Below are 144,179 nucleotides of genomic sequence, written 5' to 3' on the forward strand. Positions count from 1 at the left end.
GTGGGCTGTCATGTGCCTTTTACTGAGAAGTGGCTTCTGTCTGGCCACTCTACCATAAAGGCCTGAGTGGTGGAGTGCAGCAGAGATGGTTGTCTTTCTGGAACGTTCTCCCATCTCCACAAAGGAACTCTGGAGCTCTGTCAGAGTGACCATTGGGTTCTTGGTCACCTCCCTGACCATGGCCCTTCTCCTCTGATTGCTCAGTTTGGCCGGGTGACAAGCTCTAGGAAAAGTCTTGGTGGTTCCAAACTTACTCCATTTAAGAATGATGGAGGCCACTGTGTTCTTGGGGACCTTCAATGCGGCAGAAATGTATTGGTACCCTTCCCCAGATCTGTGCTTTGACACAATCCTGTCTTGGAGCTCTACGGACAGTTCCTTTGACCTCATCACTTGATGTTTGCTCTGACATGCATTGTCAACTGTGGGACCTTTTAAACACAAGTACTTTTCAAATCATGTCCAAACAATTGAATTTACCACAGGTGGACTTGAATCAAGTTGTAAAACATCTCAATGGAAACAGGGTGAACCTGGGCTCATATTAGAGTGTCATAGCAAAGGGTCTGAATACTTATGTAAATAAGGTATTTATATTTCTGATTTTTTATACATTTGCAAAAATGTAAAAAATGAACTGTTTTCACTTTGTCGTTATGGGGTAATGTGTGTTAATTGATGAGAAAAATATATAAACTCGGTAATAAAAGAAATGTCCTCTCACTGTCAACTGTGTTTATTTTCAGCAAACCTAACATGTGTAAATAACATAACAAGATTTAACAACTGAGACATAAACTGAACAAGTTCCACAGACATGTGACTAACAGAAATTGAATAGTGTGTTCCTGACCAAAGGGGGTAACAGTCAGAATCTGGTGTGGCCACCAGCTGCATTAAGTACTGCAGTGCATCTCCTCCTCATGGACTGCACCAGATTTGCCAGTTCTTGCTGTGAGATGTTACCCCACTCTTCCACCAAGGCACTTGCAAGTTCCCGGACATTTCTGTGGAGAATGGCCCTAGCCCTCACCCTCCGATCCAACAGGTCCCAATCGTGCTCAATGGGATTGAGACCCGTGCTCTTCGCTGGCCATGGCAGAACACTGACATTCCTGTCTTGCAGGAAATCAACACACAGAACGAGCAGTATGGCTGGTGGCATTGTCATGCTGGAGGATAATGTCAGGATGAGCACTGATGGAGGAATTGTGCGTTCCTGGTGTAATGTTCGGATGTACCAATCCTGTGCAGGTGTTGTTACACCATGGTCTGCCACTGTGAGGACGATCAGCTGTCCATCCTGTCTCCCTTTAGAGCTGTCATATTACCCTGGCCACATCTGCAGTCCTCATGCCTCCTTGCAGCATGCCTAAGGCACATTCACACAGATGAGCAGGGACCCTGGGCATGTTTCTTTTGGTGTTTTTCAGAGTCAGTTGAAAGACCTCTTTAATGTCCTAAGTTTTCATAACTGTGACCTTAATTGCCTACCGTCTGTAAGCTGATAGTGTCTTAACAACTGTTCCACAGGTGCATGTTCATTTATTGTTTATGGTTCATTTGTACAAGCAGGGGAAACAGTGTTTAAACCCTTTACAATGAAGACCTGTGAAGGTATTTGGATTTTTATGAATTCTCTTTGAAAGACAGGGTCCTGTAAAAGGGATGTTTCTTTTTTTGCTGAGTTTCATATTTAAGCAATGTTAGAATAAGGCTGTAATTTAACAAAATGTGGAAAAAGTCAAGGTGTCTGAGTACTTTCCGAATGCACTGTATTAAGAAAAGTAAAGTGTATCGTTATCAACTTGGAACATAAAAATAGGGCAGAAAATAATTATCAATACGTGATAGGTCTACAATCTACTTTGTTGAATGCAAAATCTAAAGTAAAGAAACATTTTTACTATAAGTTTATGTGCTCCAAGTAGATACAGTACCTTGCGAAAGTATTCACCCTCCTTGGTATTTTGTTGCCTTAGAACCTGGATATAAAATATATTTTTGTTCGGTTTATATAATTTGATTCACACAACATGCCTACCACTTTGAAGATGCAAAATATTTTTCATTGTGAAACAAACAAGAAATAAAAAAAAAGAAAACTCAAGCATACATAACTATTCAATAATTTGATATTATTCATGCATCCTTTTTAATATCCATCCAACCTTTGTATGAGAGTGAAGTACAATGTCAAATTAAAAATGACATGACAGGCCTGATGAAAGTTTTGTTACACTTTCCAAATGTCGACAAAACAAAATAAACTACACAAGGTGGGATGTTTTTGTGTTGGTAAAATGAATTATGCTAGAATTGTCAGTGGAAACACTTATGCAGAAATGTTGATATAATAATCATCCTATCTATGTAAACTTGGAGTCCCACAATGTCAATGTTGTGTGGTCCTCCCACTACAAGGTATCAGGAAAGCATGCAGTTTATTAAGCTACAGGTTATATAAATGATGCTGAACTTCACAGGATGGTGAAAGTGCAAGGTGATGAGGTTGATGCTTGACAAATAAAATGAATATTGCTCTAGTGTCCACAATGTTAATAGTAATAATAATAATAAAGGTAAAGAACAAGAAGGCCGCACACTGTTTAAAGCTCCCAATTCACAGGTTTATTGACAATGTTACAATGAAGCGGTGAATTGGGAGCTTTAACAGTGTGTGGGCCTTCTCGTTCTTTACTAGTATTCTTTATTATGACCACATATTTTTCATAATAATTATAATAATCTCCTCATGTACATGCACTCTAGCGGACAGATAGCGCTGTTGCCTAGAGCACAAGTGACAATACCAAAGTGGGCACACACTGTATTACGCATCACTTTTTGTGAGAAAACCATCAGTAGACTTGAAAATTCAATGGAAATTTAATGGGGATTTAAGTGCAACATGTATTTTTATGTGCACTACGTCATGACACACAGCCTTTTATCAGCAAAAGGTCAATTTGATGGAAACATCTCTGTTGGGAAAATGTGCATAATGTTTTCACGCAGATTTTGGAATATTTGCATGAAAATCTGTCGCCAATTGGATGGAAACCTACTGTGTCTTTTATTGTCTCGGCCTTAGGCCTATATCACAGTGGCAAGGCATATGAACTAACAGGATTTATAGTGCAAACAATGCAATAAGGCTTTTTTTCTGGCTCGGCTTCCCCAGTGATTTTACCCATGCACCGTTTCTTGTTGTCAATGGTGTGCTCTTTTTCAGGCAACCATGTAACCTCGTGGGCACATAATTTCAACCTGAGATAGGCTAAGGACTAGATGTGCTACATGAGTTCCAAGTTTGTCTCTGTTGAACGTTATAACACCTGCCAGTGTCACATACTTGTGCTGTGTGTGTTAAGGTGTATGTATGACTTATGATTATGCGTCCAAATGAGGTATCTGAAATGCGCTTGCGCAGTCTGTCTCACCGGAAGTGATTCCCACGCTCAGACGAGGTCAAAATGGCGACTTGCTACATGTGAAGAGGACATAAGGGAGCCGGCTTTATGCTACAAAAACATGTACAAATCGACATGTAGCAGACTCACAGGTGAACACATAGATAATGTGCTTATCTTTCTGATGCACCCGAATAAAATGTTAATTTAATGTGCTTTTGCTGGTAGAAAATACCAACGTTTGCTCGGTTAAGTAAGCTTGCTAACATAAAACTGTTAGCTATGTACCGGTATGTTATGTATATGTCTGTCAGTTAGCAATGCTGCATGACCTTCGATTTAATCCAGCTAATGTGTGCCAATCTACTCTCGATTCATCTAGTCAGTTGACATCGGTATACACATCGTGTGGTGTTGCAGTGCCAGCACCAAATCCGTCAACTATACTTTGCGTTGAAGAGTTATCTAGCTGCCTAACTAGCAAATGCTAGCACTATAACAAGTTGCTGATGTCTGTAACTCGATACCCCATTAACGATAATATCTTCTGCCCATGGGTATTTGTTAAAGCGTCCCGACGCTTGGTCTAAACATTAACATGCATCGTTTGCGGTACGGGTTGGGAAACATAAGGAGCGTATCTTTAATATCAGCGAGAAAAAAAAGTAACATTGCTACACACCTTTTTATAATGTTACTGTTCACACACGGCATTTTTCCATTTGACAGTTTTTGTTTAGGAAACAGTGGCATACGGTACCTGTGCTAACGTTAATTACAGTGCCTTCGGAAAGTATTCAGACCCATTAAATTTTAAACATTTTGTTTAATTACAGCCTTCTAATATAACCGATCAAATCGAGTAATCATCCATCTGCACACAATACCCCACAATCACAAAGCGAAAACAGGTTTTTAGAAATGTTTGCTGATTTGGTTAAATAAAAAACAGATACGTAATTTACATAAGAATTCAAAACAGGTGCATCCTGTTTTCATTGATCATTCTTGATGTTTCTACAACTTGACTGGATTCCACCTTTGGTAAATTCAATTGGTTGGACATGATTTGGAAAGGCACACACCTGCCTATATAAAAGTCCCACAGTTGACAGTGCATGTCAGAGCAACAACCAAGCCATGAGGTCAGGGAGGTGACCAAAAACCTGATGGTCACTCTGACAGAGCTCTAGAGTTTTTCAGTGGAGATGGGAGATTCTCCCAGAAGGACAACCATCTCTGCAGCACTCCACCAATCAGGCCTTTATGGTAGAGTGGCCAGACGGAAGCCACTCCTCACAATAAAAGGCACATGACCGCCTGCTTGGAGTTTGCCAAAAGGCACCGAAAGACACTGACCATGAAAAACAAGATTCTGTGGTCTGATGAAACCAAGATCGAACTCTTTGGCCTGAATGCAAAGCATCACGTCTGGATGAAACCTGGCACCATCTCTACGGTGACGTGTGGTGGCAGTATCATGCTGTGGGGATGTTTTTCAGAGGCAGGGATTGGGAGGCTAGTTGGGATCGAGGGAAAGATGAACGGAGCAAAGTACAGTGAGATCCTTGATGAAAACCTGCTCAGGACTTCAGACTGGGGTGAAGGTTCACCTTCCAACAGGACAATGACCCTAAGCACACAGGCAAGACAACAAGAGAGCGAGAGGCACCTTTTCATTATAATGTTGAAGAAAATGCGTTCCTAGCGTGTAAGGAATGTGTTTGCTGGCCTAATACATTCTAGCCAGCTAGCTAATGTTAATAGTTATTTTTGGCTACGCTTTTATGCTAACCCGTTTGCGGTCCTTTTAGCGTTGCTTGCTGGTTAGCTGGCTAGTTAGCTACAGTATTTGGCTACTACCGTCAGTGTTTCATATTTTGCCTATTCCACCATTTGTAGAATGCATACTGGCATTTGAATATAGTGCGGGAAAAGGGAATCTGGACACTGTAGACACATTTTATATGTAGGTGTCGAGGCATTACTCGTTCGGAATTCTATGATCAGAACTTTGTGATCAGAATACTAAAGCTGCATGAACTGTTAAGTCTAGACATGGCTTGAGGTGTGGCTAAGGTGTCTGTGGTTCAGGGCCGGGTTCTGGAATTATTTCAGCCTCCTGAGTTTGAAGAGGTGCTGTTGCGCCTTCATCACACTTTGTAAAGGGACCATTTCAGGTCGTCAGTGATGTGCACACCACAGAACTTTAATCTTCTGACCCACTCGTCTGCGGCCCCATCGATGTGGATGGGGCGTGCTCTGTCTGCTGTCTCCTGTAGTCCATGATCAGCCACTTTGTTTTGGCACTCACATCCTCCCTGTCATCAGCAAACTTGATGGAGTTGGGGACGTGCTTGGTCATGGGGACGTGGGCGAACATGGAGTGAAGGAGGGGGATGAGCACGTACCCCAGGGGGGCGCCCGTTAGAGAATGACCGAGAATATATTGGGCCAATATTATACTTTTTCTAATCTATAGTCCCTTTATATAGCAAAACCGCCACTCACCGCCTGTGCCATGTGTACCTCAATGCCTAGGAATGTCTGGCTGGGAAAATCAGCAGAAAGCGTCAAGCCAACTCATTCTCCAACAGAGATATGATGTATTGAGAAGTGGATGAATTGGCACAGTGACCAAAATCAAACTCCTGTTGCAAATGATTGGTTTAGTTAATTCACAAATAATAAAGCTTGTGTCGAACAGGTACGGATATGCATGCAATAAGAAAGCTAGCAAGCTAATGAAATAGCTATGTGACCTGTTTTAGCAAAGATTACGATAACTATCCCTTTCATCTGTGGCGTTATTAGCTACTATGCTAGCTAGCTGGTTAGGTGATTGTGGTGCTAAGATATCAGATATTATCTAATAGCTAGCTAATGTTAGCTGGTTAGTATTTTGAACATGCACCATTTTCGGCAATGAGCCATCTGACTTGCAGTGTAACTTTAGCTATTTAATGGTGTACTGATCTGACCAGTAGCAATTGTATCCGTAAATTGACAGTTGACAGTCGGATTAGATTGTCGTAATAGGGAAAGAAGTGCCTTAAAATACAGAAATAAATATTGATATTGATTTGGCACCCCTTTGCTGCTATAACAGCCTCTACTCTTCTGGTAAGGCTTTCCGCTAGGTGTTGGAACATTGCTGCGGGGATTTGCTTCCATTCAGATATGTGCATTAGTGAGGTCAAGCACTGATGTTGGGCGATTAGGCCTAGCTCGCAGTCAGCGTTGCAATTCATCCCAAAGGTGTTCATTCTGTCAGGGTTCTGTGCAGCCCCGTCAAGTTCTTCCACACCGATTTCAACAAACCATTTCTGTATGGACCTTTCTTTGTACACAGAAGGGCAACTGAAACAGGAAAGGGCCTTCCCCAAACTGTTGCCACAAAGTTGGAAGCACCGAATCATCTAGAATGTCATTGTATGCTGTAACGTTAAGATTTCCCTTCACCGTAACTAAGGGGCCTAGTCCGCACCATCGAAAACAGCCCCAGACTATTATTCATCTACCAAACTTTACAGTTGGCACTATGCATTGTGGCAGCTAGCGTTCTTCTGGCATCCGCCAAAACCAGATCTATCTGTCAGACTGCCAGATGGTGAAGTGGGATTCATCACCCCAGAGAACACGTTTCCACTTCTCCGGAGTTTAATGGCGGCGAGTTTTATATCACTCCTGCCAACGCTTGGCATTGCCCTTCGGCTTGTGTGTGGCTGCCCATTTCATGAAGTTCCTGCCGAAATAATGATGTGCTGATGTTTCTTCCAGAGGCAGTTTGGATGTCTGTAGTGAGTGTTGCGACCATGGACAGACAATTTTTACATGCTTCTGCACTCGGCAACCCCGTTCTGTGAGTTTGTGTGGCCTATTAGGAATTTATACACTTGTCAGCAACGGGTTTGGCCCTAATAGCCAAATCTAGAAATATGAAGGGGTGTCCACATACTTTTGTATGTGTAGTACCAGTCAAAAGTTTGGACACCTACTCATTCCAGGGTTTTTCTTTATTTTTACTATTTTCTACATTGTAGAATAATGAAGACATCAAAACTATGAAATAACACATGGAATCATGTAGTAACCAAAAAAGTGTTAAACAAATCAAAACATATTTGAGATTCTTCAAAGTAGCCACCCTTTGCCTTGCCAGCTTTGCAAACTCGTGGCATTCTCTCAGCCAGCTTCATGAGGTAGTCACCTGGAATGCATTTCAATTAACAGGTGTGCCTTGTTAATTTGTGGAATTTATTTTGTTCTTAATGTGTTTTGAGCCAATCAGTTGTAAAGATAGCACTATTGGTACAAGACCAAGTCCATATTATGGAAAGAACAGCTCAAATAACCAAAGAGAAACAACAGTCCATCATTACTTTTAGACATGAAGGTCAGTCAATCCGGGCAATTTCAAGAACTTAACATTTTTCTTCAAGTGCAGTTGCAAAAACAATCAAGCACTATGATGAAACTGGCTCACATGACGACCACCACTGAAAAGGAAGACCCAGAGTCTGCTGCAGAGGATAAGTTCATTATAGTTACCAGCCTCAGTTTACATCCCAAATAAATGCTTCAGTTCAAGTAACAGACACATCTCAACATCAACTTTTCAGAGGAGACTGCGTGAATCTGGTCTTTGTGGTCGAATTGCTGCCAAGAAATCACTTCTTGACACCAATAAGAAGAGACTTGGTTGGGCCAAGAAACACGACCAATGGACATTAGACCGGTGGAAATCTGTCCTTTGGTCTGATGAGTGCAAATTTTAGATTTTTGGTTCCAACTGCCATGTCTTTGTGAGACGCAGAGTAGGTGAACGGATGATCTCCGCATTTGTGGTTCCCACCGTGAAGCATGGAGGAGGTGTTGTGGGGGTGCTTTGCTGGTAACACTGTCAGTGATTTATTTAGAATTCAAGGAACATGTAACCAACATGGTTACCACAGGATTCTGCAGCGATCCACCATCCCATCTGGTTTGGGCTTAGTGGGACTAAAGCTGGTTGAGAGGATGCCAAGAGTTTGCAAAGCCGTCAAGGCAAAGGGTGGCTACTTTGAAGAATCTCAAATATATGTTGATTTTGACACTTTACTGTTACAACATTATTTCTTAGTTTTGATGTGTTCACTATTCTGCAATGTAAAATAAAGAAAAACCCTTGAATGGGTAGGTGTTTCCAAACATTTGACGTGTGTGTGTGTGTATAGATAGATCTCTCTCACATGTAAAGTGCTGGTTTCATGAGCTACACAAAAAGCTTTTTACACTAACATTTTGTGCACAAATTTGTTCATCCCTATTAGTGAGCATTTCTCCTTTGCCAAGATAAGCCATCCACTTGACAGGTGTGGAATATCAAGAAGCTGATTAAACAGCACGTGCAGTTTTGTCACAATGCAACAGATGTCTCAGGTTTTGCGGGAGCGTGCATTTGGCATGCTGACTGCAGGAATGTCCACCAGCACTGTTACCAGAGAACTGAATGTTCATCTCTCTACCATAAGCCGCTATCAATGTCGCTTTAGAGAATTTGGCAGAGCGTCCAACTGGCCTCAACTGCATGCCGTTGGGTGTGCGAGCGGTTTGCTGATTTTCAACACTGTGAACAGAGTGCCCCATGGTGGGTTTGGGATGGAATAAGCTACGGACAACGAACACAATTGCGTTTTAGCGATGGCAAATTGAATTAATAGAAATACCACGACGATATCCCGAGGCCCATTTCTTTTAAAGGTGTCTGTGACCAACAGATGCATATCTGTATTCCCAGTCATGTGAAATCCATAGATTAGGGCCTAATGAATTCATTTATATTGACTGGTTTCCTCATATGAGCTGTAAATCTGTAAAATCTTTATTGTAGCAGGTTGTGTTTTTGTTCAGTTATTCTATATATATTTTTACCACATCTTTGGGGAAGGTTCAGTGTATTCGGCGCATGTGATAACTTAAACTATGGGCAGATTTGAGTCATTCAGATAATGTTCGTTTTCATTTTTTCCCCCTCTTACCCTCGCTCTTCATGTTTTAGATATTATGCACATTTATTGCTTGGTAGAAAATGTCATCGCCATTGAGCTCGTTCTCATAGTAGCAGGGAACTGCAGCAACTGATATGAGCGACGATGAGAAATGTGATTAGATGCCTCGCTCTATCCAATCGTAGCAGTTACTTCCCGCCCATTTCTTGACAGATGGCTGAACTAGCCAATTGATTAGTTTCAAATTTCATCCTGGCAGCTGAGCTGTTTAGAGCTGCGTCCTGACAGTGGGGGAATAAGAAAAGAAAAATCCACCATCACGGAAAATGACCACACGTTATCATTGAGCAATGAGAACATCTTTGGCATTATGTTGGACCCTTTTCCATTGAGTAGATATTTTATATTCTCAAACTAAACTGAAAATGTTGAAGACAAGCATTTCCTAGACAGCCATGTATGCATTAATGCATACATTTTGAAATCAAACAATACATAAACTCATTGTTTTTTACCAAACTACATAATGGTTATAATTGTATTTGAATGCTAAATCTCTTGATAAACTAGGTCAATTTAGATGGCATAGGCCTACTCACGATACATGTGAATGCATATTCAGTAGGAGTATGTATAAGTGAAACAACTCAGACCGCTGCACCACTCGGGAGCCCAAGGCACTGCCTCTCAGTGCAAGAGGCGTCACTGCAGTCACTGGTTCGAATCCAGGCTGCATCACATCCAGCCGTGATTGGGAGTCCCATAGGGCGGCGCACAATTGGTAGTTTGGCTCTCGAGCGGACGGCAAGCAGTTTGGCTCTCGAACGGAAGGCAAGCAGTTTGGCTCTCGGACGGAAGGCAAGCAGTTTGGCTCTCGGACGGAAGGCAAGCAGTTTGGCTCTCGGACGGAAGGCAAGCAGTTTGGCTCTCGGACGGAAGGCAAGCAGTTTGGCTCTCGGACGGAAGGCAAGCAGTTTGGCTCTCGGACGGAAGGCAAGCAGTTTGTCATCTGTAGCACCATAGACTCCACTGATCAGCCAAAACAAGCTTAATAATTCAATGCATACACATACTCCTATTGAATATGCATTTGCATGTATTGGGAGTAAGACTATGCCATCTAAATTTCCCTAGTTTATCAATAGATTTATGATTCAAACTAAATTATTACCGTTATGTAATTTTGGTAAAAACAAAGTAAAATGTATTGTTTGATTTGAAAATGTATGTAATGCATACATGGCTGTCTGGGAAATGTTTGTTTTCAACATTGTCAAATGTAATTTTGAGTTTCGTCCTAAAATATTGTCCATCGGTTTCCTAGACCCCCGAGGATCAGCGTGGCGGAGGTGTTGTTGCCTACGTTCACCACATGGGCTTGGCCTGTCAGGAAGACCAGGATCCAATTGCACAGGGAGGGGTTTGGGCCCTGAGCTTAGTGATGGGCTTGGATGGCACTATGGTGTTGAAGGCTGAACTGCATTCTTACATGGTATTCCTCTTGTCCAGGTGGGTTAGGGCATTGTGTAGTGCAATGGCGGTTGCATTGTACGTGGACCTGTTGGGGCAGTATGCAAATTGTAGTGGATCTAGGGTGTCAGGTAAGATGGCGGTGATATGGTCCTTAACTAGCCTCTCGTCTCGCGTTTGAGCTGTTGAATTGTGACTCCACTTTGTCTCTATACTGACGTTTTGCCTCTTTGATTGCCTCAGTCCTTCCAGAGCCAATTCGCTTTTAAACAAAACCATGTTAAGTCCTTGGACTATAAGGAGTAATGTTAGGCTCTTTTAGTCCATTGTTGGGCTAGCCTCTGTTATGGCAGAGAAGCATAAATTACTTTTCTAGCAAGTCCAAAACAGTGGACATTTTGGTCAGATGATGCATATTCATGTCATGAACAGGGTTGTTTTGTGTTTTTAGGTCTGGTTGGTGTGAGTGTGAACCAGAAACTATTTGGTAGAAATGCCATTAGAAATCACAAGAGTGCTCGCAGCCTCATCCAGATGTCCAGGAGAGACCCATCACAATGGATTCACCACCTCAACTTCTTGAAGCGCCAGGTAAGTCGTATGTCGCCCATTTTATCAGGCAACAACAACACTGTTTTGTAAGTGATAGGGCACAATCTAAGGACAGAATGTTGTCTATCATACCAATTGACTTCTCAGTCCATGCTCATGTAACCTAGTTGGCCTATATGTACCAGGTAATGTCAGGACATGTACACAGGATTAGCTGTATTATACTTGCAGCTGTATAGGCTATGTCATGGGCAGCCACCACTTATTGATCAAAAAATAAGAGGACGACTAGCTCGATGTGTTAAATGTTTTTGTCAGCTGCATGTTATGCCAGTGCCACCTAACCATGTTGTGTGCCAATGTACAAGTATGACTTTCACTGCTTGTACTTTCGAAGGAGGAATATGTGCCATTAGAGCGCCTTTATCTTCAAACACACTATCTGCTCTACCCCCTCTTCCCAGTATGTGATGAGGAGTAACAATGCCCTCTATCAGAGAGCTAAACCTAAGCAGACAGCCATCTTGACCGTCCTCGAGGACCATCGTGATGACGGCATGGACAGTCAGATCCGGCAAGTCCCAACCATCGACCATGTGCCTATGGTCACCGATGTCACAACACAGCCAGAGACCACAACCACAAATATGACTGCAACATCTGTCTCAAGTCCTGTCTCGACTGTGGCAGCACTTGCTGTGTTGAAACCTCCTTCCAGCAAGACTGTGTCACCACCACAGACAAAGGCTGTGTCCAGTGCAGCTGAGTCTGGGACTGAGATGTTAGAGGTGCCCCATGTGCAGGTGGAGTCTGATGAAGCCAGGGAGGCTCGGCTGGAGAGGCAGTGGAAGGAGCTCAAGGTGGACCTGGCTGAGCTTCCAGATGTTTACGCCAAACTTTCCAAAATCAAACTCACAGGTATGTTAAGGACTAGGCTAAGCATGCCAGACTACTTGGTAACCAAAATCAAGTCTTACTTGCTTAGTGATCAAACTTTAGCAAGCATTGACAGTGTTATGATTTTAGGCTTTTTTTTAAATTGTCCATAAAACCAAAGGAACATGTATGAAAGCATGTCTTATTTTTAATCAAGCATGTGCACAATTTGGTCTAGGGTATTGCTTCACATTTCACAAAGATGGGAACTTGTAGCATTTGCATATACTCGGGGATGCAAACTCGTTTTCAGCCATATCCGCTATTTTGATTTCAAAATGGGTTGTCCACATGAATCGTGTAGATCCTAAGAAAAAAGGTTTGGTGTGGGGGGTATGTTTCTCGTATTGAAAATATTGACTGAGCACAGAATGAATCCTCACGTGTCCTTCAATGAGAATATCAGAGTTCAGAGCAGAAGGTCCTATCAGTGCTTTATCCAATATCTTCAAATTGAGGATGCAGTTGCCGAATCAATATTCTATCTATTTTTCTGGTGTTCCTTAAATTCGGTTTGGTGCCTAACTTTTGGGAGCTGTGGGGGAGGGGGTGTGAGTGTGTAAAGTTGTCTGAAGAGTAGGCTCGTAATGGGGGGCGTCTTAATAACAGTTACGTAACAGATATTATTTTTGACGGTGTATCGTTTTGACTACCACAATAAAAAAAAAATAGCTAATTAGCTGTACCTGCACTAAAACTCCCATTACTTTTCCTTCATAGATTGTTCTCCATCTTCTTTTTAAATAGGAGCAGATTTTTGTTTTCAGCACTTTTTTTTTCCATTACTTTTTTTTCTCATGTCGCTTTCTTTTACCTCTGCAGCAGACATATGGTGAGCAATATGTTTGGAACATCGAATTGCAATTCATATCTCATCGGCAGCCAAGTATCGTGATAATATCGTATCGTGAGGTTCCTGGCAATTCCGGGCCCTACTAAATATGGTTTCATTTAGTGTTTGATCCCCCTTACTGCCACAATGAAAATGAAGATCAATATGTGTTAATATTTTTGTTGATTACATTCCTCCTGCCAAATCACAGGTAGGCCTTTGGATATGAGCAAATCGGCCATTTTCTGCAGTAGCCCATTCAATGTGTTGTATTGAGTAGAGGTGTGAATATCAGGGACTGGTTTGTGTGTAGCACAGGTGCAGAATGTATAGAAAACTATCGTGATACTTGACCTTGTATCACATCGTTAGTAAAATGTTGTTATCGTGACAACCAAACTTTTTAGCAGTTTACACAGAATTTTCTTGTGTTTCCGTGTCACCCTTTTCTGGCACTCACCAGTTTGCATTCCTGATCCTTTTCTGCCAGTAATTGCCCAAAGCTGGAGTCATATAATTGATATGGAAATTATGGTGGTTATTCAAGTATGATAAGCATGCATGTTGCTTGTGTGTGTAGGTATGATGTTGATATTATTGTCTGGTTGTTTCAGCGTTAGTAGTGTGGACGGCAGCAGCTGGTTTTGCCATGGCTCCAGTGCCCTTTGACCCTGCCACCTTCTTCCTGGCATCCCTCGGGACAGGGCTCGCCTCCTGCACTGCCAACTCCATCAACCAGGTCAGTTGCGTCACAGCTGTGTGCGCGTGTGTCAAAATTGTCATGCAGAGTAGCCTGCCTGGGCATTCTTGGTTTGGTTTCAGACATTGTCTTGTTATTGCAGTGACATATGACCATCGGTGAAGCACAATTAGCTGTGTATATAGGCCTGCTGTATTATTAATGCATGTATTATTGTGGACTATATCCCCTCCCCGTGATGAACTTTGTTTTACATGGAGAACAAAAGCCAAATCTTTGGTTTCTGGCACTGTATGGGGTGGTTAATAGCTCAAAACTTTAATGATTCTGCATTTAACATCTTCCTCTGGTCAACCCCAGACTTACAAAACATTAAAATCACTGTAATCGGTCCCGAGTGGTCAATTTTTTACTTTTATTTCTCCCTCTTAAGTTGTTTCTCTGAAAGATGGATGAGGTCTCATTTCAACGGCTGGCAAGATTACAGTTGGGTTCTGAAACGCGTAATAGATTTTCATTGCACTTTACACAAACATGAACTCACTGGCTGACAGACATGCACACACACAGTACTGTCCCCTCGTCGTGCACTTCATGTTGTTCTACAAAACATTGTGGGAGCCATTGACAGCACCTTTGAACTTTTAGTTAAATTCCTCTCTCGCTGCGTATCTAAAAAATGCATTAACAGGCGACTCAAACTGGAATACTGTTATTATTTGTCTGCTGAAGGCTTTTTTGTTCCAAAAAATAAAGTGACCGCTGCGCCTGGACACTTAAAATGCCTGGAATAATCAGACCTCGCTGAGTGTTGACGCTGTGCGCTGGAATGCGCTCCATGACTTAAGAATATTAGTTTAATGGACAACCTCTCCCTCAGCCCTGGGTTGAACCCCAATTAGTTGCAGCCTTCTGCCTGTAATTTGTCCAGGGCCCTGATTACACTGCAGGTTCCTGCCATAGGGGCCAGACAGCAGGGTTATGTTCACTCAGGTAGGCTCTAAACCGAAGAAAACCGACTAAAACTGGGAGGGACTAACCTGACCTAGTCCAATGAGAAATGCTTGTTTTTGTTGCAAAATGTGTTCGGTTGTAAAACCCTGCCTTAGCCCTAACACTAGCCCAGCCTTCAACAGCCAAGTTCCAGGCAGTGTCCTCTCTCTTGTTTAGAGCTGGAATTAGGTTATTTTCTCAACCGGGTCACAATGAACGGAACTTATAATTTGTCCCAACAATCCAAAGCTCTTGGACCTGACCTTTCCGTGCAGACGTAGTATTTTCTCTAGTCTGGCGTGTCATTGTCAGTGTGACATCTGTAGAAATATGAATAGCGTCAATCCATTAAACAAACAAAAAATGGCATTGTCCCGTCAATGACTTCTTGGAACGAAACTCTGCCTGCCTTTCCCCTTCAATACCTCTTCACCCATCTACCTTACGCTGGAGCAGGAGTGTAAAATATCCTATAGATGTGACAATTATGTCTCCTCTAAAAGCAGTGGCAGGTTGGTAGTCTCTAATCCCCAGCTTGTAGGGCTCCAGAGCCCCAGCCCTGAGGAGTTTAGTTCTGAGAGATGGGAGAGGCGGTAGCCGCCACATGTCCGTCCCTGTGTGTCCGTCCCTGTGTGTCCGTCCCTGTGTGTCCGTCCCTGTGTGTCCGTCCCTGTGTGTCCGTCCCTGTGTGTCCGTCCCTGTGTGTCCGTCCCTGTGTGTCCGTCCCTGTGTGTCCGTCCCTGTGTGTCCGTCCCTGTGTGTCCGTCCCTGTGTGTCCGTCCCTGTGTGTCCGTCCCTGTGTGTCCGTCCCTGTGTGTCCGTCCCTATCTGTATCAAGTCAGCCGCTGTCATTCTTAATTTTCTCTATAGATATTGTTTCGGGGCAAGGAAGGACATGATGATTCATCTTACATTTAGAGTACTAGATCTTTCTTCTTTCATCATCTCCTCCCAGCACAGCAGTCACCAGCCGGGCCTAGTCAGAACAGAAGCCTGGGGCTTGGGTGAAGGTGAAGTCCAGGGAGCCACCCACCAAGACTTGGTTTAGGTGACGGATCTCGGGCCCTACAAAATCAGTTAAATTAGTCTGATTTGGTTTTATTTTCCAGGTTTCCGTTTTTCGCACTAAAAATCATTAGACCGATGTTAGCAATGTTTCTGTAGTGCTCATCTGATTGCAGTGTTTGCACGACAAATGGCCACTGGATTGACGCAAATAATCATGAGCTCATTCTAGTGGTAGACCAACACGCACACAGACGCGGGCATTCCTGTGCCATTTCAGAAAGTTGAAGGAAAATAAGAATTACTGATGTATTTTGTTTATGTCTTATGATAATGGGCAAATTTAATGCATTTTCTAAAGTTCAAAACATTTCAGTTGATTTTCTACTAAGTTCAATCCATTTTTTGAATTTTGTTTTAATGTCTGGATTCTTTGATTCCGTCCACCTTCTACGCCAAATCAGTTTTTATTGGGTCCTAGAGGGGAGTGTGTGGCTGTAGTTTGGGTAGGCTTGAGGTGTGGGTTGGTTGCTGTTCTGAAGTGGGCAGTGTGGAACATGTGGACTTCCTTCAACCGGACATAAAGGGTAGTAGTCTAAGTTGTAGAGTTGGGAGGTAGTATTACAGTAGAGCAGGACAAATGGAATTCATGTTGATTTGTTTTGTTTGATGTGTCTCCGCTTTGAAGTCTTAATGGGCCCGCCAGCCAGGCCAGTGCATTATGGGTGGGTGGTGGCGGCGTGCACTTGGCCAACTGGCAGTCATTTATTCACGCTGGCAAAGAGACATACAGGAAGAAAATTGTGGATGGGGTAAAAATGCCATTGTCATTGGATCGCAGTAAATTGTCTTTGAAAGTAAATGCTGTTGTAGGACTGTCTTACCTCAACATGTTTTCCTCCCTTTTTTTATGTGGATGGCCTTGTTTTTTTCAGACCTTATGTAAGCAGAGCCCGCGTCTCCTCACGGTTCTGTCTGGAATCTGAGGGCATTAAATCTTTAGGCCGGGGCTTCTCTTTCTTGTGGCCAGCACCAGTTGTCAGACAGACTGGGGCTTCACTCCACACAAGGCAGCCCCTGTCTGCCTCCATGTTTCTTGTCTTTCTCAATGTCCCTCTGTGGTGACAGATTCCTGTGATGTCATCTGTTTTAATTGGCAAGATTGAGGGATTGAATTAAATGTAGTTTAAAGGGAAAAGAGCCACCTGGTTCAAGGAGGCCATTTCTTCCAGTTGGTGTCCCAAATGGGGCCTTTTTCCGTACATAATGCTCTACTTTTGACTACGGTATATAAGGAATGGGGTGCCGTTTGGGATGCAGACCTAACCTTACCTATGCTGGTAGTATGCCTGCTCAATGATACAGGCTGGCCAGTGATACTTTCCGGAAAAAAAGATATCCAATGAGCCCATAGAGAGATTAGGGTTTTACAGTATTTGTATTTGTTTCTCTAACAGGGTAACACAATTCTTAGACAAAAAAGCCAGTTAATTACAATTTGGTAGTTGCTCCCCCTTTTAAAATATTTATACTGTACGTATGTCTATGCACGTGACTGCCAAGTCTATGTTGTTTTTGCTTTGTTTGGAAAATAAATTTATTTTGTGTAATTACACACACACACACACACTCTCACAGGCCTAGGGGTTGTCGTGTGACACTTAACACTGCGGTGCGCTGCCCCACACACTTTGCTTCCGTGGTGACTCTCTGATCCTCCGCTGTGTCGGCTTGACACACCGGATCATCTGTCAAGGTTTTGTCTCGTAAGAGAAACACACCCTCACCTGGGCGTAATTGATCTAAACACTTTGGTCGTCCATTTGGTTTTCATAATAAAACCAAAAGAAAGGGAGGGGTACGAAGAAAATTACACTTACATTTTTTTTTTTAGATGTGGTGCCAAGTGTTTCTTTTCTTCAAGTAGTGCTACAGTGTCAGTGCAGTGGTTGGGCTTGATCAAAGCACACACTTATTTTCTTGATTTGACAAATAAAACTACAGCTTCAAATCAAAGTAAGCCGAGGGTAGATCCCCCACTAAAGATCCACTTCCTATGAAATCCCCCGCCACCCTTTAATCCTTTAATGTGTTGGGCCCTGAAGACTGAATTGTCGGCAGCGGAGTGTGTGTGTGTGTGTGTGTGTGTGTGTGTGAGACCACATAAAACAACTGTGGTTGAATTACCTTCAGGAAAGGGAGAAAAGAAAATGTCTTTGGGGAAGAAGAATGCCTGTCTTGGGTTTGTATCCCAAATAGCACCATATTCCCTGTATAGTACTACATTTGACCAGAGTTCTATGGGTCCTGGTCAAAAGTAGTGCACTATATAGGGAATAGGGTGTAATTTGGGATTTAACCTGTCTATGAAGCCAGCAAAGGGAAGCCAGACCTTCAGTAGTGCAGCTATCAAAGCCAAGGCTGCTGTTCTTCCCATGGGGGAAGTGCCCGAAGGCAGGCGCTCTCACAGACAGAAATGTTGTGGTTTCTTTTCTTAAACATCCCCATTTTGGGAAACTGACGCAAGGGTGTAAGCTCCTGGAGTCATGTAACAATGGCATGGCACCGTCTGGAGTTTCTCACTGCACTAAAAAGACACAATGACAGTCATGTGATTTGAACCCGAGTCAGCGAGCAAGAGAAGGATAGTGGGCTTTTGCAGGTTTTTTTTTTTCTCTCTTCCGCAAGAGTTCCCAACAAAACTTAAACAGCTGGCTTGGCAGTTGGATCACCAGCTTTGCTAAACCGGGTATCCAAGTTTGTTTGTCTGTGTGCTTTCCTTGCGGACACAATTTGACGTGGTTCACGACAAACTTTTCTGACTACCTCACCAGATGAAATGTGCCCAATTGATTTCACAGACAGGGTGGTAGTTAGGGTTGAATAGCGGGAACTTGGTTACCGAGATTTCCCGCCCAAACCCACTCCCTTTTCCTAGGATAAATAACTGCAAGAAACTGGAAAATTATAATAAATAATTTCTATAAGCAGCATTACGTGAAATTGAACTGTTAAATTGTATGCAATGTCTGAATCTGGCTTCTCTACGGCTTTCTCTCTGTATGATCAGTCATTAACGCTCAGGGTGGGGACAGGCGGCACATCTCGGTATGGACCGCAGTTCACAATGCATGTACCCTCATGGTAGGTTTTTCTTGTGATGGGAAGGCCTACATTTGCTACAGCTTAGCATATACTATAGCAATATAAGGACTGAATGCGTGTCTAATTTACACATCAGTCTGGCTTTCGGGGGACACCCTTTTCCCATATTTTTGTGAAGATTTTCTTTTAATTACAGCTGCAGAGTTCTAAAACAGCCTATCACTCGAATATCGTTGCTTTAAATCAGTGAACAGTCTTTCCATCCGTTACGTTCAAATGTCATCAGTAGATAATCCTGTTCAAGATAATACAGTGTACATATAATGTCCTACCCTACCTCTTTCAGGTAATACATTCTATGCAGTATTAGCCTTATATTTAGCTAATGAATGGTGGGTTACGCGTACGCTTCTAACTTATCGCCTCTGTTTCTTGTGTAAAATGCACCGGCACTTCGCTGGTCCCTCTCATAAAAAAAGCTTAGCTCTTGGAGTCCCAGGAAAGGCTAGAAGAGAATAGCTGGATGGACATATATTTATTTGGATTTCTTATGCTAATAAACTATTCGATGATTTGACATTCATCTTGTTTGATGAATGTTAAATACAGCAGCCAATAGGAGTTTGAAAGAAGAGGACAGGCTATGGTGTTAGACTATAGCAGTTATTTATTCAGACCATTCCATCTGCATCTTATTCTAGTCCAACTATTGTTCAAGCATGTCATGACAATGACTCATTTCATTTAACTGTTGACAGCGAGGAAGGCATGAAGCAACACTAGAGAAAGTAATACACACAACATTAGGGTAAATATTATGATATCGATGTATATATCCGTCAGCTTACTAAATGTCAAATTGGTCCTATTATAGTCAAACTTGCTAGCCCATATTTGTAACTTTGTAGGCCGCATGTCCTGCACCAGCATTGCATGTTTTCTCCTAGCTTCATGGTTGGAACGTGGTGTATAATTCCAGTATATAATACAGTTCACGCTCAAAGATTAGCCTACTGGAGCATGTTTCATTTATTTACCCAGGAGATATAGCTACATCTATTTGTTTCTGTAGTTGAAATGTGCTATCCATGTGCTGGATAACAGCACAATTATTTGGGCTTTTTTGTGCTTGGGGTCAAATGTCTTTAGCTCTTACATTAAAGATATTTTATGCCTCATCAGGCTCATGTTGCATCGGGTTTGAATTTTCATGCCGATCAAAACTCTAATCTAATCCAATCCAAACATTTATATGCTTTAGAATGATACTTCTGGTTTTTGGTGGGAAATGCCGGGTTACCTGGGAAGAGTGTTTTATTCTCGGGATGAAACATTTTGTGAAAACCGGAGAATATTCAAACCTAGTGGTAGTGTTATGTAGTATTGGAACCTGCTTGTGGGATGAGGTGGTGATGGCCTCGTCTGAGGGCTGAGCTTGTGGTTTTCCCTCAGAGCTCCCTGTCTCCTTGCAAACCTGCCAGATGGTTGAACAGCTCTGTAATGGGTCTGGAGACAGGGCCTTGAGTGTTGGAGTGTCCTGGAGGTGGTCTGGCTTTCCAAGCCCCTGGGGGTTACAGCAGGGAAGGACTCCCCGGGTGTTCCAGCCATCAGAAGGCCACTCGGGCACCCCCCCCCACCACCACCATCACTAACTCCCCACTCTCCGGCCCTAATTTCAGCTAATTGAGTAATTGGGATTGAAGACTGTTTCAAGCTGGGTCTAAAGACCCCGGGTGTAACCTGAGGTCCTCAGCTAAACAAACGGGACCTAGCCTGTACTGTCAAATCAGGAGGAAAAGTGCAGTCTAGTAGTGTTTGCTCTGTCCCAAATGGCACCCTCTTCCCTGTATAGTGCCCTACTACAGCTGGTGCACAATATCTAATATTAAGAAAGTCTTGAGGTTTTGCTTGCCTGAGGTAGAGTACCTTTCAAGCTGTAGACCACACTATCTACCCAGAGTTGTCATCAATATGTTTCGTAGCTGTCTATTTACTACCATAAACCGACGCTGGCATTAAGGCCGCACTCAACAAGCTGTATAAGGTCAAAAGCAAACAGGAAAATGCTCATCCAGTAGGGGGCGCTCCATGTGGCCGGGGACTTTAATGCAGGCAAACTTAAATCCATTTTACCTCATTTTTACCGGCATGTCATGTGCAAGCAGAGGGGGAAAAAACTCTAGACCACCTTTACTCCACACACACACAACCGTACAAAGCTCTCCCTCACCCCCCATTTGTCACATCTGACCATAAGTCTATCCTCCTGATTCCTGCTTACAAGCAAAAATGAAAGCAGGAAGTACCAGTGACTCGCTCAAGCTACTGCACTGTTTTGCTAGCACAGACTTGAATATGTTCTGGGATTCGTCAGATGGCATTGAAGAGTATACCACCTCAGTCACCAGCTTCATCAATAAGTGCATCGATGTCGTCCCCACAGTGACCGTGCGTACGTATCCCAAACAGAATCCTTGGATTACAGGCAACATCTGCACTGAGCTAATGGCTAAAGCTGCCGCTTTCAAGGAGTGTGACACTAAGAAATCCTGCTATGCCCTCAGACGAACGATCAAACAATGCAAAGCATCAAATCAAATTTTATTTTGTCACATACACATGGTTAGCAGATGTTAATGCGAGTGTAGCGAAATGCTTGTGCTTTTAGTTCCGACAATGCTGTAATAACCAACAAGTAATCTAACTAACAATTACAAAACTAATTTCTTATACACAGTGTAAGGGGATAAAGAATATGTACATAAAGATATATGAATGAGTGATGGTACAGAGCAGCATAGGCAAGATACAGTAGATGGTATCGAGTACAGTATATACATATGAGATGAGTATGTAAACAAAGTGGCATAGTTAGTGGCTAGTGATACATGAATTGCATAAGGATGCAGTAGATGATATAGAGTACAGTATATACATATACATATGAGATGAATAATGTAGGGTATGTAAACATTATATTAGGTAGCATTGTTTAAAGTGGCTAGTGATATATTTTACATCATTTCCCATCAATTCCCATTATTAAAGTGGCTGGAGTTGAGACAGTGTGTTGGCAGCAGCCACTCAATGTTAGTGGTTGCTGTTTAACAGTCTGATGGCCTTGAGATAGAAGCTGTTTTTCAGTCTCTCGGTCCCAGCTTTGATGCACCTGTACTGACCTCGCCGTCTGGATGATAGCGGGGTGAACAGGCAGTGGCTCGGGTGGGTGTTGTCCTTGATGATCTTTATGGCCTTCCTGTAACAGCGGGTGGTGTAGCTGTCCTGGAGGGCAGGTAGTTTGCCCCCGGTGATGCGTTGTGCAAACCTCACTACCCTCTGGAGAGCCTTACGGTTGTGGGTGGAGCAGTTGCCGTACCAGGCGGTGATCAGCCCGCCAGGATGCTCTCGATTGTGCATCTGTAGAAGTTTGTGAGTGCTTTTGGTGACAAGCCGAATTTCTTCAGCCTCCTGAGGTTGAAGAGGCGCTGCTGCGCCTTCTTCACGATGCTGTCTGTGTGAGTGGACCAATTCAGTTTGTCTGTGATGTGTATGCCGAGGAACTTAAAACTTACTACCCTCTCCACTACTGTTCCATCGATGTGGATAGTGGGGTGTTCCCTCTGCTGTTTCCTGAAGTCCACAATCAATACAGAACTAAGAAGGAACCCTTCAAAACCGGCTCTGAAACTTGTCGGATGTGGCAGTGTTTGCAAACTCTTACGGATTAGGAAGGGAAACTCATCCTAGTGAAGCGAGCCTACCAGATGGGCTAAATGCCTTCTTTATGCTTGATTTGAGGCACGCAACATTGAAGCATGCACGAGAGCACCAGCTGTTCCGGACGGCTGTGTGATCATGGTCTCCATAGCTGATGTGAGCAAGACCTTTTTAAACGGGTCAACATTCTCAACGCCGCGGGTTGTGAATTGATTACCAGGATCATGCACGGACCAACTGGCAAATGTCTTCACTGACATTTTCAACCTCTCCCTGACCGAGTCTGCAATACCTACATGTTTCAAGCAGACCACCACAGTCTCTGTGCCGAAGAACGTCAAGCTATCCTGCCTTTATTACATCCGCCCCGTAGCACTCGTCTCTGTAGCCATGAAATGCTTTGAAAGGCTGGTCATGGCTTACATCAACACCATAATACCGGAAACCCTAGACCCACTCTAATTCGCATACTGCCCCAACAGATCCACAGATTGCGCAATCTCAATTGCACTCCACACTGCCCGTTCCCACCTGGACAAAAAGAACACCTACATGAGAATGCTGCTCAGCCTTCAACACCATAGTGCCAACAAAGCTCATCACTAAGCTAAGGACCCTGGGACTAAACACCTCCCTCTGCAACTGGATCCTGGACTTCCTTACGGGCCGCCCCCCAGGTGGTAAGGGTAGGCAACAACACGTCTGCCACGCTGATCCTAAACACGGGGGCTCCTCAGGAGTGCGTGCTTAGTCCCCTCCTGTACTCATTGTTCACTCACGACTGCTTGGCCAAGCACAACTCCAACATCATTAAGTTTGCTGATGACAACGGTGGTTGGTCTGATCACTGGCAGTGTGGTGCCAGGATAACAATCTCTCTCTCAACATTAGCAAGACAAAGGAGATGATTGTGGACTACAGGAAAAGGAGGACCGAGCATGCCTCCATTCACATCAACAAGGTTGTAGTGGAGCGGGACGAGAGCTTCAAGTTTGTTGGTGTCCACATCATCAACAAACTATCATTGTCCAAACACACCAAACACACCAAGACGGTCGTGAAGAGGGCACGACAACTCCTATTCACCCTCAAATATTTGGCATGGGTCCCCAGATAAAGTTCTATGGCTGCACCATTGAGAATCTCTTGACAAGTTGCATCACCACCTGGTATGGCAACTGCTCATCCCGCAATAAGGTACTACAGAGGGTTGTGTGTACAGCCCAGTACATAACTGGGGCCAATTTTCTACCATCCAGGACCTCTATACTTTGTGTTGTAATGCCCAAAATATTGTCAGACTCCAGCCACCCAAGTCATAGACTGCTAAGTCTAGGTCCAAAAGGCTCCTTAACAAGCTTCTACTTCGAAGCCATAGGACTGCTGAACAATTAATAAAATGGCTACCTGGACTTTTTTTTGTTTATTATCTATGCGTAGTCCCTTTCCTCCTACCTACATGTACGTATTACCTCGACTAATCTGTACCCCTGCACATTGACTCGGTACCGGGACCCCCTGTATATACCATCATTATAAAAAAATTTCTGGGGGGGTGTATTTTGTAAATGTTTATTTAAACTGCATTATTGGTTAAGGGCTTATAAGTAAGCATTTGACTGTAAGGTCTACACCTGTTGTATTCGGTTTGTATTCAAACAATTTAATTTTGACCAGGGCCCATAGCTATCTGGTCAAAAGTGGTGCTCTACATAGGGAATGGGGTACCTTCTAGCATGTGAATGAAGTGTCTCAGTCTAGTATGTGTTATACTTCACAGACACACCAAGTGCTTTCGAGTGGCGCAGCAGTCTAAGGCACTGCATCTCAGTGCAAGAGGCGTCACTGCAGTCCCTGGTTCGAATCCAGGCTCCATCACATCCGACCGTGATTCGGTCCAATAGGGCGGCGCACAATTGTCCGGGTTTGGCTGGTGTAGGCCATCATTGTATATAAGAATTTGTTCTTAATAACTAACTGACTTGCAGAGTTAAATAAAAATGTGAGTGTGACTGAGTCTTAAAGATTGTGTGATTTGAGTTTTTTGTTGTGGATAAAACGTGGTCTTTTGTGGCTGTCTGGCATGTCATTTTCCCTGTAGTGTTGAAGGGCGACTGAGTGCTCTTTTGTGCCTGCCTGTCTGTCTAGTTTGTGTCTTTGTCTCCTGCGAAGTGCTGTCTAAGGATGGTGGCACGCGAGCGGCGAGCCCCCACAAGCCCCCCGGCCCGTCCGCTATTACCGCCACTGTGAGCGACGCCCTTCGCTCTTGTGTTGTGGAGACATGTATTATTAACCCTCCTACAGGATCTCTGGCTTCTTACTCCTCTTAGTGGGCTCCTTCAAGCTTTATTGTGATGGTGAGAGGTTAGCATGTCTTGGGGGTATGACATTTGTGTGTATGTAATGTTCTCACTCATCATTATTCATGATTCATTCAGGACTGTCCGTAATCATGGTAGCATCTACATTAATGTAGAAGTGTTTAGAAACATTCTATTCTCGTTTACAATATAAGTGACAAAAAATGACCCCACTACATCATTCACCATTCATTTCTATTGGGCACAAAATCATTTGAAAACAACCAAAACAAACAGCAAATGCATCTAACAAGTTTGTGTATTTACAAGCTTGATGTAAACATTGTGTAATAGAAATATGCAACTAAACTTTTGACTACTTTAATACACATGTAAATGAATTTGTCCCAATACTTTTGTCCCCCCCATTTTAATGGACCATGTACAAAAAGTGCTGTGGTCTCTAAAAGGTTCACCCTATATGGATGAAAATACCCTCAAGTTAAAGCTGACAGTCTGACTATGATGCAATGTAAACCAAAAAAATATTGTCACTGTCTCAATACTTTTGGAGCTGTGTGTTGTGTGTGTATAGAGAGATATATCTCTATATGAGAGCGAGAGAGAATGTGTGTGTGTGTTTGTGATGTACACTACCGTTCAAAAGTTTGGGGTCACTTAGAAATGTCTTTGTTTTTGAAAGAAAACCACATTTCGTTTTGTCCATTAAAATAACATCAAATTTATCAGAAATACATTGTAAATGACTATTGTAGCTGAAAATGGCTTATTTATTTTTTTTATGGAATGTCTACATAGGCTCGTCAGTCTATTCATGTTCTGAAGGCTATTCCATGCGAGAAATTGCCAAGAAACTGAACATTTCATACAATGCTGTGTACTACTCCCTTCACAGAACAGCGCAAATTGGCTCTAACCAGAATATAAATTGTGGGAGGCCCTAGTGCACAACTGAGCAAGAGGATAAGTACTTTAGTGTCTAGTTTGAGAAACCTCAGCTGGCAGCTTCATTAAATGGTATCCGCAAAACACCAGTCTCGACGTCAACAGTGAAGAGGTGACTCCGGGATGCTGGCCTTCTAGGCAGAGTTGCAAAGACAAATCCATATCTCAGACTGGCTAATAAAATAAAAGATTAAGATGGGCAAAATAAGACACTGGACAGAGGAAGATTGAAAATTGTTATTAACAGGCGAAAATAAGTTTGAGTTGTTCGGATCACAAAGAAGAACATTTATGAGACGGGAAAATGAGAAGATGCTGGAGGAGTGCTTGACGCCACCTGTCAAGCATAGTGGAGGCAATGTGATGGTCTAGGGATGCTTTGGTGGTAAAGTGGGAGATTTGTACAGGGTTAAAGGGATCTTTAAGAAGGAAGTCTATCACTCCATTTTGTAACGCCATGCCATACCCTGTGGATGGCGCTTAATTGGAGCCAATTTCCTCCTACAACAGCACAATGACCCAAAGCACAGCTCTGAACTATTTAGGGAAGAAGCAGTCAGCTGGTATTATGTGTATAATGGAGTGGTCAGCACAGTCACCGGATCTCAACCCTATTGAACTGTTGTGGGAGCAGCTTGATCGTATAGTATGTAAGAAGTGCCAATCCAATTTGTGTGAGGTGCTTCAGGAAGCATGGGGTGAAATCTCTTCAAATTAATTCAACAAATTGGCAACTAAACTCAGCAAAAATGAAATGGCCCAATTTCAGGACCCTGTCTTTCAAAGATCATTTGTAAAAATCCAAATAACTTCACAGATCTTTTCATTGTAAAGGGTTTAAACACTGTTTCCCATGCTTGTTCAATGAACCATAAACAATTAATGAACATGCACCTGTGGAATAGCTTACAGACGGTAGACAATTAAGGTCACCGTTATGAAAACTTAGGACACTAAAGTGGCCTTTCTACTGACTCTGGAAAACACCAAAAGAAAGATGCCCAGGGTTCCTGCTCATCTGCGTTAACGTGTCCTAGGCATGCTGCAAGGATGCATAAGGACTGCAGATGTGGCCAGGGCAATAAATTGCAATGTCCGTACTGTGAGATACCTACGACAGCGCTACAGGACGGACAGCTGATTGTCCTTGCAGTGGCAGACTGTGTAACGACACCTGCACAGGATCGGTACATCCGAGCATCACACCTGCAGGACAGGTACAGGATGGCAACAACAACACCAGGAACGCACAATCCCTCCATCAGTGCTCAAACTGTCCGCAATAGGCTGAGAGGGGCTAGACCGAGGGCTTGTAGGCCTGTTTGTAAGGCAGGTTCTCACCAGACATTACAGGTAACAACGTCGCCTATGGGCACAAACCCACCGTCGCTGGACCAGACAGGACTGGCATAAAGTGCACTTCACTGACGAGTCGAGGTTTTGTCTCACCAGGGGTGATGGTCGGATTCGCGTTTATCGCCGAAGAAATGATCATTACACCGAGGCTTGGAGCGGGATCGAGGTGGAGGGTCCGTCATGGTCTGGGGCGGTGTGTCACAGCATCATGGGACTGAGCTTGTTGTCATTGTAGGCAATCTCATACTGTGCGTTACAGGGAAGACATCCTCCTCCCTCATGTGGTACCCTTCCTGCAGGCTCATCCTGACATGACCCTGCAGCATGACAATGCCACCAGCCATACTGCTCGTTCTGTGTGTGATTTCCTGCAAGACAAGAATGTCAGTGTTCTGCCATGGCCAGCGAAGAGCCAGTATCGCAATCGCACGTCTGGGACCTATTGGATCAGAGGGTCAGGGCTAGGGCCATTCCCCCCAGAAATGTTTGGGAACTTGCAAGTGCCTTGATGGAAGAGTGGGGTAACATCTCACAGCATATCTGGTGCAGTCCATGAGGAGGAGATGTACTGCCGTACTTAATTCAGCTGGTGGCCACACCAGATACTGACAGTTACTTTTGATTTTGACCCTCCCCACCCTTGTTCAGGTACACATTATTCAATTTATGTTAGTCACATGTCGGTGGAACTTGTTTAGTTTATGTCTGTTGAATTTTATGTTCATACAAATATTTACACATGTTAAGTTTGCGGAAAATAAACGCAGTTGACAGTAAGAGGAAGTTTCTTTTTTCGCTGAGTTTAGAATGGCAAAGATTTTCTAGGCTATAATTACTGAAAATGGATGATTCTTTGACGGACACAGTTATTATTTAAATAAAAAATCATTACTTATAACCTTGTCAATGTTTTGCCTATATTTCCTATTCATTTTGCAACTCCTTTCATGTATGTTTTCATGGAAAACAAGGACATTTCTGAGTGACCCCAAACTTTTGAATGCTAGTGTAGATATATAAGATATACACTGCTCAAAAAAATAAAGGCAACACTAAAATAACACATCCTAGATCTGAATGAATGAAATATTCTTATTAAATACTTTTTTCTTTACATAGTTGAATGTGCTGACAACAAAATCACACAAACATTTGATTTCCATTGATAATTTATCAACCCATGGAGGTCTGGATTTGTAGTCACACTCAAAATTAAAGTGGATAACACACTACAGGCTGATCCAACTTTGATGTGATGTCCTTAAAACAAGTCAAAATGAGCCTCCGTAGTGTGTGTGTGTGGCCTCCACGTGCCTGTATGACCTCCCTACAACGCCTGGGCATGCTCCTGATGAGGTGGCGGATGGTCTCCTGAGGGATCTCCTCCCAGACCTGGACTAAAGCATCCGCCAATTCCTGGAAGGTCTGTGGTGTTGGTGGATGGAGCGAGACATGATGTCCCAGATGTGCTCAATTGGATTCAGGTCTGGGGAACGGGCGGGCCAGTCCATAGCATCAATGCCTTCCTCTTGCAGGAACTGCTGACACACTCCAGCCACATGAGGTCTAGCATTGTCTTGCATTAGTAGGAACACAGGGCCAGCCGCACCAGCATATGTTCTCACAAGCGGTCTGAGGATCTCATCTTGGTACCTAATGGCAGTCAGGCTACCTCTGGCGAGCACATGGAGGGCTGTGCGGCCCCCCAAAGAAATGCCACCCCACACCATGACTGACCCACCGCCAAACTGGTCATGCTGGAGGATGTTGCAGGCAGCAGAACGATCTCCACGGCATGTCCAGACTCTGTCACGTCTGTCACATGTGCTCAGTGTGAACCTGTTTTAATCTGTGAAGAGCACAGGGCGCCAGTGGCAAATTTGCCAATCTTGGTGTTCTCTGACAAATGCCAAACGTCCTGCACGGTGTTGGGCTGTAAGCACAACCCCCACCTGTGGACGTCGGGCCCTCATACCACCCTCATGGAGTCTGTTTCTGACCGTTTGAGTGCTCCTCCTTGCACAAAGGCAGAGGTAGTGGTCCTGCTGCTGGGTTGTTGCCCTCCTACGGCCTCCTCTAGGTCTCCTGATGTACTGGCCTGTCTCTTGGTAGCGCCTCCATGCTCATGACTCTACGCTGACAGACACAGCAAACCTTCTTGCCACAGCTCGCATTGATGTGCCATCCTGGATGAGCTGCACTACCTGAGCCACTTGTGTGTGTTGTAGACTCCGTCTCATGTTACCACTAGAGTGAAAGCACCGCCAGCATTCAAGTGACAAAAACATCAGCCAGGAAGCATAGGAACTGAGAAGTGGTCTGTGGTCACCACCTGCAGAACCACTCCTTTATTGGGGGTGTCTTGCTAATTGCCTATAATTTCCACCTGTTGTCTATTCCATTTGCACAACAGCGGTTTCACTGGATTTGCTATTTATACGTCTGTGTTTGGGTGAAGTGAAAATGTTTGTTTTATTCTATAAACTACTGACAACATTTATCCAAAATAAAAATATTGTCGTTTAGAACTGGTCAAAATAACCAAAAAGATGCTGTGTTGTCAGACCTCAAATAATGCAAAGAAAATAATTTAACGTTCATTTTTAAACAACACAATACTAATGTTGGGAAGAGTTCAGAAATCAATATTTGGTGGAATAACCCTGATTTTCAATCACAGCTATCATGCCTCTTGGCATGCTCTCCACCGGTCTTTTACATTGATGTTGGGTGACTTTATGCCACTCCTGGCGCAAACATTCAAGCTGCTCGGCTTTGTTTGACTTGTCACCTCCGATCCTCCACCAAATTTTTCAGTGGGTGAGAGACCTGGAGAGACCTTCAAGGAACAGTGTCTCGCTCCCACTGAAATTTGGTGGAGGATTGGTAATGATCTGGGTGTGCTTCAGCAAGGCTGGAATTTGGCAGATTTGTTTTTGAAGGACACATGAATCAAGCCACGTCCAAGGTTGTCCTGGAAGAGAACTTGCTTCCTTCTGCTCTGACAATGTTCCCCAACTCTGAGGATTGGTTTTTCCAGCAGGACAATACTCCATGCCACTCAGCCAGGTCAATCAAGGTGTTGATGGAGGACCACCAGATCAAGACCCTGTCATGGCCAGCCCAATCTCCAGACCTGACTCCCATTGAAAACCTCTGGAATGTGATCAAGAGGAAGATGGATGGTCACAAGTCATTAAACAAAGCCAAGCTGCTTGAATTTTTTGGGCAAAATATTGGATATCTGTATCGGCCAAAATTGCCATATTGGTCCATCCCGTGTGTGAGAATCACTGCACAGCTATTTTCAAGTCCGGACTCTGGCTGGGCCACTCAAGGACATTCAGGGATCACTCCTGCTTCGTCTTGGCTGTGTGCTTAGGGTTATTGTCCTGTTGGGAGGTGAACCTTCACCCCAGTCTGAGGTCCTGAGCACTGGGCAGGTTTTCATAAAGGATCTCTCTGTACTTTGCTCTGTTAATCTTTCCATCAATTCTGACTAGTCCATGAAAAAAATCCCCACAGCATGATTCTGCCACCACCGTGTTTCACCGTAGGGATGCTGCCAGGCGTGACGCTTGGCATTCAGGCCAAATTGTTCATTCTTGGTTTCAGACCATATAATCTTGTTTCCTTTAGGTAGTTTTTGGAAAAGTCCAAGCAGGCTGTGCCTTTTTTACTGAGTGGCTTCTGTCTGGCCACTAAACCATAAAGACCTGATTTGGTGGAGTGCTGCAGAAATGGTTGTCCTTCTGGAAGGAACTCTAGAGCTTTGTCAGAATGACCATCGACCCTTCACCCCTGATTACTCAGTTTAGCAGAGCGGCCAGCTCTAGGAAGAGTCGTGGTGGTTCCAAACTTCCTCCATTTAAGAATGATGGAAGCCACTGTGTGTTTGTGGACTTTCAATGCTGCGGAAATGTTTCGGTACCCTTCTCCAAATCTGTGCCTCGACACAATCCTGTCTCGGAGCTCTATGGACAATTCCTTCCACCTCATGGCTTGGTTTTTGCTCTGACATGCACTGTCAACTGTGGGACCTTCATAAGACAGGCGTGTCTTTCCAAATCATGTCCAATCAATTGAATTGACCACAGGTGGACTACAATCAAGTTGTAGAAACAGCTCCAAGGATGATCAATGGAAGCAGAATGCATCTGACCTCAAGGGTCTGAATACCTTTTGCAAAAATGTCATGAAACTTGTTTTCAATTTGGTCGTTTTGTTTGTAGATTTGATATAATACATAATACAGCCTTATTCTAAAATGTAATGTAAATTGTGGTGGAAAAAGTGAAGGGGTCTGAATACTTTCCGAATGCTGTCTATTCCGGATTATGACATTGCTCATTGTGATATTTCTTAATCTTTCTCTTTTGGATTATGTGTTTTCTAGGTATTGTTGGAGCAAGAAACACACATTTGACTACACCTGCGATAACATCTGTATATGCGATGAACACACTTAGATTTTCGAGCGAGATTACACAAGCATCCGGAACAATGGGCTTTCACGGAAGACAGTGTTGTGTTCCTTGACGTTAGCATTTAGCTCGTTTGAGAGTGTATCTCATGGCTGAGTTTCCTTTGTAATCCGTTATCGTCTGCAAACCCAGCCACATGCAACGAGTGTCGGAGCCGGTGTAATAGGATTCCACCTTGTCCTATGAAGAGGATATACTTGACATGTAGTTGGGGCTGAAAGTGACTGGTTGCAGGAATGGTAAATACTTATGTTGACATACTAGTGGTTATACATGTAATCAGGAGTAATAGTGACCAGTCGCAGGATACATACTAATGGTAATCAATGGACAGTAGTGTATAGGAGTAATACATCAATTTTAGCAGCAGCGTAGGTTGTGAGAGTGGGTTGAGACTTGTGGATTGGTATATAATCAATGTGGATACTCTGGGAGCGGGAGAGCAGTAGTTATTTTCCATTTGAAGTCTTATGGCCAATGGGATAGAAGCTGTTTAGGAGTCTGTTTGTCTTAGCCTTGATGCACTGTACCGCTTGCCAGACGCCATCAATCAACTGTTTTAATCATATTTACCCAAACACTTGAAGATCAAATTGAGGAATGACTGGGCCCTGAAATGAGTCAGAAAATTACCCACTGGGATACAATGTCTTGAACCCTCCTTTGGGCACCCCACCTCTAACTTGTGAGTCTGTAAGGGCATTTAAAGAGCTATACTGATGCAAATGTTAAATCTTGTCCGAAGGAAAGCCATTTCGAATCACACTTTAGATATTTGCTGTAACCACAAAACAAAAATAAATCATTATAGGATAGATTATTGTGATAATTGTTTTTTTTATTTGTATGTTTATGCCCTACTTCAAAAGTGCATTTTTGATGAAATCCCTCTGTGCAAGAGCCTACATTTTGTCTTTGGTTTTCAGGTTATATTCCCCTCGCTTGAACTGAGCAGATAATTGTTTAATTTAGACTTGACTTGTCTGGCGTGGGGGTCCTAATCATGCTATTGAGCTTGATGCAATAATGAAGCCTGCTACGGCTTGCATTTTTTATGTGGCCCATTACCTCAATTTATCTCGTTCCAAAACCTTGAAAATCAGCATGTTGCTGATGCTGGTTCTAGAACACCTGTGGATCTGATAATGAGCTGATTGGTGATTAGACTAATTTACTTATGAGGTTTCCAATGGTAACATAGATGGGGATAGGCACCCTCTGTCTCCACAGGCAATTTCCCCACACCCACACACTTTGTCGCCTGTCATTTGGTTGGAGAATGAGTGGCTCATGCATGCATCCCCATAGCTTCCCATGCATTTTTAAAATCCACATTTGCATGCATAGGGAGCATCATCAGAGGCAATGTACTGTGACTCAAAGATATGGCAGTGTGTGAGAGATGACAGAAACAGCCTAGTTGTGTACTAGAAATTGAGATCTTAGATGGAATAGATGGAGTCATTTATTTTGCTTTATTTTAATTACTACATTACATTTAGGTAATTTAGCATCATACACTCTTATCCAGAGCAACTTATACAGTCAGTAAATATTCCTACTTTCATTTAAAAATGTACTTTTATCTCAGACATTTTCTAAATGCAGATCCTGCAGATCCTAATGCTTTATATATATAATGGTGAGAATAACATCCACATAACATGCATAGAATAAGCCTGCTATCATTCATCTTTAAAGGTGGTGGAACATTTGTTTATTCTCCATTGTAATATCCACCATCAATTTCCAATGACTTCCTGAGTGCTTTTCAATTGTTGCTGCTATTTGCTTTTCCTTTAGGCGTTGTATTGACACAATGGTAGATAAGGTCAGGCTATTGAAGGTCATATCAGGCACTGAATAGCCTACCGTTTGTGTTCACTAAAGTTGGATACCTTGCTGTCATATCTTCTGAGATACAATCAGTTGGATGTCAGCACAGTTCTAAATCTGTCAAAACTAGGTGTACTCGTCCAGTATTGGTGCCTGCCACGTACGGGGCATTCTACCCTCCCTGGGGTAGGCCTACTCAACTACCCAGTGGGTTTCAACTGTCAAGTCCTCTCCCAGGGTTGCACAAACCCTCCAAGGTTTTAATGTCTTTTGGGGTACCCTTTGTGACATTCTACCTCCAGAAGAGGAACCATTAGTAGTAACAGAACCTCTCAACCTCTCCAACAAGAACACTCTTCAAAGACCATGAAAATTCTCTGCTCTAAGAGTTTTATCTGTCCCCTGGTGAGCAGTAGTGACAGAAGATAGGCTTTCAAACAGAGCATGAATACCACTAGCATGACAACATCCCCACACACCAGGGTTTCTGTTAGGGAAAGTTGGTGGCGGACACTTGACCGGCAGCATTTTAATTTAACAGAGATTTTGATCAATTTACTGACCCATGTGCATTGGGTGCGTACCCCCATTAGGGCGTTCACCCACGGTGCTCAGAATGACAGCATTACATTTAGATTATGGTTATTCTTAACAGAACATGCAACGACATGCGACTTTACCGATTTCAGATGCACACTTTGAAGATGTTAGAATAACTGTCACATTTGCTTATCCTCAGCAACAAGATGAGTAACGAACGGCAATCTAATATCCCCATAGTAGAAAAGTGTACCTATTCTATAGGTCAGCTTGTCATTCTGTGCGAGAAAGAAATGGCCTATTCCAAATGGACTCTGGGACAGTTTTGGGAGGATCGATCCCAAATTCATACAACCCAGAAGCCCAAGGCTACCAAAAATAATAAGGCTGATGCAAAGGAATCAGAACATTTTATCTTAAAATGTTAAACTATTTATTTCTTCACATAAGCACAGCAATGCACACAAGGCAGTAGGCTACATACACATTTTCGTTCCATAATGCAGTTAGCGGGGATACACCATTGTTAAAAGCCCACCGCTCATGTGAGTGGTTTCATGTGACTAAGATTAAAATATCTATTTGACATTTAGAAAGAGAGGAAATCCTTAAGATGCAACATCTAGCGTGGGTTGCTAATATGACTAGGAGTGTCTACTGGCTACTGGAAAATGAAAGAAAGTTGATTTGAAACCCAATAGAACATTAATAAAAAGGCTACAGGTTTCAATGATTGCTTCCACGTTTCTATGGTTTTTACTTTGAAGCAAGGTAAGACATGCCTCATAATATGAAGTAAAATGTTCAGGTTTCAAACAATTAAGTGTGTGTGTTCAAAATGCGTACTGCCTCCAGCTCATAGCAAAGTCAGTGGTGTGTGACACGCTGAAGCCTGCCTAAAGTTGCCTATATTCACTTGAATGGCGAATGTGAAGCGCTTTTGAATGACCAGTTGAGAAATAAAAATAGTAGCTCTTTTTAATCTTAGCCATCAGAACTGCTTTTAACACACGATTGCATTTAGAATTGCTACACAATGATTGGGCTTATAAAAACACATTTCACTCCAGCAACGAATGAGCTGTTTGAGAAGCTGTAGCAGCAGATCTCGTGCTGTCTGCTGGATTTTCCGCTCATAATCTGTATGCTGCCCATGTTGATAAACATAAATATGAAAATACACACACCAATTTAATTCCCCTTAATTATGCAAATTAACATAGGCCGATAAGCATGACCGGTCAATTGTATTTCCATCAATGAAGAGGCAAAAATAACATTTTGCAATGGGATTTTTTTCTTATCCTGGACAATCGTCCGGCGGCAATTTATTATTTATCGGCAAAAAAATCTAGCGGCCAAAAGCCAGCTATTACCATCTAACGGAAACCATGACACACACTCCCTCTAAACATTAAGTTACTTTGAGATGGAATAAAACATTTAAACACCCCATGCCTCCACTCCACCACTTGGAAGAATTGCAACACACTGTTTCAAAATAACCTCTATGTTGAGGTCAAATTGTTTGTTTAACTAATCGTTTGTGTGTTGGGCTTCAAAGAAAGCATGAGAAAGACCGATGGACTGCGAGCTCTAGTAATCAATCCATCATTTGGTCATCATATTAGTTCTGCTCTGACTGTGTGTAATGACTGAGTATTTTGTCTGCATCACATGTTTTTGGGGGGGTTATTTTTCTCTTTTGGTTTTTGATGGTAAAGGTCAGATACATCAGTAGGCTGCCTAAGGAGAGGTTTAACACTACCCTGATCCCTTTGCAAAGACGCTGCTGCTGCTGCGGTGCGTGTGGGAGATCTCTTGTTTTCCACCAGCTTTGTTAAAACAATAGAGCTAACTAACCTTTGCCACTTTAAAAAAAATATTTTTGTATTCTCTCTCCTTTTCCACCAAGCTGTGAAGTGAATTCACTGGGGAGCCTTATTATGAGGATGGAAAGTCCCTTGTTTAATCGCTTGGTCGGATCAGGGAGGCACGAGAGCAGCCCCGATGGCTTTCATTCATTCTGCTTTGGATTATAATGAATATTTAACTAGGCGGCACTGTTTAATAGTTAATTTCCTTAAATTCTGTCTGTGTGAGCTGCGGGGTGCCAATCCATGTCAAACTGTACACGACTGGATCTTATGCAGCTTGAGAGAGACCGGAGGAGACCGACGCTTGCCTTTGATAATGCTGTAAAGGAGATCATAGATCTGTGTCCTCAAGAGAAACGCCTGGGGAAAAGAGGGGCCTTGGCTAGATATTGGGCTAGTTAAATTATTAGCTTTGTATTCACTGGTGCGGAGGGCTGCAATATTATGAGATCCACTGATATTTTCTTTGTTTTTGTTTTTATGATGACATCCTAAATAAATGGCTCTAGAATATGTAAATGGCCTATTTTTATTTGTTTTACCTTTATTTAACTAGGCAAGTCAGTTAAGAACAAATTCTTATTTTCAACGACTGCCTAGGAACTGTGGGTTAACTACCTATATAGGCCGACTGTATTGACCTCCCCACCTCACAGTTGAAATGAATGCACCTACATTCATGACTGTTCTAGAACAAACACAGTAAGCCAGCCAATCCAATGACGCAAAATGTTCCAGGAATAACAGATAATTTTTTTTAAACACGCACATTAATAAAATATCATATGTGCAGAAACTGTTGAGTTGCTGGTGGCAGTGAACATGCACACATGCACATTGGAGCAGTCATACAGTAATTACAGCATGCATCACGTCTGGCCAATCTGTATGAATGAACAGGAAGAAATCTTGAGTTGCAATGCAAGTGTGCTCACTGATTTCAAATCATTACAAAGTAGTTTAGGAGGCAGGTGGTTAGGAACATGACCTTACACAAATGTGTGGTTGGACCACGGTCGTTTCTTGTATCCATTGACTTGCTCCTTTTAATGTAAGTCCATAGTCCAGGCCTTATTTGGGAGAAGCTGAGCTGATGAAGCTTCATATCCTCACAAGTGGTGCAGCGATCTAAGGCACCATCTCCGTGCTAGAGGTGTCACTATAGACACCCTGGTTCAAATCCAGGCTGTAACACAACCGGCCGTGATTGGGAGTCCCACAGGGCGGCACACAATTGGCCCAGCGTTATCCGGGTTTGGCCGGTGTATGCCGTCATTGTAAATAAGAAATTGTTCTTAACTGACTTGTCTAGTTAAATAAATAAAGGTTAAATATATATTTTTTAAACTCTGAATTTTCACTCATGCCACTTGACTTCCTCCTTTTCATTCTTTGCCCTATTCACCTGAATCCAGCCTATTGGTCTTTTTTCAGCTCTATGCTGCCTGCAACACTACAGCGCCAGAGTGGAGTTTTTGACAACTGTTTAAATGTTTCGGATGTCAGAATTGGCTGGTTTTGTTGTGAAGACAAGTGGATGATTAGTGGTTTCAAGTATATCATCTTTTCAGGCAGCCTAAAGCACTGTAACCTTAACATGGGTCAAGAGTTTGTGGTTTTCCCTCAATTGACCAATTGGACCATTTCAAGAGTTCTTGTTGCATTAGTCTGCCCTTTAACCTCATGAGCTCTTGTAGCCTAATCTATAACTACAATATTACAGTAGTCTAGCCTATACGACTACAATATTACAGGAGCCTAGCCTACATGACATGACCAAATGTATATGGACACATGCTCGTCGAACATCTCACACCAAAATCATGGACATTAATATGGAGGTGGTCACCCCTTTGCTGCTATAACAGCATCCACTCTTCCATTTAGCCACAAAAGATTTTAGTGAGGTCGGGCAGTGATGTTGGGGGATTAGGTCTGGCTTACAGTCGGCATTCCAATTCATCCCAAAGGTGTTCGATGGGGTTGTGGTGAGGGCTCTGTGCAGGCCGGTCAAGTTCTTCCATAGACCATGAAACAGGAAATGGCCTCCTCAAAACTGTTGCCACAAAATTGGAAGCACAGAATTGTCTAGAATGTCATTGTACGCTGTAACGTTTAAGATTTCCCTTCACTGGAACTAGGGGGCCTAGCCCGAACCATGAAAAAACACCCCATACCATTTATTCCTTCTAGAGGTAGAGGTGACCCTATGCACACAGCCAAGACAAAGCAGGTGTGGTCTCTGAAAGTCCTTGAGTGGCCCAGCCAGAGCCCGGACTTGAACATTTCTGGAGAAACCTGAAAATAGCTGTGCAGCAACGCTCCCCATCCAATCTGACAGAGCTTGAGAGGATCTGCAGAGAAGAATGGGAGAATCTCCCCAAATATAGGTGTGCCAAGCTTGCATTGTCATACCCAAGAAGACTTAATGCTGTAATCACTGCCAAAGGTGCTTCAACAAAGTACTGAGTAAGGGGTCTGAATACTTATGTAAATTTGATATTTTTTACTTTATACATTTGATCAAATGTTGTTTTTTTTAATCTGTTTTTGCTTTGTCATTATGGGGTATTGTGTGTAGATAAGGGGGGGGGGGGCTATTTGAATCAGTTTTAGAGAAAGTCTGTAACGTAATAAAATGTGGAAAAAGTCCAGGGGTCTGAATGAAGGCACTGCATATGACTACAGTTGTACAACCTATTAGCCTAACCTATTTGACTGCAGTATTAAAGTATGGTCATCTTTGTGTTGCAAGTACCAGAATAACAAGTGGCTATCCAGGTTCATTTTACAACTGTGAGTTAGACCGCTGAGAATACTTTCATGGGAATTGCCCCAGGAGGATCCACAACGAGTCATCAGCTTCTTTGATCAAAGGCGTGTGTTTGCAGCGACACACACTTCCCCCTCGCACGCAAGGTGTCTCTCCTCTCTCATCGCCCTGGTCTGTTTACTGTACACACACTTGTCTACAATAGAACCAGCCGTCACCCAGAGAGGAAGACTTCATGACTTACTCGCTGAATGACTGGGCAGGCAGCTCTCTGTCTCAACTCAGCCTTACAGGTTCTGACAAAGTGCTGTGATTCTGGGCTTCAGTGACCAGCGAGACATGCAGCAGGCCACCAGCCTGCTGCAGATTGAAACAGCTGTCAATATAATTACAAATGGTCGAACAGAGAAGGACAGCAATCAATACTTCCTTCCTTATTTAAGTCTATGGTAACAAAATGACGAGACCGACCCCATACCTGTATGACAGTGCAGTTGCTTGAGTCATACAGTAAACGGATATGGATGTTTCCCAGACCCAGATTGAAACAAACGATTGGACTAAAAAGCATGCTAAATGGACAATCCTAGAAGAGGCTAATGCTATTAATCTGGGTCCTGGAAACTGGCCCTGATAATGTCTTATACCATACCTCATGTCTGAGTTCTCTTACACATGGAAAAGGATATGACTGGTCAGCACCTTGGTGGTCCTCGAGAGGTGCAGCCAGTGTGGTGAAGTGGCCCCTTTCTAGTCTAAAGGACACACTGGCCCTACCGTCACTCAGCACCTGAGTGTGTGTGGATAATGGGCTACTGCTGAGTATGCACTCCTTTTAGAAGTGTTCCTCTGACTCTCCTCATTGCACTCAGATGCACTCTCAGTCCGCAGCACTAACACGTTGAGGCCATAAGTTCACATCATGCATGTTTAAATGGGCAGCCCCTTCGCGGACCCCTTCTCTGTTATCGGAGGAGGTTCCTTTACTGCCCTTTGTTACATTTTACATTCTAGTCATTTAGCAGACGCTCTTATCCGGAGCAACTAACAGGAGCAATTAGGTTTAAGTGCCTTACTCAGGTAGCCTTGTACAAACCATCCTGATCTCTCAAGCTCACATTCTGTTGCCCAGGGGCACATAGACAGATTGTTCACCTAATAGGCTCGGGGATTCGAAGCAGCGACCTTTCAGTTACTGACCCAACACTCTTAACCGCTAGTCTACCTGCTGCCTTGTTGAAGGTTGTGTTACTGAAGTACTGCTGTTAAACCTTTCCCCTCTGATGGAAAGATGGTTTTTACCATTGTATTCCCCATCAACATTTTCCACAAACTACAGCACAGAAAACTACAGTAATTTCATCCATGAGGGAGCCGTTTCTTGAACAATGCATGTGTTGCATATTTGATCCAGCAAGTCTGCATCCAAGGATGGCTCTTTGTTATTATTGAGTAGTCAGAAATTGCCGCGTTTTTACAATGAAATTACAAAATAATAACTTCAGCACTGGTGCGGAACGTTCAATTACCATGCTAGGATGGCCAATATGAGTACATGCATATCTTCTGTGTGATACTATGTTACAAGGATCAGTGAAAGTAAAATAGGATAGGAAATGAATGATATCACTTGCTAGTTCTGTCATCGTTGAAGGATTACAATTAAGCCATTTTCCCCCTTGGTCTGCTTCTAAGGTTGGTTTACCTTATTGGATCAGATTAGATGAATATCTGGCCTTGTCAGGCGCATCAGGGTAGTTGTTGCTTGTCTGTTCTATTTAACAACATTTGCGCATAGTGAAATGTGCACCAGAGTGGAAATTCAGACTAGGTGAGTGCTCACAAACAAAGCTTACGCGGGCCAAGATTTGGATCTCAAGGCTCGAGCATTGTTATATGCCTAGGGATTTCTATCTAGGCCTAAATCTTGATTGCGGTAGCATCCTCTGTGCTTCTGTATTGATGAATCTCAAACCTTCCATTCAGCTCCGCCCTCTTGTTTTCCGCTTGAGAAATGTTTTATAAAGCATAGGCGTAATTGTTTACATGCTCTTATGTTTGGAAAGGATGTCGCAGAGGATTGGCTCCATTGAAACTTATCTGATGTACCTTAGCCAAGGCATTGATGGTGAACTAGGCTACTAGTGACACAGTTTTAAGGAATGACCAGGTAGTGGTTGTCATAAAAACACAGAGACCCAATGTTCCCAAATCTAGGTCATTTATTAAGCAGCTACCACTTTAAGATCTGTTTTGCTACTTCATTAGTCGTCGTCTTCTACCTATGGTTGATTTTTACCCCCATAGGGTCTAACGTAGTGCACTATATAGGGAATAGGGTACCATTTGGGGGATACCACTTGTTTGTTCTCAAACTCCCCTCTCGAAGGTAGCTAACACAGCCAACGGCAAACAGGACCCCTCCATTTAATGTTGAGATGCGTGGATAATTAACAAAAGCAGCACTGTTTTATGGTGTTGCCCGCCAGCCAACACTTCATGCTAATTTTAACTCAGTCAAGCAGCTTATGGGGCAAGGGCATCGCTGCTGCCTGGAAAACGAAGATGGCTGCCTGGCAGCATTGGCCAAGAACTGTCCTCATGCCTTGGGCCTTGTTTGGGACTGTCCTCGAGCTTTGGTTGCACCTGACGCCATATGAACCTTGGCTTCGTTTAGTCAGATGTGGCATCGTCAGGATTCTTTTGGCGGGAGGCTTAATGTATTAATGACCGAGTTGTTCTGATGTGCTAATGATGGAGCTGTAACACTTCTAGATTGCACAAAGGAGATTTACAGTAATTTTGCGGTACAGCAGATGGTGAGAGAGTGGTTTAGCAACAACAAAAACAAATGTAGGGTATTTTAGCATAAATATGTGCCTTGTCAAACTGTCACTGTCTGGGTGTTGCTAGCTATATTTCGGGACAGATTTGGACATCATGTAACCCATTTTTTGGAACACCCTCTACCTCTAAGAATTTCCTACAAAGCACAGTCGGAGCAGTAATGCAAGGCTCTGTTCTAGACAGGCCAGCATTATGTTGCACTTAGTCTGATCCAGTGTTAATTTAGTCAACAATAACTATTATAAATATATAGAAAAAATAATTATTCAAATTACTTTTCATTTTAGTCTACAAAAATGTGACGAGTATTCCATGTAAAACGAATGGGCATTTGACTTGAAGCTCCTTTTCTTCTGTTTTGTCCAATCATAAGCATGCATGTATGCAGAATCTTTCAGTTGGCTGTCTAATTGAGCAGATCTGCCCAGCTATCCCACGCAGCTACCAGGCGGTCACTTCAATCACTCATCAATCTTTTGAACTGATGCGAAGCCAGGACACTTGACTTGTAAATAACTCGAAATCTCTCTTACTTTCATGTAGGCTATTTTGATTTCCCCAAGCTCTGTTATTCATTCATCTGTGTTGTCGCGGTCCGCAAAATGCGAGTTGCATTTGCTTTTTTCCTATGGGGAGAAACAAATGCTATTTGTTGACTAATAGGAGTACAGTAATACTTCTTGCATTTTTGTGTAGCTCAAATTCCCCACCCTTCAAGGAAAGCACTAGTGATGGGGGAGAAATCGATAGTTATATATCGGGCTATTTAATTGTGCCGATTATATTGTATAGCGTTGACAATATTGCAATATTTATTAATTTGAGCTAGTTGGCTGTACCGACACCAAAACTCCAGTATTTTTCCTTCATAGCTTGTTCTCAATCTTCTTTTTGAAATAAGGAGCCAATTTTGTTTTCAGTGCTTTTGTTTCCATGACTGATCAAAACTAGTTTTCTCCTGTCTCTCTCTCTCTCTTGTCCCTCTGCAGCAGACACATGGTAAGCAGTATGTTCGGAACATCGAATTGCAATAAAATCACAGGATCGAGTTGCAGTACATACACTGCCTTCAGAAAGTAGTCATACCCCTTTCCCCCAATTTTGTTATGTTGCAGCCTGAGTTTAAAATGGTTTAAATTGCTATTTTTGGGTCACTGGGCAACACACAATACCCCCATAATTTCAAAGTGGAATTACGTATTTAGAAATGTTTATAAATTAATAAATTAAAGCTGAAATGTCTTAAGTCAATTAGTATTCAACCCTGTTTGTTGAGCCTAAATAAATTCAAGAGTAAAAATGTGTTTAATTCACATAATAACTTGCATGGACTCACACTGTGTGCAATAATATTGTTTAACCTGGTTCAGTCTTTCTACCAGACACTGGTAGAGGAAAACACCTTTCAGCAGGACAATAACTTAAAACACAAGGCCAAATCTACACTGGAGTTGCTTACCAAGAAGATGGTGAATGTTACTGAATGGCTGAGTTGGTTTTGACTTAACCATCTTCAGGTCTTGCAAAAGATTTGTCTATCAACAATTAATTTGACAGGTTTGAGGAATTTTGAAAAGAATAATGGGCAAATGTTGCACGATCTTGTGGAAAGCTCTTAGATACTGACCCAGAAAAACGCATAGCTGTCATTGCTTCTAAAGTTTCTTCTACAAAGTATTGACTTCGGGGTGTAAATGCATATAATACATATTTTTCTGTATTTCATTCTCAATTCATTTGCAAACATTTCTCAAAATATGTTTTCACTGTCATTATGGGATGGTGTGTGTGTGTGTGTATGTGTTGTGTGTGTGTGTGTATGTGTGTGTGTGTGTGTGTATGTGTTGTGTGTGTGTGTGTGTAGATGGCTGAGAAAAAAAAATATTCCATCAGTTATGAATTCAGGCTGTTACACAACAAAAGGTGGAATAAGTCAAGGGGTATCAATACTTTCTGAAGGCTCTGTAAAGAATCATGACAATCACAATATATCGTATCGGCACCGAAATATCATGATAATATGATATTGTGAGTTCCCAGCCCTAGAAACCACTGTTATTTACCCCCTTGACTGTTAAGATGGGGAGAAAATCCGAGCCGGAAATTGTTTAACCAAGGCTTTATAGTCTGTATATTATAGCCACAATACCAATGCTGCCGGCTAAGGTATACGAGGTGATCGTAGGCTTTCTGAACGCGCACATGATGGAAGGTAGACTAAATATGAATTATTTAATAGAAAATAAGTATGCAGACTGTGACTAAAACTAGACATACATTTTCCAGTGTTTTATTTGACTGACAGCTAAAAGCAGGAAACTATACAGCCTGATAAGCTACCTTTGACACATAGATTGCAACATTTTTGAAGACATATGATCTGTGTGTGCAATGCAGACCAAAAAATGTAGTAAAACGGCTGGGATGGTGTCACAAACTAGCTCCCACCTGCTTTCTAAACCAATGTGAGATGCTTGCATACATGTGACAATGCATGAGATGCTACTACAGTCTACCATTGATCTGTCTAGTCTTCTTGTTCTCTGATCCCAGCCGCTCTCCTCTCCCAGTCAGCTGGCTCTCACCTGGGGCAGATTTACCTGCCAGGCTGGGGCCCTGGGTGCGGCGATGTAGGGCTGGGCGGTGTGGAGGCACGAGAGGCCCTGTCTTTCTGTCTGGCCCAGGTGGGGTGTCTCTGGCTAGACTGCAGGTGGTCTGGAGGAATGTCCACATGACAGGTAGTAGTGTGTGTAGAAGTTCCCTCTTTAATCCTTCTACGCATTACAGCTCTCGCCATCTCGGGCACACAGCGTCTATAATACCACACTTTTGTTTTTGTAATGCAACTCTTTGTTTTTGCGTTACTTAATCTTTCCCCCTTTCAACAGCATGAAATGACATTGGTTCTCCATACACTGATGCTTAATAGACGTTTTCCAGATTCTCCATGGCTCACCTGCTAGCTCGCCTCCTCTTAGAAATGTCCCTTTCTCTGTCAACCAAGAACAAAAGAAACCTGAAAGCCTTTGGAGTGTGGCAGGCAGCACCACTATTTGCTGTTTCTTTATCTGAAGGAGCTGCTGCCATTATGTCTGTGGTGTTTTCTCTAGCTTCACTAAACCAATAGCTAAACACAGTTAGTTGGTGTCATCTTTTTCATGATCCTTTGTTTTGTTGGCACGCGATGAAAGGGTATTTATATAATCAAACCAGGCCTGATCCAGTAGCACCTTTCGCTGGATCCTCTTGTCTTCGAACTCGATCTGCCGACCTGTTCCTCGTCGCTCAATACAGACACGTGATACTCCCAAGAAACATACGACTCCTGAACATAAACACACACCACATTTAGCTAGAGATGAAAGGTTCTGTAGCCAGTCATTCAGGTAGGGCACTGAGTCTCTCTGCCCATTCATTTCTTACCCTCATATTGGTAGTTGCAGGGACTCTGTGATCAGCTGTATTTTCTCCTCCTAGTAGGTGTCTGTGTATATGAGAGATATATGTTTTGTAATGGAGAGGATAGAACTTGAAACTGCCTTTGTTTCTCCTATCCAAATCCTGGGGATTAACTGTTTCCGCTATGTCTGTCTGAAAGTGTCTAATAAAGTGGGTCTCTATCTTCTTACTCTGGCTTTTTGATGCCTAGAGGCCTTTTATCTGATAGCCCACTTCCTCTTTCTAGTAAATGCTTCCTGACTGATAGAGGGTAGGTAGTAGAAAAGCAGCTCCAGTTTCATCAGCCAACACTATCCTCAGTACATTATAGCTGTAAAATCACACATGTCAGCAAGCCTGTCCTCAGCCATTTAGATGTGTCCCAGTCCTTAAGTCATGGACCCTGGCTACAGTCCTCTGGGGCCTCCTCTGACTGACTGCTCTCAGCTCACTGTCCACACACACACACACACACACACTCACACACACACACACAGAGAGAGACCCAGACAGAGAGTGCCCGCTCTCTCCATGTCTGTCAAAAACCATGTTGTGTCTTTACAGGGACAGACTGTTGACAACTCCGTCTCAGGAGCTATCCAAGGAGCTAACTGGAGTAGATGATGGACAGAGAGAGAGCCTAGGTCTCTGGGGTGTCGCTCATGAAGTGGACACGGAGAGGCTATGACAGGGACTCACCATTCAGTTTGTCTATTCATGGAGGGACTTCCCATCTGCTTTTGCAAATATCATTGTACAATATTATTTATCCTCACTAGTTTTACCCCCTCAGTTCAAACTCCCGGTTCCTGTTTTACCAGTTAATATGCTGCCACCCCCATTGCCATTATTAAATTAACCTTTAACTCATTCCATTTCCTGTCAAGCAAATGCATGTTGAAATAATAGCGGGTTTGTGGGGGGCATCGGATCAATGCAATCTTTCAACCCACTCATATAGAGAGTGGTGGGGGGGGACCACAAATACATCCTGGTTCATAATTAGAGATTATAAAGATGGTGGGAGGACGTTTATTTTCTTCAACTCTCCAGCCCCAGTCTCCATGTGATGGTTGAAGGAATCTCTCCCTCCCACTCCCTCCCTATGTTGGCCATGTTCAGACACAGTCCTGATATTAACCATGTGCTCTCTGGCAGGCTGGCTCTGTGCTACTATATCCTACTATATACTATATCCTCTTGTTTTCTCTCCCATCAGCTTCAAAGCTGCTCTGCTATACCGGAGGATGTGACCTATAGTATGTTGAGGAGGACACATCCAAAAACCAGGGACGCGTCCCAAATGATGCATCCTTTTTTGGGATGCATCCCAAAAAGACCTGGGGCTTCTATACTGTTCTGTACTGTGTTGGACTTGGGGCTTCTGTATCGTGTGTTATCAGCTGTTCAGTTTACAGAACATGCAGGCAGGGGGAAAGGGAGGTAGAAAGAGGACAACTAAAGGAAGAGCGGGAGGCAGAAGAAAGGCAGACCTGATTGAGGAATGTGATGGAAGGCAGCGTTAGCTGGGTCTCATTGTGTGAGCGGCAGGACTGTATGGCTGTTTTCCGAAGGAGCCCTGAGACTAGACAGAACACTGGAGGCCTGTGACCCATGTCTCAGCATGCCAGAGCGCTTACCACAATACCCTGATGAAAAAAAAATGGAAAAAATAAACACAAGAATTGAATAGGTTTTTCTACGAGGGATGTAGGATGTGTGCGTGTGTGCCGATGTGTTTGTGTGTCAGAGACTAAGCCTAAGACTATAGGCTGTGTATTTCTATTGTCGATCACTCAAAAAGATCTAATTAACTAAACAGCCTAATATGTCTGTAAGCCTGTCAGTTTGACATTTTTACCACAAACTCACCAACTTGTCCTGACAGGCACCTAAGAATGATAGATTTAGTTTGTTTTCTCAATTGAAGAATTGGATTTGTATCAATTTGTCCTTTTTCTTCGCCCTGTATCCAACCAAACCAAATATAATTTCCAACGTCTGATGTCTAAAACCTTAAATGGACAGGCATTTGTGCTGCCCCCCCCCTCCCCCCAGTTCAGCTGTGTTATAATAGAAATTGGGTAGTGCATCATCAGTTTTCCTTTGCTGGAAGGGGGCACTGCGTGACAAAGATTAGAGAACAGTGTTAGTTCTCTCTGTGTTCTTCGCTGAGAGTACCATGATGTTCCATCAGCTTGATGAATGACCCTGTCTAGGTGAATGAGTGGATATAACTGTGGGTCGCTGGTGTCCACGCTGGTGTCCACGGCTTCAACACAAACCTGCCAGAGGTGCTGACGGGCCCCGTCATGTTTAGAGAGATCAGGCCAGGGAGGCCGTCGTTCAGATGTTTGACACTTGTCGCCTCAGACTGAATTGGTTGAACTCCCAAGAGGAGCGCCCCACCTCCCTAGACCACCAAGGGCCCACCATATCTGGGTTGTGTTCATTAGGGCACACCGTAGAAAAATGTTTTGTAACAGAAATCAAAATTGTTTTTCTAATTGGGAAAGTACAATTAGTTCCTATTTTTTTTTTCTTCATCTGGTGCCGAATGAATACGACCGAGTGCAGGATTCAGGCTGAACCCTTCCGAGGGACCTCTTACTGTTCCACACAGCTGGAGGAGAAGGAGGTAAACACTCTCATTCTCTCCTCCTATACACAGTCATGCACATGCCTGTTCTCTAACCAAACTGTTGAGACGTACTATTACAAACTTACAAACACATGTCATCTCACTCACACACCTTCACAGTTATTGTCAAGGGATAGTAAAATCACAGAAAGTGGTGTATATTTCCCTTCAAAACATGTGAAGTGTTTGGAACATTGGAACGTGCGAGTGTCCACGCATACATACACACACACACACCAAATCTGGGTAAAGACTAATCTAGTGTGGAGAGTTAATGATTAACAGGAGCCTCAGTGGAATTCTCTTGTTATTAAGTGTGTGTGTGTGTGTGTGTGTGTGTGTGTGTGTGTGTGTGTGTGTGTGTGTGTGTGTGTGTGTGTGTGTGTGTGTGTGTGTGTGTGTGTGTGTGTGTGTGTGTTATCAGTCTGAGATAGATATGGTCGGCCAAACCAGTGCTCCAGAGAAAGGGGTTTGTCCTATTAGCACAATTTATGTATACAGTGGAGTGAGAATAATGGCAGCCCTATCACCTACTTAATCCGGTTCTATACTGTGTTGTTAACTTTGCCAGGGTGTGTCTGATTGGGAGGGAAATGGGAAGGGATTCATTGTTTTCCTTGTAGGGGCATCGTACCAAACAAATCAGGTTAGGAGGACCAGGGCACTAGCCAAGATAGAAGTTTACACATGTGCCAATGCTTGAAATTGGAACTCGTATTGTGATCTTGGATTTGCTCATACAGTGCATTCAGAAAGTATTCAGACCCCTTGACTTTTACCACATTTTGTTACGTTAGTCTTATTCTAAAATGGATTAAATGCCTCATCAATCTACACACAATACCCCATTATGACAAAGCAAAAACAGTTTTTTTGTAATTTTTCTAAATGTATTTTTAAAATAAATCAGATTTACATAAGTATTCACACCCTTTACTCAGTACTTTTATGAAGCACCTTTGGCAGCGATTACAGCCTTGAGTCTTCTTGGGTATGACACTGCAAGCTTGGCAGCCTGTATTTGGGGAGTTTCTCTCATTCTTCTCTGCAGATCCTCTCAAGCTCTGTCAGGTTGACTGGGGAGCGTCGCTGCACAGCTATTTTCAGGTCTCCAGACATGTTCGATCGGGTTCCGGGCTCTGGTTGGGCCACTCAAGGACATTCAGAGACTTGTCCTAAAGCCACTCCTGCGTTGTCCTGGATGTGTGCTTAGGGTTGTTGTCTTGTTGGAAGGTGAACCTTTGCCCCAGTTTGAGGTCCTGAGTGCTCTGGAGCAGGTTTTCATTAAGGATCTCTCTGTACTTTGATCTGTTCATCTTTCCCTCGATCCTGACTAGTCCCTGCCGCTGGAAAAACATCCCCACAGCATGATGCTGCGACCACGTGCTTCACCGTATGGATGGTGCCAGGTTTCCTCCAGATGTGACGCTTGGCATTCATGTCTTGGTTTCATCAGACCAGAGAATCTTGTTTCTCATGGTCTGAGAGTCCTTTAAGTGCCTTTTGGCAAACTCCAAGCGGGCTGTCATGTGCCTTTTACTGAGGAGTGGCTTCTGTCTGGCCACTCTACCATAAAGGCCTGATTGGTGGAGTGTTGCAAAGACGGTTGTCTTTCTGGAAGGTCCGCCCATCTCCACAGAGGAACCCTGGAGCTCTGTCAGAGTGGCCATCCATTTATTGGTCACCTCCCTGACCAAGGCCCTTCTCCCCCAATTGCTCAGTTTGTCCGGGCGGCCAGCTCTAGGTAGAGTCTTGGTGGTTTCAAACTTCTTCCATTTAAGAATGAGGGCACTGTTCCCAGGGACCTTCAATGCTGCAGAAATGTTTTGGTACCCCTCCGCAGATCTGTGCCTCGATACAATGCCTATATAGACAGGTGTGTGCCTTTCTAAATCATGCCCCAATCAATTGAATTTACCACAGGTGCACTTCAAATCATGTTGTAGAAACATCTCAATGATGATCAATGGAAACAGGATGCACCTGAGCTCAATTTCAAGACTCATTGCAAAGTGTCTAAATTCTAATGTAAATGCTTTGTCATTATGGGGTATTGTGTGTAGATTGAGGAAAATGTTTTATTTAATCCATTTTAGAATAAAAAAAGGGAAGGGGTCTGAATATGCACTGTACATTCCGACCTGTTCTCTCTGATGCCACTCAGAGCCATGAATTGCCTCCCAAATGGCACCCTATTCCAGATTAGACCTGGTCAAAAGTAGTGCACTGTGTAGCACCCATAACTTCATGGTGGGAAGCACATTTGACTGTTTTGGGTAGTTTGTTTACAGATGGCTTGAAATATGTAGTGAGGTCAAAACAGGAAGGTATGTCTACCTGCTGCGTGAGACCCTATAAACATGCCCTGTAATAGAATACCTCCCTGTGGGTGTTCTATAGCCATAGCTAACCTAATCACCATCTCATCATCCCCACTGCTATCCACTGAGAGCTCAGTGGGTGAGACATGACACACACACACACTTACGCTCTCACACAATAGACATGACACACGCACTCACACTGTAGACTGTAACCGGAACCCTTCCTCTCAGTAGGAGGCTCTGTAGCCGGGTCGTGGTGTTGCCCTAACCGCTGAGCGTAGTGACGCGATATGACATCCTGTTGCTTGTATGGTGAACTAGGTCTCCATCACCTCAACACGAGACCCTCTTCTCCCCATCCTACCCCAGGACCCCTGCCAGAGAGGTTAAAGACCCTCTTCTCCCCATCCTACCCCAGGACCCCTGCTAGAGAGGTTAAAGACCCTCTTCTCCCCATCCTACCCCAGGACCCCTGCCAGAGAGGTTAAAGACCCTCTTCTCCCCATCCTACCCCAGGACCCCTGCCAGAGAGGTTAAAGACCCTCTTCTCCCCATCCTACCCCAGGACCTCTGCCAGAGAGGTTAAAGACCCTCTTCTCCCCATCCTACCCCAGGACCCCTGCCAGAGAGGTTAAAGACCCTCTTCTCCCCATCCTACCCCAGGACCTCTGCCAGAGAGGTTAAAGACCCTCTTCTCCCCATCCTACCCCAGGACCCCTGCCAGAGAGGTTAAAGACCCTCTTCTCCCCATCCTACCCCAGGACCTCTGCCAGAGAGGTTAAAGACCCTCTTCTCCCCATCCTACCCCAGGACCCCTGCCAGAGAGGTTAAAGACCCTCTTCTCCCCATCCTACCCCAGGACCTCTGCCAGAGAGGTTAAAGACCCTCTTCTCCCCATCCTACCCCAGGACCCCTGCCAGAGAGGTTAAAGACCCTCTTCTCCCCATCCTACCCCAGGACCCCTGCCAGAGAGGTTAAAGACCCTCTTCTCCCCATCCTACCCCAGGATCCCTGCCAGAGAGGTTAAAGACCCTCTTCTCCCCATCCTACCCCAGGACCTCTGCCAGAGAGGTTAAAGACCCTCTTCTCCCCATCCTACCCCAGGACCCCTGCTAGAGAGGTTAAAGACCCTCTTCTCCCCATCCTACCCCAGGACCTCTGCCAGAGAGGTTAAAGACCCTCTTCTCCCCATCCTACCCCAGGACCCCTGCCAGAGAGGTTAAAGACCCTCTTCTCCCCATCCTACCCCAGGACCCCTGCCAGAGAGGTTAAAGACCCTCTTCTCCCCATCCTACCCCAGGACCCCTGCCAGAGAGGTTAAAGACCCTCTTCTCCCCATCCTACCCCAGGACCCCTGCTAGAGAGGTTAAAGACCCTCTTCTCCCCATCCTACCCCAGGACCCCTGCTAGAGAGGTTAAAGACCCTCTTCTCCCCATCCTACCCAGGACCCCTGCCAGAGAGGTTAAAGACCCTCTTCTCCCCATCCTACCCCAGGACCCCTGCCAGAGAGGTTAAAGACCCTCTTCTCCCCATCCTACCCCAGGACCCCTGCCAGAGAGGTTAAAGACCCTCTTCTCCCCATCCTACCCCAGGACCTCTGCCAGAGAGGTTAAAGACCCTCTTCTCCCCATCCTACCCCAGGACCCCTGCCAGAGAGGTTAAAGACCCTCTTCTCCCCATCCTACCCCAGGACCCCTGCCAGAGAGGTTAAAGACCCTCTTCTCCCCATCCTACCCCAGGACCCCTGCCAGAGAGGTTAAAGACCCTCTTCTCCCCATCCTACCCCAGGACCCCTGCCAGAGAGGTTAAAGACCCTCTTCTCCCCATCCTACCCAGGACCCCTGCCAGAGAGGTTAAAGACCCTCTTCTCCCCATCCTACCCAGGACCCCTGCCAGAGAGGTTAAAGACCCTCTTCTCCCCATCCTACCCCAGGACCTCTGCTAGAGAGGTTAAAGACCCTCTTCTCCCCATCCTACCCCAGGACCCCTGCTAGAGAGGTTAAAGACCCTCTTCTCCCCATCCTACCCCAGGACCCCTGCCAGAGAGGTTAAAGACCCTCTTCTCCCCATCCTACCCCAGGACCTCTGCCAGAGAGGTTAAAGACCCTCTTCTCCCCATCCTACCCAGGACCCCTGCCGTCTCCAACTGCCTCCAACATCCAACCAGAATAGGCAACACTTGTCCATCGTGAGACACCAGTGATAGAGTCGAGAACTTAAATGTCCTTTATGTTTTCTTAACAACGGGAGCGACAGCCGTGAAAACAGTCTGTGATCGGGTCAGTGGGGCTGGACGAAAAACAGCAATTGCAATTGTAGTAGGAATTTGGGGACTTGTGCTGACCTCTGTTTTCCACATCCCAATGTTGCCCCCCCCCCCCCCCCCCTCGTCCTCCTCCTAGTCTGTATCTCTTCCTCCTCATCCCTGCCCCTTCCACATCTTTATCCTCATTAATCAACCAATTAATTGAGATGGGCTGTGCCAACTCACAGAGAGAGAGCGCGCACACAAGTGACAGGATGTAGCCTAGCACTAGGAACCCCAAAATACGATTTGTACAGCTAATCTGTACTTACCATGGTTGAGGAATTTAGTAGGCGGAGAGGTGTAACCCTTACCAGCTCCATATGTCTGGTCTGAGTCCGTCTCTACAATGGCCTATGTCATGCACATGGTGCCATGCGGACCAGAGAGAGATCTGGTTCAAATGTTTCAGTGTGTTTCTGAACTCTGCGCCTTTTGTTAATGTCCGCCATAACCTCCACACACATGGGGCAGAGTGCAATACACACACACACCCTTAGATTCCACTCTGGTGATCCCAGTCATGTCAGCACGCCTCAGGATCAGTGGACTATGGAAATGGCTGTAGAACCTGAGACGGGACGGCTGGCAGATGTTCCTGTCTTCCGTTTTATCTCTGACCCCACGGCCGCCACTAACAGCATTGCCATCAGCCGTTGAGGAAATGCGTCCTTTGAAATCAATGACAGCTGCTTCACTGCCGCGTTGCGTCACGTCCAATGAGAAAGGAAGTTGATTTTGATTGCATATGACCTCGACTAGCAACAATTTAAAGAGGCTACTTGCGAAAAACTGTACCAAAGCTATTGTGCTTAAGCATAATCAATGAATATGCTACAGTACATGAGGCAAAATAGAATAGAGACACTTCCTCTCTGCTCTCTCAACAATGTGCTCTGTGTAGCAGGTAAATCATCACGTTGACGCCACGCTGATGGCAAGGCAACTTGACGAGTATAGTGGAGCTGAATAAATATTGTCCTTCGCACAGCCTCTCTCTCTCGTTCTCTCGCTCAATGCCAGACAGTCCTCTTGTTAACCCCCTGCTGTGTGTTCACAGTTTAATAAGCACTCTGGAAGACTGTAATCTGGTAAACAGGTTACTCAGGCCCTAGTGAGAAACCACAGCATCGCTCACATAGCATTGCTCCAACACTATACTGCCAACACTATACTGCATTGCTCCAACACTATACTGAGTATACAAAACATTAAGTACACCTGCTCTTTCCATGACACAGACTGACAAGGTGAAAGCTAGGATCCCTTATTTTCTATTGTTACATCCACTTCAATCCATGTAGATGAAGGTTGAGACAAAATAAAAAGCATTTAAGTGCCTTTAAACGGGGTATGGTAAAAGGTGCCAGGCACACCAGTTTAAGTGTGTCAAGAACTGCAACGCAACTGGATTTTTCACACTCAACAGTATCAAGAATGATCCACGACCCAAAGAGGATATCCAGCCAACCTGACACAACTGTGGGAAGCGTTGGAGACGACATGGGCCAAGCATCCCTGTGGAACACTTTTGACACCTTATCGAGTCCATGCCCTGATGAATTGAGGCTGTTCTGAGGGCAAAAAGGGGTGCATCTTAATATTTGGAAGGTGTTCCTAATGTTTTGTATGCTAGGTATACACTACTGACTCTGCCTTAAACAACTGGCTGCAGGGGCAGTATTGAGTAGCTTGGATGAAAGGTGCCCAGAGTAAACGGCCTGGTATAAACATATTATTATTATTATTAGTATTGGATAGAAAACACTCTGAAGTTTCTAAAACTGTTTGAATGATGTCTGTGAGTATAACAGAACTCAATGGCAGACAAAAACCTGAGAAGAAATCCAAACAGGAAGTGGGAAATCTGAAGTTGGTCAATTTTCAGCCCAGCCCCTAGTGAATACACAGTGGGATATTGGTTATGTTGCACTTCCTAAGGCTTCCACGAGATGGCAACCATCTTTAGAAACAGGAGCGGAACTTTTTGACATTTTGTCTGCAACTAGGGAACTCGCTTTATGACTTTGGATTTGTTTACCAAACGTGCTAACAAAAGTAGCTCTTTGGACATAAATGATGGAAATTATCAAACTAAATCAAACATTTAATGTGGAACTGGGATTCATTCCTGGGAGTGCATTCTGATGAAGATAATCAAAGGTAAGTGAATATTTATAATGCTATTTCTGACTTCTGTTGACTACACAATATGGCGGATATCTTTTTGGCTGCTTTGTTGTCTGAAAGCTGTACTCAGATTATTGCATGGTTTGCTTTTTCCGTAAAGTATTTTTGAAATCTTACACAACAGTTGCATTAAGGAGAATTGTATATATTTCCATGTCTAACAATTGTATTTTCTTCGACATTTATATTGAGTATTTCTGTAAAATTATGTGGCTCTGCAATATCACCGGATGTTTTTGGAACTAGTGAATGTAACGCGCCAATGTATACTGAGACTTCTTTATATACATATGCACTTTTCGACCAAAACATATATGCATTGTGTAACATGAAGTCCTATGAGTGTCATCTGATGAAGATCATCAAAGGTTAGTGATTCATTTTATCTGTGTGTTTTTTGTGACTCCTCTCTTTGGCTGGAAAAATTGCTGAATTTTTCTGTGAATTGGTGGTGACCTAACATAATCGTTTGGTGCTTTCGCTGTAAAGCCTATTTGAAATCGGACACTTTGGTGGGATTAACAAGATTACCTTTAAAATGGATAAAATGCATGAATGTTTGAGGAATTTTAATTGTGAGATTTCTGTTTGAGGTGTATATATTTTGGCTCGTGCTAGGTATTCTAAATCATTGGGTGTCTGGGTTTGTCCAAACAGTATATCGGAGAGAGTTCACCCTACAGGTTTAGAGTGGGTTGTGGAGAGCTATCAGGTGCTGTGTCAAAGAGGGCTGGCATATACAAGAAGCTAGAAACCCCCTTCCCCCACGGATGTTTGTAGTTGGAACAGTCTCCATTTCCATTGAGCTCCAGTGTACACTACAGTACAAACAGGTGACAGCCCCAACACGTGATGACTTGGTGTTTTGTTGAGTTTACCATATGTACACAGTGCACCTGGGTTTCCCTCAGTACAAAGATAAAAAAAAGAGAGAGGGCTTGATATTGTACAGCTGTGTGTGTGTGTGTAATGTTAGCAGATCTCTTCTCTTTCCCCGACCTCTGTCGCACTCCTGTTGCTTTTGTGTGGCCTGGCTGGCGGGCTGTTTGTCGTGTGGGGGGTTGGTAGGGCAACCCCTCTCCCTGTGGGAGTGAGCGGTGCACAATGGGTGCGGGCCTCATAGACACAGGTATGCGGTTACTGTTTAAACACTGTAGCACCGTGGTTATGATTGACGCCTGAGGGACGCAGCTGCTTTGAGGTGTGTGTTGTAATAGTGTCCATTCTGACAAGACTGAATGGTTAGAGTGGGGCCCACACAGTTCACATTCACAAACAGCTTCTCGCTCGTTGCCCTTGAGGGTGTATGTGTGTGGGACTGATAGCTTTGGCATCCACATGGTTTATCTCCTAAGTGACAGGTATGTTCCATCTAGCCTTTTATTAAGCCATTATATACTCCGGCCAAGCGGCGTCCTCCAGACTCACCCACTTAGACACAATGGCACTGCAAAGTCTGTTCATCTCGCCAGACATGAAAGTTCTCGAAGACCCGCTGTGTTTTTTTTTACCATCACTATAAATCAGTGTGAAAAAAAAGCATATCTTTTTCCTCTAAGTCGACCACAGGAAGAGGAATTGCCACACACACACACACACACACATACTTCACAAGGCCTGTTGTCAATTGAGACTTGGTGGTGGTTGGAGGATCACGTTTTGTCTTTGATTCCCCCTGGATCTGGCAGCTGTAGTGTCTGTATGCTACCCCATCTCCCCCGCTCTCCATGGTCTCGCCTCTGTTTTCCGCCCTCGTCATCTGGTGGATAATTGTCCCTGCAGCGGTGTCAGGGTGTGTGTGTGTGTAATCAAAAGCAGCACAACCCCTCCATAGCTTCCGGTGCAGCTCCCCTCTGGACCCCCTTTCAGTTTTACACCATGTCCATCAATCAAACCACGCCGAGTATCGCTGTGAGCTCTGTCTTCTTTCTGTGAAACCTCAGAGGATGTGAAAACTACAGTCTAGAGACTGACTCTGTATCATATCACAATGACAGGCTAGACATAAAACTTACAGCTTTAGCTGTGAGCCTCTTAATGGCTGCGTCCCAAATGGAACACTATTACCTTTTACACTACAATACTTTTGACACACACTCTATGGTATCTGATCAAAATTAGTGCACTATAAAGGGAATGGTGTCATTTGGGATGCAGACTTTTTACAGAGCTCTTTATGGAGTGGTCAAAAGCCACCCACGGACCCCCCACCTCACGCCAATCCCACCCCAACCAGCATACAGTATCCGTTCTCTATGTTGACTAGTAGTATGAAGCTGTGGCTTGGAGTATTGCTTCTTCAGCATTTGTAATATATTCTCTGTGAATCTGGTTCTGTTTTTCCCCCGTTTAGAGAAATGATCCATTTGAAGTTGTTTGCCATATTTACTGCACATTAGTTTGACGGTTTTGCCCACTAGATGCCACTGTTACTGCAACCATACACCATTTTTCTTAGTTTATTAAATTAATCACAACATTTTCACAACTTTGGGTAGAAAACCAATAGCTTTTTCTCATTATCAAAATAAATGAATTGTGTGGTCAAGCCAGTCCTCCATGAGAGCAATTCAGTTTGTCATTCTCTTAGCAACCTAAATGCTTCAACCCAACTCTTTGAATAGTCCAACAAATGGCAGCTCTCTGAGGGCTACCTACATGGTGCAATTCTCATGTGAAGACTTTTCCTACAAGCCCAAAACTTTGATGGAGAAATGGTCTCGTGAATAAAATGTGACAACCCTAATAATAAAATAATACAATTAAAAACCATTACATGGCAGTCAGGCAGTCAATAAAATAATTTGAAAACATCTCTACATGTAGTGTGATTTTAGTGAAATGTACCATTAAACCCAATACCATTACCATTGCAAAACACTATGGTGTGTGTGTGTGTGTGTGTGTGTGTGTGTGTGTGTGTGTGTGTGTGTGTGTGTGTGTGTGTGTGTGTGTGTGTGTGTGTGTGTGTGTGTGTGTGTGTGTGTGTGTGTGTGTGTGTGTGTGTGTGTGTGTGTGTGTTTTGGGACTTTTACCATTAAAGACTATAAGCAGAGATGGGACCATTTCTCAACTTTTTTTTAGTCTTGAGTCAAGTCCCACGTTTCATAGCTCAGGTGGAGTCAAGTCACGCGTCCATCATTTTGGGTTTTGAGTCCTCAACTCAATGGTAAAGTGTTTATTGCTAATTGCATTGCAATGCATCAGTGATTTTGGACCCACACGTTTTACAAACTGCATCCCCTTTTCCCACACATAGTCTTTGAATGCAACGATTTTTGGGACCAATGCAAATGTGGCACCACAGATCCCAGATTGGTTGGGCAAATTGTTTTCCCTGGGACCCAGAGCTTTTCCTAAACTCGTAACAGACACAATGACTGCAATAGAACTCACAGGGCTGAGCTTGCTTTATGCAGGCTTGCACCATATAGGCCTATGCAACTGCAATTAAAAAGTAACTCACACAGTCTATTTCTGTAACTGAGTATTGTTTGATTAATTTCAGTTAATCATTTTGGATTGAAAATGTCAAGGTAGCGTAGCCAGCCAGCCCAAGTTTGAATGTAGCCCAAACCAAATTTGATCACATTCACATTTTGTCCAAACACAAATAAATGGGCTATAAATAGGCCACATAACATTACCACTTTGTTTACTCTGTCCTCTGGCCGAGAGGGGACATGGCACATAGGCTACAGCCAATGTAGCTGTGGGCTGCGGTTATAAGTAAACCAGATGGATCAGACTGAGAAATCGTCTCCTTTTCTTCCCATACAGTTTAGGTGTAGGCTGCTGCAACATATCTGTCAAGAGTTTTTGCTTGTGTATGTCGGGAGTGATGTGTTATCAAGTTTGCTAAATACTACCGGAGGACCGTGTAGCGGCGGCCACTTTGCTAGATGACGTGCTTTGTGCCCGGCCTGCACAACCTGTGATTACTGTGAATCTGATTGGTAAAGACGCAGCCAAATGTGCAGAACCTGCAGCACTCCAAAATAAAAGACAGATAGGCAAGTCTCGTCATACTGCTCAAGTTCAAGTTAAGTCATGAGTCATAGATGCTCAAGTGGAAAGTGTTTTTTCTCTTTGCCTCGTCAAGTCTCAAGTCACAGAATTTGCAACTCGAGAGGTACTCGAGTCCAAGTCACGTGACTCGAGGTCCACATCTCTGACCAATAAAGACCATGGCTGCATTCCAAACACTTAAAAGACACGCCCTATCCCCTCAGCCCTCAAATTAAGTGGACACGACTGATGACGTCTGATGAGTATACACTTGCAAGGGGAGAGGGAGGAAGGAATGTTTTTTAAATGGAACACCCTTACCTGGAAAGTTGTCACTTGTTCATCGCGCAATGATTGTGTTTTCAGCCACCGGTAGCTTGTGGGTTCTTTATATGCGCTACAGTCAATTATGACTGCATGTCTACTTATATGAACTATATAAATATTAATATACACCTACTGTGTGATAGCTAGCTAACTAACATTAGCTACTTCTGAAGAAGGAAAACGTTCCAGAAGCTAATGAACAAAAACATAATTACTTTTACAAGACGTGTTTGTGCATTAGTAGCACAATTTCAAACTTATTTACATTTGTTCTTACTTACACTTGAATGTTGACTCCATATTGACGTTGAGGTTTTACGTTTTGGCTGGCTTTTCTTAGCGGATGTACAATCATCTTTAATTGAATTCTTGGGCGTTTCAGGCCCCGAAGTGAACATAATTGTACACTCGCAAACTCCATTAAAAACTGGGGCTTTACGTTGCAAACTTCCCTTGCTTGGCTACTTTGAGGGCTTGTCTACTTTGAGTTTGAAACGCAGCCCATAACATTGAAACCATTAGAACTGCTGTTGCCATGTGGTTTGCTTGTTCACCAGGAATGGTCTAACTAATTGTAAAAAATAAAAATTTGAAGGGGATAAATCACACACCTTTGACTGTTTCCTGGACACAAATTAAGCCTAAGTGAATGACAAACTAAATTGCTTTCATGGAGGGCTGGATTGAGTTGTGAGGATGACCATACAATCTGTTTTCACCATGAGCAAAAGGTATTGGTTTTCTACCCAAAGTTGCAAAAAAAATTATGTGATCCATTTTTAATGAACACAGGAAACTGCAATATGTATAAAAGTAACAGGAAGAGCGACATCTAGTGGGCACATTCCACACTAATTTATGGTAAATATTGCAAGCGATTTATCACTTCAATGGCTAATTTCTCTGAATGGGGAGAAAAAAAGTCACCAGATTCACAGGGAATACGTAAAAATATGAAGAAACAATACTCCAAGCAGCAGCTCCATAGTACGTGTCAACATGGAGAACCGATACTATATACTGGTTGCTGGGGTGGGCTTGGCGTGGGGTTCCATGGGTGGCTTTTGATAATTTTTTGGGATACCTTGTGTCTTATTGTTAGTGAGAATGAAGGTCCAAATCGGATGTTAGGTACTATCTTTATTGTAGATTATATGAATCCTATAAATTAAAATGGCCAATTTGGGTACAATCAATTGGCTTAATTTCTCAAAAATCAAATTATATTTCACCAAATGTTTTCAGGAATGCTAATCTTATTTATTTTATGTACAACAATGTATTTGGAATAATCTGAGATGGTGGGTGTCGAAATTCTCTTGTACTTTTCGAGGTGGAATGACTTGTTCATTATGATATCAGTTTGACATTTATGGCACTGGTGATGTGATTGGTTGTGATTTAGGCCAGTAGGACGGAGTCTCCCCCTCCGAGCATTCTGTTTTACAGGAAGAGACTAGGAGAACAGGAAGTGATTAAGTTGTCAGGTGGTCATGTTTTTGTGCCAATCAGATTTAAAGAGCTGATTTGATACTCCATTACTTTAAACAGATTTGAACCGCTCCGGCTCTCTTTACCTGCACCTACACAAACGCGTGTGTTCACACACACAGTAGAATGGAATGGCATAATTGTTTAAAGCCGTGGACCCATGTTTGGAGCATATGGGACTGTGTGGTTGTAGGGAAGTAATGACAAGGGGCTGAGAGGAGAGGGCTGGTAGTGATGTGATCCAGATGATCCAACTTAAAAGGCAGAGAGGAGGAAGGCTAATAGAGGGGGGGCGCTGTGAAATGACGACACACACTGTCAGCACACAGTGGGCTCACTGAGTAGCTAGAATAGGACACCCACATCAAACCAGGGCTCCACGGAGAACTAGCACAAAGTCAAACCAGTCAGCTCATTCAGAAATCAATTGAGAATACCTCATCTATTTCAATTCTAGAATTTGAATTTAAGTAGTAAGCAGGGTACAGAATTGCAATTAGTTTTAATGAAAGGAAATATAGTTGCATTCAATAAAATTCAAATGCCTCTTCTAATCTATATTAGGTGTAGTCATACTTTTGGTCATGTAGTGTACAGTTGAAGTCGGAGGTTTACATACAAATTAGCCAAATACATTTAAAATCGTTTTTTCACAATTCCTGACATTTAAACCTAGTAAAAATTCCCTGTCTTAGGTCAGTTATGATTACCACTTTATTTTAAGAATAACTACTATTAAAATAATAGTGATTTATTTTAGCTTTATTTCTTTCATCACATTCCCACTGGGTCAGAAGTTAACATACACTCAATTAGTATTTGGTAGCATTGCCTTTAAATTGTTTAACTTGGGTCAAACGTTTCGTGTAGCCTTCCACAAGCTTCCCACAATAAGTTGGGTGAATTTTGGCCCATTCCTCCTGACAGACCTGAGGTTTGTAGGCCTCCTCACTCTCGCACACACTTTTCAGTTCTTCCCACACATTTTCTATAGGATTGATTGTGATGTCCACTCCAATACCTTGACTTTGTTGTCCTTCTTATGGGCAGGTGGGACGGTAACGTCCCACCTGGCCAACATCCAGTGAAATTGCAGAGCGCGAAATTTAAAAACGACAGTATTATAAATATTTAACTTTCATACAATCACAAGTGTAATACTTCAAAATAAAGCTTAACTTCTTGTTAATCCAGCCGCTGTGTCAGATTTCAAAAAGGCTTTACAGCGAAAGCAAACCATGCGATTATCTGAGGACAGCGCCCCGCGTAAAAATACATGAAAAACTTATTTGAACCAGGCAGGTGCAACACGAAAGTCAGAAATAGCGATATAAAAAATGCCTTACCTTTGATGATCTTCTTCTTCTGTTGGCTCTCCAAATGGTCCCAGTTACATCACAAATGGTCCTTTTTATTCGATAATGTCCTTCTTTATATCTATATGAACTCAGTTTAGCCGGCGCGCTTCAGTCAATAATCCATCCAGTTTCCCCCCGTCGAAATGCATACAAAACGAATCCCAAACGTTGCTAATAAACTTTTCCAAACAAGGCAAACAACGTTTATAATCAAACCTTAGGTACCCTAATGCGTAAATAAACTATCAAATTTAAGATGGAGAATCGTTATTGTCTTTACCGGAGAAAAATACCAAAGAATACGCTCTCTTTCACGCGCTTGGAAACACTACAGCCAAAATGGGAGCCACCTAGAAAAACTACAATTTCTGGCTTATTTTTTCCAAAAACCAGCCTGAAACTCTTTCTAAAACTGTTGACATCTAGTGGAAGCCCTAGGAACTGCAATCTGGGAGGACTTGGCCTTATAATACAAGTGGTAGCCATTGAAAATTGTGGTAAGCTGAATTTTTATTTTATTTTTATGTTTGTCCTCGGGGTTTTGCCTGTCATATCAGTACTGTTATACTCAGACAATTTTAACAGTTTTAGAAACTTCAGAGTGTTTTCTATCCAAATCTACCAATTATATGCATATCCTAACTACTGGGCCTGATTAATTAACAGTCAGTTTACTTTGGGCACGCTTTTCATACGGACATCAAAATACTGCCCCTACCCAAGAGATGTTAAGCCATTTTGCCACAACTTTGGAAGTGTGCTTAGGATCATTGTCCATTTGGATGAGCCATTTGCGACCAAGCTTTAACTTCCTGACTGATGTCTTGAGATGTTGCTTCAATATATCCACGTAAATTTTCCTTGCTCATGATGCCATTTATTTTGTGAAGTACACCAGTGCCTCCTGCAGTAAAGCACCCCCACAACATGATGCTGCCACCCTCGTGCTTCACGGTTGGGATGGTGTTCTTTGGCTTGCAAGCCTCCCCCTTTTTCCTCCAAACATAACGATGGTCATTATGGCCAAACAGTTCTATTTTGTTTCATCAGACCAGAGGGTATTTCTCCAAATATTATGATCTTTCTCCCCATGTGCAGTTACAAACCATAGTCTGGCTTTTTTATGGCGGTTTTGGACCAGTGGCTACTTCCTTTCAGGTTATGTCAATATAGGACTCGTTTTACTGTGGATATCAATACTTTTGGCCATGTTTCTTCCAGCATCTTCAAGGTTCTTTGCTGTTCTGAGATTGATTTGCATTTTTCGCACCAAGGTACATTCATCTCAAGGAGACAGAAAGCGTTTCCTTCCTGAGCGGTATGACCGCTGCGAGGTCCCATGGTGTTTATACTTGCATACTATTGTTTGTACAGATGAACGTGGTACCTTCAGACGTTTGGAAATTGCTCCCAAGGATGAACCAGACTTGTGGAGGTCTATCATTTATTTTCTGAGGTCTTGGCTGATTTCAAGCAAAGAGGCACTGAGTTTGAAGGTAGGCCTTGAAATATATCCACAGCTACACTGCCAATGGGCTCAAATGATGTCAATTGGCCTATCAGAAGCTTCTGAAGCCATGACATCATTTTCTGGAATTTTTCAAGCTGTTTAAAGGCACAGTCAATTTAGTGTATGTAAACTTATGACCCACTGGAATTGAGATTATGTGAAAAAATCTCTGTAAAAAATTGTTAGAAAAATTACTTGTCATGCACAAAGTAGATGTCCTAACCGACTTGCCAAGACAATAATTTGTTAACAAGAAATTTGTGGAGTGGTTGAAAAACGAGTTTTAATGACTCCAAGCTGAGTGCATGTAAACTTCTGACTTCAACTGTATATTTGTATGTGGACACCTGCTCGTCGAACATCTAATTCCAAAATCATGGACGTTACTGTAGTTTTTTTCCACCCATTTGTTGATTTTACACCCTACATTCTTCTGGGAAGGCTTTCCACTAGATGTTGGAACATTGCTGCTGGGGCTTGGCTTCCATTCACCCACGAGCATTAGTGAGGTCTGGCACTGATGTTGGGAGATGAGGCCAGGCTCGCAGTCGGTGTTCCAATTAATCCCAAAGTGTTTGATGGGGTTGAGGTCAGGGCTCTGTGCAGGCCAGTCAAGTTATTCCACACCAATCTCGACAAACCATTTCTGTATGGACCTCGCTTTGTGCACGGGGGCATTGTCATGCTGAAACAGGAAAGGATATTCCCCAAACTGTTGCCACAAAGATGGAAGCACAGAATCATCTAGAATGTCATTGTATGCTGTAGCGTTAAGATGTCCCTTCACTGGAACGAAGTGGTCTAGCCCTAGCCATGGAAAAACAGCTCCAGGTGATTATTCCTCCTCCACCAAATGTTACAGTTGGCACTGCATTTGGGCAGGTAGCATTCTCCTGCTATGCGCCAAACTCGGATTCGTCCATCGGACTGCCAGATGGTAAAGCATGATTCATCATTCCAGACCACGCCTTTCCACTGCTCCAGTCCAATGGCGGCGAGCTTTACACCACTCCAGCTGACGCTTGGCATTGCATATGATGATCTTAGGCTTTTGTGTGGCTGCTCAGCCACGGAAACCCTTTTCATGAAGCTCCCGACTGACTGTTCTTGTGCTGACGTTGCTTCCAGAGTCAGTTTGGAACACTGTAGTGAGTGTTGCAACCGACGACAGATGATTTTTTTACACCATACACGTTCCCGTTTTGTCATCTTGTGTGGCCTACCACTTTGCGGCTGAGCGGTTGTTGCTCCTAGACGTTTCCACTTCGCAGTAACAGCACTTACAGTTGACGGGGCAGTTCTAGCAAGGCAGAAATTTGACAAACTGACTTGATGGCAAGGTGGCATCCTATGATGGTGCCATGTTGAAAGTCACTAACCCCTTCAGCAAGGCCATTCTGCTGTCAATGTTTGTCTATGGAGATTGCATGGCTGTGTGCTCGATTTGATACACCTGTTTGCAACGGGTGTGGTTGAAATATATACTTTTTAATATATAGTGTATATCTTGTATATAATAAATCAAACATGTTGCTATATATAAACTCAGCAAAAAAGAAACGTCCTCTCACTGTCAACGGTTTGTCAGCAAAATTAACATGTGTAAATATTTGTATGAACATAACGTCTAATGTGACTAACAGAAATAACTTGTCTCTGAACAAAGGGGGGGGGGGGTGTCAAAATCAAAAGTAACAGTTTCTGGTGTGGCCACCAGCTACATTACGTACGGCAGTGTGTCTCCTCATGCTACCCCACTCTTCCACCAAGGCACCTACAAGTTCCCGGATATTTCTGGGGGCAATGGTCCTAGCCCTCACCCTCCGATCCAACGGGTCCCAGGCGTGCTCAACGAGATTGAGATCCGGGCTCTTCGCTGGCCATGGCAGAACACTGACATTCCTATCTTGAAGGAAATCACGCACAGAACGAGCAGTATGGGTGGTGGCATTGTCATGCTGGAGGGTCATGTCAGGATGAGCCTGCAGGAAGGGTACCACATGAATGAGGAGGATGTCTTCCCTATAACGCACAGCATTGAGATTGCCTGCAATGACAATAAGCTCAGTCCCATGATGCTGTGACACACCGCCCCAGACCATGATGGACCCTCCACCTTAAACTCCAGAGTACAGGCCTCAGGTGTAAAGCTCATTCCTTTGACGATAAACGCGAATCCGACCATCACCCCTGGTGAGACAAGACCGCGACTCGTTAGTGAAGAGCACTTTTTGCCAGTCCTGTCTGGTCCAGCGACGGTGGGTTTGAGCCCATAGGCAAAGTTGCTGCCGGTGATGTCTGGTGTTGTACCTGCCTTACAACAGGCCTACAAGCCCTCAGTCCAGCCTCTTTCAGCCTATTCCGGACAGTCTGAGCACTGATGGAGGGCTTGTGCATTCCTGGTGTAACTCGAGCAGTTGTTGTTGCCATCCTGTACCTGTCCCCCAGTTATGATGTGCGGATGTACCGATCCTGTGCAGGTGTTACACGTGATCTGCTGCTGCGAGTACGATGAGCTATCCATCCTGTCTCCCTGTAGTGCTGTCTTGGGCGTCTCACAGTACAGACATTGCAATTTTTTCCATGGCCACATCTGCAGTCCTCTTGCCTCCTTGCAGCATGCCTAAGGCACGTTCACGCAGATGAGCAGGGACCCTGGGCATCTTTCTTTTGGTGTTTTTCAGAGTCAGTAGAAAGGCCTCTTTAGTGTCCTAAGTTTTCATAACTGTGACCTTAATTGCCTACCATCTGTAAGCTATTAGTGTCATGGAAACTGTGTTTACAGATCTTCATTGTAAAGAGGTTAAAGTTATGTGGAGTTTTATGAATTTTCTTTGAAAGACAGGGTCCTGAAAAAAAACATGTTTTTTTTTGTTGCTGTGTTTATGTAGATGTCCTGGGCTGGTGTGGGTACACGTCGTTTGCATTTCTGAGGCCGATTGGAAGTACTGCTAAAATATCTAAAACAACGTTGGAGGCGGCTTATTGTAGAGAAATAAACATTATCTGGCAACAGCTCTGGTGGACATTCCTGCATTCAGCATGCCAATTGCACACTCCCTCAACACTTGAGACATATGTGGCATTGTGTTGTTTGACAAAACTGCACATTTTAGTGGCCTTTTATTGTCCTCAGTACAAGGTGCACCTTTGTAATGACCAAGCTGTTTAATCAGCTTCTTGATATGCCACACCTGTAATGTGGATGGATGGCTTATCTTGGCAAAGAAGAAATGCAGAATTTGAGAGAAATAAGCTTTTTGTGCATATGGAAAATGTATGGAATCTTTAAGCTCATGAAACATGGGACCAACACTTTACGTGTTGTGTTTATATTTTTGTTCAGTGTATATCCTCTATAAATACGACAGTAAATACAAAACTTGTTTAGTTTGCCTTGGACACATATTTAAGTTGTACAGTGGATAAGCTGTATGTAGAAGTGTTTGTACTAAACCACCACAGGGGGTGGCTGCTTGAAGGAATTTAACAAGTTCACAAATAAGTATTGAAATGCACTAACATGCTTTTCATAATGTCACCACTAGATGTCAGTATCAGCATTTGTCTTGAGTAGATTTACTACAGTGTTTACAACAAAGGTCATGTAAACAAACACTTTATGGCAACCATTCAAATCAGAGGAAAATCTGTCTCCCTCCAACAGGTGGCGTGTTTTTGTTTCACCCACCACGAAAGGAGTTTTTGTATGGAGGTCAATGAGTGTTGAATTTGGTCCCAAAAAAATGAATGGCTTATTTGCTATGTATGGTTGATTTGATCAAATAGAAGTTTTGTTACGCTTAAGTTGTTACGAGTGTACTGATATAACTAGTGTACGTGACATCCCGGCAAAAAAATATTGTTGTCTCGATGGTATGCTTATTAGTGGCATGAGGCTAGTAGCATACCATCTCTCTCCATTGAATACAGGCGTTTGACGTCAACAACCCTCATCAAATATTCAAAAAATGATAACAATAATGAGATGTGTCCACCAATCCAAAGAAAGGATAGATGGGAGCTAGCCCGCCCACCGCACCGCTTTGTGGACAGCGACACCCATTGTTAGGGCAGAGAGACAAATATCTTGTCAGTCTATCCATAATCTTTGGTTATAACAAGCAAAAGCTAGATGGTCATTACGACAATTTTTTCTTACAGAAACCATATCTATTTTACACTGTTATTCAATACAAAAGGTATTGGCTATACATTTCAATTGCAAATGGAATGCGTTGATGGCTGAACATTTATGCAGGCAAATGCTTGCCACACTGGTTTGTCGCACATTCTGATTTAGCTAGTGCGCATGGCCTGAAGGATAGATCTGCGCCAACTGTCTTGCTTTTTGATTTTCATATTTCGGAAAACGAACAAAATAAGCCCCACTAGCTAAGGTATTAGGCCCAGACACTAACAGTTTTCACTTTGGCGCCTGTCCAGTTTTGGCACATAAGTAGCACAGATTGCTAACTAGCTAAGCTAACCTCCTTGCCGGCTAGCTAGCCAGCTAATGTTGACTAAGTGAGAATGTGATGAGGACAGGGCTGCTTGCTTGGTGATGTGTACTTTTGATTATTTACTTATTCTAATATGTTGGCTGTGGCAAGCTACTCACCATCAAATTACCATGCCTACGCTCTCTCACGTGGTGACCTCGGGCTGAATGATGTTCAATGAACAGCTCGTAGAGTGCCCTCTTCAGGCTACCATTGAAAATGTAAAAAATTGACCGTCATTTGTTCATTCTATGTATATAATATAGGCGCTTTATCTGTGGAATAAGGGCCGATACAAGTGTGTCTGTGAAAAGATCAACCGATTTTTATCGGTCGGGCTCTAAGTGATTTATTCTTTGGTAACTGGAAGTCATAGAAACTCATGTTCTATGACTGAGTGGAATTTCTTTGAATTGCACGGAATTAAATTATACTTCCTGTCACTCAAACACAAATACAATTCTACGTCCTGTGGGATTGTGGCCAATTTTGAATTTCAATTAATGAGTTGAATGGGAGTGAATAAAAAAAAAACATCTGGATTGACCCCAACCCTGCTCCAAACACTAGGGCTGTATTCCGTGATACACTCCTCTCTTCTGCACTCCTGGTATTTTTGCACACAGGCCTGTAGGGAAGGGGTAGCAAAGCAGAGGTACAGTTATGTGGGTGTCAGAGTTTTATGTGCAGGTCAGAATGACGTCGTTATTGGAAACTGAAACGATTGTGATTTTATGTGACCATGAGCAGTCCTGCGTGTGAGCTCTTGGTCTGCACGAGGGACAGTTCTGCTCTCGCCCTGGCTGCCGCTCCAACTGCAGTACAGACCTCTCTTCTCCCTCTCTCTCGCGAACCCTGACCCCCTGACGCGTTTCCTGACCCAGGAAATAGAATTAACACCTCAGCCTGAGTCCTGGGTCCCATAGCCACAGCCACAGCTGTTCCCAACCCAGGCCAGCCCGTCATCAGCCCCAGCACAGCAGACTTCAGCTCAAGAGGGAAGGGGAAGACTGACTTTATATGGAGCTTAGCTTATCCCACCACTAACTGTATCCCTTTGGGTGGCTGTGAGCTTATGTTACACAACCTGCCACTGAAACAAAATGAAATGCATCAATTATCAACCCCACACTCTGTATGAAGCCTAGGCCTGACCAGTTGCCCACCTGTTTCAAGCGTATATCGTAGTCCACAGACACTGAGACGTGATAGTCCAGCGTCCCATTGTGACATAGCTACGCGGCTCTGAGAACACCATCCGCGGGTGGTGAGGATACGAAGTCTGACCATGCACCTCGCCATAATTCCCAGCCAACGCGGTTCTGGTACGGGTCCTCTATTTATTTGAATGTGTTAACAGTTGGAGAAATTGCTTAAGCTGCACGGAGAATTCAAAAAGTATGAAGGCCAACGGACCAGTATGCTAGAACACTGCTATGCGTACGCTACAAGTTTTGTTGAGGGCCTCGTTACACCTACCTGCTAGACTGGTCATGAAGTAGTCAGGAATGTTTTAGTCATATCTGTAGTACTAGTGATTCTTTTGAGGAACAATTCAGTGTGCCTTCCCCTTTTTATAACGCATTTCCTACGCAGACACAGAACACGAGGGAATCCTGCAAGTTGCTATGCAACCTCTCATCTATCCAAAAAGGTTTTCCTTTCCCGAGAAAGCAGCATATCAGGTCAAGACGATCCATTCCTTTAAGTCTCCAGAGGGGACACACCGACAGGCCAAGCTGGCAGACTTCCCCGTCATAGATAATGCAAAGAAGTCCCCCCCCCCCCCCGCTTTGCAACTAAAGTGGTATGACCCAACTCTCTGAAGGCCTCCAGCGAAATATAAATGTACTCTATATGAAACGTATTAGCCTCCACGGGTGTTTTTAAATGTAGAGGCTTTTCTATGTCAAAAGGACCGTAAATTAAGGAAGGGGGAGATGGAGGAGAGAAGTGTATTATCTGTTTATTTATTTTATTCCAGCCATATTTCAGAAGTAATGGATCTTAATATTCTCTGGTTGTCTGGACTCTGGTCTGAGTGCTCTGTCTGTTTTCATCATTAGGGTGCTGGCTCAGATTTATGTACACACACACACACAGGCCTACACACATGTACACACATACACATACTAGCTGGTTCCTGCATTTAAGCGCCCCATGTGTTTGCGTTTTAGTCACACATAGCTGATCTCTTGGGGCCACTTTGAAGCAGAGTAGATCATAAAACAGAAAAATGTTGTTTTTCACATAATCCTCCCCCTATGTACTCTAGACCCCAGCAACCTCCTCCTAACCACATCCCACCTCAGTCCCCGTTCTGCGACGTGAAGGGCCGCTGTTCTGCTCAGAGATTTGTCTTGAGCTGCTTCCCTCACGTTCTTTCACTGCAGATGTCCAACAAATACATTGCTGTGTATCTTCCCCTGTATGTTTACCACAATTTAGCCTCATTTTGGTCATGAAAAATATCAGAAAAGCTTTTCCCTAAAAGTTTTGTAGCAAAGCCTCTCATGCTCCCATAGAAGATGATTTTGGTTAAGACCAAAGCTATGCCAGAGAGATAGGGTTATGAAAGTGCCACTGACCAGGTGTGTGGTGATGGGTGACAAAGCCAGGCAGTTTAGGGAATGGTGGGTTGACAGGATGAATGGTTACAAAGAAGAACTTGAAAGGCCTCTGAATATGAGCTGTATGTTCGTCCTTCCTTTCCTTCCTTCCTTCCTTCCTTCCTTCCTTCCTTCCTTCCTTCCTTCCTTCCTTCCTTCCTTCCTTCCTTTCTTCCATCCTTCCTTCCATCCTTCCTTCATTCCTTCCTTGATTACTCCATTAACCCATACTCTGTTCTCTCTCTCTTTCTCTCTCCACAGTACTTTGAGGTGCCCTTTGACTCCAACATGAACCGCACAAAGAACCGGCCCCTGGTCAGGGGACAGATAAGGTAAACTTACAATTGTTATCTCTATCCCAAATGGCACCCTATTCCCTATATAGTGTCCTTCTTTTGGCCAGAGTTCAATGGGCCATTGTCAAAAGGTAGTGCACTACATATGGAATAGGGTGCTATTTGGGAGATAGCCTCTGTTTTTGTGTCTACTTCTGTTTCTGTCTCACAACAATTTTGCATAAAATATATTTTTCACAATCATTCAACCTTTATTTCACACGGATAAAATCCCTTGACTTTGATACCTTGCTACCGTCACCAAATGCATTGCCACTTCCCTTATCATGCCCTCTCCATATTGAGTAGGTTATCTGATCTAGTGAAGTGTATTACCAGTGGAGAAACTGGATCCTGCCACTTGGCGTAATAACAGCTCTGTGTTATTGCATGTCTCGTGATAACGAGGGGAGGTAGGGAGCACACCTTCAATTAGACAATAGTGCTGCAGAGCACAGCAACACCACCCATATCACAGATCCATTTACACTCTTTTCCCAATTAGTTATGGTGCCAAGCCTGGGACAGGCTACAGGCTGTCTATACAGAGTAGCAGAATACAGCCAGGAGCCAGGAAGGTTGCTGCCAATATCAGATCAGAAATAGTATGCCTGCAGCACCAACCAGTCCTCCCCTTCCACACCTGCCAGGTGTAACCTGATACTATTTATTGGCAGGCTGAGAGGAAGGTGTAGGCTACCTGTACCTGCTCTCTCTCTTTCTTTCTCTCTCTTCTCTCTCCTCTCTTTCTCTCTCTCCTCTCTTTCTCTCTCTCCTCTCTTTCTCACTCACTCTTGCTCTAGCCAGCAAAATAAATACAACTATTTTTTCTTTGTTGGAGATAAGACTGTAAAAACACCAGCAAATCAGCTCCAGTTGATTTTAATTTTGGAAATCTGTTTTGAAATATTCAGCACTCATAATAGAGATATGTGATCGTATACAAATCGAAGCAAGTTTTGAAATGACGATGCTTTCGTCAATTATATATGTTTAGGCTTCTTGCAGTCAATCTGTAGTATAAAATGATTTCTAATTATGTTCCGGCCCCATGACCATCCATTAAAGGAAAAAAGGTCCCGGTGCTGAATCTAGTTGATGATCCCTGGCATAGGGAAATCCAGGGTAAATGAGAAGACTCCTACCATAACAACGGTGAGATGCTGAAGCGCTGGTGTTGAACCCTGACCTGGCCCCATCTCCTCCTGTCCACATTGGAATCCTCATGTGATGTGTTGTTTAAAGGGACACTCCTCTTGTTGAGTTGGAGATTTAGGATGTAAACTGTTCTCCAAACAGACCCAGGGTGCTGCCGCTGCCTGGCTTTGTCCGTACATCCTGGTGTTGACGTGACTGAGGACTGTGTGTAACACACACACAACCTGTGGCCCGATGAGGACCAGCTGGATGGCTACGGCAGCATCCCAAATGGCACCCCATTTCCTACGTAGGGAATATGACCATAGCCTACGTAGTGCACTATATAGGGAATGAGGTGCCATTTGTGACGCAGACAACACTTACAGTCCCTGTCAAGCAAGCCCTCAGTATCTCACATTCTCACCCTCCATCCTCTCTCTCTCCATCCTCTCTCTCTATCCTCTCTCTCTCTCGCTCCATCCTCGCTCCACCCTCTCCATGAGGCTCCCTGGACCCAGCTCAAGCCTAGATCACAAAGTATGTCCAATGAAGAAAAGTTGATTGAAAGTGATTTTTAGTCTAGTTTAATCTTGGTCTTCTAGAAGACCGTCCCTAGACAGCTAGATGTATAGCAGAGCATACTGGTGGATGTCTTTTTGATAATCTGTTTGGACAACTTTGCAGAGCTCTCCCTCTAATCTCTTGTTGAAATCTCAATGAGATGAACTCATTCTCTATTGTGGTGTGAGGTTGAAGACATTGAGGTTGCAGCATGTGGTGATTTTGGACCTTCGGTAAGATGGATGAGAGAGAGAGAGAGAGAGAGAGAGAGAGAGAGAGAGAGAGAGAGAGAGAGAGAGAGAGAGGACTCGGCTCACCACCGTCTCCTCTAGCACATCACACTCTTGTGTGGATTTTATTTCAATTGAACACTGAGCCATTCCTTCGTGTAGCCTTCATTGATCTAAATGGAGAAGCCATGACACTCTTCCAGACACTTTTTTCTTGCCAGCCTGCCACCAACCACCCTCTCATCACGCTGAAGACACCCCTTCAACCCCCCAACGTATGCTCTTGTCTAAGTCCTCATTCTCTCTTCATTCTCTCACTCGAGCTTGAAGAACTTTTAGAGCACGTGTCAAACTCATTCCACGGAGGGCCGAGTGTCTGTGGGTTTTCACTCCTCCCTCACCTGGTTGTTGTTTTAGGTCTTAATTGAAAGGAAAACCAAAAACCTCCTAGACACTAAGCCCTCCATGAAATGAGTTTAGTACCCCTGTTTTAGACCTGGGTGAAGAACTTGTAAACCTGGGTGAAGAACTTGTAAACCTGGATGAAGAACTTGTAAACCTGGGTGAAGAACTTGTAAACCTGGGCGAAGAACTTGTAAACCTGGGCGAAGAACTTGTTAACCTGGGCGAAGAACTTGTAAACCTGGGCGAAGAACTTGTAAACCTGGGCGAAGAACTTGTAAACCTGGGTGAAGAACATTTTGAACTGGGTGAAGAACTTGTAAACCTGGGTGAAGAACTTGTAAACCTGGGTGAAGAACTTGTAAACCTGGGTGAAGAACTTGTAAACCTGGGTGAAGAACTTGTAAACCTGGGTGAAGAACATTTTGAACTGGGTGAAGAACTTGTAAACCTGGGTGAAGAACTTGTAAACCTGGGTGAAGAACATTTTGAACTGGGTGAAGAACTTGTAAACCTGGGTGAAGAACTTGTAAACCTGGGTGAAGAACTTGTCTTAGCCCCCAGTTGTGGAAGGTAAGTTCCCTCTTATAGCCAACCAGCCAGCTACATGGGCTAAGTGCTGACTACCCCCCCACCCCGGCTGACAGCGTTATGACTGGGACAGTGTCCAACTGTAAACTAAGGCCAGACAACCCCCTCACCACAGGCCGGGAGGTGCAGTCCTCAATTCGACCCCCACAGAGATTAGCCAAACTCAGCGCGCACACACACACACACACACTTACACACACCACTGCCACATAAAACAGACATAACACACTAATCACATTAATACCCCATCTCCCAAAATAAAAGCCCGTTTTCGCTTCAGAAGGCCTGCTGCGTTTGTTCAAGATTTTAATCTCCAAATCTCCTCCCTCTAATTTACAGCATATTTACTTGAACCAGCCCTGGAGTCAGTCGCTAGCTAGCTGCTTTCAATAAAAGACAGCGGGAGGAGGAGGAGGAGGAGGTCTTCATCCGGTTAAAAGCGGGAGCCTCTGTGGTTAGGGCTGAGGATGGTTTGATCTCTGGGCGTGCGTAATGCGTACAGCCTCGTAGCCACATGCTCATTGTCTTGCAGGGCCACTTTTATCCCTGACAAACGCTGATCACATGAGCTCTCCTCTAAGCCCATGTTTTCAGACTGAGTGCCGGACCGCCACTAACTGTCTCCGAGTGTGTGGCCCGGCCGTGTGGTACTCGCTGTGTGTGTGTGTCTTTACATGGGACTATTGTCATCTTCTCCTATAATCTCCACAAGTCCACATATCTCAATCATAGCATGATAACATTACATTTACATTTAAGTCATTTAGCAGACGCTCTTATCCAGAGCGACTTACAATTGTTGTTCTATTCTGTCTTTCTGTGTCTTTAAGCAAGGTGTTCAGTATTCTGTGTCTTTAAGCAAGGTGTTCATTATTCTGTGTCTTTAAGCAAGGTGTTCATTATTCTGTGTCTTTAAGCAAGGTGTTCAGTATTCTGTGTCTTTAAGCAAGGTGTTCATTATTCTGTGTCTTTAAGCAAGGTGTTCAGTATTCTGTGTCTTTAAGCAAGGTGTTCAGTATTCTGTGTCTTTAAGCAAGGTGTTCATTATTCTGTGTCTTTAAGCAAGGTGTTCAGTATTCTGTGTCTTTAAGCAAGGTGTTCATTATTCTGTGTCTTTAAGCAAGGTGTTCATTATTCTGTGTCTTTAAGCAAGGTGTTCAGTATTCTGTGTCTTTAAGCAAGGTGTTCAGTATTCTGTGTCTTTAAGCAAGGTGTTCATTATTCTGTGTCTTTAAGCAAGGTGTTCAGTATTCTGTGTCTTTAAGCAAGGTGTTCATTATTCTGTGTCTTTAAGCAAGGTGTTCATTATTCTGTGTCTTTAAGCACGGTGTTCAGTATTCTGTGTCTTTAAGCACGGTGTTCATTATTCTGTGTCTTTAAGCAAGGTGTTCAGTATTCTGTGTCTTTAAGCAAGGTGTTCATTATTCTGTGTCTTTAAGCAAGGTGTTCAGTATTCTGTGTCTTTAAGCAAGGTGTTCAGTATTCTGTGTCTTTAAGCAAGGTGTTCATTATTCTGTGTCTTTAAGCAAGGTGTTCAGTATTCTGTGTCTTTAAGCAATGTGTTCATTATTCTGTGTCTTTAAGCAAGGTGTTCAGTATTCTGTGTCTTTAAGCAAGGTGTTCAGAATTCTGTGTCTTTAAGCAAGGTGTTCAGTATTCTGTGTCTTTAAGCAAGGTGTTCATTATTCTGTGTCTTTAAGCAAGGTGTTCAGTATTCTGTGTCTTTAAGCAAGGTGTTCAGTATTCTGTGTCTTTAAGCAAGGTGTTCAGTATTCTGTGTCTTTAAGCAAGGTGTTCAGTATTTTGAAGGAAGCATAGCTCTCTATTGTATGCTGAATTTGTTGTTGGTGGAATAGTGTGGGGAAGTTGTATTAAGAGATGTCTCTATCTCCCTCCTGATCCTCTCTCCCTCTCCTTCCCTCCCTTTCTTCCTCCGTCGCACAGTCCTCTCCATGCGGTGGGCTTTGCCCTAGTCTGTGGTGTCCCTGGTATCACTTTGTTGACCCTGGCTGTGAACCCTCTAACAGGGGCCTTGGGGGCCCTCAACATCTTCCTCTACACCTGCTGTTACACACCCCTGAAGAGGCTCAGCATCGTCAACACCTGGGTGGGGGCGGTGGTGGGGGCCATTCCCCCCATCATGGGCTGGACGGCCGCTACAGGTGCTCTGGACCCAGGTACTGAACTGAAGGACACGCACTCACTGTACTCCTCTCTCTGCTGGGTCCTAGTGTCCTCTCCCACACACACAGTCATGATACTTGGTCCTATGGGTCTCCCACACACACACAGTAATGATACACCCCATCTTATGTTTCACGATGAAGCAGCCGGTGTATGACGAGCTGTTCAAACTGAATATGTTGGTAAATGGGGGATTGAAAAGAGAAAAGGATACACCATACTTGTTCTTCCAACATTGGGTCAAAGAGCAGCTGTGGTGTGTTAAAGTTCATATGTCCATATTAGACTCTGTGTAGACTCATGATAATACATTGGTGTTCGTTCCTACAGTTACATATGTTAAACTCTGATAAAGTGGTTCAAATCTGACACTTCAGAGTGATTTATTATTTTCCAAACTAGATATCCAGCTAGTGGGAAATACACGGTTTATCACAGCCTAAATGAACCTACTGTGTGGTCACTCCCAGGAGACTAGGCTGTAGTGTAGACTAGAGGGAATTTCTGCATGTTGTATATCCATGTCTCCATGTCTCCGCTGAACTGCAGCTATTCTATAGGTTCAATTCTATTTCTACAGTTTGTCTTGTCATTCCAACACAATTAGTCTCTGCTTGACTCCGTGAGGCCTCTTTCACAACTGACATTCAACACAACAGAGTTTGTATGTATTTCACTGGGTTGACGAGGACCTCTGTGACCAGGCCTGACCCCCCCCCCCTCCTCCTCCCCCGATCACGACCAGCCTTTTATTTACATACTCCATAACCCAGAGTCCCACGTTGCTAACACACACACAGTATTGTGTGTGTTTATGTTCGGCTAGCTGTGTGTGTGCGCGTGCGTGCACTTCTCTAGTGGATGAGGAAGGCAGAGCAGAGGGGGGTCTCCTCTCTCCTCTCCAGATTGTTTGGCAGACATGTTAAGTGTTCTGTTATGGCAACTGTGAACTGTGTTGCAGCTTGTCACCGGGGTCTCTCTGTAGGGTACACACACTAGTTTACACTCACCAAGCCAAGATCTTGGGACTTGCTCTCAACAAAATGTTAATCATGAATCTATGGGGCTTTTCACGTGGGAGTGAATGTGTTTTATTCCCATTGAACTTCCGCTGGGGGTTTTCTCTTCCCTTGGTGGCCCTCTTGATTCAATGACTGCTCTCATGCTATACAATGACATTCATGCCCTTTATGTAAGAAGGACCCCCTCAGTTTCGGCTATAAGTATGACTTGGACATTGGCATTTTAACCAGGTCAATTGGGGGTCATTTAAACGTTCAAAAAATAAAGTAATAAAATAATAGAACAGAAGTAAGTCTAAAGTGACAATAGTTACCATCATCTGTCCTGTTAGCTGCTACTACAGGCTGCCCTATAGTCCTGTTTGATCACTGTGTTTGGTGAGATCGGAGAGGTTTGTAGTAGAGGTGCCTTAAGGCCCTGTTTTCCTACGGGATTTAGGCTTCTTTTGTGTTTACAAAACGCAAGAACAGCGGAGTGAAACAAAAGGAAACCCTGTATGTAACGCTCGGGTGCCTCTGCAGCGCTGCCGAGTGAGTCTTTGTGCCTCGACGGCCGGGGCGGTTCTCCTGTTTCTCTCTCTGCTGCTTCTTGCTCTCTGGTGGAACGTTTACAACGCCACACCGTACACGTGGCCCCGGGCTGTTTGTTGCCCCCACACACACACAGGATGTGCAAGGCGAGCTGATGAATGGGTCTCTTTCTCTCTGTTTAACCACAGGTCTGAGAGGAACAGAACAGACAGAATGACTGGGGGATTCCTCCTCTCTGACTAGTGTCTACAACATTCATGTTCTCGTATTCAGTTACCCATTCACTCTCTCACCTCACAACATCTCCTGTATCGTGTACAGAGGCTGTGTCATAGGGGTCAGGGCAGTGAAATGTCCAGGAAGGATAAGTTGATTGAAAAAAGACGTAGATTCAGTCAATAAGGAAATTAGTCCCTCCAGGATACTGCGTTGGCAAAAAAACAAATGTGCAAAGTCAACAGTTTCCTGCATATTATGCAACGCACTATTTTACATCAAATCATCCCAATTTTGTCGCATACAACAGACCCATCACCGCAGCAAAAAAAGAGGGTAATATGGTTCAATCAAGCCACATGTCAATTAACTTTTTCCCTTTGTGCATTTTTGTGACAAATTGGACAGAATCATTGCATGTCCAAAATGACAGAATTGCTGCAGCAAAATCAAGCATTTTTGCCCACAAATCACTATAAATCCCTGCGAGAGGGACTGGGAAATTCAACACCAAGAGATTTGTGAATTATCTTATCTAGTCATTGTCAATATCTTCTCTTCTCCCTCCGCCTCTCTAGGTGCTCTGCTACTGGGTGGCTTCCTGTACTGCTGGCAGTTTCCCCACTTCAACGCTTTGAGCTGGAACCTGCGTGAGGACTACTCCCGGGGTGGCTACCGTATGATGTCCGTCACCCACCCGGGCATGTGTAAGAGGGTGGCCCTGCGCCACAGCCTGGGTCTGATCGGTCTCTCGGCCCTGGGCCCTGTGCTGGACGTCACCACTTGGACCTTTCCTCTAGTCTCCCTGCCCATCAACCTCTACATCAGTTATCTGGCCTTCCGCTTCTACCAGAAGGGAGACCGCAGCTCCGCCCGCAAGCTCTTCTTCTGCAGTCTGTGGCACCTGCCTATGTTGTTGCTGCTGGCACTCACCTGTAAGAAGTCCCGGACCGACAAAGAGGGCGTGGCCAAGACCTCGAGCCTAGCCCCAGCACCCCTGCCCCTCGCTGTGCAGAACTAGGATAACCCGTTAGACCCCACCACCACATCCAACCTCCAACACACTGGCCACTACTTCTCCACCCACCCTTCGTACAAATGGAGGTATTACCTTACCATGTCTTCCTCCCTCTGCCTCTGTACCCTGAGAGAGGGGAGTACTAGGGACTGTTTGTATGTATGTCTGTGGACTTGTGGTGCTCACCAACTGCACTCTCCATGCCCTCAAGACAAGGGGATGGGGTGGAAGCAACATGGCTGAAATGGTTGATCAATAAAAACCACACATTGTGAAATCCTGAAATAACTTCAGTGTAAGGAATCATTTCAGTGTGTGTGTATATATGTATTTATAAAGGAAGGCTGCCCTCTAGTCCCTGTCCATGTTGTATATGACTGTTGTTAATAAGAACGTTGTACCGTGTAAATTGCTCCTATGGATTCGCAATTGGGCCCCAATCTTGAAAGAAACCCATGCATTGTATCAACACAAGATGACGTCAAGAAAGAATCGAGAGTGAACTGTGATGGACATGAAGACTTGTAAGATAAATGAGACAACAGTACATTGAGTTACGTCAATATTTGTTCAATTTTTAAAAATAATCGATTAAGGAAATACGTTTCAAAGAAACCTAGCCACTGCACTGAAATGCAATGATAATTTATTACTTGCCTATATGTTACTTGACTGTAACGATTGCCTTTGCCTCTTGGTTTTAGCTGTTCAGCAATCTCAGTGGAGGGTATTCTTCTGTCTGCAACACACTGCTTTAACTCTACACGGTTCACCTGCACCAAAACAAAAGAGAAAAGTTAACTTGTAAACCATTTTTGTAAGACACAAAAATCATTACAAATGTTCTCTTACAATAAACGTCTTATGATTTAACCAAATTGTTTGATTTACTTTTGAGTCAGTTGTTTGTCTAATTATTTCATTATACTGTGTCAAGTGTGTTGTCATTGTTATCCATATTAAAGCAAATTTAGAAGGGGTTTCATTAGTGACACCAAGTGCTTCCCACAGGGGGCGTCATTCCTATCAGTGCAGATAATGTCATTGTGCTATCTGACATAAAAGGGATGAGTCTTACACATTTGTGTAGATATTCATCACCCACACACACACCACCACCACATGCCAGCTAGATAATTGTGTTGGCATGGGCATAAACTTCAGTAATGTCAAGATTCAGGTTAATCGTAGCCTCAGTAGACACACATGTCCTGTTAGTCACATGAATATCAATATCACCAACACCTATTTAGCAAAACTCAACCCACTGCTGCACCTGTCACTTAGTCCCAACACATGCTCCCCTTCCACTCTTTACCCTTAGCTTGTTTACGTTAAACATCACCCACCTCCATTAAACAATCTTGATGTCCCAAATGGCACCCTATTCCCTATACAGTGCACTACTTTTGACCAGGGCCCATAGGGCTTTGGTCAAAAGTAGTGCACTATTTAGGGAATGGTGTGCAATTTGGGACATATTCTCTTTACCTCCCCTTCCTTAGTTAAAGGGGGCTGTGGGATTTGTCCCAAGCATGCTACAGAGGAACAGAACTGTAATATCCTCCGAAAGGGCTCAGAATGGATAGTGTTCCATATCAGCACAGCTGTTACTGTATTGGCTGAAAAAACACCACCGCAACCTATGTGTGTCTGTGTGTTTTTCTGTGTCTCACTCTGTGTGTAGATGAAATGTCAGCCTTCTGAGGGCTCAGTCAGGGTGATTGCCTGCCTGTCACGTTTACAACATCCGCTCAGAGGAGGCTGCGAAAGCAGTGTGGTAGACTGGACCTCACTCGATTCCATCCACGGGGAGGCAAGGGGGTCTGCCTTGCCCCTGCGGCTCCCTCTCTTTCCCCTGCTGGGGTTTCCTCTCGCCCCTCGGTTCCTTCCGAATGGCACCCTATTCCTTAAATAGTGCACAACTGCTGACCAGTGCACTATGTAGGGAATATGGTGCCATTGTGGACGTAGACACAGGCCTCTACTTCGCTCTCCCTTCCTATCTCAGATGCTGTACAAACTTCATAGGAATTTAATACAGCTCTCACCTGTTGCCTCTATGACAAGTGTATAGCGACTATGACTCGTATTACCAGGCCTCCACTCTGAGATTTCTACAGTCCTAGAGCTCCCTTCGCTGATGGTCCTTGTCAACCAGAAGCCTTGATTCCTCACCTGCTGCCTTGTTAACAGGTAAATGATATCATCCTATGAAGATAGCAATTGTTGCATCTTTCATAAAGTAGGCTAGTTTCATATTTGAGTAATAGTCTTAAACATAAAAGTTCTTATTTTCCTCGTGCGTGTTTTATTTCATTAAATATTTCAGCGCTATTTATTCCCTTTATTTGGAATGAGGCGGGGGAAATGTATCAAAATGTGGTTTTGGTTTGAGTCATGAACTAGAAGTATTTAATCGTAAGAATAATTCCTATATTTTATCCCAAAGTTATGCATTCAAAATCGTTAATTTAAAGGAAGTATCTTCTAGCGGCGTCCCAAAAGGCACCCTATTGAGTGCACTGCATTGGGAGTTGTGTGCCATTTGGAACTTAAAACTTGACATGCACCCGTTAAATCACCGTCAACTGAAGGCACCAGAGTGTCAGGCAGCTGGGCCTTTGCCAGAGTCAACAACAAAGAGTGAAATATTGATAAACACGCGGAAGGAACTTTCCATCCAGACATCCACTGTGAACGCATGCTGGCTTTTATGTCCATAGTGACCCGACATCTGGGCTCTGATCTCAGAGAATTAAACGAGAAAATGGCTCACATTCCACGACAACCTAGTTGATGGATCATGTAAAGACTTTGCATAATAGTTGCCTTTTGTCTTCCACTTTACTATCGGAGGAGATCGAGGCTCTTCGTGTTCTGTACATTTCTAACGTGGATGGGGTCGATTCCTCAATGTTACTTGGTCGATCAAGTTCACTAGCCTACGGTCGGTTGCTAGGCCTGTAGTAGCGTAGTCTAAACAGGATGTAGTGGTTCCGCATGATGCAGGGGCTCTGGAATTATTCGGCTTTTTAGAATTGTATAGCCTAAATAAAAATGTGCATGTGCAAAAATATTTAAAAGATTTCTTGATTTGAATATTGTCTAGTAGGGCTAGTCTATATGGCCCAATGTTAAACACATACGAAAGAATGAACCCGAGTCAATTTAGCGTCTACAGGCTCCCATTAACAGAAGATACAGCCCTACAGAGATGCCCTCCCGACTCCCGAAGGAGGACCGAGTTGATTCTTGACCGTAACATCTGGCTGACTCCCCCGGCGCTGCCTTAGTGTGTCTGGTCAGTCATGTGAAGTGGCCTACCTCTGTTGTCGTGGATTTACCGCCAATGCCTCGGTAATGTAGCATCATTTTGAAGTCACTTTTGGGCCTTTTAACAGATCCTGAGCACATTATTTGATCTTCTACGAAATGTTTTTTGGTCTTGTGAGATAGTCTCAAGACACAAAAACACTAAGTGTTGAAAATATTTCAGTGACTCGAAAGTATGGAATTGTATAGCTAGGCTTATGCCTATGTATGTTTATAGTGGCCTGTAAATTATCTAGCATACTCATCTCTGAAACCTTTGCAATGTGAATTGTCTTTGACAAAATTGTTCAGCCTAATGTAGGTTAGTTAGGTTTATCAGTTATTTTTCAGACTAAGAAATATAACTTATACAATAAGGTTTCCAGTACCTTCGGTGCTAGGACCTTTAATTAATGTGATTTTGGATCGAATGTAGATGTCCTTTGAAGTTAAATTGATCCATTTTAGGGTTGTCATTGACTTGATATCTGCCGTGCAAAGTTAAAATATTGCTGTAATTTAGACATGTTAAGATCTTTTTAAAATATATATTTTTTAACAGAGAGCACGATAAAAGCCTGATATAGAATAGCCTAAAGTAGTTTATTGTCCTCGGAGAATGGGTTTAGTTTTCATGTACCATGCATCACAGAGTTTGTAGGCTGTTGGGCGGTGCGGCAGTCTGTGGGTTACTAGGCTACACCAGTTGCCCTTGCAATTAACGAAAAAAAGACTTGATTGATTGACCAAATATTTGTCTAATTGACTTATTTATGAATAAAATGTTCACAAGTTCATGAGGTAGCCATATGAGTTCATATTCATTAAGAAATAACACATTATACACATAACATTCATATCCATGTGAGAGTGAAAAAGTTCTCAAATATACGGATGCGTTTATTTCCTCATGAATAGTCAGCCACCTTCAGCGCGAACAGACAGTTTGGGGACTTTTTGTCAAACTGGTTCGAAAGTTCCAGCACACACTGTTTTCGTTTAAAGTCGACATTTTTATGCATATTTACATTGAATTTAGGACAACGTGGTCATTTCCGATGGCATACAAATAGTTTAATATTAACAAATAATAATATGAACTAATAATAAACTGATAGGCCAAAGTCCTCTTCAATTGAATGAAGACATGTTTTTTCTTGCAAGAATTGCATAACTCAAAAATCTAATTGGCATCATTTTGTTGTTGTTTTCGATGATAATAATAATAATGATAGGCTAGCAATAATAATAATCATCATCTTGTCGTTTTTGTAATACAACTGCTAATAATTCATGTGTTATTATCAATAATAAAGGTATGAATCATTATTATTAATTAATGACTACTTACGTTCACTGTAAAAAATTAAGTGGCGAAGTCTACTATTCCTTTGATAACAACCGCTCATTTCTCCATTTAAAATGACTTGCAAGTTGATTTCACCAACGGTTCAACTTCATTATTGTCAAGCATATAGCTAATATCTTCTCCAAGTTCTCTGCCAAAACAATTGGGAAACGACATTGTTAAAACTGTTTTTTGTTATGAATACTAATTTGTAGCCTATATCTCGATATATCTTTCTTGAAAAAGCTAAATCATCGAAAATATTTTTTTCTCCTTGAAAATATGGAAGAAAATGTTTAACTTCTAATGCAGCCTATATACGGTGCTTGGCACAATCGATGGCCCCGCCCCATATGTTTGGCAAAGCAGAAGATCTCTAACAGCAAAAATTATATTTGGTCATAATGAGTTTGAGATGACCAGAAAGGTTATAAATAGGCCTATAACTTCACAGATATGCGCTTCAGTGATATGCATAATAAATCATTTATTCTCGTAGGCCTATAGGCTATACGACACAGAAGCAGAAAATAGTCCCCTACCCAATCCATTGTGTTAGTTAGTATACACATTAAATAACGCTCAAAGATAAAAAGGGAATAGCACAGCAGGTGGACTTCGCAGCTGCCTCACCAAAAATACAGTTTTAACTATAGAATTTCCCTAGTGATTATATAGAATTCCGTTCGTCTCTTCATCCAATAAGAGCGTTTCATCTTTTTGGCGAGAATCCCAACGCGAGCGCCCTCCCACACTCACCTGTGATAGGTCCGTTTCTACGAACAAACAACTGATTATTTAGCGTGCGTGAGTCAATTGGCCATGGTGATTGTCAATCAGATGTATCGGTACGCCCCCTCGTGCTGTAAAAGGTCTAGTCCTCGAGAGAAGGCTCAAAACTAGCAGTTGTTCGAAGGTTTGGCAACCGCGATGCGTGTGAAGAGAGACGGCTAGGGTGTGGAGTAGCACCACTGAAGTGCACCAGTCGTTCGTATCATTTTCCGAATTATTTACTGTGTGGCTCTGGTGAATGACGATTATAGCATGCAATGACTTTGCACCAGTGGATACATCCGCTTTAGTTTATTTGCTTGCTTTATTAATTTTTCCGCTTTAAATGAATGGCATGTGCATTTTGCGAGGCTACTTGATGTGCCATCGGGAGTGAGTGGTTTTGGCAATATGTGTCGCTGGAATATGGTATGCACTCGCAGGGTTTATGGAATATAGCCTGGTTTGTCACAATCTGTATGCGTTCTCATTCAGCCCGGTGAAAAATAAACTCTTTCTGCTCGGCATCATGTTTTTACTCTGGGTATATATGCTCTACTCCTGCGTGGGCTACTGTGCCACCATGCCAAGTTTGGTCGTGGACAATTACCGGGGAAAGGAGACAGGGTCTGTGGTCGGTAAAAGGATAGAGAATAACGGCAGAGTGGACCTCATGTCCAGACTGCTCCCTAGACCCCAACCCTGGGTGGATATAGAATCCGATTACGACGAACCCTCTGTCCGGACCTCCTCCAGAGACTTGCTCAATAACGATATAGACGCGTACAGAGGCGCGGAGGACTGGGACGAGATGAGGGGCGAGGGGCAGAGAGCTCCTGAGCCCGGTGCGATGTCAAGTTTCTCCAACGGATCAGGGAGCAAGAAGCTTCCCCAGGCGATCATCATCGGTGTAAAGAAAGGAGGGACGCGGGCGCTGCTCGAGTTCCTCCGCGTGCATCCAGACATCCGAGCTGTGGGAGCCGAACCGCACTTCTTCGACCGCAACTACGAGAATGGACTGGAGTGGTACAGGTGAATGAATCTACATTATATGCTCTCACATTCAAGGTGCATTAAAGATGATAGGTTATCATACATACATCAATGATTCCCATAGATGAACCAGCGCTATACAAGAAACGGTGAGAGAATATGCATGACAGTTAAAGCTACTCATTCAGTTACTAGACGTTGACGTTCCAATAGTTGTCCATAGCTGCCCATTCCTTTCGTTTCGTTGTCTATATCTTCGACAAACATTATATTGGATTGCAAACGGTGGAGGGTTTCTTTGCATTATAACAGTCTAAAATGCACTTAGACTAGCATAGTTGATCATATTAAAATCACAGGAAAAGTTGTATCATCTAATATATCATAAAGCTATAACCAGTATATAATTAAACAATGCAGTGTACGTAAAATGATTCGATAATATAATTCAGGATAATTAAATCTCTACGTTTTTCTAATACGATTTGTATTAATCATTTATCAAATAAAACGAAATATGTTAAAAAAGTCATTTTAGTTAGTTCCATAATGCATAATAATATGCCTAGATCATATCCTATTCGCTATTTGCAACATACGTTTATTCTGCATAAATGTTTAGAGATAACGTCAGTGACCATATTTACGGTAAGGTCAATAGAAAATATGATATCTATAATCTACAGTACAGACTATTACTCTAATAGATTTTTAGTTATGTATATTGGTATGGTGCTTTTCCAAACTCCAAGCAGTTTTGGCGTCAACGTGGACATATAATCGAGTATTCTAACATGCGTAAAACGGTGGGGTCATTGAATAGCATTAAGAGATAACAAATGCATATGTTTGTATTTTTATTTCTTCAGTTTATGATCCGGTAGTAGGCTAGAATATGCCTGAATGAACATGCACTGTCTTCGTATCGCCTGGGCTGAGCCGTTTCCACGTCGTACAGTGGTCTCTATTGGACACAGCGCAATACTGCAAGTTAACGGGTTACTTTTCATAAAGAATTAATTAAATAATTAGTTGATTATAAACTGAATATAAGTTACTAATATGTCTATTATACTACATTCTGAAAAGGTCAGGTAATGTGCAAGTTGTGAATTCGAGATCGATTAATTATTATTAGCCTTATTATTGGATGCCATATAGGCCCTAATATATTAGAAATAAGATGTGCTTGATTACTTTAATGATCAATCACATTTTTTTTTATATTTCAAACTTTCAAATGTAAATACATATGCAACATACTTACTATTATAGTTAGGCCTATTTGAGTTGGAAAAAATGATGTTAAGCTTAAATACATTCTAAGCTAAGCGGATTTGTCCTCGCACTCTCCTTCAAAATGTATACATAATAAATGCACTCGAAAGTAACAGTAATCTACAACACAATAGCGCTGGGCAACTCGGAGAACAACAGTAAAAATAAAAAAACAATTCAAACGTTTCTTAAGAGGGTATACTACCAACTAACCTTTATACCAGTCATTTACATTTTGAACGGATAATGAGTGGGAGGAGGACTAATACACTAGGCTAAGTAGGCTACTGTAGGATAATGAAAGAAAAACGTACCCCAGAATTAATTCAATAGTAAATCAAACAAAATCCCACCAACAGTATATGAGCTATTCCTTGATCAATATTTGGAAATACATGACAAACCCCCTCCTATATTAGTCATACATAATTAAACGTTATAAACAACGTGCTCGACCTCACGTTGGATTCTCTTAACTTAGCCTTGAAATGTAGTAGGGCCTATTAACATAATTTAGATGTCATATTCAGTGTCATATTCAGCAACGACGACTGAGCAATGGCAACTCATATCGAATTAATATGAGTGGAACATTATGTCGCCTAATCCGTTTACCTGAATGAATTAGTAAAAGGAAAACTTTAAAAGAATGAAGTCAGTGCATTAAATGCAGCCAGCCTATGTGCGTTTTTAATTTCAGTTTAACATCGCAGTAAAATGCCCGAAAATAGCGTAGCTGTTGAAGGTCTTTGCAGGAAAATCAGGGACCATTCACAGTTGTTGGTTTTCTCCTTGCTTAAACCCCGGGGACATTGCTTTAGTTTAAGGAGAGTTTCTCCATCTCTTTTCCCTGGACGGCGAGCAGAACTAATAGCTCATCTGACAAGTTGATAAAAACAATTGCATGCCCCTCTGAATAATCGGATTTGGTGCTGTGTGTAAAGAGCCGGGCTGTTAAATATGCGAGGCAGTTGAGGGCCCCCAACTAAAGTAGAGCAGTGAAATGAAAGAAAAGCGGAATGAGAAACCTGTGTGTATGGAGTGGGTGTCCGGCTATATGGATTTGATTCAAATAAAGACACTATCTTTATGTCGAATTTATTATTCAGAGATCCAACTTGAGCTTTTGAATTGGCTTTGATAGCCTACAATTATTTATTAAACTTTGTACACGTTGAAATAAGTTATCCAAATGGTAAGCGCTAATTCTAGCTCATTTTATTTAGATTTCCCATGAACCCAATTTCCTCTTCATCATTGCATACTTTTAGAAAGAACAAACACGAGCAAAACGGAACATTGAGCAGTTAATGATAATGGTAATGAGGAAAATAGCTGCGTTGGATTCCTTTGGGCCGATGTTTCAACCCACTCTCTGGCCGTTGTTTACAGAGAAAACACGACGCGAAGGTTGCCTGCTGGCGGGCACCGTGTGAGGAACGGATAGAATAAATACACATGACCCAGCGTTTTATCTGCGGTTCTGGCTGTGTGGCCCATAAACCCGTATCTGTACCTAGAATGAGGCTGGTTCTTAATTTAGTATTCTCCAGGCTTTTCTCAGGCCTCCGGTTATCCCTCAAATCTGCTCAAGAAATCATACCCTCCAGCCAAGCCTCTCTTCTGGCTTATCATTTGATGGGACAAGAGTAACAATATTGGAACACAGTGTAGTTTGATCTGCGGACAAATGTATGTTTAATATATCGGCCAACACACACACACACACACACACACACACACACACACACACACACACACACACACACACACACACACACACACACACACACACACACACACACACACACACACACACACACACACACACACACACACACACACACACACACACACACACACACACACACACACACACACACACACACACACACTGTTCAGCTGAGCTTTTCCATCGAACCCAGTCTGTCAGAAAGCATCTCATGTTTTAGTAACCTGTACTGACTTCCCCTCTCATGCAGTCACACATGTTGTGTGTCAAACACACCATGCCACGCTCAAATTCTATATCTGGGCACTAGTGGTTTTGCCGGAGACACAAACGCCACGCAAACAAAGTGAAGAGTTGTTTTGTTGCTTTCCCTCTGTCTGTCCTGCTCTTATATAACTTTATGATGTGAAACTCACACACGTGTGGATGCTTTAACAGTAAGATAAGCAGGGTCAATAAAACTGACCCAACCCCTACTGAAGTAAAGGAGAATGTGTGTCAGAGCAAACCGGCTGGCTGTAGTTCTGAATGTAGTTCTCCCTGCATGCTGCTCATGGAGCGTTTTGATAAGCTTTCTTGTTTGTCTTCAAGGAGAAGATCAACTGAATCAATGAAATCATACTACATGATTACTACTCCTAACATTCCCATTAGTGTCACATACTGCACCTTCCATACGAGAAAGAGTGATCACACCGGATGTATTTTGAAAGTTATAGATCTTGAAAACTTGATTTGCTGACATATATCAACAATGGACTAATGAAACACATACCAAAAAAATGTTTTTGGGTGGAGTTTTCCGTTAAATGGTAGTTTATTGTTGCGTTATGTGTGGGCCATTTACAAAGTCTTTTGCAATAGTGTAAAGCGATCTTCTGACGCCACCATGTTTATTTACACAGTACTACTGTGCCGTCCACTCTTCTTCTCTGGCTAGTTTGCACCATCATTGTCTCCGCGGGCCAATGGTCACACAAACTTAGCCTTGGAATTCACCAACTAAATGCAGCCCGGGAGAGAATAGAAAAGGAAAGAGAGAGGGAAGGAGAGGCCGCTGCAAAAGTAGAAGAGAATAGAGCAGTGATAACAGGATTATTGTGATTCTCTGATGTACTTTGACAGTTTTTATTTGGTGTCAAAGACAAAACACAAGGCTTGTGCAAGGGGGGCGCTTTGTATCAGGAGGTACACATTTCCATTGTGAGGTCATGCATGAACAGCCCCTAAGGAGTGAGAGAGAGAGAGAGAGAGAGAGAGAGAGAGAGAGAGAGAGAGAGAGAGAGAGAGAGAGAGAGAGAGAGAGAGCAGGTCAGGACAGTCTGTGCTGTGTGGGCCAACCAGTTCAATTGAGAACAAAGTTACTGTATGCCCTGTCAGTTGAAAGTATCGGTGTTATACTTTCTGGAATAGAACATGAATCACTCATTGTTGTTCTACCCATAGATATCCTTCATTCCTAGTTCTATGGTTCCGCCTTATTAGTTCCAAAGGTACTGTTAGCACCTGCTACAGTGTGATCGGAATGCCGATGAGTTGGCCGGTCCTTTCAGTTGGACTGTTTTCATTAGCTACTCAATGAATTCTTCACACTTTTTCAGTCTCTATTTCTTGCCATTTTACTGCACTGAACTCCCTGTTGCCTCCGTCATGTCAACGTTTTTACATATTTTGTTATTTACAACAGCCTTTTTGTCGAGTTGATTTTAAATCTCCGTCATTCTGACAGTTTGCGGTGGTGTTACCTCCCTTTCGGTGTTCATATTCGATATAGATGTATTGGTCATGATGGGGCTCTGATATATCATTTATGGTTCTGTGGTTTGCTTATGGGTGATGGGCTTTCGTCTCAGCTGCCTGTCAGATCCATGCAGTAATGTACTGTGCTCGTTCACTGCTCCTCCCTAAGAGTGTTTTTATGGTTTAAGGAGTAGTTCTGAACACTTCTGGTCGCAAGGCTCCTAACTTTCACACTCTCTATTTGGAGTCTGTCACTCTTGTGTGAATAACTGAGGAATGATCGATCTGTGCTTGTTCACTACATAATCATCATTCTCCCCAGAATCTCACTATGAGAAAGGTAATTGTTGAGCTTTGTTTGAACAAGATTTTCTCTTGAGTTTCTGGCAAACGTTTTGTCATGAAGAAATGTGGAGCCTTGCCTTGAACTGAAGTGCTTGGGGAAAGTTCAACACTCCTTTGTTGACATGTACTATATTTGGTTAATGATTGTGCTTATGATACACTACATGGTCAAAAGTATGTGAACGCCCCTTCAAATTAGTGGATTAGGCTATTTCAGCCACACCCATTGCTGACAGGTGTATACATTTGAGCATACGCCCATGCAATCTCCATAGACAAACATTGGTTGTAGAATTGCCTGCAATGACGAGCTCAGTTACTTTCAACGAGGCACCTTCATAGGTTGCCACCTTTCCATCAAGCCAGTTCGTCAAATTTCTGCCCTGCTCGAGCTGCCTCGGTCAACTGTAGGTGCTGTTATTGTGATGTGGACATGACTAGGAGCAACAACGGCTCAGTCACAAATGGGTGGGGTATATAAACTCACTAAATGGGAACAGAGTGCTGAAGAGTGTGTGGTGTGAAAATCATCTGTCCTTGGTTGCAACACTTATTACATTTCCAAACTGCCTCTGGAAGCAATGTCAGCACAAGAACAGTCAGTCGGGAGCTTCATGAAAGCAGCCACACACAAGCCTAAGATCGTCATACGCAATGCCAAATGTCAGATGGAGTGGTGTAAAGCTCGCCGCCATTGGACTCTGGAGCAGTGGAAACATGTTCTCTGGAGTGATGAATCAAGCTTCACCATCTGACAGTCCGACGGACAAATCTGGGTTTGGCGGACGCCAGGAGAATGCTACTTGCCCCAATGCATAGTGCCAACTGTAAAGTTTGGTGGAGGAATAATAGTCTGGGGCTGTTTTTCATGGTTTGTGCAAGGCCCCTTCGTTCCAGTGAAGGGAAATCTTAATGCCACAGCATGACATTCTACATGATTATGTGCTTCCACCTTTGTGGCAACAGTTTGGGGAAGGCCCTTTCCTGTTTCAGTATTACAATGCCGCCGTGCACAAAAAGATGTCCATACAGAAATGGTTTGTCGAGATCAGTGTGGAAGAACTTGACTGGCTTGAACAGAGCCTTGACCTCAACATCATTGAACACCTTTGGGATGAATTGGAATGCCGACTGCGAGCCAGGCCTAATCGCCTAACATCAGTGCCCAACCTCACTAAGGCTCTTGTGGCTGAATGGAAGCAAGTCCCTGCACCAATGGTCCAACTAGTGGAAAGCCTTCCCAGAAGAGTGGAGGCTGTTATCGCAGCAAAGGGGGTACCAACTCCATATTAATACCCATGGTTTTGGAATTAGCTGTTCCATGAGGTGTCCACATACTTTTGGCTATGTAGTGTGCTTGTAAAATGTCACTTTTATTATTGCACATTAGGGAATTAGGGATGTTTAATGTGATATATAAGCTGAAAGAGTTGATCCTTGAGACCGCAAAAGATCACCAACGTGGATGGGCTTTCTCAGCCATGCCAAGTTAATCTGGCTGCTGTTTTGTTTGCAGTGGTTGTTCAAAGGTTATGCTTCAGTCTTCTGTTAAAGGAGTAGTTGGACTGAAATGGCGCCATCCCTGAGTGGGGTGTCTTTGTGGGCCGGTGAACCTTTGTATCCCTCCACCCTGTGATAAAGAACCAAAGAAAAAAACGCACTTAATGGCAGCTAGTGTCGGTTAGCTAGCTCGGGCCTCTGCTTAGAAGCTCCACCACAACAAAGGGACAAGTGGAGCATTGTTCAAAAGGGGAGTTTCAGAGGGGGTAAAAAAAATCCTGATGCACTATCAAACTGGAGATGGTTGCGAAAGGAAGTCAGTCAGTGTAAAGTTGTTATCTATGGGCCTGCCGCCCCCCCCCCAGCTCCCTGCTTCCAGAGACCAGACAGGGGCTTCTGCCCGTGTCAACGACAGTTCTGGTTGGATGCCTCTTCTTTTTAACTCCTCACCCCAGGACACCCCTGTTACCATATAGGTGACGTGACCCTACACATCTGCTCTCCACTGACCTCTCCCTCCTTCCTCTCACTGGCAGGCAGAATGTCAGAAAGGCCACCTGGTTGTAGTGCCACACTGGCAAAGTTCAAACTAACATCATCAACAACAAAATGTCAATTGAATATGTGCTGTCCAAAAAATAGAGACTAAATGGAGAATGAAGGAGTCAACCAGTTTCACAAAGTCTTCTCCTGTAATGACTTACAGTAGGGCTTTTATATTCAGCTGTGAAACAGAATACTCTTCTTCTCAAGTCAAAAGAATGCTCAACACACACAGAGATGGACACCATACACACACAGATGACACAGAGCCTTGTCCCTGGGTCCTTAGGGAGTGGTGTGTATTGATTAGTCAGGCCTGATTGGAGGTAAAGCGTGTGGAAGGGTTAGATGGGTTAAGGGCCTTTGACTGGGGTTCAGTGTGGCTGTGTGCTGACTGACAGGGTCTGTGTGCTGACCATCTGCAGAGCAGGAAAACGCTTCTGGACCCTACAGTGCTACTAAACCCTACAGGGCTCCTGGACCCTACAGGGCTACTGGACCCTACAGGGCTACTGGACCCTACAGGGCTGCTGGACCATACAGACCCTAGGTTCCATTGGGTATTCTGAGTTGTTTCACTCCCCCAGTCCACACAGGGAAATACAGTTAGTTATGTTGATTTAGAGACTAACCTGCTGAGAGCATCCCCTGTCAACACAGGAAAACATGATTTGTTATGTCGATGTATAAACCAACATGCTGAATTAAGGAACCTGACTTTTCAACTGTCCAACTGTGAGATAGGAAATATATTCACTATAAGAGTTTTGTCTGATTAAGTCATTGACAGACAGTACAATATCTGAAATCTTCTGTGAAACCTCCCAACTGGAGATGGATGCTATTATGTTGTAGTTATAGCTAGAGAGGAATGTTGACTCTGTGGCGATCTGATACTTTGGCGCTGTGATGGCTTCCTGTATCCTTGCCCTGGCCTTCCCTACCTCCACAGCTCCCCTCTTCAGGGGCCAACATGGCCGACCAGCCAACCGTACCGCTGACAGCAGGTTGACATCCCCTTCTCAAAGAGCGGGAGCCACAAACATAAAAACAAGTCGCTCAAAACCATTCCTCTGTGTTGGGTAAGCTTCCCCAGCGGTCCCAAATGAGAGCGGATTATTTTCTTTATGGTCAGGCTTCAACCCTCAGCCCTGGCTGCCCACCCCCCTGTTCTTCCCCCCCCCCACCACCCCAAAACAACCTCTTTTATGAACCTCCTTTCTCCATTCTTCAGCTGTGCGCTCCGCCTATTGGCAAATAAGAATAGTGTCACATGTCGTGCTCTGTTCGCCCGATCCTGGGCGGGTCTCCCTGCAGGCCTCAGTGACCACGAGTGGTCAGCACGGAAGGGGAGAAGAGGCCCTCGCTCCCCGCTGCCTAAGCTGGCATGGCCCTCCCGAATGGAGGGGAGAATAGGGAGAGACTGGGGGTGGATGAGGTGGAGGTGGGGGCTGGATGCTGGAGAAAGGCAGCTTTGAGCATTCATCCCCAAATTACCACCAGCTAATTGTGAAAGGGGTGACCTGTGGAAAGGGGAGTGGCAGCTAGCTAGCGCAGCACTGTGGTGGCCTAGTGGCCCATGTGAGTGGCCCATTCAGCACTACCCACAAAAGTGGGGGGAAGATGGCCGCCACAGCAGGAACCTACTGCTAGAACTATGGATACAGGAACTCAGTGTCACACACACACACACACACACACACACACACACACACACACACACACACACACACACACACACACACACACACACACACACACACACACACACACACACACACACACACACACACACACACACACACACACACACACACACACACACACACACACACACACACACACACACACACACACACACACAAAATTAAGTTTGAAAAACTCTGACTATTGTATACGCTCATTCATTCACTCTGACGGAGGAGAGGAGACACTTGTGTGTCTGTCTGTTGATGCCATTTTTGTTCTCCCCTTTGAGAAATAATTTATGTATTCCCCCCAGAGCTGGAGTCAAAGCAAGACAAGGAAGGCAATGATGAAAAGATTTGGGAGAAGAAGAAATAATCAAAAAAGAAGGAGAAAAGAAGCTATGGTCTTCTGAGATAGTGATGTTTTCCCCCTCTCTCTTTCTCTCTCCTATAGGCCCTTGTGTACTGACCCTCCTTCTGTGCCACCAGTGAATTGGGTCCTATTTAACGAGGTGATAATTTGGATGTGGGAACACATGTCAGAGCAATACCAGACCTCCCTCCTGAGTTAACGCTCATTCATTGCTGCTAAATAAACACTGTTTGGCACATTAAAAGAGCCCAGGGGCTTGGAATTAGAGAAAAAACACACACAAGCGTTCCTATGCGTTGTTAATCATTAGCCTCCTTCTTACTCAATTTTCCTTCCAACACCATGGTCAGTCAGTGTTCTGTTGGCATCGCTCCCCCAGATATTGGACATAAAGTGGAGGACGGAGAGGAGAAGGAGAAAGCGATGACATTAGACCTGGACTTGTCCCAGGTATTAAGTCTCGGAGGTCCCCATTAAGGTGTGGGTAGGTGTGGCAGTGGATGGGGCTGCGTCTGGTGCTCGAACCAGGGCTGGGGCTGTGAGGTTGGAAAGTAAGAGTTGGATAGTGGAGACTAGGAGGCCCCCTGAGGTGTTCTATTAACCCTTGGCCATAAAAGAGCACAGCTCATTAGGAGCCCTGAGTGGTCTCCCTCTCTCTCACTCTCTCTCACTCTCGCTCTCTCTGTATGTCAATGGGCCTCAGAGGAGAACAGTGAGAACAGCTCAGCTCCAAGGCAACCCAGCAAGCCAAACCCAGGGGACAAACTCCGTCTGTCTCTCTCTCATTCTTTTCCACTCTGTCTATTTTGTCTCAATCTTGTCTTTCCTACTGATCGAAAGTACTGGGTGTTTGGAGCTTGTACTCTTCGCTTGTGGAATTATAAAGCTATACAACAGCAGTTGTCCAAACTGAACATTTAACGTAAAAAGTTCAGAGAAATCATTTTACGCTGCAGCAAGGTGTGCACCTTTTATCCGCAAATCTCCACCAAAACAATTTGATTATGTCAGGTATGCGTAAATGTTTGTAAAGGAGTCAGGGGCAGGAGAGCAGATGTGGTGTAGCCTTTTATTTTGGCGAACCAAAAACACACGGCAAAGTGAACACGAAATAACAATATGGGTTAACATAACCCAGCGCAACAGACTAACGTGTGCAATACATGAAACAGAATCAAGGAGGGGCATCGAGTACCAGTTAAAGTTAAAAGTTTGGACACACTTACTTATTCCAGGGTTTTTCTTTATTTTTGCTTTTTTTATTTTTACTAAATAACACAAATGGAATCATGTTGTAACCAAAAAAGTGTCAAATAAAAATATATTTTATATCTGAGATTCTTCAATGTAGCCACCCTTTGCCTTGATGACAGCTTTGCACACTCTTGGCATTTTCTTAACCAGCTTAACGAGGTAGTAACCTGAAATGCATTTCAATTAACAGGTGTGCCTTGTTTACATTTACATTTACATTTAGGTCATTTGGCAGACGCTCTTATCCAGAGTTGTTAAAAGTAGACTTGTTGAATTTATGTCTTTCTTAATGCGTTTGAGCCAATGAGTTGTGTTGTGACAAGGTAGGGTTGGTATACATAAGATAGCCCTATTTGGTAAAATACCAAGTCCGTATTATGGCAAGAACAGCTCAAATAAGCAAAGAGAAATGACAATCCATCATTACTTTAAGACATGAAGGTCAGTCAATCTGAGAAATGTCAAGAACTTTGAATGTTTCTTCAAGTGCAGTCAAGCGCTATGATACAACTGGCTCTCATGAGGACTGCCACAGGAAAGGAAGACCTTCAGTTACCTCTGCTGCAGAGGATAAGTTCATTAGAGTTAAACTGCACCTCAGATTGCAGGCCAAATAAATGCTTCACAGAGTTCGGATGTAAGTAACGGTTGCATCTCAACATCAACTGTTCAGAGGACACTGTGTGAATCAGGCCTTCATGATCAAATTGCTTTAAAGAAACCACTACTAAAGGACACCATAAGAAGAAGAGACGTGCTTGGGCCAAGACACACGATAAATGGACATTAGTCTGATGGAACTCAGTCCTTTGGTCTGATGAGTCCAAATTTGAGATTTTTGGTTCCAACCACCGTGTATTTGGGAGACGCAGAGTAAGTGAACAGATGATCTCCGCATGTATGGTTCCCACCGTGAAGCATGGAGGAGGAGGTGTGATGGTGTGGAGGTGCTTTGCTGGTGACACTGTCAGTAATGTATTTAGAATTCAAGGCGCACTTAACCAGTATGTCTACCACTGCATTAGGCAGCGATACGCCATCCCATCTGGTGTGCGCTTAGTGGGACTATCATCATTTTTCAACAGGACAATGACCCAAAACACACCTCCAGGCTGTGTAATGGCTATTTGACCACTGAGAGTGATGGAGTACTGCATCAGATGACCTGGCCTCCACAATCACCCGACCTCAACCCAATTGAGATGGTTTGGGATGAGCTGGACTGCAGAGTGAAGGAAAAGCAGCCAACAAGTGCTCAGCATATGTGGGAACTCCTTCAAGACTGTTGGAAAAGCATTCCAGGTGAAGAGGGTTGAGAGAATGCAAAGAGTGTGCAATGCTAAGGTTGGCTACTTTGAAGAATCAAAAATCTAAAATAGATTTGGATTTGTTTAACACTTTTTTGGTCACTACATGATTCCTTATATGTTATTTCATAGTTTTGATGTCTTCAATTTTATTCTACAGTGTAGAAAATGAAAAAATAAAGAAAAGCCTTTGAATGAGTAGGTGTCTCCAAACTTTTGACTGATACTGTATATGTATTTATTTAAATGTTTTAATGAATATAGCTAGCAACAACAGAATCAACACATTTGGATTTTCATATCTACAGTAGCAAAGAGGAGAATAACGAAGAAGTGTTCTGGCTAAGGCTGACATATTTCCCTGGCAGGGCCCATTTCTCAAACGTCTTTTTAAAATCTGCTTCTTTCTCTTTTTTCTCTCAAACGACTTGTCTTTCTGGCATGTAGAGCGAGTGGATAGAGTTTCGTTGCAAACCATGAGGCCCTCGCTAGAGACAGCGGAGGGCCAAAAGTGAAAACATTTGTCATCTTGCTCCCAACGTTTCTCCGACTTCCAAATGAAATAATGAAACCTTAAAATTGCACTCCACCTTGGACATCAATGCTGAGCGGTAACTTGAACTAGCAGCAGTAAAAAGGGTTAACAACGTGGGTCCCGGCTCACTCACTGTACTTTCAGCAATTATCTTGTCTTCGAGATGCACTGAGATATCAAAGCAGACAATATCTAGGCTGTCATCCAAGACAGAGCTTTAGAATTGCCTGAGGATGCAGGAGCACAACAACACTGCTGTCATTCTTCTCCTCACAAATGAACAGTTTAATTTCACTACTGGAACTATCGCTACACAATTTTGCTAATTATACGTTAGCCAGAAAGACGGCTTGTCTTAAGAATTTTGTAAACCATTAACCTACACCACAGCTGTACTGTCTGGGAATAAGGGAGGAGAGACATGTAATGGTACACACACACACACACACACACACACACACACACACACACACACACACACACACACACACACACACACACACACACACACACACACACACACACACACACACACACACACACACACACACACACACACACACGCACACAAACACACAAACACGAATATAGATCCTTGTTCACTGACTGACGGGAGGAAATCCCCTCTTTGTAGCTCACCTGCCTTCAAAACGTCCTCAGGCAGTTACGGATGACAGGCAATTCAAACAAGATGCAAAGTAGCTTTGTATATATATATATATATATATATATATATATATATATATATATATATATATATATATATATATATAGTAACAGTCAAAAGTTTGGACACCTTTTCATTCAAGGGTTTTTCTTTATTTATATAATTTTAAACATTGTACAATGATAGTGAAGACATTAAAATATGGAATAACACAAATGGAACAATGTTGTAACCAAAAAAGTGTTAAATAAAAATATATTTTATATCTGAGAGTCTTCAAAGTAGCCACCCTTTGCCTTGATGACAGCTTTGCACACTCTTGACATTTTCTCAACCAGCTTCACGAGGTAGTGTCTTCACCTGGAATGCATTTCAATTAACAGGTGTGCCTTGTTAATTTGTGGAATTTCTTTCCTTCTTAATGCGCTTGAGCCAATCAGTTTTAAGAAAAGAGAAACGACAATCCATCATTCCTTTAAGACATGAAGGTCAGTCAATGCGGAAAATTTCTTCAAGTGCAGTCACAAAAGCCATCAAGCGCTATGATGAAACTGGCTCTCATGAAGATCCCCACAGGATTGGAAGACCAGCAGTTCTGCCATAGAGGATAAGTTTATTAGAGTTACCAGCCTCAGAAATTGCAGACCAATAATTGTTTCACAGAGTTCAAGTAACAGACACATCTCATCATCAACTGTTCAGAGAATATTGCAATATTGCCCATGGTCGAATTCCTTCAAAGAAACCACTGCTAAAGGAGAGACTTGCTTGGGCCAAGAAACACAAGCAATGGTCATGAGACCAGTGTAAATCTGTCCTTTGGTCTGATGAGTCCAAATTTGAACATTTTGGTTCCAACCCATGGGTCTTTGTGAGACACAGAGTAAGTGAACAGATGATCTCTGCATGTGTGGTTCCCACTGTGGAGCATGGAGGAAGAGGTGTGAAATTTTTTACATTCATTTAACTAAGTCAGTTAAGAACAAATTCTTATTTTCAATGACAGCCTAGGAACAGTGGGTTAACTGCCTGTTCAGGGTCAGAACGATCTTGTCAGCTCGGGGGCTTGAACTTGCAACCTTCCGGTTACTAGTCCAACGCTCTAACCACTAGGCTACCCTGCCACCCGTGATGGTGTGGGGTTGCTTTGCTGGTGACACAGTCAGTGATTTATTTAGAATTCAAGGCACACAACCAGAATGGCTACGCTGCATAGTTGGACTATCATTTGTTTTTCAACAGGAAAATGACCCAAAACACATCTCCAGGCTTACTAGTGGCTATTTGACCAAGAAAAAGAGTGATGGAGAGCTGCATCAGTTGACCTCTCCTCCACAATCACCTGACCTCAACCCAATTGAGATGGTTTGGGATGAGTTGGACCACAGAGTGAAGGAAAAGCACCCAATAAGTGCTCAACATATGTGGTAACTCCTTTAAGACTGTTGGAAAAGCATTCCAGGTGAAGCTGGTTGAGAGAATGCCAAGAGTGGGCAAAGCTGCCATCAATGCAAAGGGTGGCTACTTTGAAGAATCAAAAATTAAAAATAGATTTTTGATTTGTTCAACACCTTTTTCGTTACTACATGATTCCCTATGTGTTATTTCATAGTTTTGATGTCTTCACTATTATTCTAAAGTGTAGAACCCTTGAATCAGTAGGTGTGTCCAAACCTTTGACTGGAACTGTTTATATGTGTATTGTATATGTGTGTGTGTGTCTCTAGGGGATGGTGGTGGTGACATGTATGTTCTTCTATAGTCCCTTTCGTCTTTTGTTCATCCTAGCTGTATCTAGATCAGAGTCATATCTGTATCGAGATCAGAGAGTCATATCTGTATCTAGATCAGAGAGTCATATCTGTATCTAGATCAGAGAGTCATATCTGTATCTAGATCAGAGAGTCATATCTGTATCTAGATCAGAGAGTCATATCTGTATCTAGATCAGAGAGTCATATCTGTATCTAGATCAGAGAGTCATATCTGTATCTAGATCAGAGAGTCATATCTGTATCTCGATCAGAGAGTCATATCTGTATCTAGATCAGTGAGTCATATCTGCACTAGATCAGAGAGTCATATCTGTATCTAGATCAGAGAGTAAAATGTTCTTTGGAGCATGTCAAATACCTTCAAATACTGCTTCTGGTGCGGCACGCAAACACACATCTGAATGAGCTGTATCTGAACGACCCCATGATACTGATGAGGCCTGAGTCTACAAGGTGACTGGTGATGGCGATGCTGGAGTCTGTGGCTGCCTCAGGGGTCACCAGCGGTCTGCTAACACCTTTAACAAACACCCACAGCAAACACAACATAACACACTGATCACAGAGGATTACCAGCACTAAGCAAACTCGGGGTCGGGCTCCTGAGTGGCTGCAGCGGTCTAAGGCACTACAATCCCTGGTTCGAATCCAGGCTGTATCACATCTGGCCGTGATTGGGAGTCCATTAGGGCGGCGCACAATTGGCCCAGCGTCGTCCGGGGTAACCCGTCATTGTAAATAAGAATTTGTTCTTAACTGACTTGCCTACTTAAATGAAGGTTAAATTAAAAATATATATAATACAGACCCACCACTGGATTACAGCTAGTGTTTGTGTGTGTGTACCTGCAGTGGAACCCTGTGTGCCCAGAGTAGATGTACTTGTTGTCATGGCCCACTCCCGAAGTGTATACCTTGTGTTGTATCTCGTCAATCCAAGTGTTGAGGTGTCGCGTTGTCATTCTAAAAGGAATTGTGAAATACAAGGACGCTTTTGGCATAGCTGGTCTTCATTCCTCCCTCTTCAGTGGAAAGTACTACTGAAAATGGCAGCAGCTCAGGGTAGGGACTAGGATTGCATCCCAAGTGGCATCCTATTCCCTATGGCATCCTATTCCCTATGTAGTTCACTACTTATGACCAGGGTCTATAATATTCCCAATGTAGTGCACTACTTATTTGACTAGAGCCCTATGGCCCCTGGTCAAAAGAAGTGCCCTATATACGGAATAGAATGCTATTTGGTACATAACCTCGGTGGGCAGAATGTGTAAAGCATGAGAGGAGGAAGTGAAGGCAGCACATTCTACCCCTCACCCCCCCACCCCCCGCCACCCTGTTCCCCCACCATCTTAACTGTTTTATTTATACCACATGGAGAGCTGCCTCTCCTTGCACCATGGTCTTGTTATTAACACTCAGTAATTCCGCTCAGCCTGCATGGCCACAGGCATGTACCTCGATGCGGGCCCTCCAAGCAGAAAGATGTCACATTCTCACTGTTATTTGTCTTTTCAGAGGTACTGAATAGCAACAAATAAACCCAAAACAGACTGTGTAGCAAATTGTGAGTTATAGAATTGAGTGATTTGTGTGTGTCATGCTGCAGGGATGGTAACCCATCACAAAGGAACCACTGTGGTTGTGAGAGAGGTTTCTGGAGCACTCTAACCTCATTTAAGTGTTTTCAGTTCAAAAACAGAGATTCCAAATGGCACACTATTCCCTTTATAGTGCACTGCTTCTGAGCAGTCCATGATCAAAAGAGGTGCATTATAAAGGGAATAGGGTGCCATTTGGAATGCATCCAAGTATCTGAAGCTGGCGGTTACAGTAGTACAGTGTTGGCGTGTCGTTTTGACACTTTGCCTGACATACAATACCTAACTCTGTATGGGTCGTTTAGTTTCTGTTTATTTACTCTTCTCTGCTGGTGTCCGATGTTCCCTCCAAGAACCAGGCTGGTCCTTAGCCTAAACTAAAACCATGGAGTTGGACCAAACCAAACCGCATGGCCTGGGCCAAACTCACACACACAGACACTAGCAGTAAAACATTTTTTTATAAGATTGCAACTTTGTTGGCATATTTCTCCCAGTGAGTACAGTGATGTATGGGGCCATTTAGGTTAACTGTTTGTTAACGTTGAAGCCAAAATGATATTATTTAAATGGGATGCTCTGAGAGTCTGAATCCTGAAAGACGATAGAGGGTTGAGAGAGGCTGGGCTCAACCACCCAGGTCAGTGTGTCTGGGACGATTCGCCTATCTACATTATTCATCTCCCCTCTTCAGTAGACAGCTCAGACGGCCTCTTCCAGGGGCTTCCACGCTCCATCAGTGTGTCTGTCTGTGTGTTTGTGTGTGTGCATGTGTGTATCCAACCCGACATCTTACAGAGACCCAGTGGCTCCATTTATTCAGTGAGGTCTGTTAATGTGTAACTCCAGGCCTGGATGGAAAGCACCCTGACAATCTGAAGAGGGGCTTCTTCTCAAGGCTTAATGGTCCTTTAGTATCAAATAGGATTCATCCCACAATCAGCATGAGTTATTTACTAACAAACAGTCACAAATAGAGACAACACACACACACACACACACGCACACAATCAAGAGAATGCACACATGCACACACACACAATCACACACACACACACGCACACAATCAAGAGAATGCACACATGCACACACACACAATCACACACACACACATGCACACAATCAAGAGAATGCACACATGCACACACACACAATCAAGAGAATGCACACATGCACACACACACAATCAAGAGAATGCACACATACACACATACACAATCAAGAGAATGCACACATGCACATTCACTCCTGGCCCTTAGGTTAAGAGGAGATCCCTGGATCTTTTCATACAGGAAATGAGCTGTCAGGAAACTCTAAGTGGCCACATACCAGAACCTACCATCCACCCCTCTCCCCTACTCTCCTCTCCTCTCACTCTCTCAGTATGGATCTTGTGCCTCTGCCATAAACCGTCATTTTATTATTTTGAATTTATAGCCAAAGCCTTGCTCTGCGGTTAAATACTCTGGGCTCAGTGGGGTATATCATAACGTCTGGCTTCTGTGTGTGTGTCTCAACACTGCTTTGGGAATATGTATGTAGTGGGCCAGGAGTGTTGTGCATGCCTGCCTGTCTGCTCAGTCTGTGGCATCCACAGTATGGGTGTGTGTGTTTATATTTCAATCCCATTTCATAGACAGACTAGCTTCTCCTGCTGGACAATTACAAACAGACTGTAGTACATTACTTTCAGCACCCTATAGAGGCTTCATAATGTCTTGTTTACCAGTCAGAGATTCACAAGCTGTTGAATTTGTTCAAATTAGACTTGGAATAAAATATACTTTCCATTGTTGAATGGATCCTTCATCATCCTTGCATTGATAAATGGTGTTTTTGAAAACAACCAGTCTAACTATGCAGAATGAGTATCTCGTAAGCATTCAGAACAGAGGGAGGGGCTCCAATAGAGTACTCAATAGACCACTTTAAGCGCAGACTTAATTGCTAGTAAGCCAGTTGTCGAGAACAGGGGTTAAACCTCCAAACTTTGTGGTCAGTCAAGGAACAAGTGGGCCTTAAGATGTCTATCTTACACCGCAGAAGAGTCTTTGTTTTTTAGCCAACGACTTTGTAGCCACATCTCTCCTCTACTCCCGTTCATCTGAAGACCTTGGGTGAGAGGTTGGAAGAAAAGAAAGAGAGTCTTTCAAGTGCTTCCTTCCTTCATTTCCTCCATCTCTCCCTGTCTCCTCCTGTGAAGTGTCACTTAGCTTCTCTCAGATCTCCAGGCTGGTCTCTGAGCGGTTTGGGGACTGCTACTGATCAATAGCCTATAGAGTATTGGGAGAGGAGGTAAGTGTTTGTAGTGGCTATCCAGGAAGTAATTAATAAGTTCAGAAAGCATTACAAAGGAGTATTACCAAGTGGGACGACTCAGTGCTCTAAATGGGCAGAAGTTTTTCACCTGATAAGCTGCAACAGTAGAATTCTGAGAATAATTATAATTATTTGATTATATGTATATTTTTATATGTTATTTTCTTTAACTAGGCAAGTCAGTTAAGAACAAATTCTTATTTACATTGACGGCCTACCCAGACCAAACCCGGACGACACTGGGCCAATTGTGTACCAACCTATGGGACTCCCAATCCCGGCCGGATGTGATACAGCCTGGATAGGTGACTCAGCATTGGTGAGCCATCTTGAGGTGAATCACATGGAGAGTAGACGTAGACTGTCTTTGGTTTTAGCTATCACCTAGCTTTAGTACTCAAAGTCTGGAAATGATTGGGCGATTAGCTTTGATTTGTTTTGACTTCGGGTCTTCGGGTTAATTTAAACAGCTCTACAGCTACTTAGAGCCTAAGCTGTTTGTGTGTGTCTTGTGTTGGTGTTATCTCTATGGGGAGCAGGTCTAATCAACAACTTAAGGTGTGCATCAGTCTCTCCTGTCCCTGGTGGACGAGAACTATCTCTCTTGATTTGCCTTCACACAAATGATCCTACAAGGGATAGACACCTTGAGTAACAAATACTTTACATGCAGTGACATACAACCAATGCCACCTGTATCATATAGGGAACACCATAACAAGGCAACTTTTCTCTCCTCTGTCAATTAAACAGACCGGTGGTCATTTTGTTGCGGCTGTTACAGATGCACTCGTTCAATGGAAACAGAGGCAGCCTCTTATCGTCCAATCAAACGTGACAGAAGATAGAGAGACAGAAATAACCCCTGTCTTGTCTGCATTTATCTGTGTGTGTGTGTGTGTGTGTGTGTGTGTGTGCATGTGCGTGTGCGCGTGCGAGTGTGTTTACTGTATCTATGATGGGATGTGGGCCGTTAAACGCAGGCCACAGGGCCACTCCAGTCCCCCGTTTGAAGTTGGCATGCAAAGAGGGCTTCTGCTTTGTGTCTTATCGCTGTTTGGCGTCCCTTTCAACTTGGAAAGAAAACCCTTCGACGGAGGACAGACAGAGAGAGAAAGGGGAGAGATAGAGAGAGGGGAGATATAGAGAAAGGGGAGAAAAAGAGATGGGGAGAGAGAAAGAAAGAGAGAGAGAAAGGAGTAGAACCAGCAGCTGAACCGCTTTGTAAAGTCCTGCTTTTGAACATCCTCAGCTCTAGAAAGGAAAACCCATACAAACCTGGCATTTTGTTGTGTGTTCCGATGTGAAGAGCAAGGGTAGTTCACCCTAATGGTAAATGTCTGTCATGCAATTTTAAGATATCTAATATTTTTGGAATATCGTAATGCACTCTCAAACGTTTGCATAATTTTAGCCAGTAGTTTTGAAAGTGGTGCTCACGAGCCAAAAGTGTCCCTGTTTTTTGAGTACTACGTCATCAAATTGAGTACTACGTCATCAAATTGTGTACTACGTCATTCATTTCGTATGATATGTTTATTTTTATTTGTATGGTATGTTACGAATCAAATTCGTACTGTATGTTACGAATTTGTTGTGCTTAAGATCCTGGAGTGCATCTTTAAGTCGTTATGTATTGTAAGGAACCAACAACGTAGATGGATGTTGGTTTCTTAGAGTGAAGACATTTGTCCCATGTGTCATTGAGCAGAGAGAAGCGGAGGCAGTGGAAGGCCCCTAGAGCTTGTGGAACTTCTGGAGTCTTTAGGGGGGCAGCTGAGTGTTCCAGGGGACAATCTCTAGGCACACGTTCCACTCTAGAGCTCTCCAAAAGCTCCTCTCACTCAAAGCTGAGAGTGATCGAGAAGTGCTTCCAATCAGTCCTCAATAGGCACCTAGCCCCCCACCTCACCCCTCCACCCTTACCCCAGTCCTTACCCCCGCCCCGATGGCCCGGCCACTGCCTCGTTCACCCCGCCGCCAAAGGACAATGCTCTCGATTTGAAAGGAAAGCAGGGAAAAAGAGGGTCTCGTTGTCACAGAATTGCCTGTTTGCTGACAGAACCTTTAAAAGCACTACCTCATAAATCAAAACAGAGCATAATAGGCATTGTTCCTCCCAAGACCTACTCTTCCCACTGAACTGAGCCCCCTCCTCCTCTTCTCTTTTATTCTACTCCCCCTTTTCTGCTTCTTTGGCACTCTTCTCAGAGAGAAGGGAGGAGGGGCCTTCTCTTCTTCTCTTGTGGTGTATTTGGCAGGTCTGTTTAGAGGGTCTCGTCTTCCCGCTCCCTCTCTCTCTGTCCAGCTCTACCCTCCTTTTACCCTCTCCCTCCCTCCATCCCAACCCCCTACACTTGATTCACAAGAGGGATTCCCTGAGCTAGGATCACCATAATCTATCAGCATGCACATTCTACCTCGATCTCCCTCCCTATCCCTCCCTATCGCCAGGCCCCATTGTCACTTAGAAATCGGATTAGAAGGAGAGCTGTGTGCTGGTTCTGTGTTGGTTTGCTTCTAGGGACTTTATGCAGCATGTTAGCACTACATAATACAAAAAGGTTGCCTGCAGTATCACCATTATTTCTAGAGAGAATTAGTGACTAATGCTTTGTATTTTAAGGCTGACATGTTTGGTTTATATTCCTTGAAGACATTCGAGAAGCCTGTGTAAACACTTTAAGTGGGATCAACGCTCTTGAAGAAACAGTAGTATGTGTGTGAGCATGCGTGTGTTTGTGTGCAAATGTTTGTGCGTGTGTGTGTGTGTGCATGTGTTTGCTTGCACTGCTTTCTTCCTGCATGCGTGCCTCCGTGTGTATGTGTGTGTGCTTGTGTGTGTGTGTGTGTGTGTGTGTATAATCAGTCTGTTTGGCTTACACTCCTTTCTTCTCTATCTAATAATGGTTTTGCTTAAGGAGAGATCTGTCATGCTCTTGCAGAGAGATTTGGTGCATCTCCCTGTTTTGATTTCAATAGGCAGTTAATGAGCTTTTGGAAGAAGCCTTGGTTCTCTTTCCCCTGCTCCCTTCTCCTCTTCTGTGTCAGCAATCAAGCTGATATGATCCTAATTAGATCACTGGCTGGCTCTTGAAAGACTCTGTTGCTACTACACATACATATCTGTCAAGAAATGTCCATGAACCATTTCATTAGTTACCTCACATCACCCTGGGCCTTCTCTCCTTCATTTCCTCTCTCTCTCTCTCTCTCTCTCTCTCTCTCTCTCTCTCTCTCTCTCTCTCTCTCTCTCTCTCTCTCTCTCTCTCTCTCTCTCTCTCTCTCTCTCTCTCTCTCTCCCAGAAAGCAATGTTTTACTCACAATTTTCACTATAAAACGTGACCACTAGTGCATTAAAGGAGAGCCAGCCAGTAGTACATGTCAATGAATTAACCATGAGGTGCAGTAGTTTTACATGAACTAGATTCTAGAGCAGAACTGAGGAGGACATAGAACTGAAGGAACTGTAGGACAAAGAATGGTACGCCTAGGTCTATATGGCAGCCCCAGTGCCTCTTACAGCAGACATGGTGTGTAAACACTCACGGTGGGATTACATAGTGCAGGGACAGTTTTTACAATGGTTGTGTAACTCTGGCCCTGCACAACAACACAGCCTGTTACATAGGGGACAATAGGCTAACGGGAACCCTTATCTCCGTGTGCACCCTGATAGCCTGTCTGCCTGGGTTATCTCTCTCTCTCTCTCTCTCTCTCTCTCTCTCTCTCTCTCTCTCTCTCTCTATCTCCTTCCTCTATCTGTCTTTCTTTCTCTCTCTCTTACTATCTTCCTCCTCCTTGCTTTCTCACTAACTGTCTGCCTTGTTTGCACTAGGGTTCAAGCAAGATATTATCAGTATTCTAGTGTGTATTTCTACATATGTGTCCTGCAGGGTTGTATGTATCAAGACTGTGTGCATGTGTGTGTTAAGGAGTGTGCCTAAGCACAGACGAATGCATGTTCCTGTAATCTTCGGTTTATAATAGTACCCCTCACCTCCAGCTAGCAAGTATCAGAACCAGAATCACGTGAAGACATCAGAGACGTACAGGGTTTCCTGCCAGAGGCTCCAGGGGCTCTCCGCCAGGGAGGGAAAGGGGATCCGTGTCCCGGTGTCCGTCAAAGCCCCTCTTATTGCCTCGCCATAATCCACTCTCTATGATTGTCCACCATTTCTGAAACCCGAAACCGTCTTGGCAGCGGAGAACATGTTCACTTTTCATTCAAATGCCTCTTGATCATAGGTTCTGTATGTAACTGATACGTCTCACTCACTCTACCACAGCCGTACTGGCTGGCCCTGGTCCTGTTAGAAACATTGGGTAAAGTGAAACATGTTGAGTCTCCTTTCAGACAGCTCGAGGGCTTATTGTTGAAGCACTCCGCCATGGGCACGCCACAGAGAGCTCGAGCTAAATCAGTGAAAGGCAAATTAGGCTGTGCTTTGCTGCCTAAGCGGTTAATGGTGTAAAGAGGCAGGGTGGATTAAGATTTAAGCCCAGTCTCACTGGACCATTAGGGTGGTTGGCAGAGCCAGAAGAGACAGACAGGAGGGATGAGACGGTGCACTTCTCTGTGTTGTTGATCAGATGATGAATTAGCCCAGGATTAATAGAAAAAATGGTTCTCCATAGAATTTGATTGTAAATTCTACGCTACACAGAATTTTCTTGTAGGTGGATATTTACTGAGCAACATAGCTGTATGACTACAAGCGATGTGAGGGCCTCTAGCCTGTGTGTATGTTTTTAGTGAGTGGTGTTTATGTTGGAAGGCTGCCTATAGTAATAGGTTGGGAGCCCTGTAATAAGGCCAAGCGGCCTACACTAACTGACTGACTGACTCATTGATTGTAGAACACAATGCTCTCCATCTGGTTGATTACATTATGCAAGATAGATTACATTATGCAAGATTCTCCTCCTAACCACTCTCTCCCTCCCCTCTCTCTTTCTCTCTCCCTCTCTCTCCTCCCCCTCTCTCCCTCCCTCCCACTCTCTCTTTTCCTTTCTCTCTCCTACCCCCTCTCCCTCCCCTCTCTCTCTCTCTTTCTCTCTCTCTCCTAGCCCCCCCTCACTCTCAAGCAAAGTGTATTTCTGGCTGCTTTAAAAATGTAATAGTTCCTAGTTCTAAGAGTCATGAGTGATAGATTTTCTTCTAACACGGTCCTCTTTTCTTCTCCTCAGGGAGCTGATGCCCAAGACCCTGGAGGGCCAGATCACCATGGAGAAGACCCCCAGCTACTTTGTGACCAGAGAGGCCCCGGCCCGGATCTCCGCCATGTCCCGGGACACCAAGCTTATTGTGGTGGTGCGGGACCCCGTCACCAGGGCCATCTCTGACTACACGCAGACGCTGTCCAAGAACCCCGATATTCCCACCTTCGAGAGCCTGACCTTCAAAAACAGGACTACGGGGCTCATCGACACATCCTGGAGCGCCATCCAGATCGGCATCTATGCCAAGCACCTGGACAACTGGCTGCAGTACTTCCCCATGGGTCAGATCCTGTTTGTGAGCGGAGAGCGTCTGATCAGCGACCCGGCCGGAGAGCTGGGCCGGGTGCAGGACTTCCTGGGACTCAAGAGGATCATCACAGACAAACACTTCTACTTCAACCAGACCAAGGGCTTCCCCTGCCTCAAGAAGGCTGAGGGCAGCAGCAAGCCCCACTGCCTGGGCAAAACCAAAGGGCGGACCCACCCCAACATCCACCCTGAGGTGGTGCAGAGGCTACGGGACTTCTACAGACCTTTCAACATGAAGTTCTACCAGATGACAGGACATAACTTTGGTTGGGATTGATGGATGGGAATTTGGGAAGACACATTGTTTTTTTTCTCTCTCTGTAATTCAATGAATGGCAAAAAAAGACATGCGAGATATTGCTATATATATATGTAAAATGTACAGAAATCTATTTTATAATAATTTATTTTTATTTCTAAGCAATTAATTCACTAAGCTGCCTAACCATATTGTACATACATAGCATCTGGCCCACATTTATTTCCTAGTTGTTGTTTTTTTACATTCCACATTTTATTTTGTTTCTTTATTCTTCCCTTAATGGTCCCTCATGTCAACTCAGTAGAGTTAAAATGGTCCCTCATGTCAACTCAGCAGAGTTAAAATGGTCCCTCATGTCAACTCAGCAGAGTTAAAATGGTCCCTCATGTCAATTCAGCAGAGTTAACATGTCAACTCAGCAGAGTTAAAATGGTCCCTCATGTCAACTCAGCACAGTTGAAATGGTCCCTCATGTCAACTCAGTAGACTTAACATGTCAACTCAGCAGAGTTAAAATGGTCCCTCATGTCAACTCAATAGAGTTAAAATTGTCCCTCATGTCAACTCAGTAGAGTCAACATGTCAACTCAGCAGAGTTAAAATGGTCCCTCATGTCAACTCAGCAGAGTTAAAATGGTCCCTCATGTCAACTCAGCAGAGTTAAAATGGTCCCTCATGTCTACTCAGCAGAGTTAAAATGGTCCCTCATGTCAACTCAGTAGAGTTAAAATGGTCCCTCATGTCAACTCAGTAGAGTTAAAATGGTCCCTCATGTCAACTCAGTAGAGTTAAAATGGTCCCTCATGTCAACTCAGCACAGTTAAAATGGTCCCTCATGTCAACTCAGTAGACTTCACATGTCAACTCAGCAGAGTTAAAATGGTCCCTCATGTCAACTCAATAGACTTAAAATGGTCCCTCATGTCAACTCAATAGAGTCAACATGTCAACTCAGCAGAGTTAAAATTGTCCCTCATGTCAACTCAGCAGAGTTAAAATGGTCCCTCATGTCAACTCAGCAGAGTTAACATGTCAACTCAGCAGAGTTAAAATGGTCCCTCATGTCAACTCAGCACAGTTATAATGGTCCCTCATGTCAACTCAGTAGAGTTAAAATGGTCCCTCATGTCAACTCAGTAGAGTTAAAATGGTCCATCATGTCAACTCAGTAGAGTTAAAATGGTCCCTCATGTCAACTCAGTAGAGTTAAAATGGTCCCTCATGTCAACTCAGTAGAGTTAAAATGGTCCCTCATGTCAACTCAGTAGAGTTAAAATGGTCCCTCATGTCAACTCAGTAGAATTAAAAAGCAGATAAGTAATAATTGGTAACTGGAATAAGAATATAAGGATATTGATAAAGGCACCATTTCACAGGTATAGTGTTCACAGAACAGTGATGAAAAACCCATTCATGTACATTCTGATTTAAACGTTTATAATCACTTTCACGTCCAATAGCCATAATTAGCCCCCCCCCCCACACACATTGTTCCTTGTCTAGTTACCCCTATGAGTTTCTGTTCCATCCATTCAAAATGTTGTGCTTCATATTGTGAGTTACCCCCATCCACATCCCATTATTCTACCGTCCCATTGGTCAAACCAGCTGATCTCCTGCCCTGTCATTGGCCTAACCAGCTGATCTGATGTCCCTTTCATTCAATAACAGGTGGATCAATTGGCCTAATTGCTCCTCATTGTGTCAGACATGGTTAAAGGGTACGTCTGGCCTCCCTCTTGTAGAGCTCCTACAGCCTGTTCTAATGAATCCACCAAAGGCCTAAATCCTATTTCTGACAGCATCACTTTGATAGGGCTCCATGTTGACATGATGCTAATGGAATAACGTTACTGAGGTCCATCGATTCAGGTCTCCTCTACACTATACTCTTGCTCTCATTACAAGACACTGTTGGCTCAGAGCCAAAGGTCATACAAAGTCCCAATTAAATTAGCTCTGAGAGACGTTTGATTTGTCGAAGAGACAGAGAGGGGAGGACACTCTGGGTCAGGGGAGGACTGTAGTATTGTCCTTGAATGCATCCCAATTGGCACACTCATTCCCTATATAGTGCACTGCTTTTGACCAGAGCCCAGTGACCCATGCTCAAAAGTAATGCAATATACAGGAAATAGGGTGCAATATACAGGAAATAGGGTGCCATCTGGGACACAGTGCAAGCGCATGGCCTGAGTTGAGGTAGGAGCGAGCAGTGGCCTATACATCTGTCTGATACAGAGCATAACGGTAGAGATGATAGAAAAACCACTGAGCGCTCTGCTTCACTGGAACACATCATCCTCAAACAGGATCGTCAGGCCTCAGATCAGATCTTGAAATGCGTCCCAAATGGCACCCTATTCCCTATATGGTGCACTGCTTTTTACCAGATGTCAAATGACAATACTTTTGGGCCTTTGGTCTAAAGTAGTGGACTATGTAGGGAGTAGGGTGCCATTTGGAGCGCATACACAGATCAAAGGGAGAGTTTCTGAAATACTCTCTGCGGGAACGGCCTCGGGCGAAGATACAGAACATCACTGTTGTCATGGTAATACTTCATTATGGTATGTCTATGGTCTATATAGTTTGCCTTATTCAACCCTTCATCCTAACATTGTTTCTTTCATAGTTTCATATTGGATCTCAATTCGCTCCTACTTGTTGCCAAAAAAATACTTTTTCAGAGTATGGAGCTCAGATAACAAGTTACCTAGGCTACACTGCAGCTTGAGTCACTATCTTTATCTTTTGAGCTTTTCTTTTTTTGGTTCTTTGTTTTTCTCAATGCTTCTTTGTTATTGTTTGTCTTTCTGTCTGAATTCTTGATATGCAAGAGACAGTCTGGCGTTATCATTCAGCGATGTACATGCTGGCCCATACCCTCGCAGGTAGTGTCTACTTCAGAGTCATACTATGCTCTTTAGGGGATAAGAGGGCTGATTCTGCTTCTCAAATGGTACCCTACACCCCATAGTGTATTACTTGTGACCAGGGCCCATGGTTTTTACCTCGAACTAGTGGATGGTAGCATACTATGGTAGGTGGATGGTAGGGCTTGTCCTAACATTGTACTGTCCCTTATTCACATATAGTGTCTTTTTTCCACCAAGGAATTGACACTTATTTTCAATTATCATGCCTATATGGATAACGCCTCAATCTCTCCTTCTCTCCTTATAGTGCAATGGTTTTTGAAAGCATTTAAAATGGTCTTTATATAGAGCAGGGAAACCATGTGAGAATACAAGTTATCACATTCTGAATTGGAATAATGTTGATCTTTCTCCCTGTAATGGCTGGATTAGGGGAGGCTGGGGCAGTTACCCCCTGTTACATTTGCCTCCGGTCTCCCCTAATGCACTTGAATTCTGATCTTGGTCATGTTACTAAGAGAAAGGGGTTACGTCCCAAATGGCACTCTATTCCCTATTTACTGCACTACTTTTGACCAGGGCCTTTGTGGATCTGGTCAAAAGTAGTGCACTTTTATTGGGAATAGGGTTCCATTTGGGACGCATTCTATCTTAAAAATGTGCACTCATGGTCATGGTCCACGCGGCTGCATCCATTCTGGTTGACTTTTACTCAACCCTTTTAGAGCTCTACAAATGTTAGTGATGTTTGTCTTATTCCCATCCGCATATAATATGGTTAAAACTTAGACGTTTAGCAGATTGTGTATGTATAAAAAATGAAAAAGAACATGTAAATCAAGTATTTTGTGGTATCATGTACATCAAATGAATTAATTTTACACAGTGAAAGAGCAAAATGGAACAGATGTTTCTAGATAATTCAATACTGAACATTCATACTATTTCTTTGTATGAAGAAATAAATAAAAAAGTATATATTTTACCACGTTCTAAGTTCCATCTTTTGAATTTCATTGTGAAAACATGAACATCATATGGAATTGTCAATGTCAGAGAATGAAAATGTAATATGTAAAACATTTACAATATTGAATCTTTGCACATCAAAAGAACACACAAGAAAGTAATGATCTGTAATTCTCGCCACACGAAATGCAAAAAGTGCTCGTCTAGCTGTCTAGCAATTAGAGTAAATATGCTAGTAAATACTTGTTAGTAGTGCACTCAGACAGTAAATAGTTGTTCCTAGAGCACTCAGACATTGCACAATTGGATCAATGGTACTTTTCCTGTGGTGTACCTTTTCTCTAAAATGGAGGCTTTCTGGGAAATGTCTCATTACTGGTAGTCAGAGGAGGTCTGAAGCAGACCAAGGGCATGCTGTGTCATCCACAATGGTTGGGAGGTGTGTGTGTGTGTGTGTGTGTGTACGTGCATCAGCGTGTGGGGTGTGTGTACATGAGAATGTGTGTTTTTGTGTGGGTGTGAATTTGTGTGTGTGTATGTTATTCTGTTTTGTGGTTGTGGGTTGACACAGAGCAGCGTGGGAGGTTTGGGTATAGTGGTGGGTCTTATTCCTGATGCCGGAAATGCCCCCCTCTTCCACTCCCCCACCCCTGTAAAAGAGACACACTGTGTCCTAGTTCCTAGTGTGGACTAATGAGATACACCTCTACCTCCCTGACTGTTTATTTACGCGTGTGTGTGCGTGTGTGCGTGTGTATGGAACACCTCCATGTTTTAACAAGGCCCTATGTACCCTTTCAGCGGTGCTGTGTTTACCTGGCTGTGTTCTGCCGGGGATGCTGACATGCTGGAACTATGTTCCAAACCAGGAGTGTTCTTTAAGCTCCGTCATACTTTCTCCTGAAATCCAACATAGAAACATACTGCAGTTTACTATAGAATACTACTATACTTACTATAGAATTATGCAGTAAACTGTAGTATACTGTACAATACTGTACTAAACACTGTAGTATCCCTCTAACATGTGTATAACTTACTATACAATTATGTAATATACTGTAGAATACTATGGTAAATACTACAGTATTGCCTACTAAATAATCTGGGGAAGCTACTCTGAAAATATAGTTCCCCAAGCTACTAATTACTTCACACTGAAAGAAGTTAAGCTACACTAAAACTATCCTTAAGAAAAATATAGTTCACTCAGTGGTGGAAAAAGTGCCCAATTGTCATACTTGAGTAAAAGTAAAGATAGCTTCGTAAAAGTGAAAGTCTAAATGTATTTGGTTTTAAATATACTTATGTATCAAAAGTAACATTCAGACATAATTTACAAACAAAGCATTTGTGTTTCGTGAATCCACCAGATCAGAGGCAGTAGGGATGACCACGTGTTGAGTGTGTCAGTTGGACCATTTTCCTATCCTGCTAGGCATTTGAAATATAACAAGTACTTGTGGGTGTCAGGGAAAATGTATGGGAGTAAAAAGTACATCTTTTCTTCAGGAATGTAGTGGAGTAAAAGTAAAAGCTGTCAAAAATGTAAATAGTAAAGTACAGATACCCAAAATACTACTTAAGTAGTACTTCTATCAGGTTTGAGTTATGACCCAGATGCAGACAGTGTCGAAGAAACAAAAGTTATTTTCTAAAACAGGGGCAGGCAAACGACAGGTCAAAGGCAGGCAGAGGTCAGTAATTCAGAGAGGGTGCAAAAGGTCGAAAATGGCAGGTAGTCTCAGGGTCAGGGCAGGCAGGGGTCAATCATCCAGTGAGGTGGGGCAAGATATAGAACGGCAGGCAGGGAAGGACCGGGAAGGACTAGAAAACAGGAGCAAGTGTAACGGGTTTCTTCCAACTCCTCCTCTGACGAAGAGGTGGAACAAGGATCGGACCAAAATGCAGCGTGGTTCGTTAGATACATCTTTAATGATGAAGAAAACACAAACAATACAAAACAACAAACGTCGAAAACCGAAACAGCCCTGACTGGTGCAACAAACACAGAGACAGGAACAATCACCCACAAACACACAGTGAAACCCAGGCTACCTAAATATGGTTCCCAATCAGAGACAACGATAATCACCTGACTCTGATTGAGAACCGCCTCAGGCAGCCATAGACTAATCTATACACCCCACACAACCCCAAGACGAAACACTCTACAAATAAACCCATGTCACACCCTGGCCTGACCCAATAAATGAAGATAACATAATAAATATAGACCAGGGGCGTGACAGCAAGACACAGACAGGAGCAGAGGAACAAATGCGGGTATGTTTCACGACACAAAACTAATTGGCAACAAACAGAGAACACAGGTATAAATACACAGGGCATAATGGGGAAGGTGGGCGACGCCTGGAGGGGGGTGAAGACAAGCACAAAGACAGGTGAAACAGATCAGGGTGTGACAACTGCAAAAGTATTTTTATTCGTTACTTTGCAGCACTAAGTTTACTTATCTAAAGTTACATTGAAAAATGAGTTCACTACATACATCCAAACTACTTCATGAAAAAGTGTTATACTGTATGTAAATCTGAAATGTCAAGGACTACAAATTGCAAGACAGATCACTTTGGGGTCATATGTTAACAGAATGTGTAATTTAGCCCATTAAACACAAAAACAATGTTTCAAGTGAAAATTAGGTAGGTCTGATGCCGAAAAAGAAAGAACATTATTGCCTACTTCACCAAAATGTTATTTGAGCAAAAAAAGTAGTGTGTAGTTCCAGTAGTTAGCTACACTGAGACATAGCAAAAAAAGTTATTCACTACTGAAAACACTGTAAACAATACAGTAATGTCTGCAGAAATACTACAGTCCGCAAAATTCACTACACTTTTTTTATAGCTATTACAGTACTTAATTTGCATAGACACTGCCCATTACCCTACCCCCATATCCCAATTTGTGACACCCATAAGTGAGAAACTACATGCCAAGTATAGACCATACCTATATCGTGTACCCTACAGGATATAGAAATGAACAGAAGCTCTAAACTATCTGTTCAGATCCCAGTCCTACCTACCAACAGGTTATGAAAAATTGTCTCTTATATTTCTCCAGTAAGTTTCCTCAAGGAGAAAGCCACCACTTCTATATAAAATTTAATAAAACTACGTTAAATACTACAGTATACTGCAATCTGCAAAAACACTACAATAATTACTATAGTATATAGTACAGTTTTCTTTTACTACAGTATTTACAGTATTCACTGTAGTGTTTTTCTGACTTTATTCCGCAAAAACACTACAGCGAATACTACACTTAAGTATACTATAGTATACTATACTCTTTTTTTCATGTGGGCACCTAGAATATGTACTGTACAGGTCTAGCCCAGGGATGTGTGGATGAGTCAACCTTGCCCAAGACCTTACAGGTAGACAATGATGGTGTTCTTGTTTGGGTCAGGTGGAATATGGATGCTGTGGTAAGGAGGCTAATTCTGCATCCCAAATGCACCATATTCCATATTTAGTGCACTTCTTTTGACCAGCGCCCATAAGGAATAAGGTGCCATTTGGGACACAGAACACCTGCTGAAGAGCAGGTGGCAACAATCACAGCTCCTCTTTGCTCAGGAGAGTTACATCGCTTCAGGCTATTGTTCCACATGGAAAGCTAAACCCATATTACCCACCATGGTGGAACAAAACTGTACTTTCCTCTGCACTGTTCCACTGAAGCACTTAGTCTCACTGGAAAACATATTCAGATGAGTAGCATATAAACCAACAGTAGGTGACACAATGTAAACCAATCTAGGAGCAAAGCAGCAGCACTGCTTTCCCAACCCCTTATCCTCCCCCCTCATCTCCTCCTCCCCTCCTCATCTCCTCCTCCCCATCCTCCCCCCTCCTCCTCTTCCTCTCCTCCACTCCTCATCTCCTCCTCCATCTCCTTCCCCTCCTCCTTTTCCTCCTCCTCTCCTCCTCCTCCCCCACCCCTGCTCCCCTCCTCCTCCTCCTCTCATCCTCTCCTCCCCTCCTCTTCTCCCCCAGTCCCCAAGTAGTGACATGTCACAAGCAGAGCTAGACCTCTCATCAACACCATCATAAACACTAACAAGTCTGGATCTGGATAATTGCTCGGTCTGACAAGGGGAGCAGTGAAAGACTTGAGAGCGAGAGAGGTGAGAATGAGAAACAGGATGTGAGGGGTGTTGGAGTGGAGCAGCAATAGAGCTCTGTCTGTTTGTTGGCACGCAACCAGTATCCTACAGCTGAATCACAGCCGTCAGTATGTTTAAACAAATGGTTACTAACCTGATTAACCTGTTGTTCACAGGTGACAGAGAGAGTGAGAACTTTGGACAGGGACTTCTTCCCTTTATTCCCTATAGAGTCCCATCTTGGACAAAAGTAGTGGACTATAAAAGCAATAGAATACCAAAAGTAGTGGACTGTAAAAGCAATACAATACCAAAAGTAGTGGACTATAAAGTGGATATTTATTTCAGACTTGGCCTGGGAATGTCAGACATCATCAGGGCAGGGCAGGCTGCCAGGTCATCATCTTTGTAGAGGAAACGGTTTGACTGGTGTAATTAACGTTGGCGCTGGAGCAGCAGAAAGGCAGTGTGTGTAATTGCTGTGTTCCCCTGGCGGCTGATGGCTGATACTAGCTTGCTGTTGTCACTGCTGCCCTCTGGGCTGTATCCCTCCAGGGTGCTGCTGATAGGCTGCTGCTGCTGCTGTTGTTGTGAGGTTTGGAGGTTTGGATCTTAAGCACTCAGCTAGACAAGCCAAGCCCCCATTGTCTCTCTACCTCTCTCCACTGTCTTTTTTTGTCCATTTTTCTCACTTCTCTCTCAAACCCCTCCTCCCCCTTTCCCAATCCCCTCACTCCTGCCTTCCCCCCTCCCTGTCCCCCTCCCTCAATCTCTTATCCCCTCCACACCACCCCATCTCGTCTCCAGAGCGGGTTACTATATGCTTTGTGTTTGATCTTATTAACTTCAAGCTGCAAAGCAATTGCACAATATCCAAACAGTCTTGTCACATTGGATGGAACACGGCCATGGGGCTACAGGGGGGCCATCAATAATTTAGCCCACTGGCCCCGCTATCCTTTTAGAGCTCAACATGGAGCCACTATCCATACGAAGGGAAATGGGGGCTGGAAGGGGGATGGTTTTCCTCACACACATGCAAGGCAAGCCCACCTCAACTGCTTGCTTGGAAGCATTTGCGCCTCCTTTGGTAAAGAAAGAGTGAATTGGTATTGTCTACCATTACATTTTTAAATCGTTTTTCAGATATGTTATACACGTTGTGATTATAAATGAATGCATTTCCATTTCGATTGCGGGAGAGTGAATGAGAGAGAGAAAAGTAATAGAGAGGCTGTTAAAGAGTGAATGGGTGAAGAGAAAGAAAGCGAGAGTCATATCCAATGAGACAGAAACATCTGTATGATGTTGGGTTCAGCCACTTCCTGGAAGAACAAGCTTCTTGCTCTCGAGGAACAAACAGGCTGAATGATACCTGCTCACTGCTAATCTACCCACCAGCCATGCAGGCCCCCATACAGACAGTGGCCTCACCATTTACTAAAACACCCTATATATCTGGAGGCCTCATTGGCACACTGAGCCCCCTCTACTCCTCCACCCTTCCAGTGGCCCCTTTTCAGGCTGACAGATGTCAAACGTGCTGAGACTGGCTGGTCCACAGCTGTCAGAGAAACAGGTAGACGAACAGGAAAAGAGGACACGGAGGGAGCAGGAGGAGAGGAAGTCTATTTTATCATCTTATCACCGTAGGTATTGGAGGAGATTGGCTGGCACACCTGCCATGCAGGGTTAATGAACAATATCGTATCCAGTTTGGCATCTACAAGATAATTCAATTACACTTTGCCTCCGCTGGCCTCAAGCCCCAGCTAACCCCTGGTCTTGTCACTCTTCCAGTTATTCTCCTTCCCCCTCTGTCCGTCTGTCTGTTTGTCAGTCAGTCAGTCAGTCAGTCTGACACGTGTACTGAAAGATGTAGTGTGCTATACTGTTACTGTACCCACTGGTGCAGCCTGCTGATATGAAAGGATGTGTCTCTGTTACACTCAGACTCAGGAAGTGGCAAGCCCCATCACGCAGCTGCCTTTCACATGGTGGCAAAGGGAAGCCGTCCCATCATCCTTTAGAGGGGGACATTAGAGGAAACATAAATATACGTTTGTGCCAGGTGGGCACTGCTGAACAAAGAGAAGGCTTTAGGAGAAAAAAGGTTTTGAAGAAAAGATAGGTCGAAGTGGACACTTACAGTAACAAGACAGGGCGTCAAACTTAGCTGTTGATACACCTGCCAGTCCTGTCTTCAGCTGCTAGAGTGATCAGAACATCAGTGTTCTTTTCATGTGTCTGTGTCTGTGTTAGTGTGTGTTTGTGTGAGTAAGTGTGTACTGCATGTGCATGTCTATATAATACTTTTCCATGTTTCCTCCAGTGAACCGTAAGTGTACGTCTCAGTGGTGATGGTTGGCTGAATAGCTGAATAGATGAAGGTACTTGGTCAATGTCGAGCACAGGAGCTGTAAGCTCCACAAAGCTTTGAGCCATCACAGGATACTGAGATAGAAGACAGAACAAGGCTTTGAGCCATCACAGGATACTGAGATAGAAGACAGAACAAGGCTTTGAGCCATCACAGTTTACTGAGATAGAAGACAGAACAAGGCTTTGAGCCATCACAGGTTACTGAGATAGAAGACAGACCAAGGCTTTGAGCCATCACAGGTTACTGAGATAGAAGACAGAACAAGGCTTTGAGCCATCACAGGTTACTGAGATAGAAGACAGAACAAGGCTTTGAGCCATCACAGGTTACTGAGATAGAAGACAGAACAAGGCTTTGAGCCATCACAGGTTACTGAGATAGAAGACAGACCAAGGCTTTGAGCCATCACAGGTTACTGAGATAGAAGACAGAACAAGGCTTTGAGCCATCACAGGTTACTGAGATAGAAGACAGACCAAGGCTTTGAGCCATCACAGGTTACTGAGATAGAAGACAGAACAAGGCTTTGAGCCATCACAGGTTACTGAGATAGAAGACAGAACAAGGCTTTGAGCCATCACAGGTTACTGAGATAGAAGACAGAACAAGGCTTTGAGCCATCACAGGTTACTGAGATAGAAGACAGAACAAGGCTTTGAGCCATCACAGGTTACTGAGATAGAAGACAGACCAAGGCTTTGAGCCATCACAGGTTACTGAGATAGAAGACAGAACAAGGCTTTGAGCCATCACAGGTTACTGAGATAGAAGACAGAACAAGGCTTTGAGCCATCACAGGTTACTGAGATAGAAGACAGAACAAGGCTTTGAGCCATCACAGGTTACTGAGATAGAAGACAGAACAAGGCTTTGAGCCATCACAGGTTACTGAGATAGAAGACAGAACAAGGCTTTGAGCCATCACAGGATACTGAGATAGAAGACAGAACAAGGCTTTGAGCCATCACAGGTTACTGAGATAGAAGACAGATCAAGGCTTTGAGCCATCACAGGTTACTGAGATAGAAGACAGAACAAGGCTTTGAGCCATCACAGGTTACTGAGATAGAAGACAAACCCAGACAATAAACACGTAGTACATACTGGAAAGAAGAAAAACAGTAGGAGTCGTTGAGCTACCACCTGCCTGTGGTGTGTGTGTGTGTGTTTGATGAGAGTCAGCGTGGGTGAAGAGTGTGGATAAGTATGTGTATGTGTTGTGATTCCTGTGAGACCCCCCGTGGAGACACTTAAATGTGGTCAGAGACACACTGACTGACGTCCATCAATAATGTAGAATGCACAAGGATCGAGCTGCACACATACACGCACGAGCACACACACACACACACGCACACGCACATGCACGAGCACACGCGCACACGCACACGCACGAGCACACACACACACGAGCACACACACACACACACACACACACACACACACACACACACACACACACACACACACACACACACACACACACACACACACACACACACACACACACACACACACACACATACACACACATACACACACACACTATCACCAGGGATAGACAATCGACTGTCTCTCCCTGTTGGATGCCACATCTTCCACAGATGGATGGATGGCTTCAATCTTCAATCTGATGAGAAACCCTCCCTGAGAACAGTTGATTATAGCCTAGTCTGGCACATGAGCGAGTATCATCTAATATAATGTGTGATTATTAGCATTAGACCCCTGCATGAGTCTGTATGTGTATGTGAGGGAGAAACAGAGGGTATCTAGCCTAATGGTTAAAACATTCATATACAGATGAGGCAATAGCTCATGCTTCGTCAATGGGGGTTCAGTCCAGCTGTTACGAGTATGTGTGTGAGAGACAGTCAGAGAAAAAAAACATCTCTCTCCCTCTATTTATCAGTTCATTTCAGCTCCAACAGTGGATTTTGTACAATGGGTATTATTCTGTCACCAGGCATTAGAGTATCACCAAATTTGGAAGAAGATAGACAAAAGAACATTTTGAAGGTTCCCGAAGTCTCTGGGAGTGTTTAGGCTGTACCTTCTTTCTCAATGAATTTATCACCTCAAGCTCTCTACTTCACTACTGTGTGTCTGTCTGTGTGTGTCTGTCTGTGTGTGTCTGTCTGTGTGTGTCCATGTGGGTGTCTATGTGTGTATGTGAGTGCGTGTTCCATGATAATATTCTGTATCGAATCCCTGGGGGAAATAGACTATCTTTCCTTCCATGTTTGGGTGATGTCAGAGTGAGATGACCCTCCAGTCCTCTTCTACTACAGACCTCTTCACTGAACAGTGAACAGACACTATCCTCTCCTCAAGTCTGGAAATCATCACCCGGCCTTCCCACTTCCTCTAGCCCATCCAGGACCCACACTGAGCCAATCAAAATGATGAGAGCAGCCCTGCATGTCTTATAGGGCCTGCCTCCCTCTGCCCCTTCCCTTGTCCCTGGGGCGAAGCTTGGGTCTGGGTCTGTTTGAGGTGGTTTAGTGGTGTAAACTCCCAAGCCCTCCTTCTAATGGCCCTGGCATGGACATCAGGCCTGTTCTGGGGTTTTCTCTGAGGCAGGATGACGATGGAGACAGACATGGCTTAGGTCCCAAATGGCACGCTATTCTCTATATAGTGCACTGCTTTTGACGAGAGCCCCATGGCCCAAGTAGTGCACAATTATGGTGCATTCGGAAAGTATTCAGACCCCTTGACTTTTTCAAAATGTTGTTAACGTTACAGCCTTATTCTAAAATTGATACAATTATTATCCACACACAATATCCCATAATGACAAAGCAAAAACAGGTTTTTAGAAATGTTTGCAAATGTATTAAAAATAGAATTCTGAAATCTCACATTTATTACATAAATATTCAGACCCTTTATTCAGTACTTTGTTGAAGCACCTTTGGCAGCGATTACAGCCTCGAGTCTTCTTAGGTATGATAATACAAACTTGGCAAAACTGTATTTGGGGAGATTCTCACATTCTTCTCTGCAGATCCTCTGAAGCTCTGTCAGGTTGGATGTGGAGCGTAGATGCAAAACTATTTTCAGGCCTCTCCAGAGATGTTTGATCGGGTTCAAGTCCGGACTCTGGCTGGGCCACTCAAGGACATTCAGAGACTTGTCCCGAAGCCACTCCTGCATTGTCTTGGCTGTGTACTTAGGCTCGTTGTCCTGTTGGAAGGTAAACCTTCACCCCAGTCTGAGGTCCTGAGCTTGTCCTCATCAAGTATCTCTCTGTACCTTGCTCTGTTCATCTTTCCCTCGATCCTGACTAGTCTCACAGTCCCTGCCGCTGAAAAAATCCCCACAGCACGACACTGCTACAACCATGCTTCACCGTAGGGATGGTACCAGGTTTCCTCCAGACGTGATGCTTGGCATTCAGGCCAAAGAGTTCAATCTTGGTTCCATCAGACCAGAAAATCTTGTTTCACATGGTCTGAGAGTCTTTAGGCGCCTTTTGGCAAACTCCAAGCGGGTTGTCATGTGCCTTTTACTGAGGAGTGGCTTCCGTCTGGCCTGATTGGTGGAGTGCTGCAGATATGGTTGTCCTTCTGGAAGGTTCTCCCATCTCCACAGAGGAACTCTGGAGCTCTGTCAGACTGACCATTGGGTTCTTGGTCACCTCCCCCGATTACTAAATTTGGCCGGGTGGCCAGCTCTAGGAAGAGTCTTGGCGGTTCCAAACTTATTCCAATTAAGAATGATGGAGGCCACTTTGTTCTTGGGGATCATCAATGCTGCAGAAATGTTTTGGTACCCTTCCCCAGATCTGTGCATAGACATAATCCTGTCTCGGAGCTCTACGAACAATTCCTTTGACAACATGGCTTGGATTTTGCTCTGACATACACTGTCAACTGTGGGACCTTATATCGAGAGGTGTGTGCCTTTGCAAATCATTAAATTTACAACATGTGGATTCTAATTAAGTTGTAGAAACATCTCAAGGGTCATCAATGGAAACAGGATGCACCTGAGCTCAATTTCGAGTCTCATAGCGAATGGTCTGACTTGTTATTGAAATAATTTATTTCTGTTTATTATTTTTAATAAATTGGCATATATTTGACAGCAAAACATTTTCTCTTTGTCATTATGGGTTATTGTGTGTGGATTGATGAGGAGAAAAATGATTTAATACATTTTAGAATAAGGCTGTAATGTAACAAAATGTGGAACAAGTCAAGGGGTCTGAATACTTTCCGAATGCCCGGTATGTCGGGGGTAGGGTGTAATTTGAGAGACAACTACGTCCGTGGTGGTGGCTAGTGGCTGGGTGGGTGATTCTGAATGGGGGGAGGGATGGATTTTTAAGACTGAGGCAAGTTCTCCAGTATTTTTTAAAATTTATTTAAAAAAATCCATTGCCTGCTTCAGTGCAATGTTTGAACTGTTCAGCATCACTTACAGTTGTAAGGTCAGTGCATTAGTGCAATAATTTTATTCATAGCCTTTCTATAGCCCTGGGGGTTGCTGGCTGTCATCAGTAATAAGCTGCTGACATCTGTCTAGCGTATATTGCCCATCGAGACTCATCTCCCACAAATGGGGGGCAGAGACCCTGTGTGTGTGTGTGTGTGTGTCCCACACCTCACATACTGCATATGTATGTGTTTGCATGTGAGTGACACGTGTGAGTGACACTCGAGCACTTTAGCTCGAGTCATTGGGCAGCCTCATGCCCATTCCTAGTCCTACCTGTCTGAAGCCATAAAAGTAATGTGACTGCCAATTCAGTATGATGTGCTAAAATGTGCCTTATATGATTATCGTAGTGTCAATAATGCTTCATGAGTGAAAATTAGTCCAGTGTTTCCAAACCTGGTTCAAACGTTCATCTCAATCTTTAAGCTTTTTCTGGCTTTGTCATGCTCGTTGGAAGAACACAATCAAATCAAACGTTTTTTGTCACATGCGCCAGACCTTACAGTGAAATACTTGCTTACAAGCCCTTAATCAACTATGCAGTTTCAAAAAAACAACTTAAAAAATATAGAGATACAAATAACAAATAATTAAAGATAATTATTTAATTCAGCTTTTATTTCTTTCATCACATTCCCAGTGGGACAGAAGTGTACATACACTCAATTAGTATTTGGTAGCATTGCATTTAAATGTTTTAACTTGGGTCAAATGTTTTGGGTAGCCTTCCACAAGCTTCCCACAATAAGTTGGGTGAATCTTGGCCCATTCCCCCTGACAGAGCTGGTGTAACTGAGTCAGGTTTGTAGGCCTCCTTTCTCACACATACCTTTTCAGTTCAGCCCACACATTTTCTATAGGACTGAAGTCAAGGCTTTGTGATGGCCACTCCAATACCTTGACTTTGTTGGCCTTAATAAGCCATTTTGCAACAACTTTGGAAGTATGCTTGGGGTCATTGTTTATTTGGAAGACCCATTTGCGACCAAGCTTTAACTTCCTGATTGATGTCTTGAGGTGTTGCTATAATATATCCACATAATTTTCCTCCCTCATGAAGCCATCTATTTTATGAAGTGCACCAGTCCCTGCTGCAAAACACCCACAAAACATGATGCTGCCACCCCCGTGCTTCATGGTTGGGATGGTGTTCTTCGGTTTGCAAGCCTCCCCCTTTTTGCTCCAAACATAACAATGGTAATTATGGCCAAACAGTTGTATTTTTGTTTAATCAGACCAGAGGACATTTCTCCTAAAAGTATGATCTTTGTCCCCATGTGCAGTTGCAAACCGTAGTCTGGCTCTTTTATGGCAGTTTTAGAGCAGTGGCTTCTTCCTTGCTGAGCGGCCTTTCAGGTTATGTCGATATAGGACTCATTTAACTGTTGATATAGATACTTTTGTACCTGTTTCCTCCAGCATCTTCACAGGGTCCTTTTCTGTTGTTCTGGGATTGATTTGCACTTTTCGCACCAAAGTACGTTTATCTCCAGGAGACAGAAGGCCTCTCCTTCCTGAGTGGTATGACACCTGCGTGGTATGACACCTGTGTGGTCCCATGGTGCTTATACTTGCGTACAATTGCTTGTACAGATGAACGTGGTACCTTCAGGGGTTTGGAAATTGCTCCAAAGGATGAACCAGACTTGTGGAGGTCTACAATGTTTTTTTCCGAGGTCTTGGCTGATTTCTTTTGATTTTCCCATGATGTCAATCAAAGAGGCACTGAGTTTGAAGGTAGGCATTGAAAAACAATAACAGGTACACATCTAATTGACGCATATTATGTCAATTAGCCTATCAGAAGCTTCTAAAGCCATGATATCATTTTCTGGAATTTTCCAAGCTGTTTAAAGGCACAGTCAACTTAGTGTATGTAAACTTCTGACCCACTGGAATTGTGATACAGTGTATTATAAGTGAAATAATCTGTCTTTAAACAATTGTTGGAAAAATACTTGTGCCATTCACAAAGTAGATGTCCTACCTGACTTGCCAAAACTATAGTTTGCTAACAAATTTGTGGAGTGGTTGAAAAACTAGTTTTACAGATTATTTCATATATTATTCACTCTCACACTTCCAGTGGGTCAGAAGTTTACATACACTAAGTTGATGGTGCCTTCAAACAGCTTCAAAATTCCAGAACATTTTGTCATGGCATTAGTAGCTTCTGATAGGCTAATTGATGAGTGTATACCCCTCCAGCTGTATGTTCTTAATGTTGTTGTTCAGCCACGACGCGGTGAAACACAAGATAATACAGTTTTTAATGTCCTGTTGGTAGGATATACGTGCTTTCAGCTCGTCCAATTATTTTCCAGTGATTGAACGTTAGCTAGCAGGACGGAAGACAAGGGGCAGATTAGCCACTCGTCACCTGATCCTCACAAGGCACACTGATCTTTTCCCTTCTCCATAATAATATAATAATAATCAATATTTTTGCTCTTTATTTAGCCATCTTACATATAAAACCATATTTGTTCATAAAACATTGTGAATAACTCACCACAGGCAAATGGGAAGCGTGTGCTTGAAAGGATGCACATAACATGCAATGTTTGGTTGTGTTGGAGAGAGTCTCAGTCATAAATCATTTCCCACACACAGTCTGTGCCTGTATTTAGTTTTCATGCTATTGAGGGCCGAGAATCCACTGTTACACAGGTACGTGGTTGCAAAGGGCATCAGTGTTTTAACAGTGCGATTTGCCAAGGCAAGAAACTCTGAGCGCATCCCTATCCAGAAATCTGGTAGTGGCTTCATATTAAATTCAATTTTCACAGAACCGCTTGTTGTAATTCCGATGAGACTCTCTTGTTCAGATATCGGTAAGTGGACTTGAGGCAGGGCATGAAAGGGATAACGAATCCAGTTGTTTGTGTCGTCCGTTTCGTGAAAGTACCTGTGTAATTGCGTACCGAGCTCACTCAGGTGCTTCGCTATATCACATTTGACATAGTCCGTAATCTTGAGTTGATTTCCGCACACAACATCTTACAATGATGAAAAGACCTGTGTGTTGTCCTTGTTAATGCAAACAGAGAAAAGCTCCAACTTCTTAATCATAGCCTCAATTTTGTCCAAACACATTGAATATAGTTGCGGAGAGTCCCTGTAATCCTAGATTCAGATCATTCAGGCGAGAAAAAACATCACCCAGATAGGCCAGTTGTGTGAGAAACTCATCATAATGCAAGAAGTCAGACAAGTTAAAATGATGGTCAGTAAAGAAAACTTTAAGCTCATCTCTGCATTCAAAAAACTGTGTCAATACTTTGCCCCTTGAAAACCAGCACACTTCTGTATGTTGTAAAAGCGTTACATGGTCGCTGCCCATATCAATGCATAGTGCAGAAAATACACGAGAGTTCAGGGGCCTTGCTTTAACAAAGTTAACCATTTTCACTGTAGTGTCCAAAACGTCTTTCAAGCTGTCAGGCATTCCCTTGGCCTCTCGGTGGATGCTGCAGTGAAACCAAGTGGCGTCCAGAGCAGCTGCTTGCATGAGCGTTACCACTCCACTATGACTCACTGTCATGGCTTTTGTGCCATCAGTACAGATACCAACACATCTTGACCAACAAAGTTAATTTGATGTCACAAAGCTGTCCAGTACTTTAAAATATCCTTTCATGTTGTCCAGGTATCCAGTGGTTTGCAGAAGAGAATGTGTCCCTTATTTGACCACCCATAAACGTAACATATACCAGGAGCTGTGGCTGTTCGTTACGTCTGTTGACTCATCCAGCTGGAACGCATAGAATTCGATGGCTTGTATGCGAAGCAGTAATTGATTCAAAACATCTTTGTGTGTTATTAGTCTAAGCACACAATGTTTGTCTGTTGTTGTGACTTAGATGAAGATCAGATCAAATTTGATGACCAATTTGTACAGAAATCCAGGTAATTCCAAAGGGTTCACATACTTTTTCTAGCGTTGTGGAACTGTTGGGTTTTTTTGTTTTTGAAAACTCTGTTTATTAAGTTTTACACACACAAGACAACACAAAACAATATAAATAATATACTCAACTAGAAAAAATACAAATAATACATAAAAAAAACTTTAAAGATACCATACTTTAGACAAGTTAAACACACCAGGCAGAAGGCTACAAAGGTTAAAGGGCAATCTATAGTACCGGGACAGCGCAAACACCTCACCATTGTTCCTGTAAACAGTCAAGGGATAGGGGTGGAGAAATGCAACCACTCACAGACAGTCATGGCCATAGACCAACCATCCACTGGACCAAATTTTTTTTTTTACAATGCTTTAAAATGAAAATAAAATGAATAAAAATCATTTTATGTAAGCGTGAACAAAATTAAAAAATGTAAAAACTGGGAAAAACAGTCTCTGACCGGGCAAGATGAACAAGGCATTCGCAGGTCACAATCAATAAGCACATCAACCTTAATGCCCCCATAAAAAGCACAAAGAAATGCTCATCCAACCCTTAAGTCACAGGGGGGTCAAATACAGACTTATTTTAGTTTTAATAGGAATTCCATCAGAGGATGGACTGTTTAAAGTAAGACCGGAATGGAGCCCAAGCCTCATTAAACAGTTTGGGGTTCCCACGTGTATTGAATGAATTTTTTTCTAGTTTCAGAGAGCACAACACATCTCTCACCCAATATTTATAAGATGGGGGAGCTGCCATCTCCCAGTTCTGTAGTATTAGCCATCTAGCTAAAAGAGTTGTATAAGCAACAGTGTCCGACTGGATTCTTGATAGGGGGGTACCCATGGGCAGTACTCCAAAAAGGGCTGTAAGGGGAGACGGATCTATAACAGTGTCATATATATCAGAGAAACATTTAAATATTAATTCCCAGAAACCTGACAGTTTATGACAGCCCCAAAACATATGCAACAGTGTGGCTGGTTCCACTTTACATCTGACACAGGTAGGATCAAAATCAGAGAATATTCTTCCAAGTTTGGCCCCGGACCAGTGGATACGGTGAACCACCTTGAATTGAGTAAGGCTGTGTCTAGTGCTAAAAGAGGACGAATGCACCATGTGCAGCACAGATTCCCAGGTGTCTTCCCAAGTTCCTCCCCCAAATACTTTCCCCATTGAGTCTTTAAAGGCACCAAAGAAGGGTTCTGTAAGTCATGAATGATTGCAGATGCATCTGAGATTGCGCCCCTAGGATGCTTGTTCAGCTCAAAGATGCTCTCTATAGCTGTATTCGCAGGCCTATGGGGAAATTCAGGTGTGTTAGCTCTGACAAAGTTTCTAGTCTGGAGATAGCAGAAAAAGTGGGATTGGGGGAGGTTGACCTTTTCCTGTAGCTGAGCAAAAGAGGCAAATGTATCATCAAAGAATAATTGGGCTAGTGAGGAGAGGCTTAGTGAGTGCCAGATGGCAAAAGCCCAATCATTCAAAGATGGAGGAAATAAAATGTTCTGATTGATTGGGCCTGATAGAGAAAAGCCTCGGAGGCTAAAGGCCAAACGGAACTGATTCCAAACTTTAAGAGACTGCTTTACAATGGGTTGACACACCTTTTGCCTAGGGACACTGGGAGAGACGAGCACAACACAGAAGAAAGTGCAGTAGGTTTACACGATTCAGATTCCATCTGGACCCAGAGTGGTCTAGGGCCAGTAGGATCAGTCTGCAGCCAGTACAGAAGGGCTCTGAAATATGCAGCCCAATAGTATGTCTGAACATTTGGTAGAGCTAAACCACCCAATGACTTAGGCTTCTGTAAATGTTATCTACCAATCCGTGGTACCTTGCCATCCCAAATAAAATACATGAATGTTTGATCCAGTGAAATAAAAAAGATTTTGGAATAAAAATGGGTAAACATTGAAATAAATATAAAAATTTGGGCAACACATTCATTTTAATGACATTAATCCTTCCGATAAGAGAAAGGGGTAGCGAATTCCAAAAAGTAAAAGATTGTTTCAAACTGTCTGCTAGAGCAACAAAGTTTTCCTGAAACAAATTTTAATATTTCCTTCTCACTTTAACTCCCAAGTAGGTAAATTGATCCCGGACAATCCTAAACTGAAAACTTGTAAAAGAGCACTTTAAAGCAGCCTTATTTACAGAAAAAAGTATTGCCTAGATGCAGCTTGTACCCCGAGGTTGATCCAAAGTTTTTAAGAACAGATAAGGCAAATGGCAATGAGGTATCAACAATTCCAAAATATTTTGAGTCACTGAGACACTATGTAAACAAACTGAATAGGTGAACGAGACAGCCTAGAAACACAGGAGTTAATTGAAACCTTAATACAATGACATTAAAATGACTGAATGCTTGTAAGGCAAGCACACTAGATGATCAACACATTAGATCACATCAAATAAGCCTGAATGGGTTCGCCAACTCCCCAACTATACAAGACTAGTATGTTAGAACTAAACATAATTGTACCACAGGTGGGCTACTTACTATCCACAGTTCTCAAGCAACAGTTGCTGATCTATGAGCAAGTTAAAGACTGCGTGCTGCCCTGGAAACAGTGGGGTGTAGTCCTGGTAGATGGAGAAGCTCTGTCCTTGAAAGCTCAGAGTAGTATTGCGGGCTCGTTGGAGAATCTCCATCTTCTCATGGAAAAAGTGCACTCGAAGAATTATGTCATGGGGCCTCTCACCATCCCGAGGCTTTGGGCGCAGCGACCGGTGGGCACGATCAATCAGGGGCTTCTCATCTAAGGCAAGAACATCCTTCAGCAGCCCAGAAACAAAATCTGTGGCGTGAGGCATTTCCGCTGACTCTGGGACCGATACAAGTCTCGGGTTATTGCCAGGCGTTTCACGTCAGCCTCCAGGGATGTAGTTAAGTCGGAGACATTGGTATCGGAGGTCTCTAGTGCTGCGATCGTTGTAGTGTGTGACGCTGTTGTTGTTTTGAGTGATGTGATTGCTGGCACCGTCTGCCTTTATAGTATCAGAAACCTCCTGTATTCGGGCCTCAATCATAGCAACTACCTCCGTTTTCATTTCAACTATCTCAGAGCGCAGTAGTTTGATGGCCTCGAGAATGTTAATTTCAGCGCCGCCAGGCCAAGTCGCACCCACGGGTAAAGTGTGAGTCCCCGGGCCCTCAGACTCAGGAGAGGGCGGTGATGAGAGTGGGTCTTGTAGGCCGGGTTTTCTCAATGTCATGTTTTTGACCTTATGTTTCGTAGACGTTCTAACATTCGAAAGCAAATTAGTCTTGGTTTTTACGGAAAGGGATCACCAAACTAATATTTGAAAATAAATATGGTTCTGCTGCAAAATTCACATAACCTCTAAGAATACCGCGGGAGCAAACGGAAAACACGTCAGTCGAACATGGCGTCCCTCCAACACCCCGTGAAACTGTTGTTTGATGAAGGTATTGTCTATAGTTTTTTGGGCCTTTTCCCCCACCATTGTACCAGCCATATCTGTGGCAGCAGGAAGAATGAAGTCCTCCACAATAGTATGGGGCTTGCCTGTCCGAGCCACTCGGTAGCTCACCATATAAGACGCTTCTAGCCCCTTCTTATTAATGGTATCTGTTGCTTTCATACATGTCTTACTACTCGAAAGTCGTCTTTATTCTCGCTCAAAAAACTCCCGTGGCTTATTTTTCAAATTGTCATGCTTCGTTTCTAAATGTCTCCGCAAGAGTGAAGGTTTCCCGTGAGAGAGTAACGGTTAATGTGATTGGATGTTAATTTTTTGACAAGGCTACCTGTATTTGACATTGTGTTGTTATTTTGCTGAACACTAGATGGTTTAATTAGATTTTTGGCAGTGAAATGAGGCTACTCAGGTGTGAGAAAAAAACTCAAAAAATATAAATGGACTGTTTGAAAATGTGAAAAAAAGACATTTTATTTTAAATGTGAATCACATTTTTATTTGGCGTACCCCCGATGACATTGTACCCCAGTTTGGGAATACCTGTACTACAACATATACTGTATGCATGGAGAAACAGTCGTACTGTGTCTGACATTATAAAATGGCTTTTAGATCTGGTAGTGTTATGGATTGGTATGATGTAGCATTGCAAGCAACTGTCTGCACTGAGTCGACCCCTAAAGTCACATGAGCTTGACAGGGACAAACACAGACACACTGAGAGCGCAGTGTGAACATGCATGTACTCTGCATACTGAGCCATAAAAGCACAGTCTGGTGTTACAGCATTCAACGTCCTTTAAGCGTAGGTCTACTGTCATGAATCTCGCTCTGGAGGCAGAACTGAACCATTTACACTAGATGGGCCAGCTACAAAGTCAAAATTGTCTATATCGTAAAAATATCATTGACGTTTAGGGTTAGGCATTAGGGTTAGCAGTATGGTTCGGTTTAAAATCAGATGTTATAACTTCAAATCAAATTTTATTTGTCACATACTCATGGTTAGCAGATGTTAATACGAGTGTAGCGAAATGCTTGTGATTCTAGTTCCGACAATGGAGTAATAACCAACGAGTAATTTAACCTAACAATTCACAACAACTACCTCATACCTTATACATGTGTAAAGGGATAAATAATATGTACATAAAGATATATGAATGAGTGATGGTACAGAACGGCATCGGCAAGATGCAGTAGATGGTATCGACTACAGTATATACATGTGAGATGAGTAATGTAGGGTATGTAAACATATAAAAGTGACATTGTTTAAAGTGGCTAGTGATACATGTATTACATAAAGATGGCAAGATGCAGTAGATGGTATAGAGTACAGTATATACATATGAGATGAGTAATGTAGGGTATGTAAACATTATATTAAGTGGCATTGTTTAAAGTGGCTAGTAATATATTTTTTACATCAATTTTTCCAATATTAAAGTGGCTGGAGTTGAGTCAGTATGTTGGCAGCAGCCACTCAATATGTGTGATGGCTGTTTAACAATCTGATGGCCTTGAGATAGAAGCTGTTTTTCCATCTCTCGGTCCCTGCTTTGATGCACCTGTACTGACCTCGCCTTCTGGATGATAGCGGGGTGAACAGGCAGTGGCTCGGGTGGTTGTTGTCCTTGATAATCTTTTTGGCCTTCCTGTGACATTGGGTGGTGTAGGTTTCCTGGAGGGCAGGTAGTTTGCCCCCGGTGATGCGTTGTGCAGACCTCACTACCCTCTGGAGAGCCTTACGGTTGTGGGCCGGGCAGTTTCCATGCCAGGCGGTGATACAGCCTGACAGGATGCTCTCGATTGTGCATCTGTAAAAGTTTGTGAGTGCTTTTGGTGACAAGCCACATTTCTTCAGCCTCCTGAGGCTGTCTGTGTGGGTGGACCAATTCAGTTTGTCTGTGATGTGTACGCCGAGGAACTTAAAACTTACTACCCTCTCCACTACTGTCCCGTCGATGTGGATAAAGGGGTGCTCCCTCTGCTGTTTCCTGAAGTCCACAATCATCTCCTTTGTTTTGTTGACGTTGAGTGTGAGGTTATTTTCCTGACACCACACTCCGAGGGCCCTCCCTTCCTCCCTGTAGGCCGTCTCGTCGTTGTTGGTAATCAAGCCTACCACTGAAGTGTCGTCCGCAAACTTGATGATAGAGTTGGAGGTGTGCATGGCCACGCAGTCGTGGGTGAGCAGGGAGTACAGGAGAGGGCTCAGAACGCACCCTTGTGGGGCCCCAGTGTTGAGGATCAGCGGGGTGGAGATGTTGTTACCTACCCTCACCACCTGGGGACCGGCCCGTCAGGAAGTCCAGTACCCAGTTGCACAGGGCGGGGTCGAGACCAAGGGTCTCGAGCTTGATGACAAGTTTGGAGGGTACTATAGTGTTAAATGCTGAGCTGTAGTCGATGAACAGCATTCTCACATAGGTATTCCTCTTGTCCAGATGGGTTTGGGCAGTGTGCAGTTTGATTGCGATTGCATCGTCTGTGGACCTATTTGGGCGGTAAGCAAATTGGAGTGGGTCTAGGGTGTCAGGTAGGGTGGAGGTGATATGGTCCTTGACTAGTCTCTCAAAGCACTTCATGATGACTGAGGTGAGTGCTACGGGGCGGTAGTCATTTAGCTCAGTTACCTTAGCTTTCTTGGGAACAGGAACAATGGTGGCCCTCTTGAAGCATGTGGGAACAGCAGACTGGAGATAAGGATTGATTGAATATGTCCGTGAACACACCAGACAGCTCTTCTGCACATGCTCTGAGGACGTGGCTGGGCCTGCAGCCTTGCGAGGGTTAACACGTTTAAATGTTTTACTTATGTCGGCTGCAGTGAATGAGAGTCCGCAGGTTTTGCTAGCGGGCGTGTCGGTGGCACTGTATTGTCCTCAAAGCGAGCAAAGAAGTTGTTTAGTCTGTCTGGGAGCAGACTAATCCATAATCCGTGATTGACTGTAGACCCTGCCACATACCTCTTGTGTCTGAGCCGTTTAATTGCAACTCTACTTTGTCTCTATACTGACGCTTAGCTTGTTTGATTGCCTTGCAGGGGGAATAGCTATACTGTTTGTATTCGGTCATGTTTCCGGTCACCTTGCCCCGGATAAAAGCAGTGGTTCGCGCTTTCAGTTTTGCGCGAATGCTGCCATCAATCCACGGTTTCTGCTTTGGGAATATTTTAAACGTTGCTGTGGGTATGACATCGCCGATGCACTTGCTAATAAACTCACTCACCGAATCAGCGTATTTGTCATTGTTGTTGTTTGACGCAATGCGGAACATATCCCAATCCACGTGATCGAAGCAATCTTGAAGCGTGGAATCAGATTGGTCGGACCAGCGCTGAACAGACCTGTTTTATTCTCTGTCTATAGGCAGGGAGCAACAAAATGGAGTCGTGGTCAGCTTTTCCGAAAGGAGGGCGGTCACAGCCTCAACTCCCTGTGCCAGCTAGTGAACACTGCATATCTGCCTCCAGTACATGAGTCATCTCAATAAATGCCAAACTGCCCTTTAAGCAGGTCTAACAAGTGTGGAGGAGAGATAGGAGGCAAGGCTGAGGCTATTCATGGGTGTCAAAGGGTTGGTTGGTTAGTAACCTGTATAAAAGGATCACTGTGAGAAAAAGCCACACATCAATGACTGAAGATGTGCTGCTATGCATATTTTACAGGTTAAGGAGAAAGAAGTTTACAAGAGTGTAAGTGGATGGTAGGGGGAGGACAGGAAGGTGGGGGATGGGGGGGCAGGGGAGGACAGGGAGGTGAGGTGAGGGATGGAGAGGCAAGGGAGGTCAGGGATGGGGACGCAAGGGAAGACAGGGAGGTGGTGGATGGGGGAGGGGGTGTAGGACAGGGAGGTGAGGGATGGGGAGGCAGGGGAGGACAGGGAGGTGAGGGATGGGGAGGCAGGGGAGGACAGGGAGGTGAGGAATGGGGAGGCAGGGGAGGACAGGGAGGTGAGGGATGGGAGAGGCAAGGGAGGACAGGGAGGTGAGGGATGGAAGAGGCAGGGGAGGAGAGGGAGGTGAGGGATAGGGGAGGTAGTGGAGGACAGGGAGGTGTGGGTTCCACATAGAGCTGGAGCAGTCAAGGATGGGCCAAGGAGGGAGGAGAGACAGAGAGAAGCAGAAAGAAAGAGAGAGAGAACACAAGATATGGAGGGCGTAAGAGAGATTTAATGTAGATGGAGGGAGGGAGCAAGAGAGAGAGGGAAAAGGTGGAACAAGAAAAAGAGAGCAAAAAATTGAGAGAGATAAGAAAAGAGGAAGAAGCCTTAAAAACATCTCCCGTCTTTCCATTAGTGTAAGTACTGTTGTCCTTCCTGTGGTTCAGGCCCTCTTCATGTTGACTTCTCCCTGGTGAAGCACACTAGAGTGGGGAAGGAGGAGGCAGAGGAAGAGAGGCAGGTGAAGAAGGATTAGGTGAATGAGGAATGGGAGGAAAAGGTGTGGGAATAAAAGAAGGTAATAAATGATCGGTTTCTCTTGTAAACAGAGTTATCAGCCAGTCTGTGACTCCCAGCTTGCCTGACCGCCCTCCCTCCCTCCCTCCCTCCCTCCCTCCCTCCCTCCCTCCCTCCCTCCCTCCCCCCTCCCTCCCTCCCTCCCTCCCTCCCTCCCTCCCTCCCTGTCCGCCTCCCCCTCCCTGTTCCCGCCGCCCTCCCTCCCTGTTCGCCTCCCTCCCTGCCTCCTTCCCTCCCTGTCCGCCTCCCTCCCTGTCCGCCTCCCTCCCTGTCCGCCTCCCTCCCTGTCCGCCTCCCTCCCTCCCTCCCTGTCCGCCTCCCTCCCTGTCCACCTCCCTCCCTGCCTCCCTCCCTCCCTTTCCGCCTCCCTCCCTGTCCGCCTCCCTCCCTGCCTCCCTCCCTCCCTGTCCGCCTCCCTCCCTGTCCGCCTCCCTCCCTCCCTGTCCGCCTCCCTCTCTGTCTGCCTCCCTCCCGCCCTCCTTGATACTACTGGAGCTTCACAGAGAAATCACCCTGACAGCCAATTAAAGAGCCTTTCTCTCTCTCTCCCTGATAAGGAGGTTGTTTATACAGCCTGTTAATACTGCTACAGTGGCTGGCACTTAACGTGTGATGAATCTACGTCGATGAGCATTGAAAGTTGATCAACCCCCTCTCCCCTCTGCCCCTGCTCCTTTCTCATCAAGCCAGAGAGAATGAACAGATACGGAGGCCAGAGCCATGCCAAAAGCGCCTTATCGCCAGATTACTCACTGGAATGGTTCAGTGGATTTTTAATTGAACTAGAAGGATTGTTTTCTGTGTCGTCGCTTAAATTTGAAAGAAAAATGCCGTAGGGAAAGAAGAATACCAGCACTGTCATAAAATAAATGAGCACATTGAAAAGTCATAATCTGGTTCTTCCTCCATACAAATGGCTGGTTTGAGGGAGTAGAAGTGAGTGACGAGTGTACTGCATGAAGTGTTTTTGTCTCCCTCAAATAATTTTTTACATTTTTCCCTCAGTCTCTCTCTCTCTCTCTCTCTCTCTCTCTCTCTCTCTCTCTCTCTCTCTCTCTCTCTCTCTCTCTCTCCCCCCACAGGCCATGATGATTATTTTCCATTATGGCTTTCCTCACTGTGCTGGTCGGTCCTGGCCGTGGGCAAGGCAGCTGCTTGTGTGGTATATTCTCCGGCAGGATGTGGTAGCCAGTCCTAGCTTAATGTTGCTAAATGTTAATAGCATAATCATCAAACGAGGATGAGGATGTCAGGGGGAACCTGCGTGAATGAATAGAACATATTGTACCATAAGACTGATTTGATCAGAATGGACAAGGAAACAAGGAAACAAATGGTTGTCATTTAGGCTCACTAAAATCAAGTCTGACAGTGTAATCCAGGGCCCAGACAGACAGGCCTCAACATACTAAAATCTTACATATATTGTTCATTATTTTGTCATTTTGTTTTGTATTTTTTTCATGTTTAAATTGATACAAATATGAGTACCAGCCTGGAGACAGTGAAACAGACAGTCATCTCCTTGACATGTGGCGGTTAGTGCTATCCTGGTTCATTGGGACGTCCCTACCCTAACCCTAACCTTTACCATGTACCCTTCCCATAACCCTAACCTTAACAATAACAATAACCCTTACCTCAAATCAAAATCAAATCAAATCAAATTTATTTATATAGCCCTTCGTACATCAGCTGATATCCCAAAGTGCTGTACAGAAACCCAGCCTAAAACCCCAAACAGCAAGCAATGCAGGTGTAGAAGCACGGTGGATAGAAAAAACTCCATAGAAAGGCCAAAACCTAGGAAGAAACCTAGAGAGGAACCAGGCTATGTGGGGTGGCCAGTCCTCTTCTGGCTGTGCCGGGTAGAGATTATAACAGAATATGGCCAAGATGTTCAAATGTTCATAAATGACCAGCATGGTCGAATAATAATAAGGCAGAACAGTTGAAACTGGAGCAGCAGCACGGCCAGATGGACTGGGGACAGCAAGGAGTCATCATGTCAGGTAGTCCTGGTGCAAGGTCCTAGGGCTCAGGTCCTCCGAGAGAGAGAAAGAAAGAGAATTAGAGAGAGCATATGTGGGGTGGCCAGTCCTCTTCCGGCTGTGCCGGGTGAAGATTATAACAGAACATGGCCAAGATGTTCAAATGTTCATAAATGACCAGCATGGTCGAATAATAATAAGGCAGAACAGTTGAAACTAGAGCAGCAGCACGGCCAGGTGGACTGGGGACAGCAAGGAGTCATCATGTCAGGTAGGTACCTAACCCTAATCGTAACCCTTACCATAACCTATACCTTAACCATTTTACATTTCAACTTCAATGGGGTAGGGATGTCCCAAGGATCCCAGATAGCACGGACCCAAGTGTTGCCCACAGGATTCAGAGGAAGGGAGAGGACAAAACAGTTCCAGGGTGAAACTTCTTGTTAGTGAGTGTGGACAGCAGCTGATGTGTGTTCAACTGGTGACTTCTCCCCCACCTTCCTCCTCAACTACTGTATCCATTGACCCGTCGGCCTGAGCGGCACGTCCGTCTGGCCAGCGTAGAGCACAGAGTCTAGAGGTGTCTCAGTAAACACACCCAACAGCCCAGATGGCAGGAGGATGTACACCATTTCATGAACTGTGTACGTGTGAGGGGTGTGAGGGAATGGAGCTAGCAGAATCCTGATGGAAAGTGCTGAGAGAGAGCTGGAGACTGAGCGAGAGAAAGAAAACGAAAGTGAGAGTGAGAAGGCGAGAGAGTTCGACTGTACATTTAATGATGAAAGTTTCATGACGCTAAATCTACACAGACTTTTAGTGTCAGTCAGGATTACTGCTGTAGCCTGAGCAGACATGAATAATAGAATAGAGAGAGAGAGATCCCTGAACACTGTGAAACCAGGAGAGGAGAGTACGGAGAGAAGAGAAGACAAGAGTGAGTGTGCGTCCCAAACGGCACCCAATTCTCTACATAGTTCACTACTCTCTGGCCTAAAGTAGTGCACTATTTATTATAATAATAGGCAATAGAGTGTCATTTTGGATGCAAACATAGAGTACGGAGAGATGAGAGAAGAAATCATCAGGCCCAGATAGATAGTCGTAGTGTAAGGTAAGCAAAGGGTGAGCGACGGAGCAAGTGTCAATGTCTGTGTGTGTTGTGTTAGTGTCTCAGACTGAGATGATGACGAGGGGCATGGGAGGATACATCTCCTTGTGTGAGTAACTTTTGTAAACCTGGCTCATCTTTAAAAAAGATGAACGCTAGGCTACCTGCCTCCCTAACACTGTATCAGACTACACTGCGGCTGAATGAACTGTATACATTTTGAACCTGTTCCGAAATGGATCCATGGCTTTCCCACCCGACCCGACATGGATGAATTATTTAATAGAGACCCGTTCCGAATGGACCCAAGGATAGTCAGACCTGTTTCTGAAAAGGACTGTGGAAAACTGACCCAAACAGACCCGTGCTGGTTCGGATCGGAGAGACCCATTCAGTTTAGAGAGTAGAAAGAAACCTCCAACTGGGCGCTGTCAGCTCCATCAATAAGCAAGCGATATTGGCCAAATGATCCACAGTTACGTGTCCTTAAAAACTGCCTGTAACAAATTACGAAAAAACCCATTTCATTTCAATGTGTAGCATCTTCAAAACTTGAGTCTACTGTTTTATTGGTTTTTACTTTCCTGAAACATGAATTGTCTTTCCTCACAGCTTAGCTGTTGGAGATTTGAAAGCTAAATGCCTCAGGGCATTGCATACATGTAGACCTATAGTCTTAGGTGCCCACTGTATGATATTACTATTGAAAAATAATAATATTAAGGGAGACAAGCTTAGGCCGAGCCCTAGACAGACCGAGGGGAAGATAGAGAGATGCTGGCGCCATGTTCCTGACATCGACTTCTTTATACATGTCAGATAAGCTACTACTGCTATACAGATATGTTTTCACATATGTTTATTTCGTAAATATTTTCTTAACTCTATTTTCTCAAAATGGCATTGTTGGTTACGGGCTTGTAATAAGCATTTCACGGTAAGGTCTACACCCGTTGTATTTGGTGCAGGTGAAAAATAAACTTTGTTTTGATTTGATATCATCCTACAAGGCAAAAGTTTTAGAACACCTACTCATTCAAAGTTTTTTATTTATTTTTATTCTGTTCTACATTGTACAATAATAGTGAAGACATCAAACTATGAATCATGTAGTAACCAAAAAAGTGTTAAACAAATCAAATATATTTTATATTCTTCAAATATCCACCCTTTGCAATGATGACAGCATTTGGACACCCTTGGCATTCTCTCAACCAGTTTCACGAGGTAGTGTCACGCGGAGCGCAGCAGGTGAACCCAAGACCAGACTCAGACGAGGAGAGTGGGATGAAGAAACCAAGGTATTTATTGAAACACAGGGGGAAGATGGGGTGGGTTGCAGGAAACCATGTGCGGAGGCTGATTCTGGAGCGAGGGGAGTTGGGACTGGGTAAGCAGGTCCTGGAGAGGAATCCAAGGAAGCAGTAGGAGTAGGAGGACTGATGAGATGTGTAACTGGAAATGAGGACCAGAGTCAGAGCGGGAACAACTGCAGCGGAGAGTTAAACAGCGTAAGGCAAGGGAAAACCGGCATAACACGAAAACAGGATCTAAGCTGGAACAAACGGCTAAAACAATGCACACTGACTGAGCAGAGATTATGATCTGGCAGCGTGGAAGTGGCAGGGCTCAGTATTTGTAGAGCCAGGAATATAGTATATGCATATGATTAGTATGTGTGCATAGAAAACACTCTGAAGTTTCTAGAACTGGTTCAATGGTGTCTGTGACTAAAACAGAACGAGTTCCGTGGTCAAAATCGCCAGAAAACCTGGTCACTAAATCGACGGAGAAAAAAATCAATCCGCCAGTGTATGTATTGTCTATTGGAAGGAAAAATACTTAAGGGTGAGAATACAGTTCCTATAGCTTCCACACGATGTCGCCAGTGTTGGGATTTCGATTCATCTGAGTAATAGCCACATCCGGTTGTCAAGTCCACAGCTGTAAACAATGGAACCGGAAAAGTTAGTTACGTTTCCCAAACTCGTGCTTATTGAATACAGATCGCTCCGTGATCAATTTGATCGTTTATTAACGTTTAGTAATCCCTAAAGTTGGATTACAGAAGTAGTTTGAAGTGTTTTGTCAAAGTTTATAGGCAACTTTTTTAATTTAAAAAAATAATGTCGCGTTTAACAAAATGTGTTTTTACTGGATCTGACGGTGTTCATAAATTGACATTTTGGGTACACAAGGACCGATTTAATCGAAAAAAAGACCCAATTGTGATGTTTATGGGACATATAGGAGTGCCAACAAAGAATCACGTCAAAGGTAATGAATGTTTTATATTTTATTTCTGCGTTTTGTGTAGCGCCGGCTACACTAATTCCTTTGTTTACGTCCCCTTCTGGTATTTCGGCGTGTTGCCTGCTATCAGATAATAGCTACTCATGCTTTCGCCGAAAAGCATTTTACAAATCTGACTCGTTGGCTTGATTCACAACGAGTGTAGCTTGAATTGACTACCCTGCATGTGAATTTTAATGAACGTTTGAGTTTTAACGAGTGCTATTAGCATTTGGCGTAGTGCATTTGCATTTATTGTTGTCAGAGGGTGCGGTTGCGTCCCGGGTGGGCCAGAGAGGTTAAAGAACTGGTTTAGATGATTAAATAGGCCTACAGTAATAATAATAATAATAATGATTTACAATAATAATGACTAAGCAATTAATAATAAATACAAAAATAAACAAATTAAAGGGAGAAATAATTTCATCAAACATGAATAACGAGTTGCACACAGTCCATTTGGCCACGCCAACGTTCTTCTCATCTTTGTCTACTACTATATTAAAACTTGTCCTCAAGGACATTCCCATTGTTGGCTTCTTTTCAATCTACTCTTTCTCCATTAACTTTCATTTTTACCTCTCTCTCACTCTCTTTCTCCTCAGCAGCAGGTGAACAAAAGGTGAGCAGCCGGGACCAATTTCTGTTGGACATTTTTACTACAATTTATGGAATTGCAATTTGCTGACACAGATAACAAGCTCGCGCAGTTTTCATCACACAAACACTAAATGAACAGAGGACTGATTCAATCGTCTCCAGGCGGTAAATACATTTTATATACACATACCAGAGACCTAATTCAAAAATATAAGACCCAACCCAGATCCAAGACAAAAGTCAAAATGTAGGACCTGAACCCCCTCTGTTCCAGGTTTGGATCTCAGAATTTTGGATCTGTTGAAAGCATGAAGACCTCTCTTGTATACCACCAAACCCCCAGCTAGGTCCTGGTAGCACCTGTCCCCCCATATCACTGGGGTCCCATAGCCACGGGGGGAGCAGCTGTCGAAGACCAGAGGACGTAAAGATATGGACAGAAGACCCGGGACTTCCATACCTTCTTCCACTTGAATGACAGCCCAGTCTGGGTCAACATTGTGATTGTATCCCCTAACATTCCTGGGGAGAGAGACGGTGGAGGGGGTGTACTTTCTCACCTGGCTCGGCTGGCTGGCTAGCTTGGTTGGGCCAAGGGGACCTAAGTACTGTAAACTTTAGTTTAGTTTCTCTGGTCGTCAGTCAGTGGTGTCATAATTTACTCCTGTGTTGACAGAGACAAGGCTGCATGGGGACTCAACTCCAACCAAAACAACACTCCTAAAAAAACAATACTCCTTGGATGTATGTAGCAGATACACTACATTACCAAAGGTATGTGGACACTTGCATATTGAACGTCTCATTCCAATATCATGGACATTCATATGGAGTTGGTCCCTCAATTTGCTGCTATAACAGCCTCCACTCTTTTGACAAGGCTTTCCTCTAGATGCAAGGCTTTCCGCAAGGCTTTCCGCACATTCCAAAGGTGTGCATTGGGGTCGAGGTCAGGGCTCTGAGGAGGCCAGTCAAGTTCTTCCACTAAGATCTCAACAATCCATTTCTGTATGGACATTGCTTTCTGGATAGGGGAATTGTCATGCTGAAACAGAAAATGGCCTTCCCAAAACTGTTACCACTAAGTTGGAAGCACAGAATCGTCCAGCATGTCATTGTATGCTGTATCATTAAGATTTCCCTTCACAGGAACTAAGGGGTCTAGACCGAACCATGAAAAACATCCCCAGACCACTATTCCTCCTCCATCAAACCTTACAGTTGGCACTATGCATTGGGGCAGGTAGCGTTTCTCCTGGCATCCTGGCATTATCCCTCGGACTCATCACTCCAGGAAACGCGTTTCTACTGCTCCAGAATCCGATCGCGGTGAGCTTTACACCACTCCAACGGACACTTGGCATTGCACATGGTGATCTTCGGCTTGTGTGCGGCTGCTAGGCCACAGAAACCCATTTCATGAAGCTCCCAATGAACAGTTATTGTGTTGATGTTGCTTTTAGAGGCAGTTTGGAACTCGGCAGTGAGTGTTGCCGAGGACAGATTATTTTTCTAATGCTTCAGCACTCGGCGGTCCCGTTCTGTGAGCTTGTGTGTCCTACTACTTCGCAGTTGAGCCGTTGTTGCCTCTAGACGTTTCCACTTCACAATAACAGCACTTACAGATGACCGGGGAAGCTTTAGCAGGGCAGAAATTAGACAAACTGACTTGTTGCAAATGGTAGGCTTCAAGAAGACTCCTATGGTACAGTAGGTACTGTCACCGAGTAGTGGGTGGAGGAGTCAGGTGCAGAGAGCAGAGTTAGTTCAAACGTGGGTTTTTATTCCAGGAACAGAGTAACGGTCACGCCAAACACAAGGGCGCATGAATAACCAAGTCCACAAAACAGGATGAAACCATCCGGAAAAAGGAATCCACATAAATCCACACACATGAACAGAAAACAAGCCCGCACAAAAGCAGGCAGGCGTACCGGTTTTAAATAGCCCAAAACAAAACCCAAACAAGAAACAGGTGAAACTAATCAGACAAAACTAACTGAAAAAGAAAGGGGGATC

General features: G+C 43.6%; 2 protein-coding genes across 2 annotated transcripts; both read left to right on the plus strand.

Moving 5' to 3' along the window:
* The first annotated feature begins 3,468 nt into the window (after positions 1 to 3,468).
* Positions 3,469 to 79,508, plus strand: LOC135523599 (protoheme IX farnesyltransferase, mitochondrial). Its single transcript, XM_064950380.1, has 7 exons — positions 3,469 to 3,565; positions 11,325 to 11,464; positions 11,890 to 12,343; positions 13,808 to 13,932; positions 70,658 to 70,728; positions 75,600 to 75,832; positions 78,187 to 79,508. Exons 1-7 carry the CDS (start codon positions 3,535 to 3,537, stop codon positions 78,627 to 78,629), a joined length of 1,497 nt encoding a protein of 498 aa, XP_064806452.1. The 5' UTR covers positions 3,469 to 3,534; the 3' UTR covers positions 78,630 to 79,508.
* Positions 79,509 to 84,145: 4,637 nt separating this feature from the next.
* Positions 84,146 to 113,369, plus strand: hs3st3b1b (heparan sulfate (glucosamine) 3-O-sulfotransferase 3B1b). The gene is made up of 2 exons (XM_064950381.1): positions 84,146 to 85,092; positions 108,902 to 113,369. The coding sequence occupies exons 1-2, from the start codon at positions 84,509 to 84,511 to the stop codon at positions 109,518 to 109,520; spliced, it is 1,203 nt and encodes a 400-aa protein (XP_064806453.1). The 5' UTR covers positions 84,146 to 84,508; the 3' UTR covers positions 109,521 to 113,369.
* Positions 113,370 to 144,179: the final 30,810 nt, after the last annotated feature.

This window comes from Oncorhynchus masou, chromosome 31 (assembly GCF_036934945.1).
Source record: "Oncorhynchus masou masou isolate Uvic2021 chromosome 31, UVic_Omas_1.1, whole genome shotgun sequence".
NCBI classification, from domain to species: domain Eukaryota; kingdom Metazoa; phylum Chordata; class Actinopteri; order Salmoniformes; family Salmonidae; genus Oncorhynchus; species Oncorhynchus masou.

Bases quoted from the DNA above. Each gene is read 5' to 3' on its own strand.
- LOC135523599 (XM_064950380.1), top strand. From the start codon at position 3,535: ATGTACAAATCGACATGTAGCAGACTCACAG. The intron at 3,566-11,324 runs GTGAACACATAG...TTGTGTTTTTAG, and splicing joins GACATGTAGCAGACTCACAG to GTCTGGTTGGTGTGAGTGTG. The intron at 11,465-11,889 runs GTAAGTCGTATG...CCCTCTTCCCAG, and splicing joins TCAACTTCTTGAAGCGCCAG to TATGTGATGAGGAGTAACAA.
- hs3st3b1b (XM_064950381.1), top strand. From the start codon at position 84,509: ATGGAATATAGCCTGGTTTGTCACAATCTGTATGCGTTCTCATTCAGC. The intron at 85,093-108,901 runs GTGAATGAATCT...TCTTCTCCTCAG, and splicing joins AATGGACTGGAGTGGTACAG to GGAGCTGATGCCCAAGACCC.